Here is a 121,896-nt window from a genome sequence, read left to right on the forward strand (position 1 = left end):
TAATGTAAATACAGTTCAATAGAGAGGATGCTGGCAGGAGGCCACTGTTAGGATATAAATTCATGATGCTGGAAGATTAGCTTGGTTTGGCTTGAAGAAGTAAGTTTACAAAGAAATACAGATACAGCATCTCACATATATAAATATTTTACCCAGGTAGTAAACCAAGAGAAAGTCTGGATCTTTTTATCACATACCACAGTTAAACAGATGGTTCCACTTCCTCCACAACTTACCCTTATGCTGAAAAAGAGCAAGTAAAATGGAAGAGACTCCCAGGTATGCGTGATGTATTTCAGCTAGCCAGGTCAACAGAACAGCGTTCAAAGCAGATGAGAAGATACTCTCTTCATGCCCATTCTCACTTGTATCACTCAAAGTATTGATTAATACTGTCCCAAATTAGGAGATTTGGCTGTGAATATGTATATTAAAGGTTTCTCCAAAGAGAAGTAGCTTTCCAACTGTTCCTTCAAAGAGATGCTACTGAATCTTCTTAGATTATCATTTATTGGTTTTTTTCTAGCCTTCCTGTTTGTCTCATGCAAGCTCTTTATAAAGATTAAATCTGACAAATACTTGGGAATCCACCCAATGCCCAGTTCAATTGTCATAGGAAGATCATTGGTAGTGGCTGATGGCTGTAGGCATTTGCGCTTTCTGGCAACTGCAGATAGTCTGATGAGGGAAATTTGAACCCAGTGAAAGCAACACAAGGGGTTTCACTTTTTTGCTCCTGGCAAATCAAGTAGCTATATCTTCCAACATCAATAACGGATTGTGCCATTGATTCAGTGTTGACTTAGAGCAGGTCCTCAGTTTCCTTAACTACTTGTAGGCTGCTATTGAAACTTGCCAGTTTCAAGAGGTGTAGGGCTATGCCTTTAAAGCTTTCATTTCCTTCTTCAATTCTTTTATGAATCTGTAAGACTTCAGCTCAATTTTCCGTCATCTCTCTCACGTAACATGTCCTTATATTGTATTATATCACAGAATCACAGAATCACAGAATCACAGAATCACAGAATCACCCTGTGCTTCACAGGGCCCATGGCAATTGTCTTCTCTTCTGCATTCTACCATAAAGTTTTAGTCATCTCCACAGCACTGTCCTGCTTGTCAGTGGTGAGCAATACTCAAGCACATCATTTCTAAATAACATCTTGTCCTAGGAGTTTCTTATCTACAACAGTCTCTGTTCTTAACTACATCATTCAAAATGGAGTTGCTGTGGATCATCAATACCAGCAATACCAGGTTCCGTTTCTCTCTAATCTTAGTTTTATGAGAATGCTTGGGATCCCGCTGTTTGTGACTGGATGTGGAAAATGACTGGGATGCCAGTGGCAGTAAGTGTGACAAGTGTGTTGACCACAGTAAGATGGCTGGTAGCCATGCTCAGCAGAGTGCATATCTGGAAAGTCTCTATTGCTATCCACATCACCTCTCCCACATCAGCCACTAGCCAATGCTCCAGGCATGTGGTTTGACCTTTAGCCTACGTTCCTAAGCTTGTAAGGACCTCACAGTTTCTTCAGTTCCTAGCCTAGACCCCAGGCAATCAAGCTTCCCTGGTTTCAGTGCTAGACTGTTTTTCTTTCATCCTGTTGCACCTGTTCTATCAGAGATAAAAAAATGGCTGAATTTTGTCCACACAAGCCTATTATAATTTTCTAAGTGGTGGGTCTAACTCTCTCTACTTACACTGCTTTCAGCAGTACACCTATTAGTCCATACTCAGTCAATCTCTCTGTCCTGCCTCCTTCAGTTTGAATGTGTGCACAAACTGTACACAAAATAGCTGCTATGGTTTTATTCCCTCCCCTGAGCAATTCTGTTCATGTTGATATTTTATGCTGCTTTTATTAGGATTAGTTTTGGCCTCTCACAGTCTTCCAAATAAGCTGGAATCACATGTTCCTCAAACCTTTCTGCCTTTAATTAGAGCGTTTCTCTGAAGAGCTATCTGTGGCCACCAGAGCTGCATGTTCTAACACAATATAATTATGAATTCCTTCTTGCAGTTCTGCTTTTGGGGAAGAAAAAAAAATTCTCTCTCCTCTCAAATCATCCGATGCCACAAAGCCCTGTAAACCTTGTCAGCACCCATCCCAGTGTTTTACACATATCCTGACATCCCCTGAGGAAACGTTCAAAAACTAAGATATTACAAAGGAAAATGTAACAAGAAGCATGCCTTATTCTGTAGGATAACATCTGGGACATTTGAGCTCAAAGAGGAAGGTTGTGGGCACAGGGTCTCCACTTACATTTGGAGCTAACATAGCGCAGTTCACAGTCTTTGTCTTCACCTTCACCTTGGACTCTAATTGTACTCCTGACCTAAATAATAATCTCTGTCAGTATCTATGCAGACTCCCAAGTGTGACTAAATTTGGGCACTTTTACCGCTAATATAATTCTCAGTATTATTTTTGAGATCCTGACTTTGACTCAAGAAGCAAATTTTATGTTAGGAAGAATAGAATTAATAGCTAATACAATACAATGAGTGGGTGATCTGAGACAGTCAGCACAGCTTCATCAAGGGAAGGTTGTGCCTGTCCAATCTGGTGGCCTTCTATGATGAAGTGATAGCATAGGTGGGCAAAGGGAAGGCAAGTGATGTCATCTACCTGGATTTCTGCAAGACCTTTGACATGGTCTCCCACCACGTCTTTATCTCTAAATTGGAAAGAAAGGAATTTGAAGGATGGACTATTCAGAGGATAAGGAATTGGTTGAAAGGTCACAGCAATGAGGTTGTGGTCAATGGCTCTATCTCCAAGTAGAACTGGGTAACAAGCAGTGTTCCCCAGGGGTCTTGGGTCTGGTTTTCTTTAACATCTTTGTCAATGACATACATGATAGCACTGAGTGCATCCCCGGCAAGTTTGCTGATGACAGGACAAGGGGAAATGGTTTCAAATGAAAGGAAGGGAGATTTAGATTTGGTCAGTGGGAAGGAGAAAGGAAGGTTTAGTAGCAGATTGTAATTTGTATCCTCCATCCTGTCATAAATTGCTACTACATGGGCCAGTGTGTTCCTGCTTTGGTCAGCAAGGCAGCACTCCGTAAGCCCATATTGCCTAGAAGCTGCCAGCTATATCTGAAGCTTGCCCTGTGTTCTCCCCACTTCTTTCCTATCATGATCTTAGATTTTCAGTCTTTTTGGTTTGCCTGTTCCATGCACAGCTGCCTGCCCAGTTTGCTGAATTCAAATCCTTCCATGACACCAGTGCTGCAGTTATGGCTCTCCATGCAACATGCTTTTTCTCTGAAAAAGTGGTCAGGTGCTGGAATGGGCTGCGTAGAGTGGTGGTGATGTCACTGACTATGGAGATGTTGAAGAAACATTTAGGTTGTTGTACTGAGGGACATGGCTTAGTGGGAGATATTGGTGATAAGTGGATGGTTGAACTGGATGATCTTAAGAGGTCTTTTCCAACCTTGGTGATTCTATGACTCTGTGTTTCAGAAGAGGGAGCAGGACACTTCTGGATTGCTTTCTGTCATACATTCAACAGACAAATCCATAACCAAGGTTGAGCATTCCATGGGATGGAAAAAATGACACAAATGAAAATTCCAACTTTTGTGGCTAAGAACAGAAAAGGCAGAAATACACAGATGAGGTGATGAGAAGCCCACTAGTAGCAGCAACAGAAAAAAATACGTCTTTAAAGATGAATCATATATTCCAGGGTTCAAAATATACAGTGTCGTAAGACTGGCTGCTTTTCATGGGATATTATGGTTGTTTATAGGCTATGCATTTTACAATTAAAATGACAGTACTTGTGCCATGTGCTTAGGAACCTTCCCAAGGTAACACAAGAGATTTCAGTAACATCCAAATGCTCACTGATGTAGATCCTCCTGCCTCTGCACAGTCTGCTGCTTATTAATGAGAAGAGCTGAAAAAAGATACATCCATGTTCAAGAACAATAGCTCTGAGTTTGTGTCCTGTACAGACAGAAAGGGAAGGGGAGATGACAGTGCTGATGTCTGTTCCGAATAGCAAATGACGCATCAAACCACTGAAATTTCCTATGCTTTTGTTTCCATATTTGCAAACTGAGGCTACCACAAAGGCTGTCATGAGGCATGTAGTTCAAAAGTGCCTTGAAGCCACTGATAGTAGAGTCCTGGATATTGCTAAACATCAGCTTTCAGTTTAGGATCTCAAATAGGAAATAATAGAAATAGACAACATTATCCTGTAAGATAGGCCACAATGTGTGAAACAAAAAAACCAGCACTGCCACAACAGCCCCTTTGTGAATGGCGCGACAGGGGCTGAGGTTTGTATTTATACAAGTCTGCACAGATCCCCGTATAAACACTGGCCTGAGATGGGTCAGTGAATGCACTAAATGAAGGCACCATGACATTATTCTGCATTGTCCTACTGATTCCAATAAAAACACTTACCAATGCCTAGTCACATGTCTTTCTGACCTGCTAGATTGCATATTATTACACTTGCTTACTGGAATAACAGAAAGGGAACACTTTCTACAGAAGTGGGTTTTTGGTCAGAGAGTTTAGTACTGAAATGGGTTTCTCATACAAAGAGGCCTTCTTGTCCCTGTGTCACACCCTTACTACCTTAGTTCAAGGAGCACCCAGCACAAAGCACAGGTAAGAGTGAATTCTCTTTGTCTGAATGTGCTCATTTTCCTCCCACACACATACAGAGTGAGAAGTTTTTAAGCACTATTTTCCCCTGTATGAGTGAGATGGCCTCTGCCAGGTGCTCCTGAAAAAAGAGCATATCCCTTCATGGCTCCATCCTCTGGCTGCCGTCAGCTAGCAAGGAGTTGAGGGAAGAGACATCTGTTTCAGATTAAGGAATCTGTTCCAAAACTTTCTGTTCAATGCAAAAAACACAACAGCACCATGAAACAGTCAGATTCCTTCGAAAGGGAAAGGATGGAGAGAACACAGCAGATGCAAAGTAACTTCTTGCTATGACCTGTCCAAGGATGGCAAGGGGAGAGCTACAGTAAAAACAGTCATTAGGGTTGAAATTAAGTTACAAGCTTGCCACAGGATAATAAGAGCTTTACCATTCCTCAGAATTAGTACATTTTTCAAACATAAGGTTTTCATCAACTTTTTTTTTTTTTTAAGCAGAGAAAAAAGTATGAGTACCAAAGTAAGAAAAAGCAGCAATAATTCAACATTTTCCAAAATATTAAAGCTAAGAAGTATGAGGAAAAATTGATTTGTGCCTTTCTAGACAGCTAAGGATTATAGAAGGAGGTTATTGGCTTCTCTGGATTCCGAGCTCTTTTTCCCTCTAATTCCTCATAGATTTACAAAAGTTGGAAGCTTACTATGCAGCAGACTCATCAAATGGTGAACTTGTCAGTAACTTCTCTCGAAGACTTCCATTTTAATAACCATCTGATTAAAGGAGAGAGGTTTTAATTTTGCTTTAAAATAAGAACACAGATGTAATGTACGTATTATGTTAATTTGGGGGGTATTTTGCATGAAACATAAATTGAACTAGTTTGTTGTTGATGTTTTTAATTAATATTAAAAGCAGAGGAGCATTTGTGCATCACATGGACTCTCACTGAGACCTGAAGCTGAATTGAACACTGCTTGGAGACAGGTTATTGCTTCAGCAAACATTTTTATTTTTCATTTAGAATAAGATAACAGCTCACATCCTATGCATCAAATGCTCCTTCTGGTCTAATTGCCACTGCTGATAAGTGTAAACATCTATTTTTTTCTTGCAAAACTCACAGATGATCCATTCAGTACAATAAAGTAAGAGAAAAGCAAGTTTGAGGGATTTGAGGCATCTGTATATGTCACTAGATGGCGTTGCAAAACAGTTATGGTATAGCTTAATGGCAAATCACAAGGCTGTGAAAGTTGATTAATAAGCTGCTGTGCTCACATGTGATACTTTGGAGAACCTGCTCATGTACCACATTCACTGAACTAGGCTCAGGTACCAGTTCCCAGTCAGAGATGCTACAGTGACAGACCGTACAAATGACACACACAAATGACCAGTTTTCTTTCCCTACTGCTGCCCTGATGCAGCGATCTTGCAAGTGTAGTGAGATCCTCATTCAACGAGACTAACTCATTGAAACCAGGGAGAGAAGCAAAGTTAGGGCTATTTTCATAGTGAACATGGTCCTGTCTTAGGAAATCTGTTGGGCATGTTTCCAGCTTTATGCAGATGGCTGACTGACTGCCCTTCCTTAAAGCCTGTGTTGTAGTTGTGCTTAAGAGTGAGTTTCTAAAGTTGATATGAAGAGGTGCTGTATATATTAAAATGTATTTGAAATCAGCTCATCAAACTTTAACAGTTAAAAGGATAAATGCTCGGAGACAACCTGCCCTCCTCCTAGGAGCTCTGGGAATCAAGACAGTCATCTCATCCCCCACTTTACCCACCCGTCTCTCAGCTGAGGTTAGCTCCAAATTACAACTGCACTGCCACTTGCCTTCTGGCCTGCCTACAGTTACAGCCATGTAGCTGCACTGGCAGCATTAGGACTGGCAGAGATGAGGCTCTGCCTTTGCAGTTCAGTTAAGAAGTCTGTTGATGATGTATGAGCTGTAACAGAGACCAGCTCTCATCCCCAGAGCTGTGCCCGTTCTCCAAGGCTAGCAGGGACAGCATGAGACTCGTTCTTGCCACTAAAATCAGAAGGCATTTTTCTAACTCCCCAGGAAACCAGAACTAGAGGATCTGAAGGTCTCAGTATAGGGTTGGAGAAGCATGTGAAGCTGGAGCTTTCTATTCTACTTCTTTCTGCACAGGATGCATATGAGGATGGGTATGTATGCTCCAGGAATGGAATACTAGAACTGGATGGATGAGACACAAAATGCTGATGCAGTCCCCTAAGACTTATTTCCCTGCTCATAAGATGTTCCCTCATGCTCTGCCCAGCTCACATTTAGGAAATCCAGGTATAACAAGCACTTGCCACCTCCCTTGGGAAGTTACCTGCAAAGTTTTGATATGTCTACTTCCATGGACTCTTATCCCTCATGCTAGCCTTGTCTTTGTCCAGTGATTCTATTGCCCAACCTTCCCTGTAAAAAATCTCTTGTTCCCTGGTTCTTCATATCACAGCTCATTTTGGCTTATCATTTCCCCAAGCTTAATGTATATGCTTCTTTCTCATTCTTTCTTCATCAGTCAGTCTCTCAGTCTCTCTGTCACTTATGCTTTTCCTCTCAAAGAGAATTAAATCTCTCCCTCTATAAATAGTGCTGGTTGGTGTTCGAGTCTGCTGCTGATCTTTCCATTACCAAAGCTTCTTGTCATTTTATAGCTTACCATCTGCTATGTGTGATGGCATGCAGATGTTAGTCATACAGATGTTAGACATTTCTGGCTACCAGTACAGCAATAAAGAAATATTCCTCTAACACAAAAACTTGAGAACTTGCCTTAAATGAACTAAATAACAGAGGGTTAGTTCTGTCCCTTCACTTCATATTGTTGATGAGCAAAATCACATTTTTTCACTCACATTTGAGGAAAAATGCTCATTCTTATTCTTTATAATGTTCTTTAAGAGCTCCCTATAAACTTCCCTATGCTAAGATAGTCCTGCACCACTGATGTGTAGACCTATGTGTCTAACATGTATTTGGCCATTCATGTCTAACACAACAGCCTGGCACTCCTGCCTCTATTGCTTCATTGTTCCTTGAGGTCTTGTAATTGTCTGTCTATAACCACCTATTGCCTTCAGCAGAGACTGCAGTTTTCCTGAAGAACTTTTTTTGATGCTTCAGATCTTTGATTGCTGTCACAACAGCATCCTGGCACTAGCCAGGCTACTAATACTAATGACCATGAATGAAACCCATCTAGGACTAGATGATCTTTAAGGTCTCTCACAACCCAAGCCATTCTGTGAAATCATCAAACTCTCTCTACTCCTTTAATTCTCGGCTGTTAGCTAGAATAAATTCATATCAGATGTAATAGTATATTTCCAAGGGTGAGATTAAGGGCAAACACTATTAGCATATCAATCACAGTTTTAGCATCAGACAACAATTATGGATATTTGTAAATAGTTTTTGAGAAGGAAGACATTACTGGAAATATGAAACTAGCACATTTCATTCAGTAAATAATTTTTGATAAATTTTGATGTTGTTACTCCGTAACAGGATTTAGTTGCTTTCTGATTTCAGTGGTTTTTTTTTCCCTTCTGGTTGGGATGGCAACAATAATATAGTAATACAAACAAAAAAATGGAAAATAGAGCCTGTGAAAAAGGAACTTTAAATTAACTTTGGTCACCAGTTTTGTTTCCTGCAGAAATGTGACAGATTCCAAACAGTTTTGGAGAGCACAGACATTTGGCTTCAGGCTTTTAAGGATTATAAAATCATTCACTCTGAGAGCTGAGTTGAGTTGGCTACTTCATAAGCATCAATACCATGCAACCATTTAATATTAACTGTCTATGTAGAAACAACAATGAAGAAAACTGGAGGCTTAAATACAGTGGGACTTCCAACATCAGTTGCTGTGTTGTGTCAGATACTTTCATAGCTAAAGGCGGTGTAAGAGTAAATTGGGCTTCCTTACTCCAACAACATGACTCTCTAAAACACCTGCAGGAAATAAGACACCTAAATCATGTTTTAACCACACCTGCATCACCGTACACTTTTACATGACTTGACGCTTAAATCAATCTATTCTTGATAAACAGTGATTTTCTGTTCTTTGCTTTCTTTCCATTTTGAGTTCATGGGCACAAAATTTTGTAGTTGACTAAATGATGTCTGCTATATCTCGATTCTCCCAGTGCTGACACATGTATGTAAAGCAGCTTTAGCAGCCCTGGTCATTTGTGTGTTAAAATTTCTATTATTACTGGAACAAAACCAGGTCACCTCCCCTCAGTGAAAGCAGGAGCTTGCTGTAGTAATTATGGAAAAACTAACAACATCCAGACTTGAAAATTTGGACCAATTATTTCACCTGGGATCTCTTTCACAACATATTTACGTTCTCATTTCTTTCTCCCTCCTCTTTAATTGTTGGAAGGCTGTGATCTCCCTTAAGTTTTCAGTTTAATCATATCCTATAAATATGGGTAACATCCAAGAATGTTTGCTGATGACAGGAACTTTGCCATTGATTTCAAGGCAGCTGGTTCATATATCAGGAACACGTGTGGGCCTGTCTTTAACAAGAAAATGAGAATGCAAAACCAGAAATGGAAATATCGGATTTAGCTGTATATTTTCCAGAAAAAAAAATCAGCTGTACATGTTTCTCTCTTTCTTGTTTTGCTCCTTCTGGAGATAATTGTCAGGGAGCTTTTATCATTAATACAGCTCTCTGGGCTTAGGTGACAGGGAAGCAAAAGCATTTCTTCTGGTCCTCTAGGTCTGCTTCCTGCTGAGCAGCACAAGTGTGTTGCCACTGCTTCTCTGCTAACAGCACAGTCACTGCAATGACATGCAGTGTTGACAACATTGGACCTCTTTATTTGGAAAGAAGCTGTCTGGACTGGGATGTCACCCTCCACTCATACATTACACACAGAGGTACCAGATTCAGTGGCAACAACTTATTCCTTTATAATAATATTAGTGCCTTTAGAATATGGGCAAAAACAGCTTGCAATAATGATCTACAGAAGGGCAGAGACAGTATGTCTCTGAAAGCTTAAAAATAGAAATTTACATAGTATCTGTATATTGAAAGGGAACCAGATCCAAAAACGAACCTTGAAAAGCCATCTAGTATATAGCATATCAGATGCATCATTTCAGATGTGAGCCTCTACAGGAGTATAATCCAAGAACAGCAGCAATGTATTAATAAAACACGCTTCAACCATATTTATTTTTTTTTCTGGCAGATAGTGCTTTTGCACTCTAGCCCAAAATATATAACGAACTCCAGATCTCACTAGTTGCTGGAATGTCCTTCGTCAATAACTGTGAAAAAATGTCTCTCTCTCACTCTGCAGTACCAAACTGAGCTGTGGAATTTATATGCATAAGTTCTTCCACTCTTAAAATGCATTTTATATTCTGAATGAAAATACTGATGGTGATTGTGCACGGCAGAGACCATTCCCTGCCTCTGCTACGTATGCTAACCCCATCTGCAACTTTTTTGTTTATGTGAGTGTATTGCTTCTGAAGCAATCTCAGAAACCCAGCTTTTCCTTATTATCATTGGATTAAAAATTAATACCAGTATTATTGAATGGGAAAGAGAGAGGTGTGTACATGTCAGTGTACGATACCATATACAGGGATTAGGATGTTTTTTTAATTGTTTTCTTCTCTTGGTAAGAAAACCACTTTAGGATTCAACTGCATCGTTAGTCTTTGGCTTTGTGGAAACTTATCCACAAGACCTCAGTTTTGCTTTGATTCCAATCTGAGCTGAGTTTAAATCACTGGCCTAAAAAACTGCAAATTGTAGTTGCCAAACCCTCTGGACCATTGTCATGTCTCAAGACTCCTCACACCATTTTGCACCCTCTTCATATGTTTTCAGTTGAAAGGACCATAATAGCCAGCACTGTTGTATTGCCAGCTGCTGACCACTTGCCATTATCTCATGAATTATGGTTTAAGAACTCGCTGCCTACATCATTCTGCACATATTTCTGCTTCCAAAAGTAGTGCAGAAAGATGACTGATTTATGACCCTGTACACTGGTGGAATGATGAGATTAAGCAAATTAGCAATTCATCTCCTCTCCCAGGTGAGTACGTTTTGCTCCTCCACAGCCACAGAAGGAAAACAAAATTCTGCAAGAACTGTATTCACCAGCCAAAGCGCACACCCAGAAGGCTGGCATTGGTCTTCTCACCGAAAATAAAAGCTCTTAGAGGAGGCTATAGATCCTCATCCTGCTCTAAATGACTCCAGAACTTTTGACTTCATTTTCTAAATATTCAAGTTTAAGGTGATAGTTGCACATTTCTGCTCTATCTCCAAGAGCATTCCTCCAGAGTTTTCTCTTCCATCTTCAAAGGCCCATCTTCTCCTCCTTCATGACTGGACATAGCTGGGCAGTAGTAGACACTTGTGCTGGATTCAAGGAACGAAATTAAGAGCCTTGGGCTTCCAACTACTTGTATTTCTTATTCCACTTTGGTGCCTTGCCTTGTCTTCCTTGCCTTCCATGCCCTTCCCTCTATAGAGCCACAAGAGTTACCAAAACAAGATGAAATGTCAGTATATGCTTAAATGCTCATCTGACTTAGAATCATAGGAAAATCTGAATCTTTGCCACTGGCTAGTAAAATGTTAGAACAAAAATGTTTGCAACCATGTAACTAGTCATTTTTATATTCATCCATAAAGCTTTCTGACACGTAATCTCTGAGAGTAATCGCTGAGCACAGCCCTGTTTTGGAAGAGTCTTCTTTTGCTAAACTGTAGCCCAGCCTGTTTTTTAAACAGGATCCTCCTTGATTCCAACCCCTTCAATTTTATAATCAAAACAAGTCTTTAAAAAAAGAAGGAACCAAACAAATTTTTTACTTAAATTACAGGGTGAAAGAAAAAGGTTTACAAACCATAATATTTTAGGCTAGATAATAAGGCCCACAAATATCTAAGGATCAACCTCATCTGAATCAGTGGGCTGTTTTCTGGCAGAAATTCCTTCAAGTTCCTCTGTCAATGAAGAGGAGAACTGAGCCTTCCCTGGTAAGTGAATTAGCTGATTGTATTGCAGGTCACTTTCTACTTGATCTGCTTCCACATGTGCAAATCCAGAAGTGGTTGCACTTGGACAAAAACAGTAATCAGGGAAATCAGACCTGGGAGCTGAAGTCCCAGCATTTGTGCAAAGAAGTTGCATAAGCTCTAGCTTTCATCCTACTTTAATCTATTTCATACCACAAAGCAGAGCAGCAAGAGCCAGGAGAGAATTTCCCCTCTATCCAGACAGGATAGAAGAAAAAAGAAAGTCTGCTGGAGGGAGGAGGTGGCTAGGATCACTGCTCAGACCTGCACCAGTATAACTTTCTGTTGTGCAGAGGTACAAATGTGGGAAAAGAAACCAGGCCCTTGCAGCTGGTGAGTCCACTGCCAATGCTGAATTCATGACCTGGGAAACCATTGTGCTTCATGGGACAATTCTAAACCTCAGCATCATAAAATGCCCTCAGTACAGTTTCCCCATGGGTAATACTGCTCCAGGAGAGGGAAGTTGGCCTCACTTATTGATCAGAGCTCATGAAGTCTCCTTTTCCCAGTAACACCAAGAAAGGAGACAACTATTTCTGTGACTGAAATAATCCTGTACATCAGCAGCTATAACATCAAGAAACCAGCTACAGCAGGCTGCAATGGCTCTGAGACTCCCAGTGGCTTGTGACTAGCAACACAGTTTGAAAGGCCGGCAGATGGCAATCTTCGTACTCAGTTGCTCTCAATAAGCACTTTGGTCTCAGAGTACATAACATCAGTTGCATCAGTTTGGAATAGAATTTGTGTCTGTCCTGGCCAGAAAATGTTATGTTCTTCCTGGCTGACACTTCCATCCCAGATGTCAACCAGATGTAGAACAAGAAATGGGTCTATCTGAGAGCCTTTCTCTCACCAGGAGGCCCTGTAAACTTGACAGAGGTGCTAAACTCAAGGTCACCCTGCATGCAGGCCAGTACTAATATCCAGACATTAGAATTTCACTGCATCTCAAATAAAGCCCAAACCTATGCGGTTGCAGCCCTGTCAGTATCTTGAAGACTTAACCTCAGAATTAAAAGTTTGTAATATGTGTCATATTGCATCATTGGTTTCTAAGCAACACTGCTGGGGGACTCTACAGAAAAAATGTACATTTTAATAGTGAAGGCTCCGCTGGGGCCTCCCTATTTATCAAAAGCGCCTTTCTATTTTAGGAGCTTGATCTGACTAACCAGGCACCGCTCTTTTTATTATGGGTCATTGCTTTTGCAAGCCTCCCTGTATTGACTCCTTTTCCTGCTTACATATAGGGGGCTGCAGCACAGGTCCACTGTGTACACTCTTAGTTGTTATTTCCCCAGCTGCTGGATGGGCTATGACCCCAGGCACATCACTAATAATAGCTTCCTCCCTTCAGAGGAAAGCAAAGAGCCAGCAGAGTTCAAGAAACCTGCCCCTTTTCAGAGAAGCAACAATGTCTGCTTCCCAGGACTCAGACTCTGGTTCTCTGTTATCCAGTCACCCCCACTGGCATCCACAGGGGATCTCCACCTGCTCCTCTGGCTCCCAGCTTCCCAGCACAGAGCAGCTGATGCTGGCTTTCCCAAGCCCCTTCATCTCCTGTCACCTCCCATGTAAACTCCCTGAAGGCTTTTCTGTTAATTCCTTAGCAGCTAAAATAGTGCAGTTTTGTGCACAGCCCTTTACACACACTTTATCTATATATATATGTTTAATTCTGATACCTAAAGCAGAACATAGAAATACCCACAAAACAGTTATTCATAAGCACATATATATTTCCCTTTTGTGGACACAGCATTAACTATCACTTCCTCATTCAAACCACTCTGAAGACTACAAGATCTGCCTTGTAGCAACTCTACCTGTCTCAAATAGCAAGCCTGTGTTAGCAATAAAAACTGATTTCCATAAGTCTCCAAAGAGCCACGCTCTTCAAGAGTGGATGGCATTTTGCTCTCAAATTTCCCATATTGGTGAGTCCACGAGGATCTCTTTCCATCCTTTTGCCATGTCTTCTAATCCACAGATCTCCTACAGGCTTGATTTGAAGAAATGACAGCAGAAAACAACCATACTACTGGGGAAACAGTCTCAGGGATTAACAAAGATCACTAATAAAAAAAGTTGCAGTAATTGACAATTACTTCAAGTCTGCATTTGTCAAGATTTAATTCCTAATCCTTTTGCCACCCTTTGATGGATTACAAAGCCATTTTCTTTCAAAGGACTTTTTCCTTTGTACGCATGTGGACATCGTGCCCAAGGTGTGGCTGTGCCTTCTCTACAGTTAGCTTGACCTCTGTTTGCATAAGATCATATCCAGATGTCACATCACTTTTTGAATCCCATGCAACTCTTCAGAAAAGCTTGATGTGCATGGCAGGAACAGCCTTATTGGTACTACATATTAATTCCTAACTTCTCATTGTATGTGAGTAGATGTTTTCCTTGCTGCAGTATCAAAGCAGAAGCTTATTTTCAGTGGATTATCTACTTTGACCTTTAAGTTCTTTACAGAATAGCTGCATTCTAGGATATTTTTATTCATCTCATGCATATTTCACACATTTTTTTGTTTCTTGCAGTATGACCTTGCTTTGATCCTGTAAGACGTAAGTTTGCTTTACTAGGAGTCCCACTTTGGCCTGTAAAAATTATTTACCTCCTATGAAATTCCAATGCCAAATATTTTCAGCAGTCATTTCAGGTTTCATTCCTCACCTCCAATAAAAATTCCAAGAAGCATCAGCCTTGGAAACAATTCCTGCAGCTCCAGCTCTTGCTGTGTGATAGTCTGTCCCTGCAGCTCACTTACAATCTGTCACCTTTGGTGATCTGTCACCTTTTGATAAGCTTAAAGGAAATTCTGAAGCACTTTTCAATAAAGTCCTCACAGAGATTATTTTGTGTATCTATAATTTGAAAGGACAGACAGTAGAGAGAATCTCTGTTTCTTTCCTTCATTTTCATGTGCTAGATGTGTTTTTTGTGGCTTTGTTCAAGCTATGCAGACAAATGTTTGGCTTTTGCATGGATTCCTACAACAAGAAAATTGAAGTGATTTAGTGAGAAAAAAAAAAATCAATTGTTCCAAATTAAGCATTTGGCTTCAACTCTGTGATTTCTTTTTTAAATCTTTGTAGTAAAACTGAAGGAAACACTGAAATGAAAAGCACTTCTGAAGCTAGAGTTTATTTACTTTAAAAAGTCACAATGAACTGAAATTGTTTAAAGACTTATTTTTCCTTGTCAAGATTAATAATGCAGCAGGTCTGCCACTAGTGTAAGTTTAAATGGAAAATGTTACCCAATCCTTGCTTCACAGAACTCCACTTTTGTGGTCCTTCTGAGAGGTACAATCCTCCTGTTTTGTAGCTGATGTGGGATATGATATTCTGGGAGGGGCTGATTGCATTCACATTAATGTGAGCACAGGCATGCACCATCCTCCCATACCTCCACACATACCACAGGCCATAGAATGCAAACAGTGCACACAAATTAGTGTGGAGCAAAAACACCACCAACGTTTACCAGTGCGTTTGATAACATAAAGTTAAAATGAAGCAAATAAGGAAAGAGAGAGAAGAGGAAGTGTTTTGTCTTTGAAACGTTCATTTCAAGGGACGAAGAAGGTACACCTTTGCCACAATAATTCAGATCAAATGCAGTACTTTATCACGATCACAAGAATGCAGCAGCATCTCTGTAAATAAGTGAGGTTTTGGAAAACTATAAAAAGAATATTAAGATCCTGGTTGTTTTCAGTTGTTATCCATCAACCACAACTAAGTGGTGTTTTACACTAAAGGTTCATGACACACTGAAGCCAGTGTGAATCAGCTAAAGACCAGGTGCTGGCAGTGCAGCAGTGCCAGTTTACGTCAGCTCAATAGAATGGTGTCATTTACCCCATGAACAGAGCAAAGGACATGACCCTGTCCTTAACCATGTCGCTTTAGGTATTTTTGCACTTTTTTTTTTACTGCTAGCGTACATTCAAGGGAAATACATGTGACGCTGGTTTTAGTACCATAATGCAGTAAACATCTTGATCTATTTAAAACTACAAATGAACAAACAGCCATGTGCATATATGTTTACAGAGCAGACTATAGTGACACATCCAAGAGGATCTGAAAGTGAAATTGGCAGGAAAGTGAAGCAAAACAGGATTTTACTGGAGAACTCCCAGAAAACAAACGAACGGGGAAAAGGGGAGCAGAAGGCAGAAACAATAGGGTTACAAAGCAACTACTTTTAAAACAGCAGAGTGGTTTCTGACACAGATGGGGAAATACATTTCTCACGGGACTCTTTTTTATTCAGAGTGTGTCTTTGTAATGGGAAGAAAGAGAAAGATGAGATTGGGGAGCGCAAGGGAGCTCGGAAGCGCAAAGGAAAGAGTTAAGGCTGGAGTCACCCTCTCTGAAGTGCGCTGTGATGCTGTGCAGTGTTTCAGCCCCCAGAGCCTTCCTCCTCCCTCCCTCCCTGTGTCAGAGTGGGGAGGAGGCGGGTTCTGCTGAGCTGTTAAATCCTGAGTGAAGTTTCCCCCATTTCCAGTGGCCACTGTTGTCTGAAGCTGGTTCTGAGCAGCGCTGGGGTTACCCTGACATTTCTGGGACCGTAAAGAGCCAAGAAGGGAAGGAGAAGAAAAGATTAAACTTATACAATTTGCTTTTGTCTAAGTGTGGAGAAAGGGGAAAGGGAAGCATCTGCTTTTTTTTCAACATCACATTCCTGTGTTTTTCTTCAGCCTGGAAAATATATTAATGCTCGTGCTTTCCTTTCTGGAAACAAAGGAGCTAAGCTGGACTGAGGAAGCAAGGAGTGGGAAGGAGGCTTGAGGAAGTTTGAAAGAGAGAGACTCAGAGCAGCTGGGAGTTTCCTTTTCTTAAATGAAATCCCTGCCTGTGTGGGTAACCGGTACAGAAAGAAGACAGACCTGCAGGTAAATGGAGAAGCAGAGATCCCAAAGGAAATTTCCACTCACCTCATCCCGCTTGTCAAGAACGTGAAGAAAAAAGAAAAGGTAAAAGATACACAAGTAGACAGACGGGCTCTGGGACCTGCTAGGCTGTGTAAGGATAAATCACCGAGCAGCAGCAAAGCTGTATGGCATTTGTCTCCTTTTAAAGGAAAAAGACGTGAAACCTCGTCTCTGGAAGGGGAACTTCCGTGAGAGTGTAAGTCTCAAGTCTAATTCTTGGCTTTCTGCTCTATGTACCAGACCTATTCTCTGTGTGTTTGCATGTGTGCATGTGAAAGCGTGAGAGACTGAGAGAGTGAGAAGGATGTGGATCATGATGTCCTTTTGGATAGACAGAGTTGTGTTACAGATGGATGATGTCATTTTTTGATAAAATGATCCATTTTGTGCTTTTCCAAAAATAACTTTTAAACTCTACAAAACCACTGGGGTACTACTGAGGTGTAACCAGCACTCTTAAATTCCTAAAACTATCCAGTCTCTTTCTGTGGTTTTATTTAATCATTTGTGCAAATCATCATACTGTTAACACCTGACTTTTTCTCCTCCTTCCCACAAGCAGATTGCACAATGAACTGGAGGCCAGCTCTCAGCTTAGCCCTGCTGTGGACAGCATGGCTAGTTTGTGGCTCTGAGACGACAGGGAGGTTAGCAGAGAGAGGGAGCCATGGAGTTAGGAAAGTGCCTCAGTCTCACAGGGCTGCAAGCAGCCTCCTGAGAAGGTCTGGAGCATCCCTAAAGAATCTGAGCCCAAATCCCCAACACCCCGTCACCAAGAGAGATTCTTCAGTACCTCCAAAGGCACCTGCCAACCTCCTGAAAGAGGAATCACGTTCCCAGCCCAGGAGCATAGGCACCAGAACAAGGCGGGTACAGAGACTCACAGCTGCAGCCAAATATTCCAAGTCTGAGATGATCAAAGATGAAGGGATATCTACTGCCCCACAGTCACGAGCAGTACGCTTCCCTTCGGGATCAAGCTCCCCCAATGTCTTGGCCAGCTTTGCTGGGAAAAATCGGGTGTGGGTCATTTCTGCCCCCCATGCCTCGGAGGGCTACTACCGGCTCATGATGAGCCTGCTGAAAAATGACGTTTACTGTGAACTGGCTGAGAGACACATCCAGCAGATTGTGTTGTTCCATGAAGAAGGGGAAGAAGGAGGAAAAGTCAGAAGGATAACCAATGAAGGAAAAATCCTGGAACAGCCACTGGATCCTGCTCTCATCCCTAAACTCATGAGCTTTCTGAAACTAGAAAAGGGGAAATTTGGCATGGTGCTGCTGAAGAAAACTCTACAGGTGGAGGAAAGGTACCCTTACCCTGTAAGGCTAGAGGCCATGTATGAGGTCATTGATCAGAACCCCATCAGAAAAATTGAGAAGATGAGACAGAAGGGTTTCATACAGACTTGCAAAGCAGCTGGGGTGGAGGGACAGGTGGTTGAAGATGACAATAACGGGGGGAGCACCCAATCTACCCCTGGTGGTGGGCATGTCCAAGTATCAGCCGGAGGGAGGAAGGAGGAACCAAGGAGGAGCAACAACCAGCCAACAAGGACCAAAACAGTGAGAAAACCAATGACAACCACTGTGGCTACTCCTCTGCCTACAGTAAGGACCACTACCCTCCCTACCACCACCGCAGCCACCCGGCCCACCACCCGCACAGTGACAACAGCAAGCAGGCCTACAACAACAACTACACCCGTCCCCACCACACAGAGGACATGGACCACAAAGTCACATACCACCACAGAGTACCACAGGCTGCCAGCAGCTCCTGAGGCCACCACACCGCGCGTCATGGCCTCTGAGGATTTCTATTCTCCTGTGTGGAAGGCAAATCGCAGGGACCGGCAGCGAGGCCACCCAGAGAAACACCTGGCAGCCACACGGAAACCAAGCAAAGGTGGCCGCTATGAGAGCTTCACAGAAGTCCCAACCGCCCCCTCAGTGCATTACACGAAGGCAAGCGTGAGTAGGTTTAAAGATAATCGAACAGACAGGAAGGACTATAACCACAGGGACCTGAATGTCACGCCAGGGCAACACAAACCAACTAAGACTAAACCACCAAAAAAGAAGACGCAAGAGAAGATACTGAGTAATGAATACGAAGATAAATACGACCCAAGTAAGCCTGCTAGTCCCCATCTAGAGGAAGAGATTGCAGTAGGAAGTATTCCCCCAAAGAAAGGGAAAGAATCAAAGAAGCATGAGCGAATGGATAAACCTGAGAAGAAAAAGAAAAAGGACAGACCTGACAAGCTGCAGAAGAGTGAGAAACAGTCCAAGAAGGACAAAGCTGAGAAAAAGAGCAAGCAGGATAAAGACCGTAGCAAAAAAAACAAGAAGGGGAGCAGAACAGAAAATGAGGATTTCCCCAAGTCCAACAAGAAGCCTTTCTTACAGCCTCCCAGGAAATCGGTGGCCAACCTCCTAGACTATTTTGAAGGCAAAAGGCGGCTCATTGTAAGTAACTTGTTCATCTGAATTCTATTTCATAAATGAACCAGTATCTCCATCCTAGTAGGAACATGGGGAACAGAAAGTTTATGGTGCTTTTGTATTACTCTTATTTTGTTGATTTTGTTTAAGAGATCAGATCTCTAGATTTGGAGGATCATTGCCAACATGGAAGTTTTTGCAGCCTCATGTAGAAAATCTTACGTATGGTACAAAAATCCATCAGACAGGAATTAGGTTAAAACTTCTTCCCACTCACTTCCATGAGCCATCATACAGTCATCAGAATATTTTATTTTCAGTAGATATACAGGTATCAGGATCCCTACAACTATATTCAATAAAATGAAGTTCATGTGGATTTCAGTCATTGCTTTAGGGCACTTGCCAATGTCACTACATTTTGATGCTAAGCATGTCCTGCCAGCTGGCAAACCTGTTTTGTATTGGTGCTGGTGTCCTAAAACTGGAAGCAAGCCAAGTGTTTTTGGCAGTATTATGCATGTCTGACTAACGATATGCACAAAGGCATATGACAAGTTTGCCCTGAGGTAGGACTGTTATATGTGCCATTATTTCTCGTGGGAATTTGGCGTTCAGATCTCCTAGATATCTTCAGGGATCCCATACAAACTTTGTTCCCTTTTATTCTCCTGCTGTTTTTATTAAACAATAACTGTATGGTTAGTTTTCAAGTCTTAGAAACTCAGCACAATCTGGAGTTACTTCTCTCAGGGTTTAATAGTGTTGTATGTTTTTCCAACGACTTATCTAAAAAAACACTTCACCTGCAACAGGAAACAGTTTTAGCTGTAGTACAGATGTTTTTCCTGGCAGATGGCACATATCCTGAAACGGCACACTTTGAAAAATAGTTCTTTAAAAATATTATTATGGGAGCTGGTTTCTTGCAATTATTCCACTGCAAGCTGGCCTCTTTGACAGTTATTGTTCAACAGTCAGTGTCACAACACAGTTTTCACTTTGATGCCCCATATTTCAATCCAAATACCTAAGACGCCAAGCCAAGATTTCAACCACTGGAATGTAATTAATCATTCTGTTGATGATTCACAAACGTAAGTAGAATCCAACTTTCTTATTCCCCTCCCTATTCTTCCAGCTTTAGGGCCTGGGCAGAGCTAGAAGAACATTCCCTAGCATGTTGTGAGTGGAGAAGAACAATCATATAATCATAGAATGGTTTGGGTTGGAAGGGACCTTTAAGATCATCTAGTTCCAAGTCCTTGCTATAGGCAGGGACACATCTCTCTAGACCAAAGCCCCATCCAGCCTGGCCTTGAATGCTTCCAGGGAAAGGGGCATTCACAGCCTCACTGGGCAACCTGTTTTCCAGTATCTCACCACCCTCACAGTACAGAATTTCTTCCTAATATCTAGTCTAAACCTACCTATTTCCAGTTTAAAACCATTTCCCCTCATCCTGTTGCATAAATATCCTTATAAAAACTCCATCCCCAGCTTTCCTGTAGGCCCCCTTCAAGGAACTCGAAGACCACTATCCTCAGAGCCTTCTTTTCTCCAGGCTGAAGAGCCCCAGCTCTCTCAGCCTGTCCTCATAGGGGAGGCTCTCCAGCTCTCTAATCATCTTTGTGGCCCTCCTCTGAACCTGCTCCAACAGCTCCATGTCTTTCTTGTGCTGGGGGCTCCAGAACTGGACACAGTACTCCAGGTGGGGTCTCACGAGAACAGAGTAGAGAGGCAGAATCACCTCCCTACATCTGCTGGTCACACTTCTCTTAATGTAGCCCAGGATACAGTTGGACTTTGCAAGCACACATTGCCAGCTCATATTGAATCTCTCATCAGTTGACACTCCCAATTCTTTCTCCTCGGGGCTGCCCTTAAGCCATTCTCTGCCCAACCTGTATTTGTGCTTCAGATTGCCCCAACCCAGATGCAGGACCTTGCACTTGGCCTTATATTTGATCCATTTGCAATATATTTGAATAATATTCAAATATTATTCAATATTATTATTAATATTATTATTGAAAAATTTGAACTTAATTTTGCAAATAATGCTTGTCAGTTACATGTTAAATACCAGTTAAGCAAACCAAGGAAGTCTGAGATCTTTGAAATTTGGTCATATATGTCAATGTTGTGGCTTCCAACAACATGTCTAGCATCAAGACAAATAAAAACAAATATGTAAAATGTCAAAATCTGAGCTTATGGATGTCAAACTGTTATTTCATTACACCAGCACAGTCACAGCAACTTAAAGGCTGGTCTGAAATTTCAATCAGCTGATACCAGGCCACCTGTCAGCTGCATTTTCATTAAAAGAGCTGCACAATCTCAGGCTGTCAGGCTAGAACTCACTGAAGAGAAATGATTGTGCCATTTCCATTGTATTTCTTTAGTATCTAATACTACCTTCAGCCTGCTTGTCCTGAAGTTTCTTGAAGGACAAGTTTGAGGTAATCAACAGTAAAAGCAATGGCTGAAGCCTGTTCTCTCTTTTCCATCCCCAGCATGTGAATAACAAAAAACTTTCCATGCTTCATTTATCCATACACGTGCATTTTTGCACTCCTTCCTATCAAACTATTCAGTTCACTTAGGGTAAGTCCTTCTAGCTGGACAAACTCTACCATTCATGAGTCTTCAAACTCCTCTAAAGAATTAGCCCACACTGTTACAGAATTGGCCCTACCTGAGTAGAACACCACCACATTGCTATGATACTGTCTTTCAGTCACTTTAGTAGACTGTCTCCCAAAGATGTGTTTCAGTCCTCTCCCAGTACAAGAGAATTTTAAGAGAGTCACAGGCTTTTAAGACTTATGCATCATTAAGGATTTCAGTTTGCAGGTTTCAGCATGCTTTTCAAACATACAGATTTCTGAAGGCTAATCTGCGTTAAGTTCAATTAATGACAAACATAGGATCCACCTGTGAACGCTGAACAAGCACATGGGTATTGAGGTCTGCAGCCCCACCAGTCCATACTGAGGGTTTTGTTTCATTCTTACTAACGTTGAGAAGTCTTGGCTTACTGAGTTTGGGTTTTCTGTTTATTTCCTTATAGTGATGAAGTGCAAGCTGACAGTTTGTATAACAATTCATTTATACACACGTGCACATATATGAATACACACATGCACATACACACACATGCATGAAAATGCAGGTAGATGTGATGTATTTTCTGTTTGGCTTTAACAGTCCTAGAACAAAGCTTTGATGTGAAGATTGCTTTGCCTTTTAAATGCTCCCTGTTTCATTTTGCAAGATCCGAACAAGTACATCTAATTCAGACTTCAGTGTGTGCTCTTATTTACAGCCTCTAAAACTAAAAGTACAATGCAAACCAATGGTCTGGTTTTGGTTTCAGACGTCAAATCCCCTTGATGATCTTTTCTTAACTTGAAGTATTTCTGTGCAATTTAAAAACAATTCATTACATGTAAATCAAACACTTTTTGTGTTTAATTCTCATTCACCCAGGGCTATAGTCATGCCAGGGAGTCTTTCTATAAACTAGTCAGATTTTACAAGCTGATAAATGCCCCCTACTTTTCAGTACAGTGATTAAAATTAATAATGAGTATATCGTAAACATTAGCCTGCAGGCCCTATGAACATGAGATATATAGAAGATAATTTTACCTGCTACAGACTGAAGCATAAGCTTGCAATTGACGGATTCTGGTATTTTAATATATTAAATGATAAAATTCAGATCCCAACTCCCTTTGTGTTTGGAGGAGTGGTTGCAGGTACTTCAGTGTGTTGCACTGACAGCATTTATATGATTATGTTGCTAGACATTCCTCACCAAACTTCTTCTGGCATTCCAGAATTCCTCTCCAAACTTCTTCTGGAAACTGCTGCATAGAACTACTGCATGCTGACCAGACCATTGGTTTGCACTTTCCTCTTAGTTTCAGAAGCCATGAGTGAGAACATATATTGAAGTCTGAATTAGACCTGTCATCAAATCTTGCAGAACAAAGCAGGGAACATTTAAGAGACAAACACCCTTCCTGGGATGTCGGAATCCTAGTCACTGATGAAGGAGCCAAGTTATGTGCTTTAAACTTCTTTAATCTTTCAATTGTTAGGAGACTTTGAAATGAATGCAGTAACATAAACTGTGGATAATTTTATACTTTTGTTTTTATAACTGTTCTTCCTCCTGCTTTATTATTCAATGAGCTCTAGTTGTAATTGCACTGTCATAGTCGAAACAGCCACAGGAGCTCTGCTTGGAGCATAAGATGAGGATGGAGTAGCTGCCAGGCTGCCATGTTCCCAGTGCTCCTGCTGTGACTGGGTGGGAGGAATCCTAAATATGTTGCATCCCTGATGAGTGGGGGGAGATGTGGTAGGGCAAAGGATAATAAGAAGGTAGAGGGCTTCCTGTAAATTCCAGTGTCATTTCTCCTACCAGTACTGTGGAAAGGCATTGGAAGAGCTGGTGCTACCATGCTTCCTATGGCTTTCCTGGGACTGGTTGGAGAGGACTAGTCTTAAAGGTATGCTACAACCACAAGCAAAATAAAACTATAGAGGAGTCAATAGCTTCATGAGAAAGAAATCCAAGGTTGCAGACAGAGACTAGTTCTCCTTCAGTGAAATAGTAATCTGCTTCATTTCTTATATTAAACAAGCTCTTTTGTCTCTGCCACCAACCAGCTCATTACAACCCCCAAGGCGGACAACACCATGTATGTTCAGCAGCGAGACGAATATCTGGAGAGCTTCTGCAAGATGGCAACAAGGAAAATCTCAGTCATTACAATTTTTGGCACCATGAACAACAGCAGCATGAAAATTGACCACTTCCAGCTAGGTTCCTTTTTTTTATATAATTTCTTTCCATCTTGTGGGCACATAACGGACAGCAAAGGGAGAAATTTCCCCAGCTTGGGTCAAGACCTAAGCAAGACCATCTGCTGTGGGATAGTAGGACTTTCAAACCCATTCCTCCTCCCTCCATGCTGACTACTGTCATTCTGTATTTATGTAAAGGTCTCTAATATTTTCCATGCTTAGGCTTCCAGCGCTGTAACTTCAGCTTTGTTTGTGGGAATTCATAAAGACAGTAAAATAGTGTAACAGAGAAAAGGCCTGAAAATTTGATGAGGACATGGAAAATGGGGGAAATGAGGCTCAGTTCTACCAGTATCATGAATACTAACCTCACTATCAGGATGGTTGTCCTAATACAGCTCCACTATTGTTTCTTTTCTAAACCATGGGCGGCTAGATATTTGCTAGCATGTTTTAAACACGGTTTAAAGAAACTGTCTGATGTCATGAAGGAGAGGAGGTGGGATACAGAAAAAGCTGAAGAGAATGTTTGAGATGATAATTCAAAACTCGGTCTAAGCTTACTCTGTTTTGAAGTTCAACATCATTAGCTTTCTGCCCTGCCATATAACATCTACTTATGCCTTTTCACTCCTCATAAGGCCATGGAAAAGGCTTAATTTTGCACAGGGCCACACTCACTGAACCCAGGACTGTGAGAGAAGTGTGCCAGGTAGACTCCTTGAAGTGAGTTCTTTTCCTTCCAAGATCAGCTTTTCTAGGCTTAACAGATAATTTTGAGATGTTTAAAGTGAGTACTTTCTACCACAAGTGAGGTCCAAGAACGTTTTCCTCTCTCTGCTAGTAAAGAGATATTAATTTAGGAGATTTCATCCATACCTTCTAAGTATGGGCAACCCTATATATTTGTACTAGCATACCTGATATTAGAAGGTTTACCGTTTTAATTCTGATAGCCTCTCTTTGCCCAGAAAGCAAGATACTCATCAGCGTGTCTGTTTATTGCTGGCTGTTAAGAGGTTAATCTTTGGAGGCACTATAAATCAGACTGTGCAGGTCTTGTAAAGCACTTCTTTCAGCATTACCCAGTTCCACTTTCTTTAGAGTTCCCGTATCTGCAAGTGGCACTGGGCATCCAACTCTTGCGTAGTTTTTAAACAACAGGTGTCAGTGCTCAGGTCCTGGGGAAACCCACCAAAGCCAGCAAGAACCTTTCCTTCAATTATGGTAGAATTTGGACAGAGACATCAAGTCCAGGTCCAGCAAAGCACCTAAGCTTTAGTGTCTTTTAAAGAATGTAAGCAATCCTGTTGCTGTCTGCATCTACAGCTTCGCACCATCAATAGTATATAAACTACTAGTTTTGCTTATAAGTGACCACATTCAGAAATTCATATGGTTTGGTTTCCCAGACCTTAGAAGCAATGTATGATGGAATGGAAAGCTCAGGACTACATGATGCTCCCATCACCTGTCTCTTACAGAGTATTTCAGATCTGGCATAAAGCTGGCTGGAAAATGATGGAACTATGCCTGGCTTCCAGCCATGCCCCCGCTACTATCAGAGAGAGGGGAGCTAGCTGGGGGCCAGCAGACTTGTCTCTGAACAGCAGAGACTCACATATCCAGACTATCCATCCATGCACCTCTCTGGCAAATCTGGAGTGGTACAGAATTTTCCACATCAGACCAAGGTTACTCAAGGTCGCTTTTTCTGTACCTACACCATCTGTCTGTCAGTGGACTGTTTAGGAATATATTTAGCTCCAGTCTCTCTAATAAACAGACATTCACTCTGACATAGACCATACTCTTTCAGCCTCTTCCAAACTTAACTTACACCCAAACTTCTTCCAAACCACAAATGTGTATAACAGCTTAATTCTCATAGGAGGAATTAACTTGTTGAAAAAAAGCAAGAGACTCAGAAGGGTATGAGCTAACCTTACATGAGAAGCTCACCTTACATTTTTGCCCAGAACACCTAATCTCCTGAGCTTTTTCAAAATTTTAATAATACAAACACTTTTCTATTCTCCCTCCCCTTCTCCTCTACTCTTCTTGCTGGCATAGCCTCTTAATGGCACAGTCTCTGTCAGCATCAGAGGCAGCAAAAACTCCTAACAAATGTTTTGTTCACAGTATTTTGCCAAAGTGAGAAGTCTTAGCAGCCAGCACAAAGGGATCTACTTACATTGCTATATCCTTGGACTTGCTGTGCTAGTGAATTATAAGTGACAAAAACAGAAAGGCCCACAGAAAATACTTCATCTGAAATTTCAAACATATTTAGAAGTAGTTAATGAAAGAGCTCATTAACACTGTTTGGCCTAGACTGATTTATGATGAAACCAAAGACTGTTTCCCATTGGAATGACAGAAAATCAGAATCCTTTTCACCTCAAGTTAGCCATTTGGTCTCTTTCCCCCACATCCTGGGAACAGGGCTTCAGGGAACTAAACTGCAGTTCCAAGCTGTAACACAACCATCTTACAACCAAAGCCAGCACATAATCTACTAGGCTTCTATACTTTCACAGCTAAGTACTGACATTCTTTGTTCGACTGAATTATTTGTAAAGAGTAACTCATCTTTCCAGCCTATCTGGCTGCTAAAGATGTACTCAGAAAAGATTTTACACTTTTTCAGTGACCTATACAGAAACATCAAAGAGAATTTTGCTGGTGGTAGCAGACAGTCTCAACTGTGTTGTTCTTCAGGCTGACCCAATATGCTTTATGACAGTGAAGGCTGGGGACAAGTGGTGAACTGGAAAAAGGCTATCGGATTAACTTATATTTTCCTCTCCAAAAACCACTTCTAAGTTTGCTAAGTTTTCAAGGCAAGTCAGTCCTTCTGGCTTTTTTCCCCAGAAAGCATTTTTCTGTATCACTTTTGTCATTTGTTTTACTTTACATTGTAAGCTCTGAAAGAAAACATCCAAACAGTGAAACTCTAGAGTGCTATCTTCATGTTGCTATTTGCAACCTTTGAAGCAAAACAGTGCTATGAGTCAGTTAGTGTAAGGTAATGTACCATTGAAGCTGTTTTCCACTAACCTCTCTTGCATTATTTTACCTCTGTACAGACCAATGAGAAAGTGCTGATCTTGCTTTGGGATAAAATTGCAGTCATAAGTATGAATTTTGGTTAATGTTTTAAGAGTCACGCTTGACATTAGTAAGATGTAAGTCTTGTTTAAGAAGCATTAAAGCATAACTGAGCCATATAACAGAGAATTTATAACATTACCTACAGTCCTTCACAAAACTGTAAAGTGCATATAACCACGTACAACCATTAAAAATGTTGTCTGTAGAATGATTAGTATAGCCAAATTATAGCACTTGATGGTGTTTGGCTTTTTTTCCCCCCAAGGTATGAAGTTTAGGTCAGGTTCTGATCCAAACATCTTCCCAGAGATTTAATTTAGAAGTTTCATTGAGTCTATTGATTGGATCTATTGCAAAATTTGAATCAGATTAGCTTGCTCCCAGAGGCTATGGATGCTTAGAAAAATATATATATATGTATTGTTTAAATACTCAACTATTTTCAAAATATACATTTGTTCTTGAATAAGTATTTTCTGTTGCTTCATGTTGAAATCTGTTCATCTCATGTCTGTTTGCTGATGAATAACAATGAAGCAGGAGACAGTAAAGCTGAACCTCTGCACTGCAGCTCTTTACTGGCTGTGGCATCTCTGACTTCAGGCAGATCACTTAAGCCACGACTGAGATCGCTAAGTGATGATGAGAGTATTTATGACCTAGTGCTGTCTTAGGGCATAAACAAGTAGTATTTGAAGACAGCTCTTTGGCCCCCAGGTGCTTTATTTCACTGTGTGTGAGACTTCCCTGCTTTTTAATTCCCAGGCCCATAGCTGCATCTGGAGGCCTGCTTTAGCACTGTCATAGCTGTATAGTGCTGTTCTGGATGCTGGGGATGAACTGCTGATATGGAGGCTTTCAGGACTTGGCCCTAACGCACTCTGGCTTAAGGAAATTAGGGATTCTCAGTACCTCCATGGGCTTGTCCTGAACACATTTCAAATCTCTGTCACAAGTCACATGGATTTAACTTTGTAAATACATACCTAGACTATCTTTTGGTACTTGTCATCAAATGATGATAAATCATTTGAAAATGGTGAAAGAGGTGAAACTTTTAGATTGAAACTTGAAGCATCAGACTAATCATTTTTCATGTTAAATAAAAGAAAAGAGACATAAAGTTCTGAGGCAGGCATAAAGTTCTGAGTTAAAAATCTTTTTGGGTGCTTGGTTCTTTTCCATTTGAATAATTTGGACATCTAGTAATTCTGTAAGTTTCAAAATGAAATCACTGTCTGCTTTTTTCTTTTCTTCCTCTCTCTTTTCTGAAAGTTTTCTTAGGGTAGAACCAGTGAGTATGCATAAAATCATTCTCAGAACACCTTTTTTTCCCCATCAGTGTGCTAGAATAGGAAATTAACATCAGCAAGCACATAGAAGAGTGCCACAGCATGGTATTTGTGCAGATCCAAAGAGCTAAAACTGCAGTATCCAAGATATGTGTAATGGTTTCCAGTTTCTTGTAGTCACTAAACATCCCATGTAATTTTTTAAGACTGAAAGATACTGCAGAGTCCTGGACAGCCTCAAGTTGTTCTAACTACATTTTACTGGTTCAAATTCTCAACGCTTTCCAGCCTCTGCAGGAAACTGTCAGTTTCTATTTTCTATTCCAGGAGCAGCTGCATTTCAGGAGCTACTGAAATAATTAACACACACATGAATATATAAATATGTCTGAAAAAATCTCAAATCCCTCTCCAGAAAAGAGTAGGCAACCAAAATTTTTCAAAAGCAAGTAAAAATGCCTAATGTTGAAGTACATGAGACCTAGGGTAAACTCATTTTCCAAAAATACTGAGACAGAAAACTGGACAGTTAAAAGCCATAGCACTGTTTTTGAAGATCTTGCCATTGCAGTGGGAAGAGGGACTATGGAAGATGAACTTCCCCTTTTCTTGCAAGATGTAACTGAAGACAACTTGCTGTGCAATTCCATGACCGTTTTTATTTCTCCTCTGTTTTGTATTAAGATAACGAAAAGCCCATGAAAGTGATAGAGGATGAAGATCTTGTGGATCAGCAGCTCATCAGTGAGTTGAGGAAAGAGTATGGGATGACCTACAATGATTTCTTCATGGTGCTGACAGACACTGACATGAAGGTCAAGGTGAGAATTTTGACTCTTGGAAAGAAAAGTCACTGAAAAATATGAAAAAAATAAATAGATGAAATTATAATATAGGCTAGCATATCAGGCACATAAGAGATTGTCATTGCTAGATGACAAGAAAAAAGACAGTAAGAGAATATGTCAGGAATTAGATCTTCATAATCTGCAGATGGGAGGATCTCAGGGATTGTGGCTTTCTGTGGGGATGGTGAGCTGACACTGCTGGGACAGGACAGCCTCTGGAAGGGATGTTAATGCAGTACCTGGTATTTTAAACACAGTGTGACAACTCACCAAGATGTTAACTATTTTATATGACAACGCCCTACAAAAGCATATATTGACAATGTGTTGCCTGCAATGGCCTGGTCTTAACACATTGGACAAATAATCTGTCATTCCCAAGGAGCAGTCTGACTGCAAAAATAGGAATATTACCACAGTTCATCATCTGTTTTTGGCATTGCTACCTGCGTGCATAGGAGGATATTTGAATCTCTGTATACCCTACAGTGCTGCAATGCATGCAGAAAGAATGCTAATATGTGGACCATTTTTCAACTGTTCTTTTTGCTTGACAGCAATACTATGAAGTACCCATAGCAATGAAGTCCGTGTTTGATTTGATCGATACCTTCCAGTCACGAATTAAAGACATGGAAAGACAGAAAAAAGAGGGCATTGTCTGCAAAGAAGATAAAAAGCAATCCCTTGAAAGCTTCTTATCCAGGTATTACCTTCTGCTCTTAACTGCTGCTTGTCCTAGTAATTACTGTCTTACTAGAAAAATAACTATCCAACTACTTCTGCAATTTTTAATAGAGATTTCTCAGTGCTATCAGTGTTAAGCAAAACAGAGATGTAGCCACAGCTGCATGCAGTCTTGCACAGAGAAGTCAGTGTGCATGTTGTCGCACATTTTTTGGACACTAACTTTCTGTATATCAGCCTCCCCCAACTTCCCCCCCCAAGATATGGAGATAATAACACTGATTTGCATTAGAAGAGCAAATAAGGATTAATTCACAGATGTTAGCTCATTGTTTTGAATGTATAAAGTACAATGTTGATGTTTCAGCCACCATCACAGTCTCATTAATCCCCTTCTAATCCTTTTCATGTAGTTTGATTCACTAATTCATTTGCTGTAATTTCCTTCTTATACTGCTTAAGATAACAGTTGGCCTTTGCCAGTATTAGTCATATTAGTCATGCATTACAGATCTTGCAGATGTTTCTTGTAAAATGCCTGAGAGACCTTCTGTAGAAAGGCAGTTTTGTTTGTGCAGTCTCTATATTTCTCTACCTGCAAGACCTAAATACCTTGAAATAAACGTTTGGATTGTGGGAAAATTCAGACCCAAAGAACAGCAGTACAGAAAAATTTACACAAAATTAGGGCTATCTCATCACTCTGAGCTTTAAGTGGTACTACTGTGTTCTCCTCACCTACTATCAGAATCCATCCAGGTACACCTTTAATGCCAGATGCCTATGCAAATAACTGGGACAGAATAATGTGTTATGACACGAGGAGGAATGGAGCAACAGGCAAATTGGTAGGTTGTTTATTCATGAACATCTTAAAATTTTATGGCCACTTCTACAGAAAGAGAACCTTTAACAAGACATACCCCACCCTCCTCACCACCTCCTGTTTAGGTCTCAGTGATTCATCCTCAAGACCACCAAGAAGAACCACAGTTTGGAAGCAGCTGTCCAACACAAGAAAGAGCTTGTATGCTGAGAAGTGGCAGCTCCCAAATACTTCTTTGCTTATGAACAGCCTTAGTAGTAAATACACGTTAGAGAAACAGGCAGGAAAAATACAGAATGGTGCATCTATAAACAGAACTACTGCTGCACAAAATTTGTCTGTTGTCTGTGGAATAGACATCAGGTTTAAGTATTGGGTGGACTTCATTAGCCACGATAAGTGGTCAGATTCCCAGCAAGATTACTTCCAGCTTTGTCCAAGATTAACTTTCCAGCTGAACAAGAGTCCTAGCGTTGCAGATTTGGGAGGTCAGTTGTACTTAGGTCTCTCTGAATGTAATGCCTATTAATTTCCATGGAAACTATAACAGATACAAAGAGCACAACAGCACTATTTGATAGAGCAAGTAGCTGTTACTACAAAACACCATTTTTCAATATAGGCACCACCATCAGCATTGCAATTTCACCAGTGATGAAAAAGAGCATGCATGCAGTACTCATACAAATCTGCACAGGTAGAAGTGACCCACTGTTGCTGTTGTCACTGCTGAAAAGTCCCTTGTCCCCCTCATCCCCCCCCCACCTCACTGTGCACACATCCATACTCTGGTCTCCATATTCAGCAAGTATTGATGAATGACAGTGGGTGCCATTTTTTCTGCATGGAGGAATTCAGCAACACACCTTTTCTTCACCCACACTGCCACGTCAGATGCCAATTTGTCAGACTGCCCTTCTGCTGCCATCTGTCACACAGCAACAAAATTTAACAGAATATTGGTAGGAGGTTCAACCTCTATTTCCATACAACCAACATAATAAAACAGGAGACGTTACTTTTAGAACAGCCCTTGTAAAATTGCAAATGTTGTTCTTTACAACTCTGTCTAGTGTGAAAGAAGACCAAGAGCCAGGACTTCCTTAAGTAATTCTTAAAAACCACACATATTGGCAAGAGATCCTTGAATTTCCTTGGATCCCTGTAACAGTGAGACACTGGCTGTGCTACTTTCTGGGCTCACAAATCAGAATGAGAAATAAAACCAGTTAGATGAGGAAAACAGGGTGCACAAAGGGAAGGGTCTGGCAGATTATTTGGGACAGGAATACCAGTTTGTGTTTCCCACGTCAGGAAAATAGGCATAAATTTGTATATTAGTGTTTCTAAACCAACAGCTGTAAAAATCTAAATAAATTAATGTATTGGTTAGATGTGACTTCAAACAAGCACACAGGTATAGGCCTTGCCTGGGATAGAAGAATTCATAACTCAAGTGACTGTTAATATTCTTCATCTCTATGCATCCAAAGCAGATACTCAAAAATTAGTAAGTAATCATTAGAGTATCTTAAAGCAACTCAAAGGTAAGGTACTATGCTCATTTATGCCCCAGACAAAATATGATCCAATGTTTCCATTCTCTGTCCTTGTTTATAGGCAGCCAAGTGTTTTTGTTACACAAAGTATCACAAAAAAAAAAAGTCTACTATTTTCAGAAAAACAAGAAATTTATCCTCTTTTCTTTACATCATTATATGATTAATACATCTTCTTGTTCCCATTTGCATACCTGCATGCACATCTCACATCTCCTAGCTGTTCCTCCTGGGCAAGATTAAAACTGAGGAACTTATTTTACAAAACAAAACAAATAACTTATTTAAGAAAAAAAAAAAAAAAGCATCAGTCAGTCAACAAGATAAAGAATTAGGCAGGAGCATCCCCTGCATTCTCAGTAACTTCTGTGACTGAGCAAATCCCACAGTATTTTCTGCATTCTCAAGTGGAACAGTGTCGATCCACTGCATTAGCTTTTATTTTGAGATCTTCATGTGGTGCTGCAGAAAGGCAGACTATTATTGTAACAGAGTAACATCTGCATCCATTTAAAATATCATTTCCTGCTATAAAAATATCCCTGCAGCTCTGCAAATTCCTATAAATCTGACTTATTTAGGTTCAGTGTATAAGTACCTTTACTCAAAAAAGGGGTTGTTTGCAGAGTATTAAATAACTCTGTAGTTAGAATTCTTAAGGGTTTCAAGCGTCCCTATGGCATTCCCTTTCTCTGAGAGGACAATGAAAAGTGATCCTCAGTGCCTAAGTTTGGTTAGATGAGACACCCCTGTTAAAGAGAATTCCAAAATCTATTCTGCTGCCCAATGGATGGCTTATGTAGCCACAGTCTCATACAGACATCTATGTAAACAAGACTAGATTTAAGAGAATGTTAAAAGTATTTTGAGTGAGCGTGTGTGGTAAAGAAGAAAAAGAGATCAGTGATTATTTACATAGAAGCATGAGTTATGTCTGAAATGAAGATACACCCTAATTCTCAGACAGCCCTTGGACTGCAAAATAACAGAGCAGTTCCAGCAGCAGCAAATGACATAGAAGCTAAAATGTCTAATGAGAAATTCTACAGGAATCTCTCTTGCACTTGAATATGTAGGTCTCAGCATTGTAATATCCAGCAAAGGTGGCCTTCAGCAAAGATCTTAAGCTTTTCAGTGTTTATTTGGCTAAACTGCAGCAACACTGCAAGAGTCTTTTTTGTTTTGGAGCTGTACAATTCCAGATAGGCTTTATCCTCTTTCCGTGATGAATGGAACTGGGAAGAACTCCCAGCAGCCGTTTCTTAGAAGTTGTGAAAGTTATACGTATCTCAGCCTAAAGAACAAAAATCCTCAAAGTACTCCAGTCGTATGTCATGATGGTTCCCTGTTGCACTCCCTTTTGTTTTCAGGTTCCGATGGAGAAGGCGGCTAGTGGTGATCTCTGCTCCCAGTGATGAGGACTGGGCTTATTCCCAGCAGCTTGCTGCTCTCAGTGGACAAGCCTGTAATTTTGGTGAGTCAAAGGAAATTACATTCTTGCTCCCCAAAAACCACATCCTTCCTGGTGATGCGATGGATTCTTTTGCTCAAGTCTCAAACTAGACAATCTGAGGAGTCTCACAACTGAAGCTTGTAGCTACTCCAAATACAATTGGAAAATACCATGATAAGCAGGTAGTACAGCACCGTCAGCTAACAACTCTAAATCAAGCGTTCCCTAGAATCCTTTGCTTTAGGCAGGAAAAGGTTAGTGCTCTGAAGCTTCTCTTCCAGCTTATACTTCAGAAGATCTACCTTACTGCATGAATTATTGATGCAGCGCCTTGGAAAAGTCAGATTCTTATACCCAGCTTAGAGCTAGGGAGATGCATGGGTATCAGTTGCTTTTTTTTTTTTCTTTTATTTATTATTTTTTCCCCTTTTCCTTCCCCTGCTCCATTTCCTAAACCTGTAAATAAATGTTAATGGAAGCTACTTCAATCCAGCAACAACCTTCTAGCTCCTTAACTAGGCACTTAAGATATTCACTAGAGAGACGGACTGTTCCACAAGGCAGTTGAGAGCAAGACTGTTTACAAAAGCCTAGAGAGCCTTGCACCTTAACTTAGGTTCCTAGCAATAACAGCGTGATGCAAGGCCTAGACTTTATTACTCCTGTAACAGAATGAAATAGGTCCCATTCAAAAGCCATTATTTCAGTACATTTCAACACTGTTACTGCTACACTGCCTTGTTTACTCATAATCACCCGGCTTTCACTTAGAGCTTTAGCAACATCTTATTTGGTAACTCCCAAAGAAAACTGTGGTATAAACCATTGTAAACTCCTTTCAGAAGAACAGAACACGGCCATTCCTTCTGCCTCTTGCTAAGAATAGACTGAAGGACCTCCTAAAGGGTTTGTCTTCAATGGTTTTTCTTAACCAAGTGATGTTTCCAAGCATCTGATCTCCACATTGTAAGAAGTTACAACAGAGATTTTGTAGATCACATAGTCTCACATTTCACGAAGAAGTTCTGAGTCCCTTAAGACTTTCTTCAACGCTGAGGCAACAGTCCAAACTTCTGCTCAGAGCAAGTGAAAGAAGTGAATGTCTGTCCTAAGCCATACAGTACAGTGATCAGCAGTTTAACTGTTTCTTATATCACCCCTAATTATGTTTCTGCTATATGACAAGAACTTTACCCATGAACAAAACAGTACAGATATTGTTAATTTTGGAGGTGGCCTCTGTGAGTTACTGGTATGTCAGTATGCTAGCTTATCCCCATGTTTGGGACCAGGTGATGTGACTGGCAGAGACTCAAGGAAAACTGGCTGTTCAGCTTCACAGAGGGCTGCTAATTTCACAGAGACTGGCTGCTAATTTAGCCAGCATAGATCTGGCTGAATTTACTGAAATCTGTCCAAGAATGTGCACAAAGAACTGGTCTCACTCAAAATCTCCCTCATTTCTTCCACAGGTCTGCGCCATATAACTATCCTCAAGTTGTTAGGAGTTGGAGAAGATATTGGTGGTGTCTTAGAGTTGTATCCAATTAATGGTAAGTGACTGTTTCCAGTTTCTTCACTACTACTCATGAAGAGCATTATGCAGTACTGTGGGGTTTTTTTTGCTGTAATTTCTCTAGAGGGATGGATATGATTGAATTACATTTTTCTTTCCATTGCTTAAGAAAAAAGGTGGCAGAAAAGCAAACTTTCTTGATATACCTATGCTAAATACCATACAGCTTCTGTAGGACAGAAAGGCCCGAAGATGATCTGGAAGGCACCTCACATTTTCATCTTCCACCGATACACACAGTCCTAGGTACAGTCTACACACGTTGCTGTCATTGACTAAAGGATCTACATGCTTAAGAATTTGTAAGGCTAATATCTAGCAGATTCTCTTATATGGATCCATTATCCATCGTCTGTTCCACTTGCATCCCAGCAAGCTAACTCATTCTTAGGAGCACTAGCTGTCAAGGAACATTTCAAAGGCTAATTATTCTTCTATTACCTGATCCAAACAACTACATCTATCAGCGAAGAGATGGAAACAGGAAAGAGCTTATTTACTCCCTTGTCATTCTTACAGCACTGTACTAGAAAACATCCCTGCCCTTCTAGCTTCATAAAGACATAATTCCATGCCTAAGAAAGAATAACAGAGAAAGCAGATTTTGTGCTTCCTTTCTCAACACCTTCGCAGTCTCCAATTATTTTTCACTGAAGAACTTCATGACCTTGGTTTCAGAATCATAGAATCACTGAGGTTAGAAAAGACCTCTAAGATCATCCAGTCCAATCATCCACCACTATTTCCTACTAAACCATCTCCCATAGTACCTCATCTAAACGTTTCTTGATCACCTCCAGGGATGTGACTGCACCATGCCCATGGGCAGCCCATTCCAGCACCTGAACACTGTTTTGGAGAAGAACTTCATAACATCCAACCTAAATCTCCCCTGGTGCAACTTGAGGCCATTCCCTCCAGTCCTGTCACTAATTATTGCAGGAAAAGAGGCCAACCTCCACCTTGCCATAACCTCCTTTCAAAGTAATTATAGAGTGATAAGGTCAGCCCTGAGCCCCCTCTTCTACACACAAAACAATTCCAGTTCCCTCAGCCACTCCCCACAAGACCTGTGCTCCAGACTCCTCACCAGCTCCTCTGACCTTCTCTGGACACGCTCCAGGGCATCAACGTCTTTCCGGTAGTGAGAGGACCAAAACTGAACACAGTACTTGAGGTGCAGCCTCACCAGAGCTGAGTACAGGGGACAATAACCTCCCTGCTCCTGCTGGCTGCATTCTTTCTGATACAAGCCAGGATGCCATTGGCCTTTCTGGCCACCTGGGTACACTGTTGGTTCATGTTAACCAGCCTAGCATCAACCAACCTCCCCATGTCCATTTCTTGCACACAGTCTTCCAGCCTTTCTGCCCCAAGCCTGTAGCATTGCCTGGGTTGTTGTGGACAGCGTGCAGGATCTGGCACTTGTTGAACTTCATCCCATTGGCCTCAGCCCAGCTTTCCTGCATGTCCAGATCACTCTGTAGGGCTTTCCTACCCCCAGGCAGATCGACACTTCCTGCCAGCTTGGTGTTCCCTGCAAATTTACTCAGGGTGCACTTGTGCCCTCATTCACATCATCAATAAAGATATTAAACAACATAGATCCAATACTGACTGTGAGGGAACACCACTCATGACCAGTCACCAGCTAGATTTAACTCCATTCACCACCACTTTCTGGGCCCAGCTCTCCTGCCAGTTCTTTACCCAGTGAAGACTGTAACTGTACAAACAATGTGCTACCAGTTTCTCAGGAGAATAATGTGGGAGACAGCATCGAAGACTTTGCTGAAGTCCAGGTAGACAGCATCGAATTCATCGAAGACTTTGCTGAAGTCTAGCAGCAGGGCACCACCTCTGGTAGACTCTCTTACAAGCTGCATCAGGAAGTTATCTTCCATTCACTCTAGAAACTTCCCAGACTGCTTCTTCTGTGCTGTATTCTATTTCCAAGATACATCAGGAAAGTTGAAGTCCCCCATGAGAACAAGGGCTGATGATCATGCAATTTCTGCCTGCTGCTTGTAGAATGCCTCATCTGTCTCTTCATCCTGATTAGGTGGTTTATAAGAGTCCCAGCAGGATGCCTGCCTTGTTGGCCCTCTCTCTGATCCTTACCCCTAAAGATTCAATCTTATCATTCCCAGCCCCAAGCTCAATAACATCAAAACACTCTCTAACATAGAGAGCCATGCAACCACCTCTCTTTCTTCAACTGTCCCTTCCAAAGAGCTTACAGCCATCTACTGCAGCAGCACTCCCAGTCATGGAAGCAATCCCACCATGTTTCCATAATGGAAATTAAGTCATATTTGTCTGCCACACTATGCCTTCCAGCTCCTCCTGTTTGTTGCCCATGCTGCATGCATCGGTGTAGATGCACTTCAGCTGGGCCTGTTGCCTCATTCCCAATCCCATCATCATTCCCCTAGGCTCATCTCTAGCAAGCTTGGTTTTTAGCCCCCTCCTCCCCCTTCACATCTAGTTTAAAGCCCTCTCAACAGGCCCTACCAGCTCCTTGGCTAGAATCCATATCCTGCTTTAAGACAGATGAGACCCATCAGCAGACATCAGGCCAGGAACAGAGTAAACTGCCCCACGGTCAAAAAAACCCCAATTTCTTGTGATTGCACCAGCCTCAGCCATGTATTTATGAGATGGGTTTTCTCATTTCTCTCAGAATACATCCCTGCCACTGATAGAGGAACATACAACCTGTACACCTGCTCTGCCTATTAACTGCCTCAGTCCCCTGAAATTCTTTTTGATAATCCTCAGGCTTCTCTCAGCAACTTCATTGCTGCTGGCCTGAACTATCAATAAAGGATAACAATCAAAGGAGCAAATCAGATACTGTTATACATGCTATGTAGTTCTCAACAGATACCTTTAATGTGCTTGTCAAATCACCCTTTGATTTCATGTTAACTTTTAGCATCCATACTTCCCTCTGAGAAACTCCATAAATCTGCAAACCAACTCTTACTTGTCCTAAACATGATTCCTATAGGGCTATTAGATATCCCTTACCTTTTCTGTGGGTAAAAGTTAATTAATCCCTGCAGTAATATACACAATCCTGCTCCCCCAACCCACTGACAAACCTATGACCATTCTCATTGCCTTAGATTTTTTTCCAGTTTCAAGGTGAGAGAATCAGACACGTATGTGGTATTCAAGAGGGACACAAAAGGTTTACGTAGTGGCATAACAATATTGTTTTCTTCCTGTATCATTTTCTTCATAGCTTCTAACATCTGTTTTGGCTTTTTGACCACTAGCGAGCAGAGAACAAGCCTTTCAAATAACTCCCTTTCATAAACATAAGCTCTAACCTAGAATAGCACCAGTCCCACCATAGACAACTGTGAACTTTACTGGTTACAGAATCACAGAATTGCAGGGGTTGGAAAGGACTTCAGAATATCAGAGTCCAACCTCCCTGCGCCAAAGCAGGTACCCTACAATAGGTCACACAAGCTACCTTCCTGTACTCTAGGAACCGATGATATATTATTCCTACCCTGTTTCTGCCTTCCAATCATATTATCAAAGTTTATTTTGAAGCCTTCTAGTAATCTTCATCAACTGTATCAGCCTGACCACTCTCAGCTACCCGCTCACAAATCTCCTTTGGAGAATCTCACAAAGTGGGTAAGCAGGATGCCACTTCATGGTAGTCCTGTTACTACATCAGCTCTGCATATAGGTGTCCACTGACCCTAGTTGTCTTATACTTTCTGCCCACTTAGTACAGCCTTCATATTTATAAGCCAAATTCAGCAGATCAGCATGAGAGCCTATTTTTTAAAGTCATCATGACATCTGCCACTTCTCATATTTCACACAGCATTCCAGCTCAAAAGCGAGGCTCTACACTGCCATTAATGACCCAGCATATTCATCCTGCAATGCTTCACACTATCACATTTCTAGTGTAGTGATTTCCTTCGCTGTGACTATTTGTGTGTGCCTTCTGCAGACATTAACCATTACTCAAGCTGTAAAAGAAGCAAAAGACACACATGCATGCCAGGTGAGGAAAAGGTGTGCCAGACCACAGTAGCTTCAGCCTAGAGGATAAAGACAAATTTACTAACCCTAACAAAATGGTTAAAAATGCATCTTTGGTTCACAGTACAGCAGCCTTTCATTTCAGAACCAGGAAATACTACACTGCAAATGTCAAGAATATTACATTATCAAACACTAGGCTGTATCTCTTCTCACACTGCAAACTCACTGAGTTACTGACACTCATCACTGTTGCTTAAACAAAATGCCAATGCTGTTTTATGTGATCACTTTCTAGGAAGCGCTACTGTAGACCGAGAAGATATCCCAGCTAACTTGGTGAAAGACATTCGAAATTATTTCCAAATCAGCCCAGAGTATTTCTCCATGCTTCTAGTTGGGAAAGATGGAAACGTCAAATCCTGGTATCCTTCTCCAATGTGGTCTATGGCAATTGTGTATGATCTGATTGATTCCATGCAGCTTCGGCGACAGGAAATGACAATTCAGCAATCGCTCGGCATGCAGTGCCCCGAAGATGAGTATGGTGGGTATGGTTACCATAGCTATCACCAGGGATACCAGGAAGGTTACCAAGATGACTACCGTCACCATGGAAGTTACCACCATGGATACCCATACTGAAAAGAGCAAGTTAGTCTCTGACTGCCCTGTGCCTGTCTTCTAATAGCTATCCAAGCAATATGTGGCCTGTTGCAGAGTTTTTCCAGGCCATCTAGATATCCACGCCTCCTTCTTGCACTGTTCAATCAAGGGACTTTGGTTATTTGCCTTCTCAAAAATGCAGAAGCCTTTTTACGGTGAAACAATTCAAAACCATAGTATTGAAGCTTTAAACAATAAAGACTCCTTTATATTTTTAATCCTAAAAACAAAAGGCATCAGCAGTTGCTGTTTCTTTGTACTAAAACTAAACAGAAAGTCCCCACAGCCTCAGTCCATGGACGCTACTGTAGGGCAGGACATGAATGGTCTGACAAATATTGCAATGCTCTTTTTAGTATTTTTTCTAAGAAAAAAAACCCTGTATTTATTGGAAAGTGAGAATTTTGCATTGCGCTGATGAAGATAAGCAAAGAACTTCAAAACTTTCCCAAAAAAGGAAACATTATGAAAGACGCCTTTGACAAGATCTTCAATAATAATTAAAAAAAAATCCTTTTGAAGTAATTTGTCTAAAAAACACAGCATCCCTTCTACAGTGCATCAGCATTGTAATTTGCTGACTTTGCCAATGAAAGTAAGAATTTTTGGTTCCGGCAGTACTTGTTCCAACGCTGAACAGTGTAAAGTTCTCTTAACAGCAAAGCTGGCTGCACGCGGCCATCTAGTCTTTTAATTGGGTCCCTGTTCTTTTAGGTCTTACACACCTGGCAGTTAATTCTAAGTTAATGAGAGCTAAGTGAAAACACCAGCCATATAGTCTTGTCTGAAATAAACTAAAAGCATTATTTCTAATCAGAAAAAAAAAGGAAAACATTGTCAATTCACATATTTTAAATAAGTTGTACTAGCTCTCTATTGTAACGTTATGTAAACTATTGCTCTAAACTCCAGATTTCCTTCTACCTCTTCTCATATCCTACCCCCTGAAAAAAGAAAAAAAGGATGAAATGTTTATAGAATTGTTTGAGTATAATTTGATTTGCTACTAAACCAGCTGTATTTCTGCCACATTTTCTGAAATGGTTTTCTTCTCCCTTCTCACTGTTGTCTTCGCGCATTGGGTCCATTGCATAACCTTATTCTGTTGAAGTCAGTTGCAGAAACTCCTTGCAAAGCTGCGTTTTCAGTATCATTTGGGTTAGATTCCCAAACGCTAAAGACTCAGCAGCAAGATTCAGGAATATGTTGAAGTGAAGGCATCATGCAAATCTTCACATTGGCACAATAGTCTTGTCTACTGTTTCAGGCACACCTGATCAGTCACCTTTCCTTTTTATAATCTGTTACATGGAAGCATATTCCAGATACGCATTCATGCCTTTCATGCATACGTGTAACAGGGCACTCATTAGGTTTTGTCATCACAGCAGTAGCACTGGAGTAGGTAGAAAGTACAACTCAAAACTGGACAGAGCATGCTCTACCATGTGAGATTTTGTATTTTCCATTTTGTTTTTGCTTTCTTTTTCCCCCCAGATGTGGATTGTTTTGTTTAGTTTTTCTGATGGAGTGAGGGTTTTTGTTGTTTTTTGTTGTTGTTGGGTTGTTTTTTTTTGGGGGGGGGAGAGGGGAGGCAAGGTGGGGGGGAAGGTCATATCTTGCTTACCCTTCTGAAAGGCAGACAGATGTCAAGAGGTCACAGGGCTTGGCCAGTTGTTCCTCTGCATTAGACCTAGTCACCTTCCAGGGCTGGCTGCCCTCTGCCAAAAGGTCTAGCCAACACAGGATACTGCTTCTATCTTAAAACTCTCAGGCTTGTGTCTGGAGCTAAGTGGGCAAAGATAGACTTCAGACAGATCCAATCTGAGAGGACTGATGCCTGCACAGTACTTCTCTTTACCTACAGAACTTCTGCAGCTGAAAGCAGAGGATAGAGAAAACAAAACAAAAAGCCCAAAGAGGACAGATTAAAAAAAAAAAAATAAAAAAAAAATAAGTTATAGAACTGAAAGTTTTCTAAGAAAAAAGATTGAGTCCCACAGCTTAGTCTTAGAGAACAAGTACAAGTACTGAACCAATGCATTAAGGTCAGTTACCTAACCATCTTTGCCTAAAGCAAAAGCAGAGGAAAGTGTACCTAACAGCCACCACCTGTTGACAAAAGGAGAAGCACCTCTGGAGTGTCTTCTTTCAGTTTTTCATTTCAACTTTCCTATAACCTTATTTTTCATGCAAATGAAAAATAAAAGCTGTTTTAATTGACAGTACAAAACATGGAACCTAAACATCCTGTGCCAAGCAGTAGGAAGAGACAGTAAACTTACAAAAGACAGGGCTATGCCTAATCCAAGTTGTGCAAATATCAAACCCAGTCTTGGATGTGGAAGTTGCATTTAAAAAAAGCAACTCCAAACAAGTTATGTACTGATAAGGGAGGCTGGGATGTGCTCTTAACCAAAACTGCACATTTTAACATTATAAAATCTGAGACACTCAGTATGATTGTACCTTCTGGTGCCAATTCTGCCTTCGTTACAAAATGGCTTAAAATTGCTAACAACTTTTAGCAATGATTTAAAATCCTGATTTTGCAACCTACCTCTCCCTGTGGAAAACTAAAAGCAAAGCCTGGGAGGAACGCTAATCCTTTTAACAAAAATTACCTCAAAGACTCCAAAAGTATCAGAGAGACAGACAACTCCAGACCAACACTTTAACCGTGCCAAACACAGATCAAAAATACTGCATCTGTCCCTGCAGCACCACTGTGAGGACAGGTTTATTGAGATTAAAGCCCTGTTTTTACAGTTCTGAGGAGGAAGTTTTGACACAATGAAGGAAAATTTCAAAACGTTTTTCTCATCCATATTTCTGGGATTTGATTCAGCTTGAGCCGTCCTTTAAGCGCAATGGCTCAGCTTCTACTTTCACAAAGTAGCTGAAATTAACCAATAAAAACTACTTTAACAAACTTGTTATAAACAAGAGAAACATGAAGAGATCTCTCTTCCTTAGAGATTTTATGAACTAATTCCTCCCATCCAAGGGAGGAACATAACATTCTAAGCAGTGATAAAGTTCAAGCATTTGTGAATCTGGGCTCTGACTCACAACTTTGAAAGAGCTCTCAGTCCAACACCTTCATTAAAGACTACGTGTCAAACTGATGCTGATATCCAAAAAACTCCTAATAAAATTCCCTATTGCCTTTTGAGGAGTAAAATAGTAAGCTAGAGAAGAAAAAAAAAAGTAAGCTTTCTGACACAGAGTAGGTGAAGGACACCACAGTGGAAGTACTTAACCACTGTTACTGCTGTAGGGATCACATGATCTATTTGCAATGTATAGCTCCACAGAACAGCCTCACTTGCTAACCAGAGTTGTTTTTTTCAGCTAACATTTGCTTATAGTCACTTTCTCTAACAAATGTCATATACACACTACATTTGACTATCACCATGGGCAGTATGACTGCACAGAAATGCATGGTCATATTTCTGAATTACGTTTTATTGCTAAGTTTATATTAAGTCCTTACCCATTTTTAGACAGTTAATGTTCCTGTTACTGCTGAGAGGATTCAAAGTTCTCTTCCATTATTAAAAGAAACCTGCCTGGCCAATCCAACAGCCTCATTCCAACCTGTTCACCTGAAGACAACAGAAAGATTTCCACATGTTAGACAGCACCTAACTCTACGTGGAAAGTAAATCAGATAGATCAGTAAATCAGTATATCAGCATACATTCACAGTTATATATCTGGTATCTTTGTGCAATCAGAGTTCGGCAAAACAAGTCAAGCGTTACAACATCAGTGAAACTTAAAGAGGGAAGAAATGACTAAGGCTGACAAGAGCTGAATGCAATCCCAAATACACTTCATAAAATTTGCAAATCAGTCATTTCCAACTCTTATCTCTCTTAAGGCAGACAGTTCATGCAGGAAGGTCAAATAATGTTTTCAAGACATTCATTTAAGGTTTGACACTGTCACTAGAGGTATGAAGCAGAATTCTATGCTGTGACTTAATCTAAGGCAAAACTGTCTGCAAAAGTCAACATAAAAAGCTACCACTCTTAACAGCAATCTAAAGCCAACAGTACTTTCATTTTTTCATGAAAATATCTGCTAAAAGTGGGTAGCTATGACTGGAAAAAAACAAAAGCAAAAACAATGAGCTCAGGCAGTATATATTGCAAACCTGTATGCAATGGAAAACAAAATGAAGCTGTCATATTGCAAACTAAGTCTCAAAACAGTTTAAGGGTTTCTTTGTTTCTTTTTTAACACTGAACTTTCATTTCCCAAATCAGGATATCATACATCAATGAAACCCTGTGGAGTTTACATTCAAATATACTTTCTTATTCATTCTGTATAGATCCAAACAACAAGATTTTTGTTGTTGTTGAAAGCACAACAAGCACAACGACATCAGCTGTAAAATGTTTTTCATTTTTCAACACTACTTACAATGTTACCTCATATAAACAAACCACAACAGTAATTTCTCTTTGTATAATTAGTCTTAATACATACTAGAAAAAGCTTACACTTCTGGGGGGGGGGGAGAAAAAAAAACAACAGTAAGATTTCACATTCATCATCCAAAAAAACAAAAATCAGAGCAAGAATTTCACATACATAGTTTCTGACAGGCATTGGCCACAACTGGAAACAGGCTGCTCTTTTTGATGGATCAGTGACAGGAGGTATGCTAATAAATGCAGCAATGAGCCATCAATACAGTATGTGTAAGTAAGCTGTTAGCACACAGAGCCTGGAAACAGGATAGAAGAGGGGAACAAAGACAGAACTGTCCACAGAGAAATGCATTACTATATTCTGTGGAATGAGAGTTTGATGCTGAACTTATTGCATACCTCCTTAGGAATTCCTTTGACAGTATCTTTCCAAGAACACATTAATAACTCTTATCTGCATTCCTATTCACTTCATCCTTCAATTTTTAAGATTCACTGAATTACTTGGAATCTATTTTTCATCTCACTCAAAATACAAGCCAACAGTTATTCTGAAATCACCCTGCCTGGCACTCTGCAGAATAACTTTTCTCTCTATAAACCGAATGCAAACCTTCATCAATCTGAGTTGGTGGAGCAACACCAAATGATTCCAACACCTGTGCCCTCCTGCTTGGTGCTCCATGTACTTAGTACTACATGTTGTAGTGCCTCACTGTAGCTATGTAATATTCACTTTCAGATGGTGGCCCCAGTGTAAGTGTATCTCTACATACATGCTTTCCACATGCAGAAAAGATCCTATGATACATTCAAACTGAATAACATACTTTGTTTTATTCAGGCTCTTTCGGTGTTAGGCCACATAAGTTGCATGTAAAATACACTATTTTCTATAAAGGCTTTCCATATTTCATTTTCCCCAAACACTGGGAGACAGGCACAAAGCAATCTCATACTAGAAATATGAGAGAGCTAGTGGCTGAAGTCACTGAAATCTATTCTGCTTCAATCAAAGAATCAAGAAGGACTCCACAGGAGCCAGTACAGAGTTACACTGGTGTAGAACAGGAATGAAAATTAAATTAAAACCATTCATACTGAAAACACACTCTAGAGATTCCTCTGTCTGAAGAATCCTTAACCCAAATTGTCTGATTTATTATACATTCACAAGTCAAGGTTTGATAAGATTGTTTCAAGGGGACTCTTTCACTCAGCTAGGGATGTTTCAATCTGATTGACCAAAATACAATAAAACAGTCAATATGCTTCATTATTTATAAGGTTATTAGTGCCAGCTTAATTAGAAGATGCTCATCAGTCCTCCTACCACTTCTGCAACATGAACAACAGTTTTATCACCTCTGTTTTGCTAACAAAAGAATTCATACAGGAATTTGCACCGCTTCACAACCAACCAAAGTGACGAAAGACACACGCTGGCATATTTGCAGCAAGGACTGCCCTCCAATACAGCACATGTCACCCACACAACTGAGTCCAGCATCCAAGTCTCTTCTTGTTCACATCAATTATAAACTTGGTTTATTACAGCAGATTTTAACCTCTTCATTTGCAGAGACAGTAAGAGGGAAAACAGCTTTCAAGAATGTGTGGCTCAAATTAAGAGTTTGAATGTTTTCCTCATCTATCTCTGACATTTAGGCCCAAAGAAGTCTCAATCATTCTGCAAAAAGGGAAAAAGGAAACATGAACATTCCCTCACTATGAGTAATAGCATTCTTCTCAGTCTGCTCCATGCTAGAGTGAATCTTCATCTGTATCAATGTCACTGCTTGGTTTGTTCAATCTCTCAAATTCTTCTCCATCCTGCAAGAACCAGAAGCAGGAGAAAACAATGTGAACAAAAGTGAACTTGTTATCAATACATAAAAAAAGGAGAGAAGAAGAAAGTCTATTTTTAAGCAATCTCTGTGATGTCAACACCCAGTAATTTATCTTTTACAAGTGTGTTCAAGTCTTACTCTAGTACACACATGCTAATAAATGACAACCTCTTTATCTTCAATGCTTTTTTCTGTAGCATGATCCCTGAAAAATCTTGTAGCCCACCATCAGGAAATTTGCACACATAGTATTCTTTGTTTTTATCGCATACACTCACTTGTAAATGCTAAAATAAATAGTTTCAGGTACAAAAGAAAACCCCACATACTGTTTGTTAAACAAGCATCTAAAAAGGGCACCATTTGTAAGTTTCAGAAAACATCTGTTGGAAGCTTAATGTTTCCTCGAATTAAATGGAGACAGCACTCTCTGCTGGTTGCAACATGTATTACAGACATACAGCTGTCCACACAGAATGAAGCAATTCCTTCCCCCTCAGACTGACTTCTACAGCTCAGGTGAGTTAACTGGGATTCTTAAGGGCAAGCTCTCTGTGCCATATTAGAGTTATCTAGGTTACAGTCCAACTTAGGGAAGGGATAAAAAAAAAACAACACACAAAAGGCCCTGGAGAAAATGTTGTGTAAGAAACAATATTAAAATGTCTACTCCAATGTTACCATTGTGTCTGCGTGTATCTTTGACTGTTATGACAGAAATAATCTTAATAACAAATACTGATTTCTTCATGATGTGGGCTCAGCTACACAAAAATTTCAGTTCTACTTAAGTATTGTTAGTTTCTTGGCATCGATTCCAATTTCTGTATTCCCAGGGCCAGCAATATCCTCAACAGAGAATCTGTACAAAGCTGAAGTTGCTCACAGCACAGTCACTGCAGAAAAGCATTGTTTATCTGGGATTTATGAATTGAAAGAGTGTGACATGCAAAGCAATACTCAATCACTTTTGAAGGTTTTTGACAAAGAACATGGATTTTGGTGTTTCAGTTGATGAGTGATTTCGGTCCATATCCCATAGCGTAAATAGAGAGGAAATAAGAAAAAATAAATAATAATAATAAAAAAAAAAAATCAGAGAAGACAAGCACAGAAAAGCCTTACCCCACTTGACCTCTCCCATGTATCTCCTTTGAAGAGCTTGCCCCTTTCCCTCATAGCAGCATATTCCAGGCCTCTTGGTTTACTGGCATTATAGATGAATATTGAGAGAAGCACTACAGGAGCTTCCAAAAAGAACTCTAAAGAAGGCCTGAAGTCAAAGATGACAAAAGACACAGTAGTAATGATGACAGTGGTGATCTGAGCTGTCATAACATGGAACATATTGTCTCGGAACTTCAGGATAAAAGCTACAGACAAGCCCAGGAAAGCAGTGACAAATATGAGAGCCACCGAGAAGATGTTGTGCCCATAAAAGAAACCACAATTCCCTATCTGCCTCCGGTCCTTAGCCTGCAGGCCCAGCATCAGTCCATTGAACAACACTCCAAAGGCATACAGTTTGCTGTTCTGTGTGAAGATGCTTTCACCAAGCTGATCTCCATCTTTCAATATCTTTTCATTGTAGATGTTAGCCAGGGCAGAAATGAAACATTGCACTAGAATAAGCAGATGCCCCAGACTGAGTCGTAGAGGTTTCAATGCTCCTGCCATGGTACTTGTAACATTCCACCGGAAGGTGGGAAGGAATCTTGGTGCTCCACAGCTACCATTTTCCATGCACGTTTCCTCCGGTCCAGCAGAAAAAAGGCAGTGGTTAGATGGGCTGAAAAACATACTGTGATGGAATCCATGCACAGCCAAGCTTTGCTGATGGCCTCCAGTTCCTAGTGTAAGGGCGACGATGGATAAGAATAAGATAACCAGAGATGCCCACTGTACCCAAGAGAGTTTTCGCCTAGGAGCAGACAAAAAAAGCCACGAACTTTAGAAACATGGTCACACACATTCAATGAGAACAAGCCCTATAAAGCACACACAAAACATTGTGCTTGACTACGTTTCCTTATCTGTGGCATGATGAAAAAATCTTGATTTTTCAGAATCGACAGGAAAATGCCAAAACATAACATACTTTTTATGGCAAGGGGATCCCAACTTGGTGATCGCAGAAACACAGAATAGACAATAAACCAATGTAGAGACAACAAAAGGAAAATCTTTCAAGATTAAGTCAGTTGTAGATGCTGGCTACCTAACAACTAAAATCAACTGCTGTCCTTGTAATCACAGACTTGAAGGATTAAAAGGAAGTCAGACATTCCAATAATTCTCTCTCCAGTAAACCTTTACAGCATTTCATTTTTTCCCCATGATTTTGTACATTTTTTACATATTTTATGATGGTAGAAATGTAATATACAAGGCCTAATGTCTTATCTGTTGTAACTACTCTCTCACTCAAGCAAGCGAAACTACTTTGTTGTGGGGGAAAAAAAAAAAAAGAATCAAAATTTGGAAGATTAAACAAACTGTGACATCACAAGAGATATAAAACTAACGAACTGAGTAAAAACACTTCGGCCAAACTACCAGATGCTCTTTTGGAATATTAACACCTGTGGAAAATGCATCTTTGTTCAGACTGAACCACAAATAACTTTTCAGGTAGTGTATGAAAGCTAATATCCTTTTCCCTATCACATGAATAATAAAGAAGAGACTTACCCTATGCAAATAAGCAGAAACACATCAAGGCAGGAACAATATTACTGAAAACACCTATTTCACTCTCATATATCTCATCCTTTCTTGCTAGATTACCTTTATATTTCTTTAAGAGTTACATTGGTCTGAAAAGATGTACTGCTCATCATTAAGTATGAGATTTAATGCACAAATGAAGATACACAAACCCAAACCTTAAGTCTGATCATTCAACAGCTATCACTTGCAATCTGTGACAGGTGACCATACGTGGAGATACACAGGAGCCTCTGAAAACCTATTATTTCCAACACCTTCTTATGTAGAACACAAAGCCATTTCTCTAAGATGGCAGAGTTGCAAGAAAACAGTATTACTGTTGCCATCAGACAAAGAAAGACTGTAGTGTAACCACTGTATCTAGGCTAGAAAGACAAAATTTAAAGTTTTGTTTACCTTATTAAGTACTACTTACTTTAGCACTATCCTGAAGAGAAGAGCTGTTGTTATAATGACAAAATTTGAGAAGAGGACAGCCATTGCCTAGAAAAAGAAGAAGAACAAAGCTATAATTCAGACATGTTGATATCAGCCCAACAACTTTCAGTAATACCTTACAGAAGGAAGACTAGAGCGGAAAGCATCACTCTAGTACTGAACCTTCTTTCCTTAACAAAGTGGTAGGATAGCATAGCCCTAAAATAACATTGGAGCGTCATTTCAAAGTGTCAAAGCAGACAATGTCTTCCTTCATTCACTGTTGCTATATCTCCATTGTAGAAGTCCACCAGATTGGTCAAGAATGATCTGCCCATGGTGAAGCTGTGATGGCCCTCTCAGATCACTTCCTCATGAAACGACATGGGGTCTTAAGTAAGCTGACACATGACACATCTGCCTAAGAAATCACAGCTTCATTTTATGCTTCGTGAAATTACAACTCAGTTAAAAACTCATGTTAGGGGAAAATTATGGAAGGCAATAACAATGAATGAACAGATGGAACTGGAGCTGGTAGAAATCACTCTGGAAGAAAGAGACTTAAAATTGATGTACAAATGATGTGCAAAACAATGGTTGAGCTTTTGACTGAGACAAAAACACAGCATACATGGAACAACATCTCTGGTAACATTAATACAACCCAAATCGATGGAAGAATACTTAAAGTGAATTAATTTTGAGTTGCTCTATTCTGAGGCCACAGGGGACGTCGGTCTCACATAAGTACGAATTAGAAAACAATTTACAAAAGGCCACCACACTAATGGCCTACATGCTGCCAGCATTACAAGCAAAGCCTGTAAAAATAAGTCTTACCAGTAACATACATTAAATACTGAAGAATAACCGCAGTTACTGCTGAAGCTTCAAGAGAAAAGACCTCACCAAAGCAACTCTACAGTCAAGATGCCTGCTCACCTAAGTATAACATAGTCCAAAGCCTATTTAGTGTCAAAATTCACATGAAACAAAGTGTAGCCAGGCATGGCTGCCTTCTTTCGGGCATCTTGCATCTGCTTTTTCACTCTGAGGGTTTTGCAACACCATCAAGATATTCTACCTTATAGGTATTTGGTTACCTCATTTACTATTTCTGTCTGGTTAGCCATGATGGTGTCACAGTCTTATCTACCCATCAGGTAAAAACTAAAAGACACTAAGAATTCCAAAGAAAAGTAACTTTAGTGCACATGTTCTGAGGAGAGAGAAAAGTTTTACATGTGAATGCATGTGGGTGTGTGCATGCAACACAAAATCTGCAATGCACATTTAACAAGAGATTGCTCTAACTCAGCCAAATCAAACTGTTTAAGAAAGCAATAAGTATTGTGTAGCCTTTTAAATATCAGACTTTGCTATTATAAATGCTATAGCTGAATTTCCTTCCACCAACCCCCCCCCCCCTCCAAGAAAGCAAAGAACACAAATAAAATACCATCTACTAATGTTAAAATACCAAATTACAAAGAGTTACAGAATTAGGGGGATTATTCATTTTAATCTTTTTTTTTCAGCAAGGTCCTATTCTAGACTCTGTTCTGTCCCTACCAGAAATGCACATCTAAAAGGACATTAGTTTAGAGAAGAAATCCTGAAAGAGAATGAACAGAAACAGTTAAACAGATTTTTAATGGTAAAAAAAGAGTAGACAGTATCTTATAGCAAGCAGTAACCATTTGCTTCCATGAAATTTCAAACAGATTCTGAGCCAAAAGGTATTTTAGCATAAAGAGAGAGAGAGCACAATAAAACCATATTTCCCAAGTATACACAGATTCATTCAGAAGGCTGAATGCAGCTAGAAAAAAAAGTATAAATGAAACATGTTAAACATAACTAAGTCCCATATATTGTTATATAAAAATAAAAAGTAAAAAATTGAGAGCCAAACAGTTTTATTCCTTGCCTACTCACTTCCCATTACACTTTTTTCACTTAAGGGGATTACATTTATTTGATTTTCTTTGGAATTGTTGAGGAAAGAAAACAAGTCAACATGTGAAGTCATGTAAATAAAGTGGCAGAAGCCACACAGAAAAGGGCAACTCAAGCATCAGCAACACGTGCAAATGCATTGAGAGAGAAATACAGAATTGAAGAAGCCGAAGATTGGAAAGCACAAAAAACCTGCCCCTTACTTAAGGAATTCAGCCTGTTCCTCACTCACTTAGGATAGAGAAAACGCACAGAAACATTCCTCTACTGAGAGCTGTAGAACTGGATCACTGGCAGGAGAAAGGATGGTCTAGCTGTTCAGATGACTCATTTACCTGCCAATCTTGTACTGTCAATGTACCAATTGCTGCTAGCCTACAGTCAGTCTTGTCAATTATTAACACACTGAAAGATACTTTAGTCAGTACAGGCATACTTACTGGCTGGAGGTAGGACAGCACATAGAAGACAATCAAGTTGTCCAAAAAGTAAAGAAAGGCAGGAATTGACCATTTCATGGAATTACAAAAATTCTTCCAGGAAAGACAGCCAAATGGATGATCTAAGCAGCCCTCTGGAAGGAAAACAAATCAATAGGAGAAACAACTTTTTTATTATCAGAAGTCCATTTCGAAGCCCTCTGAATAGTCACCAGCGTTCTCTGGCAACACAGAGGACAGCCCCAAGGCAGAACACACAGCTAAAGCAGAAATCTAGTGTCTGTAAGCGTTCACATCCTTGCTTCACTAAGGAAACTATGAAGGAATCACAGAATTGTAGGGGTTGGAAGGGACTTCTAGAGATCATTGAGTCCAACCTGCCTGCTAAACCTGCTAAAGTAGGTTCCCTACAGCAAGTCACAAAGGCAGGCACCCAGACAAGTCTTGACTATCACCAAAGGAGATTCCACAACTTCTCTAAGCAGATTTTGCCAATCTGTCCACAAGACAGAAACCTGAATTAGGGTTTCTCACGTGAGAATTAAAACCAGGAGACAAAATTTGCCATCTCTAGCTCTGCTCTCCTCTTTTTTTTTTTTTCTTTTGCCATTTTGTCTTGTTCTGTTCTAGGGCTGAACAGAAACAGCAAAAAGATGCTTAGAGAATCCTTTAACCCTATCAGAGTATTTCTCCACTGGTGCAAAAATACATCATAATTGTTCTTTGAGGACCAAAAAGCACTCCAGAAAGCCCCCACACAATAGTCACATCAGTATCAGCTGATTATCAATCTCATTTAGATTAGAAATAATGACACGGATGGAGGATCTGTTCATTTAGCACCCAAAGGGTAGCCAGTAACAAGCTTCTTTTCAGTCATGTCTTCATAGTGAGGCAACTCCTATTACCCTAGCCCAATGCTGTACTAAAATTTCAAAAAGATTGGACTGTCTTCATTACACTTTCTAACTCAACTCATTATCCTCATTTCTGCTATCATACAAACAACTTGAGAACATCTGAATTTAATGGAAAAATTAGAGTTATAATAAGTATGGCTATAAGTGTGTATCAAAGACATAATTCCAGAGAACATTACTGTCAGGACTTCATGCCATTACATGTGAATCTATTAGTGGGAAGGTAAAAAAAAAAAAAAAAAAAAGATATGAAGTATAATAAATCTTAGCAAGTCAACACATCTTAGTTACTTGAAACATATGTACTCACCTTTTTTCTTAACCCATAGTGCCAATACCACGCACAGGAACAGTTTTACTACTTCAGAACATATGTTCACTGTTGTAGGAAGATAATCGTACTTGTTATCTGTGGGATTCAGCAAATTGTAAAGAGTACACCATCAGATTCCTTTTGCATTCACAATTGGAAAAGGAAATACTTTAACCCCTTCAGTCAGGATTAGACCCCCTGCTCATAAACACAGTGTTAGCACTCCTATTACAGATAGTCAGTTTTTGACAAGTCAGGTGCCCTTCTAGGCTGAAATCTTTCCTCATTTGCTCCCAGTTTACAGTACATTTTTTTTTGGAAGAACTAACTATCGTTTTTAAAACAATCAAACCAGGAAATATTTTCCCCCCCAGAGTGATAGAGTATGTTTTCCTAGTAGGAGAAAGCTTCCAGGATGACATGACCTACTTCGTGGATTTTATCTTTTCTTTGATAGCATATTTTGCTAACATTTGCTAAAAGGACAGCGTATTTTGCTAACATTTGCTGTAAGACAGCTTGCACACCACTATACCACCTTCTCCTGAAGGTGCTGTGAAACAAATAAATTGGTCATGCACCACCAACAGTGTTTGCACAGTTTAATATTTGGAAATCAGCTATAAAGTAATCTAATGTCTCATCTTTTGAGGCTAATCTTCAACTGGATCAGATATCTTGCAACCTCAAATTGCTATTCTACGTTAGACACAGGGAAATTTAAGCCTCAGTTTATGTAATGGAGAACTAGGTGGAAAAGTAGGTTTTGGGGTATCCGTTACACCTGAAATAACAAATCTCATTTGAAGTTCATTATGTTTATTGTCCAACAATACCTTCATTAGCAGAATATTTCATCAGAAGGATTCGACTCGAGCCCAGAGCAATGAAGACTCCTCCAAGTAGAAAGGTGTAGATGGTTGTCTTGGAGCAAACTGCAGAGCGACGACAGCACTTGCTCTCCATTCTGCTGCCTTGCTGTCAGTGCCCTTTGGATGACACAACACACATATGCTATAAACAGTACTTCCAGAAGCTGATATGGTGAGGTGAAACGTCTGCCTTTTATTGCTTTATTTTATCTCAAACAAAATGGTTTGTGTTGAGAACTATAATTGCATGCTAAAAGCAACATTTTATTTCAAATGAGGGCCAGCCAGGGGGAAATAAACACCCCGCATACACAGTGATATCTACGGAATACTCACCAGCTGAACAAGATAAATGAATTACATTGTTATTTCTCCACAAGATTTTTATGTTTGAATATATACATGTACGTATATCACAGAATGGCTGGGTTGAAAGGGCCCATCCAGTTCCAGCCCCCGCCGCGAGCAGGGTTGTCACCCACCAGACCAGGCTGCCAGGGTTCCATCCAACCCGGCCTCGATCTCTTTCACAAACAGCTTCTGTTCCCGATCGCAGCAGACAGAGTTGCACAGGGCCGCCCGCGGCTCGTCCGCTACCAGACGCGCTCCGGGCGGCTGTTTCCGCAGTTCAGCCACCCGCTAACGAAAGACGGAAGGGCGGCGGCCCCGGCACCGCCAGGCACCGGCTGTCAATGGTCTCTCGCCTCGCGCCGATCCACCTCAGCGGCTGCGCCTCAGCCGCGCGGCTGCGCTCGCCGCTCTCTGCCACGTCTCCGCCTCGCGGGCGCGGGGCGAGCCGGGCCGACAGAGGGCGGCTGCCGCCGAGACGGGGAACCGGGAAGGCGCATCCGACACTCGGCTCTCCCCGTTCTGTTCCCACCGGCCTCGGCCGTAGCCCGTTTCAGCTCGCCGCCCCGCCGCACGCAGCTGCCGGGCACCGGGCACGGCGACGCCGCTGTCAAACACACCCGTCGCTGGTGGGGAACGAAGACCGCGACCCTGTCCCTAATCCCGCTCGTTCTCTTCCTATCCCGGCACTCATCCCCGGCACCTTGCCCCTCTCCCGCTTCCCCGCCGGCCTCACCTGCCGGGGCGGAGCCGAACGGGGCGGAACCCTCCCCGAGGCGGACGGCAGCGCGCGCCCCCTGACCGCCCCTCCTCCGCCGCCTCATTCTCCATGACAACTACCCACGTGATCCAGACTTACTTCCGGATTTCTCTCCTCACCACGTGACTCATACATCTATTTTCGGGGACGCGTGCAAGAAAAGCAGCCGGCTTCCCGTCTTGGTCTGTGCCTGCGCGTGCGTACATGACGTACGTGTGCGCGACGGAGCGGGCGCTGGGTCACGTGGCTAGGACAGGGGGCGGGGCTGCCGGTGCAGCCGTGACCGTTGGCTGCGGCGATCGTTCCCGTGGCCCTGTGGCGGCATGCAGAACGTCATCAACACGGTGAAGGGGAAGGCCCTGGAGGTGGCCGAGTACCTCACTCCCGTCCTCAAGGTGCCGGCTCTGCGCGGAGATCCCAGCGCATTCCCTTGCTAGGCGTTCCGGGAGGGGGGAGGGGTGGGTGGCCGCCCTCTCTATGAAGGCCGCGCTGACGCCCCGAGGGTCGCGAGGGCGCCGCCCCGCCTCTGCGAATTGGCTCCAAAGGAGGGAGCGGGCAGCTGCCTGCTTCCGTGGGGTTGAGCTGCGCTTTGCGTTCCGTCAGGGCTGGAGCATCCCTTGGGGAGGTGGAGGAAGCTGATGGTGGCAGGCCTCGGGAGGCGGCGGGTTGCTGGGAGAACGGCTTGTTTGCTGTCATCGGTTTGTGCTGAAGTGGCTGAACGTTTGCCTGTGTGAGCAGGAATGGAAGCCAAGCGTGCTTGTGCAGTGGTAGGCTTGAGCGTGGTTTCAGGGGTGGGTTGCAGTGGGTCTTTTGGGTAAGAGTGCAGCTTTCTCAGCTGACAGAAAGAAACAAACTCGTCAAGTCTCCATTATGTGCACAAATATGAAGCTGTATAGCATGGCTGGCTGTATCAGCATTGCTAAATAAATGGAAGCATCTGCACAGCGTAACAGTAGAAATTCTTCATGGTCTCTTCTAATAATCTGCTTATAAAGGTGTACAGCAAATCTGTTCCTGCTTGCTTAGATAGGTAGGAAGTGTTGTTTTTTTTTCTCCATTTCTCAATTCCATAATATATTCTACCTTCAGTTTTCAACTGTTTTCCTATTCAAAAGTTGACTTTGTATGGAAATATTTAACTTCCCAGCAGTTATCTCACTACTGACTTTCAGACTTTTTCCATGTTTTTATTAAAATATGTAGACAGTCCAAAAGTAATGCCTCCTGCTTACTTCTGTGGAAACTATAACAAATGCACTGAATACAATAACACTATTTGGCAGAGAAAATACTCGGCTACAAATCCTGATTGCTCAACATAGGCACCAGCATTAGCTGTGCATTTTTGCTAGCAATGAACAAGAGCCTGCATGCCACTCATCAAAATCTGCATCATTGGAGATGACCAGCTGCTGCCACTGCTGAAACACACCACTCACCACTTCACCTTGTCCATGTCCGAGTCATAGGGACATCCAGAGATCATCAATTCCAACCCCCCTGCCAAAACAGGTTCCCTACACCAGATCGTACAACTAGGTGTCCAGGCAGGTCTTGAAAATCTCCAGAGAGGGAAACTCCACAACCTGCGTGCGCAGCCTGTTCCAGTGCTCTGTCACCGTAATGAAGGTCACCACATCCACTGTTTGGTCTCCAGAAATGCTCAGCAAGTGTCGATGAATGTCAGTAGCAGCCATTTTTTCTGCATGGAGGAATTCAGTGGCATATCTTTATTTCATCCACACTCCTAGGTCAGATACCATTTTATTGTACTTCCCCTTTGCTGCCATTTGTCACACGGCAACTAAATGTAATGGAATATTGGTGGGAGGGTTCAACCCTACCATATCACCTACATTTACCTCTGACACTGTAGACCAACTTAATAAAATAGGGGGCATTACTTCTGCAGCAACCCTTGTATGCCTGCTGTAATTGCCTACAACAACAAGCTCTCTGGCTATAGTTCTACTGCATGACCTTCTACATGACTTGTACTGTGCAACCTGGATCCTTGGACAGAAGTCGGTGATATGCAGTTATTAATTGAACTTGTCCCTTTAAAGCAAATAACATGCTCCTGCCTAGATAGTCTGTTTCTGTAGGTTTCACCACCAGTGCGAACCATCTGCTGCTGTGAAGTTGTGTGGAAATGTGGCTTGTTCACTGCAGTATGGCTGTTGCACAACTGGTATTTTATTATGTGAATAGCAGAGGAGTTTTTGTGCTCAGATGTGCTGGGGGGCTGTGGAACTTCTCATGAGTGGGAGCTGATGATAACATGTATGTATTCCCTTTACAAGGGGATTTAAGCAAGTACGCTGATTTCTTGACCTCAGAAATTCACTTTAGCTACTGTGTCTTGTGCTAGGCTTGCATACCACATGATGCACATAGATTAGAAAAAGTGAACTATTTACCCTCTGGGAACAGAGAGTGGTTATTTTACATTTTTCCTAATGTAATTCCAGAAGTACAAGCTTGTTCTTGTTGCATAAAGTGTATGGATAATTTTGAGGTTAAATAATAAGTAGACTGTAACGAGGTGTTGCATAATATGTTACTCTCAATTTTTATAGTAATCCGAATTGCTAAATTAGTTCTTTAGTTTTTTTATTTTTGTTAACTGTGTATAGCAGTGCATATAGTGACGTTTGCACGACAACCAGTTTGTTTATCATTAATCATTCACTTCAGTGTCTCTTCTTCAGGGACATAATGGGAGAGAAAGGAATCAGGTATTCATGAATACCTCCCCTGTCCTGGGATCTGGTGAAGTCACCGTCCCTGGCAGTGTTCAAGAGGCATCTGGATAAGGAGCTATGAGATATTGTTTAGTAGCTTGTGTTAGCAATCATAATGAGAGGATGGACTGGGTGATCTTGTGGGTCCTTTCCAACCTTGTGATTCTGTGAAATAGGTGAGCTTGTTTCCTTTTATATAGCGCAGGTGGTAGCGTGCACCAGGGTCAAGCACCAAGAAGAACTAAGTTAAGTAGCAGCTGGTTTTCTTTAATGCTTTCCCAGTGACTAAACCTGCTGAAGTTGTAGCCAAACATAAAATCCTTTGTGTTTGCTGCTTTTAGTCTTGATAGAAAGAATCATGAGTCCTTCAGGGCAAGAAGCTATGTAGTAATTGATGACTTGAAAAGTGAGCTATGCCATCCTTGAAATTTATATTCTTTCAAAAGTTCTTCTTAAATAGCTGAAAAACTGTAGGTTTCCTTGAGGCTTTTCTGAATGAAAAAGCAAATGAATCATAAACAGAATACTCTCTCCAAATTTGATTACGCTGAAAATGTAGCCTTAAACTTCATAGATGTTGTCTTTAATGCAAAAGTTGTTAGTTTTTCTATGCAAAACTAAATTACATGGCCATTTGCCATCTATTGTAATCATAACTGGTTCTATGGTGTGTATAATGAAGGCATCAAAACAAAATGGATACCAAAAAGATTTAGTAACAGTAATTGCAGCTTTTCTTATCACAGGTGAAAGCTGGTTCAGTCCTTCATTTCATGACCTAGAAACCCACATACTGATGCATTACGCTGTCATTCAGTATTTAAACAGTCTCAAAATTGTTATTCTAAAGATCATTATTTCCAGCTGCTTTTCTGTCTCTAACTGGTAAATGTAATACAGAGTGTAAGGTGTCCTTTTTCTCTCTTTTTTTTTTATTATTACTTTTATAATATATTTATTATTATTGACATAACTGACTCTATCAAAAGCAAAAAAGAATAAATTAAAAACCACTATGTAATCTTACCATGAACCTTGCTCCCCTCCCCCCCCCCCCCCCCAAGTCTGCTACAAAGTAATTTCATCAGGCCTTATGTTATAGGATATGGAGGTATCAGCATAAGCAGAGGCTGCCTCCAAGCTGCTTTGCAGATCTATGTGGACTGAGCAGATATTTTTGTCACCAGGAAAGTGAATATGTTGATTTGCCAGCCGAGCTCAAAAACTCTACCTTTTATTTATTGCAGGAATCCAAATTTAAAGAAACTGGAGTCATTACACCTGAAGAAGTAAGTATTTAGAACCTTTGAAATACGTTTGGAAACTGTGAAAGTACTGATAATTTTTACTCAAAGTGACTGTGCTCATCTCAAACAGTTTACTTCTTTGTTAGTTAAGTATTCCTTCTTGAAACAATTTCCACAATGTGAAAAAAAAAAGCCTTCTTAGCCTACAGGTGAAGTAGATCAGCATCAGAATTCTTCTTGAGATCTGAATGTGGGATGTCTTTTCCTGTGTTATGTAATAAAACACTAGTTAGAAAGTTTTTGCTGGGTCAGCAGCTCCGTTTGTCTTGGGCGGTTAACAGGAATATGTTTATTTCAAAGGCTTTTCCCATAAACCCATGAGGTAAATTTGTTACTGTATCTTGCTTACCTCACTTTTGGTTCCTTCCAAGACTATGGCTAAATCATTATATATGCTTGCCTACGGTAAGCATTCATTCAATGCTTTTATTTTTGTCTTTTTTTTTTCTCCCCCTCCAGAGGCTGTTTCATGCTGCCAAGCAATTGCAATTTTTAAAGAGGAAAAAAAGAATTTTTCTAGAATTGTAAATACACTGAATATGCAGTGCTGTTTGGGCTCCCTGGTTACGCTTCTTCTCCCATTAAAATGCTTCTGTTCTGAAAATACGTTGTCTTTACTGAACAGAGTTAGGTAGAATGAAAGAAAAATGTGATGATTTACAAATGTGAAGATGAAATTAAACCAACTGCAGCTAGTATGGGCAGGAGTGTTTTTCCTAATGTTGGTAGCTAGTATTGTTCTGCTGTGTTACGAGACATGCAAACATTTGTGCTCTCTGTCATCCAGAAGAGCAGTACTCTGAAGAACAGGCTTAGTAACAAAGTGTTCTGCTGTATTGATAACAACATATATGTGTAGATGGTTATATATTTTACATACTAATATATTTGTTTTCTCTATATAAAACAAGTATAACTTTACAGAGAAAGTGTAAATGAATGTACTAATGCCTAATCCCTTCTTGATCTGAAGGAGGGAACTCCATAGTAGAACTGAAAAGATAGTTTCTGTAGTGGCAAGAAACACTCTATGCTACATTAAGCTGTTTGCAGTATTTATGGGTCAGTAAAATAATGCAAATAATATGTATTATCTGTGTAAACACAGATACTGATAGGATGAATAAATTGAATCCTTCAAAGCTTTACTCAAGAGAAATGGTTATCTAGCAAGACAAATTGTTTTCTTAAACTTAGGTACGGCTGAAGCGTGGACCTGCTTATTGTCTCTTTGACAACCTTTTTACTCACTGATGGTTTTGTTTTTTATAGAATAGTGATTGCTAAAGAGTTGAAGTCACCTGTGATGATGGTAGGATGTTATCTTTGAATGAGTTTGGGTTTCCCGAGTAATGAATTTCAATTTAACTTGTTTTTCCTGCATCTTAGTCTGAGATACCACTGTGGTAAACTCTGTGAGGAGGGACATGACTTAGTGGACATGGTGGGGATGAGTTGGGGTTGGATTGGATGATCTTATAGGTCTTTTCCAATCTTAATGGTTCTATGATCTTGTGGCTTGTCTGTGAAGATGAATCTATTCAAGGCTAGGCTGGATGGGGCTCTGAGCAGCCTGGTCTGGTGGAGGTGTCCCTGTCTATAGCAGTGAGGTTGGAACTGGGTGGTCTTAGACATCCCTTCCAACCCAAACCATTCCATAATAACACTAATGATGACTAATTAAATTCAACATTAGTACTCTTTATTGGGATCTGCGTAACTGATATAATTTTAGCAAGTTCTTGCCTGCCAGGTGTTCTTGTTAATTAATAACTCATAAAGACAGCCCTTTAAATTTAATATGTGAGCATGGGCAAATCTTTAAAATAATTCTTTTCAAGAGTAGAAGGAAGATGTTGTCCTAAAATTGTTCTCTTGTCACTTTTGTGTTACTGGCTAAGGTACGATAGCAGTAGCACAGTAGAAAGTGAAACCACCTGATTTAATTATGCAGTCCAAGCTGAAGAAAAATGCAAGTGAAATTTAGAGATTGTTTTAGGTTTTTTGTATTACAAAACCTGCAAAGAATGCTTTGAATTTTTTCGTCTTAAATAATGTCTTTTAACAGTGGAGCTGCAAGCGCTGTTCCTGTTCCCTGGACAGAGAATTTTAGATGATTCTGGAGTTCCATGTGGTGTTTATTATCACATAAAGCCTAGTGCATGCTTTTGTTGTTGTTGTTTGTTTGTTTTTTTTAATTTCCCTGTGTGTTGGAAGGGATTACAGTTTTCCTTAAATTGAATTTCACTTCAGCTAGAGGCTTCTCTTGGAGAATGGTTGAAATGGTTCACTTTTGCAGTGATCAGGTCTGCTAACTCATATGCAGTACATGTTCTGGTATTTTCCACTGTGTGCTGAGCCTTTGCATTGGAAGGCACGATGAGAAAATGGCTGATGCTTATGCTACAAGCCTGCTGTATCACCCCATAACGCCTTGTGGGCAGCTTACAAATATGTTATTGTAAATTGGCATTCTAAGAGAAGAAAACAACTGTAGCATTAGGTGTGTACCTTCTTTTCAAAGTGAACTAGTGCATGGAACACAGAAATCATTATTCTTATATACGGATTTCTTTTTCAGTTTGTGCAGGAAAACTATGCTCAGTGAGTTAGAATATGCTGGGTAGATTCTGAGTTGGTACAGTTTTGCATGGTGAAATAGCTGTTATCTTTGATACTAAGAAAAAGTAGAGTGAAGATTTTTAAAAGTTCTTTGTTTGGAACAACATTCTACGTAATTTTTTTCAATTTACTAAGTGTGTGGTTATCCATATCTAGTAAATGCCAGTGGTGAAATATGGTGGTTGGTGCTCACTTCTTAAAGCATACTGTTTACTCCTCTGTTGCAGTTCTCTCACTAATTCAATGAAGTAGTGACAGTCCCGCTTCTGTTCTTGCTGCAAAATTGTTGTGAACGCTAGAAGAGAATTAAACTTTTGTGTTTTTTGTAGCTGAAACTCAAATAAATGTACATAAAGTTTTTACTGGGTTGATTTTGGATGGAAAGCTCAAGTTCAGTTATTCATCTCATATTAATCTCTTCAATGTCTTTGTAAAACATGAAGAGTAGCAAATAAAAATAATTTATCCTTCACAAAATCAATGATGTAACTTGGATGAAGAAACAGTGGTTAGTATGCGTTTCCTTCAGGTGAAGTTGATTTAGTTTTGTTAGTCATTTTATGATTAGCTGAAAAATAGTTTAAAGAAAGCATCAAACAAAGTGTAAACAGATTAACTATGTAATAAGTATCAGAGGAATATGCAACTGAAATATAAATAGTATTGCAGGAATTGCACATTGCTTTCTTATGCTATATTTAACAGTTCTTTAATTTTTTCTTGCCTTAACAGTTTGTCGCAGCTGGCGATCACTTAGTTCACCACTGTCCTACTTGGCAATGGTAAGTAAACACAAAAGAATTGCACAAAGTTGTAGCATCCCTATGTACCTATGCTTTGATGTGTTTCCACTGGATACAACCGTACAATTGTCTCATTTCAGAATAGTACTCTGACTCTTGCAGTGCAATCTGCTCTATCTCCATGATGAAGATATATGAACTTTAAGTCAAACAGGTCTTTTTTATTCTTTGTAGCAGTAGGGGAAATAAGGGTTTGTTTGTGGGTTTTTTTCGTTCTTATTGTTCTCCAAAGGCTCTGATGGAAATAAACTTGTACATACCATGCATGTTTTCAGTACTTAGCGGCAGTAGCAGTGTCTCTTCCCAGGTTTGTCTTTCATGTTTAAAAAAAAGCAAAGGCCATGTCCAAACAGAATTGCTAAGAACAAGTTGTAATTGGTATGTTTTAAGCAAGAGTTTGGTTCAATATTTTCAAGTAGACCCACGCCAGGTTGCTTTGTGCTGTGCTTGTTCTGGGAAATTCATTGTTATTCACACACAGTGGGGGGTGCAAACAAGGTACTTTCTTACATTTTATTAGTATCTTGCATTATAAAACAAACCATTCTGGACCGTGAACAGATAAAGAATTGTTATACTTGAATCAGTTTCTTGCGTTTTTTACTGTCTTCAGAAAAAATAAGATGTTGAATCATGTCTGTACATAAGCTTTATGCACATAGTTTGCAGCAGACTATTTAGTAGATTAGAAGACTTTTATTCCAAACCAAAAAGCAAGGAAGGTAAAAGAAAGTGCTCTGAATAATGTGAGCTTAGCAAAATTACTGGAGTCTGGTTACTATGGACAGGTTTTATAACTTCCGTTTCTTTTTCTGAAGTTGCTTTCTAGAGATGCTTGGTACTATGTTATTGCTGATTCTAGTATGTTTCTTACAGACTAGATTGTTTTGTCAACCCATCTTTGTTAGGCTATCTCAAAGTGAAGGTGGTTATTGAAGCAGAAAATATTTGTAATCCAAGACTTGATAGTTTAGGAATGGCCAACTTTTTTTGATCCCATACAGATATCGAAGTCTCTATGTAACCAAGGGCAAAGTTATAGCAAACAAATTCTGTTAAAAGTTCAAAAGGAGTACATAAAATACTCGTGATGTATATTGAAGATAGGGTTCTTTTGCTTGCACGTCATCAAATTCCCAACCTTTTTGTGATGCACTTTGTTTGCAGGGCTTCAGGAGAAGAGCTGAAAGTCAAGGCTTATCTGCCAACAGACAAACAATTTTTGGTAACTAAAAATGGTAAGGCTGAAGTTTAAATACATGTGTGTTTAGGACAGCATGGTTGATTGTGCTGTCAACTCTACTCATTGCCTGTATTGACAATTGAAACATATTTTGTTCTTGTGATACTAGAAGTTTTTCCTGCACATCTGAAATCTTTTCCTTTTATCTGTTATTACCAGGACTTTATACCAGCAGTGCAGTTTCTTTTGATGAAGTAAAAATGAAGCGTAAATGCCATAAACTTGTCTATTGTCCTTGTCTACCTTTTTTTTTCCTCCACCCTTCAGATCATAATTGGTTTATTATGTTTAAATAAATAAGATATGTTTATTTTACACCTCCTTTTGGAAATCGTGGGTTATTGAAGTTCCCAGAATTGTCATACCAGTGCTTCTGGAATGCATAACTGATGTCACTGTTCCTTTCAATAATTTATATTATACGATTATATAAAATGCAATTTTAAATCCAGTTTTCATCAGATTCACAATTGTGTGTATGTATAATACTTGTGATGACTACCTTTTTAAGAAAATGCAGGAGAGACCTGTACATTGATGTGCATTGGCACTACCATGGCAGAATTGTTTTCTTGAGAGATTTTGTATAAAAATGTGTCAAAGATAATGTAATTAGAGGTACCTGCAATACTGTGAAGATCCTCAAAAGTTTTTTTACCTGCTGGAAATTGTATTTCATGCTTTGATGTCCCTTGCAAGCTTTTGAAGTCTTGCAAGGAACTATAGGGAACTATCATATGAAGATGTTAGTGCTAGTGTTGGACAGACTTCAGTGAGATAGTCTTGATAGCTGAATGGCCAGGTGATCTACTTTGTTTATCTCTTCTACTCCTTCCAGGGTACCACATTGCTGTGAGCTTCCTAGGCCACGTTTTAAAGCAGTGTTTTTTGTGCTATTTCTACTGGTAGTGACACGTTGGCCAAGCACCTGAGTAGAAGCTGTGGGCTAAGGGTGAAGCCAAAAGCCACTCTACAGGCTTCATTTTGGAAGTCTTTGGAGAACGTTCTTTCACTGTGACTTTCAAACCTTCTCTCTTTCTGAAAATTAGCATTTTTGTTGTACTGCTCGTTTATGCAATTGGAAAGAGTCTGCTTTGTCTTAACTGGATCCGCATTTTCTGTGACTGTTTTCTGAAAATTATATTTGAATTGTACTTAAATGGCAATGTAATACGTATGACTGAAGTTACTTTAATTAACAAATTAATTTTAGCCTCTTCCAAACCTGTAGATGTTAATTAGCATGATAAATTAGGTACGTTTAACAGTAAATATCTGATACAAACTTTAAAAGAATTCTAGAGACAAATCAGCTCAGTAAACTGGTGGTAATATAGGCAACGTTGTACTTGGGCTAGATGTAATTTAGTGCTTAGCAGTAGTTTAGTTGTTAGCAAATGAATAGGTAGCATAAAGACACATGAGAAGTTAATTTGTTTCTGGTACTCGTGAGTTTGGGTGAAAGTTCTAATTGTTAGAAGAAGAATGAACTTGCAGCAACTCAAACAAGTGATGTGCTGTAGTGAGATAAAACACCGCTTACAGCTCATCAGCATAATTAATTTCATTTGAAATATATATATCCAGGGTTCCTTAAATAAAGATATGAGCTAACTATATTTCAGAAGACCTTGTAGAAAAGTTTCTTGCATCAGTCTGATTTTGTACAGGAATGGCTGCAGTCATCTTGTTTTGCAATTTTTTGCAGTACCGTGCTACAAAAGGTGCAAGCAGATGGAGTACTCAGATGAGCAGGAGGCAATTATAGAAGAAGATGATGGTGATGGGGGATGGGTAGACACCTTTCACAATGCAGGTATTCAGAGTCTTGCTTCAAACTTTGCATTTGGTAATCAATAAGATTATCAGTTTCCACTATTAGAAAGTAAAATCTTTCTCATGTGGTTGACTGTGTATCTAATCTGGAAGAAAGTATGTTACTGTGCCAGAAACCCACGTGCTTTGTGTATGACTGCTTGTATGACATATTTAACTGTATGCCTGTATGTGTCTGAAATAGGCTGCTTTTCAGAGATGTCAATGGTATTTTAGTTATTTTGGTATTCTCTTAGAAAAGTTCTAGGAAGTTATTGCCAGGGGGGAAGCTAGGGGCTGTGTACTGGCTCATTCTTTAGCAAAGAGATCTTCTCTTAAAGAGAACACTGGTTTAAAATATATGTCAAGAACGTACTAATTTCTGCTTTTTAGTGAAGGATTTTGATATTTAAATGATGATGCAAAGAGACTTAATGATTGTAGTATTTCCCATGTTGTTAATTTGTTGGGTTTGAGTTAAAAAGGGGAACAATTAGAAAACAGCTCTTAGTATTTGATGTCATTTGAAGGGCTAAAAATATTGTTAAATAAGGTGATGACTGTGAAAGATGATCCTTTTTTATTTTTAATGAGCTTGTGTCTAAAAATTATTGCTTACATGGATCTGTCTCATTATCAGGCTTGTTCAGCCTGGAGAAGAGAGGGCTGGAGAGTGACCTCATTGCAGCCTCCCAGTACCTAAAGGGAGCCTACAGACAGGAGGGTAGCCAACTCTTTACAAGGGTACATAACAGCAGGACAAGGGGAAATGGTTTTAAGTTGAGAGAAGGAAGATTTAGGTTGGATATCAGGGGGAAGTTCTTTACCAGCAGAGTGGTGAGGTGCTGGAACAGGCTGCCCAGAGAGGTTGTGGATGCCCCATCCCTGGAGGTGTTCAAGGCCAGGTTGGATGGGGCCCTGGGCAGCCTGGTCTAGTATTAAATGTGGAGGTTGGTGGCCCTGCATGTGGCAGGGATTTGGAGCTTGATGATCCTTGAGGTCCCTTCAAAACCAAGCCATTCTAGGATTCTGTGATTCTATGATCCTGTGTAGCAGAGCTTCTAGTAAACCATGTTGTTCTTTTCTGAGAAATGGCAGTTTTATTAGTTTTAATCAATTTCTTCATGATGTAATGAAGATGTATGCTGTAATGAGTTAGTTAAATTCAGTCTTTCAATTATGTTGTCTTCTACTGCCTCCAAAGCTGGAATATATTCCAGTCAGCTTTACTTTTTTCAGTGTAATTTCTTTTGCTATATCCTGGCAAATCTTCTCTCATAAATAATTTAGCCATACTGAGGAGAGCAGGGGTGCAAGAAGATGCTTTTGCTTTTGTAAATGTGTATTTTTGATCACTGGAAATTCTTCCCTGTATTGCTCTTCATAATTGAACACCTCTCTGCAAGGAAATCATGTGAGACATAGCTTTGTCATATTCCTTAATTAGGTATGCCTTCTCCTTCTCTGCTCTGTTAAGTTTTGGGTGTGGGTTTTTTTGTTTGTTTTATTGCGTGAGATTATTTGGGTTGATTGATTTGGTTCCTATGCTTTGCTAGTACAGCTGTAAGACTTCTAATTAGATCTAGCTGGGTGTCTGAATAATCTTAGGAGGTAAAAATTTATTTCCTTTCATCTGTATTGATAAGTTTTATAATAACACTTTTTGGTGTGTGGGGCAAAACTGCATGTAAACAATCACACTGCCACTAGAAATGCGTTGTTTCTGAGCAGCATTCACCTGACATCCCTTTCCCTAAGCAATTAAGGTCCATTTTTGCATTTCTGCAGGACAGTAACTTGATTTCAAGTTCATTCATTCATGATATAACTCCTCACCTGAGCAGTTAAGAAGATTCATTTACTGTTCCAAAGCAGAATGTTGTCGCGCATCCCAAAGAGCAGCAAATGAGTGCTACAATAAAACTGGGAATCAAATGCAGAGGCATTGAAATGTTGATACTGCTGTGATTTGGGGTGTTTTTTACTTCCACTTCTTCTCAGCTGAAAGCATTGTGTGCTACCATGTTTCTGCTTTGTTGTCAGCACTTTGCCTTCAGGATGCTTCGAAGCAACTAATGAAGCATACCTTGCTTGTGAAGCTGAGAGAATTCACATCGTGAATTCATTCTTTGCCAACGATCCTTAAAATAAAAAATCCAAATTACTTTGCTGTTATTCCATCAACAAAATTTGTTTGCAGCATAAGAGCTGTGCTACTGTGCTGTGCATTACCAGCATGGTTTGTTTATGGATGTTCAGCTCCAAGCATGCTGCCAACACCAAATAAATAGCTTTTCAAATATCTAGAATTGTGAGATGTAATAGGAATGATCATATGCTGCTTTCTGAGATGCATCATTCGTTGTAGTGTTCTGTAACAGAGAAGCAGGCTTCTTTAATGCAAACTTATTGTTCAATTAACAGGTATAGCGGGTGCAACAGAAGCAGTTAAGGAGATCACTCTAGACTGTAAGGTACTTGCTTTGGAATTATTTTTTTTGCTTTATTATTGGACATAAAGGTAATAGAAATCTTCCCTGCAGCCATCTAGTATTGCTTCTGAAAGTCTAGAATACTCTTTGTCACTAGATGTGTTGCAGATATTCATTGGCCTTCATAGCTTGTGATACTGATTTAAGCATGTGTATCTCTACATTACCATGTGTTTACCAGAGTGGTGTTCTTTTTAGGCTGTGTTTAACTAGTGTGCTCTTGTGCCAAACTTCTACAAACTGAAAATGCACCTGGATTTACAGTGATAACTCCCCTTGTTTCTCAGGAAGCTGATGTTTGGTGATCCATTGTAAATAATTCTTTTTTTTTTGTGGAAAAATAATGCAGGAGTAGGAAGTATTTATTCATAATCTTTAAACTTCATTTGCAGTAGTGTTTAAACTCTTTAAGTCCTGTTTGATGCCCTCACATTCACTGACATACTAGCACTGTTTAAATATCTTACAAAGTCATCAGTTTCTGTACGTTTCCAAAAAATCACTCGGTAGCAGGATCCAAATCTGAAACTTAAGGCCTCATGAAACTGAGAACAGAAATTGAAATGGATATGTGTAATAGCTAATGTGCTTAAGAGATGGGGAGAATGTCACAAAGGGCAAAATGATTTTAATGATGAACGCTCGAGTGGAGTTCTATTTGTGTCCTTTAAGAATGTGCGAAACCATCCAAGCATGAATCTTTTGATTCTGAAGATTAGATGGAAAGAGAACGGAAATTGTAAGCAACTCAAACTCTGTTGGTGTGGTTAACTGTGAAATTCATCCAAGTGAGACTGTACTGAACACTGTGAAAATACAACTTTTTGACAACTCAGTTACGTAAGGGTAGAAAAAACTCTCTTAAGAATCACCTGGAGGTGACTGTTGTTTCTACAAAATGTAATTCTAGAACCTTATTGGATGTGCAACTGCTGTTGTGTTAAGGATTTCACTTCTATTTTGTACACAGAAGAAAAATCTGCATGTAGGGTACTTCATTTCTTGGATCACAGGGCCAATCCAGAATGACAAATCTTTTTCTGCTTATATACCATTTGCTGAACTACTGAACGACATAGTTATGTACTAATTATGTTTTGTTTTGTTTTCCTTATAATTAGAGCAGCTCCTAATTCTAATCATTGTTTTGAGTATTCTCTTGAAGTCTTCATGACATTGGCATAAATTGAGGCCTCCCTCTCTGAATTTCTCTGGAATTGTCTGTTGGATTCGAACGTTATCCATAGGCACAAAAGTTGTTTGAGGGCTTGTTTGTGGCTTAGTTTATAGAAAGTCTTAATCTACATGTCTAGTTGTGGGCTTTCATTTGAGGCAAGTGGGTTATAATACTTCTTTCTTTATTTGTGATTATTCTTTACATATAAATAGAATCAGTCTGGACTACAAAGTCAAAGGAGAAATTTTTAGTGGATTTTTAAGGCAAATATTTGAGTTCAGTATAATCCTTGTTAGTATTGCAGATCATTTCATTTATTTATTTATTTTTTGCATGGCTGTTTTGATTGGACCTAAATACTTGAGATTTGCTGAGGCATCTTAAATGCAGCTGTCTTTAAAGTAGTGCTTTCAATTTTTACTTTTTATCTAAAGGATAATATAAAAATACCAGAGCGATCAGCATCCTGTGAAGATGATGACGAGGAAGATGAAGGAGAAGCTGCAGACATGGAAGGTATTTCCTTAATTGAATGGGATGCACTTTTTTTCAGGCCTTTAGCTATAGTGGTACACTTTAAGAGAATACTACTTTATTTTTACAGAATGCATGCTAACAAAAATCAGCAGGCAGATCTCTTTTATTATCTTTTATATGGTCTTATTGATGCATGTTTAATTTGTGTGGTGAAATCTCAATGACTACTGACAGGCGAATAGGTTTAAGTAGCAGCGTAGAAGCAAAGAAAAGTTAGGAATTTAGCATAGTTTCATTCCTGCTACATGGCTGTACCTAATCTGTCAACTAAAAATCACTTTTTTAAGGATTGTTTATCATGTACTTGTAGGCTTTGTCACATTTGTATTAAAAAGGCTTAGTCTGGCTTGGGGGTTGGGAAATCTATGTGAGTAAAACATGTTTATATACATGTGACAGTGGGAATGAGAAATATGACAACTAGCTGTGAACTGAACACAGAATTTTATGGATCTTCTTTTCAGAATATGAAGAAAGTGGGCTATTGGAGACAGATGATGTGAGTGAACTGTTCTGTCTTGTCTGTTAAAATACTTATCACCAGTATGAGCACAAGCAAAGTAAAAATAAAGGTGTTAAGTGGCTCACATAAGGTTATTAGGAGCAGTGGGATTCCTGAGCTTGGTTTCCTTTGGATTTGTCTCCTTCCTGACTACCTTAACTCTTAGGTCCTTAGAAATTTTGACCGCAGTAATTTTGCTTTCTTTGCTGTTCTGTTTTGCTCTGCTCACATACTGTGCTCAATTCACAAGTTATAAAGTGTGGTGGTTGTTCTAAAACCTGTATGTGGTGGACGGAGTGTCTTATAGGTTCAGTTAATTACGTGCACACTCCAGAATCTAATGAGGGAAGACAGGGCATCATTATTTGGAGGCACCTCTGAGGTTTTCATGAAACCTGCATAATCTGAGACCTGCCTTGTGAATTTCATTGGGATTGTCTTTTTTGTTTAAAAGTTTTTGGTGGAAGAAGGGAAGAGGGTAGGACAACGTAGTTGCACCTTTCCTTGAGAAATTGTGTCTTAAAAAACAAACAAAAAAAAAAGTGGGGAGAAATTTATATTACTTCTTTGAAGATTGAAAACAAAACCTAAAAGCCTGTATTTCTTAATGTACACTGGAGAACATTTATTTTGATCTTGCAGCCCTACCTAGCTGCATAGGATGGGACAAGAGGGAATACAAACAGGACTATACTAATGTCATTTTCACCTTGAAAACCAGGCAACACTTGACACAAGACAGATTGTAGAAGTTAACAAAGCCAAAGTTGATGTTGGAGGGGAAGATGCTATTCTACAGACTAGAACTTATGACCTCTACATCACTTACGACAAGTATTACCAAACTCCAAGGCTCTGGTTATTTGGATATGATGAGGTACAGCAATGTTTCTTTGTTTGTTTGTTTTCCCACTTCTGTGAAATGAGACCAAGTCAGATAACAAGGCTACTTTGTTATTACTTTCTAAATCACAGTGCAAATTGAAAGGAAGAAATGGTGAGGAAGCCATTCCGCAGTCAGGATTGCAGACGGCTTTTAGGGTTGCAGGACACAGAAATTATTTCACTGAAAAATTGTATTTGGTAACTAAGTATTTTTGGAAAAAAGGGGGATTGTGCACTGTTATTTTTTAAGCTATTGCTCTAAGAGAAGCTAAGAGAAATAACCCCTGTCAATTCAGACAACTAAACATGTGTTTTTGTGATAAAAAGATCAGATAAATCACTTCCCTTTTACTAGCTAAGTTTCTTGGATCAAAGTTGATGAGGGCTTATGACTCAGGTACCTAGATGGGAACCAGGGCCTTGGTTGTCATATATAAAATTGACCATTCACCTTATATACTAAAAGCAAGGTTTTATGTAGTACTATTTCAACACCGTATGAATTTTAACACAATCTGTATTTTCAGTGTACTTTCAGAACTGTTGTACTTGTGACTTATGGTACTACATGTGTTCGTGATGCTAGAATTACTAAGAAGCAGTAAAAAATTCTTTTTTAGTAATGCTTTTGATGGAGTGTTCCCTTTTGCTTTGTAGCAACGGCAGCCTTTAACAGTAGAGCATATGTATGAAGACATTAGTCAAGATCACGTCAAGAAGACTGTGACCATTGAAAACCATCCTCACCTTCCTCCACCTCCCATGTGCTCAGTTCATCCATGCAGGTAAGTGTTTCTAGTGTGATGTGGGATGTGGACATAAGGCACTTTGCTGTTCTTGTTAAAGTTTTGATTCAGGTTTTTTTGGACTTATTTCCATACTTGGCTGCCACAATGGTCTCTTAGCTTCTGAAGGAATATAAAATACAGATAATAGTTTTTCTCTGAGGTCATTCCACTGCTCACTGCTGCAAATGTACTATGCAGTTAGAGTTCTCTTTTCTGTGCTTAACTTGCTTTTCCTCCACTTTCCCAGAAATTCCAGAAGATGGCAGACTACTAGAACTCTATAAAGCAAGTTCTGTGCTTTCATTTGCTGTTTTTGGGGGAGTAGAATTATAATATATGCTTTGAGAGCAGGAAAATGTTATTTCAGTGTGAAAGAACTCTCTTTTATTACTACCTTCTCCCCAAAATGTCCATTAAACTGCTAAGTACAGGTCCTGTAATTGTCACACTGAAATATTATTTTGCACTTATGTTTAAAAAAAAAAAAAATTGTTTTCAGGATCTTTTCTGTTGCATTTCCACATTTCTTATCCAATATACAAGTAGTCTGTAGTTAGATTAGTTGCACAGATATTTTTTCTAACATGTTTTTGAAGATGGCTTTTATCTTAGATGTAGAGTGATTCTTCAGCTTCTTGTTATTATCAAGATCTTGGAGATGTGAGTTTGGGCTTTCTCTCTCTCTTTTTTTTTTTTTTTCCATTAAAAAATAAAAAGGAAAAACATCCCATATTGTGTACATGCTTACTATACAAATAAATAGAAATTCTGATTGTCCCTTTCACTCACAGAAGTTTCTTTGTGCTTGAAGAAACAATTCTGGATCTTGTGTCCCTAGTTGAGATGCCAAACAATTGGCATGTGACTGACAAGCTTGTGGTAACTTCTGCAGATTCAAAGCATTCTTACTTCTAGGTTAGGCATTCTTTGAACATACGATTAATTTTGGGAAGGCTGTACCATTCTTTATAAAGAATGGAAGCTTTGAACTGGTGGATGGCTGCTCTTGATCTTATGACGTTGTATATCCATGTGTTTTATAATCTGCATCTTGTCTTCCAGATTTTGGTTCATTAACCACCGCCTTGCAATAGTCTCTGCTTTTAACAAGCACTCAAGCTTATGCCTGCACAATATTAAGCAGGGAAAACATTTTACAAGTGGGAAATAGCTTTCTGCCCAGTTCAGCTGATGTAGAGAAATTTAAGTAATGGACTTCATTGTTGGTCTTTAAATGACCAGGTTTAAGTCTATAAAGACCCATCTAGACAAGCCTTGGTACTCGAGAGTAGTATAGGAAGCAGATACAACTTAGAGAACTATTAGAAAAGGAATAAAGACTAAAACAGAAAACATTAAGTTCCTTCTGTGAATCTGTGGGATGACCTATATGTTGAATACTGCAGTAAGTTGTTGTTATCCATTCTGTAGTCTTTGAGATAAAGGAAGAGGTACAGATAGGGTATCAGGAACAGCTGCAGTTATGAAGCTTCTTCCAAATAAGAAATGATTTGAATAATCTGGGACCCTTCAGCTAGCAAAAGACAGCTGAGGAATGAGTTCTGATTTCAGTGACTCTTATCATGAAAGCCACAGCGGGACAATAGCCAGTAGGTCTTTCTTGTTATTTTTTTCCTCAGTAGTAAAGTGCGTATTATTGAATTGAACTCACTACTGGCACGTTGAAAGCCAGAAAAAGGAGTAAACTCTGCATGTATCTAAGAAAACTAAATATTAAAGTTGTTTAGGAAGTTAATGGAAGAAAAGTTGTCAAGAGTTGTCAGGTGTGGTTACTGTTTCAGAATTAGGAAGCCTCTAGTCTGTGTACTGCTGGAGACTTGGAAAATTTGAGGGAAGCATTACTAAGTACGTGCTCAGGCCTCTTTTTTGAGCATGTACTATGAGTTTGTCAGATAATGAGGAGAATGAAAAAGATCTTTTGCTGTAAGAAGGATTTGGGAAGAAAATAGCATATGCTGTTCTTTACTTTTGATGGTTGATCAGGTGGGATGAATGTAGGATGGTTTAGCAGACTGAGTGGGAAGGCAATTAACCAAAGCAAAGAAGAAAACGTTCCTGATGTGGCTCAATTTAGTGGATGCTGAAAGACCTGCTAATAAAGGGATGTGAGGAAGCCTCTGATGGATGCATGTTGGAGGGCACTCACAAAAGAAATAATGACAAGATATTTGGGCATGACAACCCTTGCTGACTACTTAAAGCTGTGGAGTATATTCTGGTCTGTGACGACAATGTATCCTGTTTAATTTTGCAGACTTCTTTATAGAAGAAGAACCAATTTCCTATTAGCCTGTGAATTTGGATTGAAATTTTTTCACAGAGGAGAGCTGTGAGTGTATGTGTTCTTCCTCTGAAATGAGTAAAGTTTCAGTGACTTTGTTACATAATTCACATCTACCCTTGGAAAAACAGCTTGCATCGTGAGACTTATTGCAATTAGTCTTTTAAGAACAAAAAAGGAAGATTGATATTGCAGTGAGATCAGTTTGTCACTAGTCTTAAATGTAGAGGAAGCAATGTAGCCTTCTCCAAAACAAGACGAGGTGATCTAATTGACTGGCAACTGCTTGACATTGTGTAAGTTAGCAGATGTTGTCCTGAGAACTGAAGAAAGTGACTGATAGTGTATCTAAAATGGTGGTTTAAAATGGAATTCTATGTGACTGCTAGGTACTAATGTTACAAAGGCCGTGGTTAAATTAGGTTGCCTCATGCTGCTTAATTCTTAAAGCGTTAAATATGTTCTCTTGCTGTATGAGGCAAGCTATTCCATCTCCTTAATTTAATAAGGCTTATAGCTGAGAAGGTCTGGACTTCTGAGATTTTATTTATTAATTTATTTTAAAAGGTCAAAAATGTTTTGTTGTTAAGTTAGTGTTTTTCTAGCTCTGCAGCTGTTGCTTCCCTACACATTACATATATTGTGTAATGTAGGGTACTTGCGTGGTCCTAAACTCACTTGGCTGTTTCTTGCAATGCGTATGTCCTTCTGTCCTGCGTCAGAGAACAGGAGGAAATGGGATGTTGGCATGAGGGAGACTGCCACTTCTTAAGACTGCTTCTATTTTAAGTAGTTAGTTGAAAGTGTTAATCTTGCAGCTCTTCTGGAAGTTGTATTCCTTATCAGCATTTTTATGATACCAGCAGGAACACATTCAACTTCCTCATTAATTGCTGGAAACTGGTTTAACCACAGTTCTCGCTATTTATGTGGGTTTAATGATTGATAATTTGATAGCAAACTAGTTAACTACTAAACACATTTACAATTGGGTTTGAATTACATATACTAATTCCAAGATCATATTTTCCTCTCCTTCAGAATGTATAATAATAGGCTTTTGAAGTCTTTTAACCTTACATAGTGTAAGCTGTCAGCAGGGAAGTGATTGTAAGGCTCAGGATAAGTGAATTGTAGAGTTTATGGTCAACTGTCAAGATTATGCAGGTTTATACTGAAAATAGCACCTCTGTGCTTTTTTCGCACCAGTGTCTTTTTGTGTGAGCAGTTACAGACACTGAGTCACATTCATGGAAGGTTTTCTCTTGAAAATACACTGTCCTACAGAGTCTTAAATTCAGCTCTTTGTTCTAGAAGCTTATAGTTGTCCACTACACTGAAAGTCCTGAAGAAGGCTTTTTACTGTTTTGAACTGTGAATAATCGATCATTTCTGGTATTGCTGTTGTGTGGTTTGTGGGTTGTGTTTCCCCCCAATAGGTCAGGATGGTTTTTATTGTATACATTTACTTTTCAGTGTTGTAATTTTCCCTTTCAGCTGATACTGAGAAAATATCAGTATGTCAACTGTGCTGAATTCCACTGTTAGGTTGATTTTATTTATTCATTTACTTCTGAAAGATTTTAGTTACTTCCAAGGGGAATTGGGCATAAACTGGAGCACAAGAAGTTCCACACAGTAAGAGTGACAGTGCACTGGAATGGGCAGCCCAGGTTGTGCAGTCTTCTCTGGTAATATTCAAGACCTGTCTGGATGCCAGCCTGTGCAACCTGCGGTGGGGGGCCTGCTTTGGCAGGAGAATTGGACTTGGTGATCTCTGGAGGTCCCTTCCAACCCCTACAGTTCTGTGATTCTCTTCAAAAGCAAAAACTTTTAACAAAGTAAAAACTTATGAGAGTGTAATCAATCTAATAAACTGGATTCTCTCAATTTATTTATTTACGGACTTAACTCTATACGTATCTGTCTCAATTTCTTTTCAATATGAACAACAGTATTTTTCACTTAGAATATGAATGTTAACTCATATTACTTGAAGCACATCAAGAGTTGGTAATATACCAGTAAGTAAATTAGGAGATTTTAGTAGATGTTTCAAATGTTTGATCTACTGATCTACTTGTTAGCTCAAGTGGTATACAAACAGGCCTGAAACAAACATCAGTGAACACGTAGCATTTACAGTTACCTTGGGTTAAGGCAACCAGTTATTTTGGGGGAACTAATATTCAGAAGTAAGGTAATAATAATAATCTTTGAGATTTCTAGGTAGGGTTTTTCAAATTACACTTCTCCCGAAGTTAGCTTGCTTCTTTTATTTTTAGGATACATATTCTTCACGTTGTCTTCTCAAAATTTTCTTGTAGAAGGAAACCAACTTTTGAAAGCTTCTAAGTCACAAAGTTTCTCACAGGTAACTGTAAGACTGTAAGAATGACCATTATGTGGCTGTTAGAGAATTCCAGTTATCTTTTACTAGTTCTTAGAAAACTGGAAAGAGCAACTCTCATTAAGGTGTACGTGTGGGCTGAGGGAGCTGGGCTTGTTCAGCCTGGAGAAAAGAAGGCTGCGGGGTGACCTCGTTGCAGCATTTCAGTACCTAAGGGGAGGCTATAAACAGGAGGGGAATCAAGTCTTTGAAAGGGTAAATAACAGCAGGACAAAGGGAAATGGTTTTCAGTTGAGGGAGGGAAGATTTAGGTTGGATGTCAGGGGGAAGTTCTTTACAGAGAGAGTGGTGAGGTGCTGGAACAGGCTGCCCAGAGAGGTTGTGGATGCCCCATCCCTGGAGGTGTTCAAGGCCAGGTTGGATGGGGCCTGGGCAGCCTGGTTGCATTAAATGTGGAGGTTGGTGGCCCTGCCTGTGGCAGGGGGCTATTGGAGATTCATGATCCTTGAGGACCCTTCCAACCCTGTGATTCTGTGATTCTGTATGAGGTTGAGCCAGTATCCTGTAAAAGACTTAAAATAGCTGTGTGGTGACTTGTACTTGTGCCACTACAAAAAATAACTCACCATTAACAGATGAGAGGATGAAACTTAAGTTGTAACAGAGGCCACATGCCTGCAAAGAAGCATCTGGCTTAGGTACCTGTGTGAGCATAAGTTCTGCAGTGGCATCATGAGGATCCAGAATTGGAATCAACTCTGATGATAAGTTGGTTTCTAAGGACCAACAGCACAGTAAGTGACAAATGCTGACCTTTATCATTTCCCAGACTTACACGTTCCTGTTTACAAAGTGTCTTGGTAACTTTACAACAACTTCCTTCCTTGTGTTTGCAGTCACTGTCGGCATGAGTAACTTTAGAGATAATTACTAAATGCCACTATTAGTCAGTTATTTAGGCTGTTTTGATTTGTATAATTATGTCAAAGGATGTTCAGTAAGTTATTCAGACTGTGCTTACCACTCTTCCTGGTTCTTACAAATACAGTTTGTTTTTGGATGAGTACTTTAAACTGCTACTGTTGACTAACTTGCACTGTTAAATGGGTGGGCAAACACAACACCATGTGGCGTTTCTGGCCAGGACTGCCTACAGAATCATGAATTTAAAGCTGATGGATAGGTGAAAGTGACAACCTGTGAGTCTGAGTTAATAAGTTATAATTAAAACTTCAATTGACCGTACAGTATTTTCCTCCTCTGAGTTGGTATGTTCTTCATCCCTTAGTTTATGATATAGAATAGCTGTCTTGAACACAAGACTATTATTCCTGAATTGTAGCTGATCATTAAAAGATTTTTAGCTTTCCTTGTTGGAGGTGTGCAAAACGAGATCAGACAGGCTCCTGAGCAGTCGGTTCTAGCTTAACTGTTCTTCTTGCAGGAAAAGCTGGACTTGGCAGTACTAGGCAATGACCAGAAACTTTTCTAACCTCAGATAGTTTGTGATTCCATTTTATATTCTTATAAAAGGTGTTTTATGTAGGTTTGGCTTACCCTGCATTTCCAAGGAAACTATGAGTTATGTGTTTGATATTTCTTAAGCACACTGAAAATCACCCGAGGCAGATGAAAACGCTGCAGTGATTTCTAGGTCATCTTCAGAGATCATCTGGGGACTTCTTCTGGCTTGCTGCTTATAGTGAGAATTACCTTCTAGAGACTTTCCTGATGACTTTGTCATTTTACAATTAACAATTGTACAAGCAGCAAGGAAAATATACTGTCTTGCATTATGCTACTCAGTCTTCACTGTAGCATAGAATATTTTCTTTTTCTTTGTGAATGTAGGAGGCTGGCAATTGTTATATTCAGCACTTCAGTGTTAATATTTCAGTCGTTGTTGGGACTTCTCTGTTAATAAACTGCAAGTTTCATCTTGCTGCTGTTGGAACCAAACATCCGAAACTTTTTAATTTGCAGGTAATATGATTTTATTGAGATGAAGAAGTTATTTTTTCGTTATTTTTTCGTTCACTGTTTCTAATCTGTATTTCAGGCACGCAGAAGTGATGAAGAAAATAATAGAGACTGTTGCAGAAGGTGGAGGAGAACTTGGAGTTCACATGTATCCTTTTTCATTACTGCATGCTATTTGTAAGGATTTCTTTCAGTGTAGGGAGCTGTTACTTAAGGGTTCCTAAGCTAGAATTCAATAGTGTGTGAAAGCAATAAACCATGTTTGTGGTAGTACTTAATTAGTTTTCTGGGATGAGCTCCTTTTGTGTAAATGAACACTGCTACTCTGCTGGGGAGAGGGAAGGGCAGGTGAGGAACCAGAGTGGAAAACGAGTAGAAGGGACAAGATTGAAAGTTTGCATCTCAATTAAGGAGGTAGCTATGAATATGCAATTGAGATCCTGGTGAGGGAGGATGTATTAAGAAGATAAGGCTGGAGTTACATAGACGTTGGCCGGAGTTGGCATGTATTTAAGTGAAGTTTGAGAATCCATGCTTTGATATTACCACATAGTAGACTTGGAAATATCAGATGTACTACTTTGGTATTAGATTTGGCTCTGAGATCGATTTTAGTGATTTATTTTAGTTTTTGTTTCACTGTATGCCTCAGTCACAAGTGGACAGACACCTCAGTTTACAATTGTCCAGCATACTCAACATTACAAATTTGGGACCAACAATCGTTTGAAGGTGTATCATACAGGGAAGACTAAGAAAATCTGCTATTCAAAGGCAAGCTTTTGAGCTTAGCAAAGCTTATTTCTCCTTCCCTTCTCAAGAGCAAGGAGCACTTCCAAAGGGTGTTTCAGAACAGCAGCTTACTTTTTTTTCTGAGAGACTGAAACTGAGAAGTTTCAGTTTAAGTTCTTTACAGAGAGAGTGGTGAGGTGCTGGAACAGGCTGCCCAGAGAGGTTGCCCCATCCCTGGAGGTGTTCAAGGCCAGGTTGGATGGGGCCCTGGGCAGCCTGGTCTAGCTTTAAATGTGGAGGTTGGTGGCCCTGCATGTTGCAGGGGGGTTGGAGATTCATGATCCATGAGCCATTCTGTGAGAAGAAGCCTGTTTTCCCTGCAGCTGCAGGAAGGAATTAGCCTTGCTAGGTTCAGTTCAGCTTGGCATTTGTTAGTAACAAATGTTAAGTTTGTAAATGGCATTATATGTTCTTGTATGATATTTGTAAGAGTTATTGAAAGTAACTTCTGGTTCCTTGTTTGATCTTGAAAAAGTAAGACTTCTATGTTTGGGCAAGCACCAGATGTTATTACTAGAGATCTGTTGTATTAGTTTCCCAGTCTCTAACTGTATAATTTCTAAGTGCTATTTTCCTGCTAGCAAGAACAACAGTTGAACGAAATATTGTAAGTGACTTCTAGTTTGTTTTATGGGATTTCCAGTTTTTACAACTCTTCCTTAACAAGAAATTCAGGTACCTTCTTATTTTCTTGAAATTTGTACAGGCAGTCATTCCAACAATAGAATATGACTACACAAGGCACTTTACAATGTAACTAAGATAAAAGATCCTGTATCAAGTCTTTTTTTTAAATAACCCATCCATGTGACATACATTATACACAATTTCTGTAATTAACCTTTTATCAAGCTGATAGATGAAAATAAAATGTTCCATTACCAGCCTTTTTAATAAAAGTTTTTGTGTGTAATAAATAAATCACTTTCATTCCTGTATACATACTGCAATAAGAAGTGGATTTTTTTTGTTCATAATTCTTTCAAAATGATTTCAACAGAAAACTATTTTTCCTCCATACACGGAAGTCAGTCTCCTTTATTAGTAGAATCCTTATGCTTTTGGCTTTGTTGCTAAGATGATTCTCAAAAATGTGATTCATTTATTTTTGTCTGATTTAAATTCACCTGAAAGCGAAGGCATTTGGGGTTTGTTTTTTTTGCTGGTTTTTTGTTTGTTTGTTTATTTGTTTGTTTTCCCCTCGTTGTGAATGCTTATATTTGCTCTAACTGTAGGAAGATTTAAACCTGAAAGAAATTAAGTAGAATCTTGTTAGGAAAACTTAACTGCATCTTAAACTAAAGTAGCTCCAAATAAGCATGCTATGAAAACTAATTTATATTCACACTAGAACAAGGTTAGCATTTTGAGATGGAATTTTTAGGGAGAGAAATAGTATTAGTGTGTAGTCTGTTGATCTTGTAATAAAGGCAAGAACAGTCGTGTTGAAAAAATCCCAGATTGAAGGTAGAGGGTTAAAATCACTGTGTTAGACTAAAGTTTAGTCTTGTAACGTGTCTTGACCTATAGACTATGCTAACTGGTAGCTTAATAGCATGGTTTCCATTTTGAGGGTAACTGAACCTGTTATTGTTTGTGATGTTTGTGAAGTCAGGTATCACAGACACATCCAGGTTTTGGCAGCCACTTTTTTTCGCTGTACAACATTAGTTTTTCATTGATGGAGATGGGGAGAAAGGATTGGTAAGTGTATGTCATAGGTTCACTTAAATCTGTGTAGCTATCGCAACATCATTGTCTGCCAAACGTCACCCTGCCAGAGAATCCGAAGTTGGATACCTGTGGCTGTCTGAATTTACTGTTGGAGAAGAAGGCTGGCATAAGGGAACCCTTTCTTGGCTGTTCTCTGTACCATGCTCTTACCTGAGAGCCTGTAACCAATTCTTCTGTATTTAAATTAACTTTCCTCTTTTGATATCCATCTTCACTTCCTTCTTGGACAGAATTTAAGCAATGTCTGCGTAAGTGAACAGTAATGCTGGCTGAAACATGATAAAAACCACACCCACTGAGTCATGCAATAAGATTTCCTTATCAGATTCATTTCAAAGATGTTTTGGATTTTTTGGTAGCGGGTGAAATTGTTGTTCTTCACCTAGTGAATAGATTCTTTTTACTTTTTTAATGAGGAGGGGACCAAACAGATCTTATGATTTAAAATTAACCAGCATTAATACATTATGTTGGAGTTTCTGTTTCTTTGCTCTGCCAAAATGTTCTCGTTAGGAGGGTAAATTAGTTTTTCACTGGTTTCCAATATGTTAAGATAGTAATTATGACATTCTTCTTAGTCAGGCTGTTGGTGAAAGTAAGTTGGCATGATTTAAACTACTGAAGGCTTTTTTGTGTGACCATTTCAGATAAACAGGGCAACAGCACTGAAGCCAGCTAGCCAGTGGCTTCCATCAGCACCAGGATATTAAATATTGAATTTGTAGCACTAATATACTCTGAGTACCATAAAGCCCATCCCACACTTGAAAATAAGCAGATACTTGGTGACTAACATGTATGATGCTCTCTATTTGGCTGCATATCAGAGTGGCTGTACCTGACCTGAAAAGCTGATGTGTATGCTTCCAGCAGTTATACTGTACATTCATATTTTGTTCTGTTTGGCACTAGTATTAAAAATTCCTTTTAAAGTGAGGATTGCTGTTGTAGGATCTGCTATAAATTTAAGCAAATACAATAACTTCAGTTGTAGCTTTTAGCGAATTCTGCATGGTCTGAATTTTTCTTCTACGTTAAAAAAGTTCCTGAGAAGTTCTGCTCTCCTGGTGTGCTTCCTCTGCTGCACATTTTATAGTTTCTATGGCTTTACACTTGCCTTCTAGATCACTATTTATCAGTCTTAGACTTTTCTGAATACATCCTAGTTTACAGGTATTGCAGTGGAAACCTGGGTAAAATTCTGATTCCATTGAATCTGAACTGAAGTTGTGGTTTTATTTATTCATTTATTTATTGCTAGAGAAAATGGGTTTTGATGAAAAGGGACTAACCTCAGTGATACTAAATGAGACGTGAAAAAAAAACAAACCACATTTATTTATTTAGAATTTTGAAAGTTCAATTCATCTGTTCCTTGTAGGTGTGGGAAAGTGCAGCTGGTTTAACCAGCTTGGTAACAAACAGCCTAATCAGTTGCTAGAATACCAGAATGCCTGTGTTCTGACCGCTTTTATTCTAAGCAGAAAGAAAGCCAAGGTGGACATGCTGCTATGACTGACTTAGCATGAAGGCAGTTTGTCCTGTTTAGCAAATCAGTGGTAAGACTGCACAAATAAAGAAATCCTAGTATAGAAGTCAAACAGAAACACAGAATACAAGAAGGACTGAGAGTAGGAGCAAAATCCCTTGTGGAATAAGACTGAAAAGTTTGGGGCAAAAATAAGTAAAAATTTTTTGAGTCTGTTGTTACTAATGTTAATGGAAGGTAGTTTTTCTTTCTTAATAGGAACATTTTTCAGACCAAAAGGCAACAATGTCAGACAAATATGTTAAATATTTTTGTTCTGCATTTTTGCTGTCCTATAGTCTGTATGACCACAGATGTTATGTGGTCATAGAAGAGCCGCACGGAATGTGTTCTTATATGTGTGCTGCCACCAAATACAGCATGTGTAAGTTGTTCTCAGAAAGAAAGGTGAAGAGTTTCTAAATACTGTTCATTTTCACAGTATGCACTTGTGGCTTTCAACATAGTACATCTGCTTCAAATTTTCTAAAATTAGTCATTTTTTAACTTCTATTAGCTTTAGTGCATTCTTACAGATGTGAAGATATTTATTTGGTGGCTTCTCATATGAATTGTGCCTGGTAGATTTGGTAAGTGCCCTCTCCATCTTTTACCTGCATTCAAAACCATGTGTTTGCTGCTGATCAATAATTAACTCACTGTTTGCCCATAGAAGTCCTTTCACCCTTTGCTAAATGAAGTATTCTTACTGGGCACGTTGTGCTTTTTGTGTGCTTGAATGGGAGAGGGAGAAGTCTGTGTGAGGTTATTAATAGCAACCAATTCAATAATTGCTATATAACCTTTACTTTATGCTAGCTCCCTCTTTGTCACAATAATGCAACTGTTAAAACTGACAGCAGCTTTTGAGTTGTTGCTGCCTTGGAGCACTTAGGATAGTGTTTGTGATAAAGCAGAAAGAATTTTGTTATAGGTCCTAGTAATTTGTAGAAAGAGGAAAATAATTTCAGAGCTCTTTCTTGAAAAGTTATCTATTCTTGATTGCACAGACTCAGTCTAGGCTATTAGGCCTGAAAAACTTATGATTATAATTTGTTTTAAGGGTCAATCTACAGCGCCACCATTTCAGTATGTTTCTGTTCCAGGACCATAATTACTAGGTGTTGGAATAGACAATACATTTCCTCAGTAGGAAGTAGCTAGCTTTTATTATTAGAAAATACTACTTATGTTTCTCTTTCCATGCTTTATTTTTATGGAGCATGTGAATATCAATACATCCCAAATATCAATGTGAAAAAATCATGTGAATATCAATATATCCCAAAAGTACTACATGGTTTTTGGGAATAACACTGAATGTCTTTTGTCAGTGTGGACTGGATCCAAGCAACTCCATGCATGGCTTTTGCCCACAAAATCTTTTGGTGTTACTGCTGCTGTTTAAAAATAAGGGCAAGCAATGATGATAACAAAACTAGATACACATACAGTGTTGCCAAGGAGAAGTTGTTAATATTGTAGCTATGTTTATGTATAGACGATAAAATTGCATGGTTTTGAAAGAACTGAACCTGAAAATGTATTTCTGCATCACTTGTAACATTATTTATTTTAGTATTTTGCAGACAGCCAATGCTAACTGGAAAAAAAAACAACCACAACTGTAGGCAGTTAATAGAAAAAAAATAGAAAGAATCAGGGTCTTCAGGTTATTAATACTGATGTTCAAAACACTGAAACATCCCAAAGCCTGGAGGACACAGTGAGGTACAGTAAGTTTTTTTTAAATTACTACCAAAAAAGAAACAGGCTAACCCAGATGACTTCAGGCTACTCAACTTTATGTGGATCTTATGAGATGGGAAAAGTGAGGAGAAAATAGGTAAATAGCCAACATGGGACTTTGTTCTTAAAAGATTAAAGAAGGCTGATGCATGCTAATCATTGTAGCTTAATGGAAGATTGGTCTGGTCTATTTTGATCGCTCTTCTTTTAAAACTATTGATTTTATCAGCCAGGTTTGTGAAAAGCGATTTCACTGATACAATGCATTTTTGATTCCTAATGTATTTGATCCCTTTTACTTTTTGATTACTTCTTCATGAGTCGGTGTCTGAGAAATGTGCTTCTGGAGATGAGACAACTGATTTAAAAGTGAGGATGGTTAAGTTTTAACTGAATGTACTTCAGAAACAGCTGTTCTTCATCAGTTTTGTACAAATTGTTCATTTGCCCAGAAATTATTTTTTCATAAAATCCAAATTACAGGCATTTTTACACTGTCAAACTTTTAAACACTGGCACTGAAATAAATCCTTCGCCAGAGATAAGATTAGGACCAAAGCAGAAGTGAGACAAATATTGTAACTAATTACTTTAAAATCGTTGAAGCAGTTTGTTAAGGATTGTGGTGGATTCTTTAATCAAAACAATAATTATTTAATAATGAGATACTATTGAACTGTGTACCTAAGATTTTCTCTTCAATAGTATTGCACACACTGTAGTCCTATTTGGTTGTTGCTGGATTCTGGATTTTGAATCAAGTTCATGTATGAGTCAAAGCAGCTCTTGGCTACAACTAATGAGCTCCATGCAGGTGGAATAGGAGCTAACCTATTTTTCCATGCCTGTGGTTTTTTGCTCTACAAGTTGATTGTGATTTCTTTTTTTTTCAGGTTTAGGCACTGAACTATCCAGAACTTTGTAAGTGAACATTTAGCAATTAGTCATGTCTCATTTGTTTATTTTATAACTGTCTCCCTATCTCTTCTAAGGCTATGTCATACTCGTTTGGATAGAGTTACCATAGAAGCTGCCAGTTAGGCATTCTGCTGTTGAGCAAGGAATTGTTGAACCTGGAACTTAGCAGCTTTTGTTTTGAAGTAGTATAAAGTAATTTCATCCTTATTTTTGTCTGAGTCTGGAATGAAATTATTTTGACTTCTTTTTTTAAGTAAGTTAGGTTCTTTTTTTTCTTGGAAACATCAGCAAGACATTCTTGAAGAAAAAAAAAACAACATTGTAAATATGTATTCATGGGAAAAAAAAAATAGTGTTTTTTCTTTTTCTCCAATAATCCCAGTGTACAGGGATCAAATTTAACAATTTTCTTGTTGTTTTGACATGTTTTTAAACACTAGCAAAAACAGGGAGACGCCTTTGTTGATATAGTTGACATTTATACTGAGCTTATCAAAAGGTACTTTCCTCATAATTTTTCCTCAGATAAATTACAATAAATCCTAATGAAGACTTGATTAGAAGGATTCTGATTGCAGACAAATCTTCAGGCTGGCCTGTGAGCTGCCAATGGGAAGCCATTTCATTATCCATTATCTGAGTTTCTTGAGAATGTTGTGAGAACCAAACTGAAGTTAACAACGTGTTTGGAAATTATGAATATTCAGTATGAGGTAACCTGAAGTAAACTTGAAATATATTTAGCTCTGCATCCACTTCTAGTCCCTGTATCTAATCCTTCAGCATTTTGTCTCTCAAAAGGAATGATTCCTTAGGCTCTAAGAGATGCAAAATCCAACTGGGAAATTTCCACTATATTGACTATCTGCTGAGTTTTGTGTTTTTTTAAATCTTCTTGGAAGATGGAATACGTGCCCCCTTCTTCCTAACCAAGTCAAACATCTTGTAATTGTAAGTAATCTAAGTAATTGTTTCCTGCTTCTGATATCCTGCTGCTTCAGTAGACAATGACCCACCCACAGTCTGTAGGGGGGCTGAAGCAGCTTCCCCTTGGTGCCTGTCTCTTCCTGAAAATGATGTGGAGGAGGGGAGTGAAGGTAGTTTAAACAGGTTGTTTTTTTTTTTTTTTATCTCTACTGGATGCCTGTCAGCAAGGGGAGGAGGAGGTGAAGAGCAGTGACCTGAGTGTAGCGAACAGTGTTACCCTCTTGCGTCAGGATTATTTCATTTCTGAGGGGAAGTTAGAAGCTGAAACAGCAATAAAAGTAGCAGTTTCTGCTTCATCTTCCAGAGCAGCATAAGCAGGCATTCGTACCATGACACTCCACTGCATGCATCTTTTTCTCTTGCTTCTGCTCAGTTCATGGTGGCCGGACTCAGAGAAGCACGTGGTGGGAGCTGTGAAGGTCAGGGAGCATTATATAGCTGCTCAGTTCACTGTTTGGACCTACAAACCGGAGTCTGAGGAAAAGTCCAGGTAACAAAGTACAAGATGGGAAGGGTGAAACTAGTCCTGTCTTGTGACTGAAAGTTTTTTAGTCTCATAGAATTTCAGAGACCAGGAATACTTCAGTTGGTTTTGGAGGACCTGTGTGATCTCATCTAGAACCAATGAAGTATCAGAAGCTTTAATAAAATCATTTTTTTAGATTTTCAGAGCACTTTTGTTGCATATATTCAGAACTTGCTTTTATCATCTTTTGTATCTGTACGGTGGTTTTTGTTTGTTTGTTTTGTTGTCTGGGGTTGTTTTGTCTTGTTTTGTTTTAGTGTCATTATTTTTAAAAGTATGGATTTTGTGGATTGCTAGAATTAGCAGTAGATTGGTCATTCTGCAAAAGCTTTCAGACTTTAGGGAATAAGTAGTTTCTAATTTGGGTACTCTTACTTTCACTTAAATCAGAGCCTGATGAACTTTGGAACTAGCTGATGTTGTTTCTGAGTTATTCAGTAGTTTCTGTGAAATGTTCATCCTGGGTTCTGCTGAGCAAAGGTTGTAGAATCAAATATTGCTATTTAAGTGAAAATACTATTTTCAAAATTCTTTTTTCTTATTGCATTGCAAGCTGATAATGCTACATGCACATGCAGATCGAGCATATAAATTAGCTTCTTTGTTTTGACAAGATATGCTTGTGATAATAAACACCGCAAGTGCAATGCTGCAAATGACTTGCACCTTCTTTGGAATTGTCTTAATTATACTTCGTTCTTATACTATGCTCACTATATGGACACAATTCACAGCTTTTATTTGTTCATGAATTGGGGTTAAATAATACAAATTATGTGTTTTCTCTGATACTGAAGGATGTATTTTGATACTACTGCATTTTTTTTGTATCAGCGCATGACTGGTTTTCTTAGTCTGGTTTTGTGTGTGTGTAAAGCCGAGCTTCCAGGTCAGATTTCAGTTTTTCTAAATGTTTTTCAAGATTAATTCAAACAAAGTTTCTATGGTTTCTAAAACTCCCCTTGGAAGTGTAAGAAAACTGCTATCACCTTAATACCAAACGGCCAAGATAGAAGAAAATGGAATTTAAGTATGGGTAAACTAAGCCAAATGTCAACTATTGGCCTGGACGCGTGGATTTAGTGTTTAGAACTTAATTCTTGTCTGCACTAAATGCATCAATATGCAGATTACCTACCATTTTATTAAACATCACATTTTGCATAAATTGTTTTCATGCAGTGGATAGGGTATGCCTCAAACCTCAGTTTGAAGTTTTCAGTCTATAGTTTTGTAAGACTTTTTCCATATACAATGCCTATTGAAGTAATATCACATAAGTACATAGAGCAACACAATATTGAATGGATCTAATGAACTCTGTAGAACATCAGCTCAAAAAAAAAAACAACCCTCTGGAAAAATATTTATTGCAGAAAGGCTAATGACTTGAATCCCAAAGGCATTTAAGTATGTAACATTCTCTTTCAGCAGAAACTCGGTGCTTAAATGTAGAGTAAGAATGTGATTGTTTGCTTCTTAGAGTTCCAGGTAAATGATGATGCTGAAAATAAAGTGGATTCTGCTGATTTTTTATTTTTTATTTTTTTTTAATTGAGCTTCAAGATGTTTAGACTAAGGATACTTAGCTTCTCTTCAGCACAGAGTCATAGAATGGCTTGGTTTGGAAGGGACTGTAAAGATCTCATAGTTCCAGGCCACCCTCTGCCAGCAGGGTTGTCACTCAGCAGCTCTGGTTGCCTGGGGCCTCATCCAGTCTGGCCTTGAACACCTCCAGAAGTGGGGCATCAACAGCTTATCTGGGCAAACCTGTTCCAGCACCTCACTATCTTCTCAATGAAAAACTTCCCCTGGACATCTAATCTAAATCTTCTCTCTTTAGTTTAAAATCATTACCCCTTGTCCTATCATTATCTACCCATGTAAAAAGTTGATTTCTCTCCTGTTTAAAATCTCCCTAATGACTAGTATATAAATATTAGAAAGCCATAATGGTGTCTACCTGGAGCCTTCCCTTCTCTACAAGCCCTGCTCCTTCAGCCTGTCTTCATAGGAGGGGTGCTCTATCCCTCTGATCATCTTTGTGGCCTTCCTCTAAGCCTTTCCTAGTAGCTCTGCATCTTTCCTGTGTTTGGGGCCCCAGACCTGGACATAACACTCTAGCTGGGGCCTCACAAGGGCAGAGTAGAGAGAGACAATCACCTTCCTCACCCTGCTGGCCACCCCTCTTCTGATGCAGCCCAGGGTACCGTTGGCCTTCCAGGCTATGAGGGCTCACTGTTGGTTCATGGTAAGTTTTTCATCAACCAGGACCCGTAAGTCCTTCTCAGCATGGCTGCTCTCAAAAAGTTCTTCTCCCAGTCTGTATAAACATCTGGGATCACCCCAAACTAGGTGCAAAACCTTGCACTTTGCTTTATTGAATTTCAATAATTTCACATGGGCCCACCTTTTGAGTTTATCAAGGTCCCTCTATCTTTATAGAGGTTTATAGATTACCATGTATAAGTAACATACATAAAATACTTAGAGTGAAAATGTGTTTTTTGTGAGTGAAGCATTGCAGGTGCAGCTACTGAAAGTTTTGTAACTGGACCAAATTGCATGTTCTGAGACTTGTGAAGTGTTGGTAACCCAATTACTTGGTTTCTTTTAGCTGTACAGTTGGCATTGGTAAGTTTCTTTCTCTACCCCTGTAGTCTTATGTACGTGTTCTATTGCACATTGCCACATTAGGGCAGCACATCAGTGAAGATCATGGATCATGCCCTTCTCCTTCAGAGTGAAATTAAATTTTATCAGTGACTTCCAAGATTTGAAGCATGAACTGCTTCTGCCTGACTGTTGTTGCAAAAGTGCAAGAGAAGGATTTACAAAAATCCCTTCAAGAATAGATCTCCCCCATCTGGACCCTGAATGTCATTGAAGCCAGCTCATTTGATCTCTGCTCAGCCTGTGTGTGTGAGCAGCCCATAAACTTCCTGCTATCAAAAGTGCCTTGCTTAACTGAGAGGGCATTACAAAAATAGCAAGTAGAAGTACTGTTGGATTCAGTCATTGTACGTACTAGGAAATCAACCATAAATGTTAAACTAAGCACAAAGTATTTTCCCTTTAACATTTGTTTCACCATTATTTTAATTCCAGAAGGCTTCTGTGCTGGTTTCCTCCTGCTTGCCTGTGCATTTGCTGAGAAAACAGTTTGTGGTCTACTTGGTGTGCATGTCATCTATGTAACAAGACTAAGAACTGCCAGGTTTCCCTGAGCAGTAGTTGTGTTAGTTATTTATTTTTGTCATAGCTGCTACTGGTGTTTGTTATTTATGCTATTATAGAATCATTGTGATGAGCCTTAAAGAGAAATACAGGTTTCTCATAGTGTTGTGTCAGATGCTTTCCAGATAAAGATGGTCAGAACATCTTCCACTGTGTCTTAAATAGTGAAGAAAATAAAGACATCTTCATCACAAAATCAGGACTATAGAAACTCGAAGCAAAATAAGGGGTAAACTGTGCTAGGTATTGTAATTGTATGTCTAATATATATGAAAAAGTTTAGCTCAAGAATATCATAGGTACAGTGAAGTAACAGGGAAAGAAAGACTGTACAAAGAGTTGGAATATGGTGGCCAGCCTTCAGCGAAATGTGGAAGTGATGAAATGTAATTCCAGAATTCATTTTCCAAGGTATCTGTTAATCTGTAATGACATTTTTTTGAATCTTCATTCTTTTAATTTTTTTGTAACTCTTGTGGTTTCAGATTGATACATTTGGATCCTGTGTTTAAGAAAATTTCTTACAGAGAATATGAAGTGGATTTTAAAAAAGAAAAGCCAGCAGATAAGTCCACAGGTAAATAGAAAAGAAGATGCTTGTTTGCTGCTTGTCTTAAAGCCAGTAACACAGTATCTGTATCACAGTATCACAGTAATGTGACACTATATGACACTATATATGACACTATAAATTCATGTGCAATTTGCTCAAGTTCTGAGACTAAATGTGTTTCTGATAGATCACCGGAAAGGAAGGAATGGAAAGAAAGAAATGAATTATGAGGTCAAGTGTGAAAAAATAACTCCTTGCCTTTGATGTCCTTTACTATTTCAAGGTGCTTTAGATAGATGGAGGCAAAGTCTTGTATTGATGCTATACATAAGTGTTATACTTGTATTTTGATACTTATGCAGAGTAATTACATAGTCTGTTCTTCATATTAATGGAAAAAATAACTTCAGATGTTAAATCTAATTTCAAAGCAAACTTATGTCGTTTTGGTGATACCAAGTTGTTCCAAGTGAGCCTGAAAAATCTGATTTTTTTCCAAATGTGTTTTCCTCTTTTTTCTGAAAATTCTTATTTAACAGAGGAAGAAATTCACAAAGTGGCTTACAATAAAGGAGACAAACAGGTGAAAGATTACTTTAGCAGGCTTTTTCTAATGAGGTTTTTTTTTTTTGGTTGGTTCTGCAATATGAGAAAAGGTTTAAGGCCCTCCTAGAACCATTTGCAGGCTTTGTGTAAAAAAAATTTCAACATGTGATTTTGAACTTTAGAATACATTCTAGGTACTTTTTGTTCTTTGACAGATGCATTGAGAGCGCTACTTAAAGAAATATTTTAATGCCCTTGAAATCTCTTTTTCTGCCTCCCTAAAAATATCTGCTTAAATTGCATGTGAAGGAATGAATCCTAGAAATTCCCAATGAACGTCCAACAGAAACCGTTTGATAAATATGCAATATCTGGAAAATAGCCAGAGTGCTACTCACTCAGTTTTATAACATAACTGTCGGTAAACTGCAGGTTTTTCTGCCTGATGAGCCTTTTTACAGGTAAATCTTTGCAGTGGTATTATGTTCCTGTTTATAGTTTGTGCAACTTGTACTTTGAGCAAGCTCTTATTCTCTGCTGGAAAAAGAATTCTTCCTTTCATTAAGCAAACTGTTTTGTTCACAGTTTTTCTCTCCTTATCTTGACAGGATTGCTTGGGCCAACCCTGCGTGCCGAAGTGGGAGATACTTTAATAGTTCACTTTAAGAATATGGCTGACAAGCCCATAAGTATTCATCCCCAAGGCTTAGTTTACAACAAAAAGGCGGAAGGTAAATGCTGTAAAATCCCCATGTTTACTTCTTGTAGACTAGAGAGAGAACCGACCAATGCTGACATCCTGGTGGGGGTCTTCATCTTCCAGGATGAAGAGACAGACAAGGTGTTCTATGAGCAGCTGGCAGAAGTTGCATGATTACCAGCTCTTGTTCTCACGGGGGATTTCAACTTCCCTGATATATGCTGTAAATACAGTGCAAATGAAGCAGTTTCTAGAGTGGTTTCTAGAGTGTGTGGAAGATAACTTCCTGATGCAGCTTGTAAGAGAGCCTTCCAGAGGAGGTGCCCCACCAGATCTGTTGTTCACAAACAGAGGACTGGTGGGAGATATGGAGAACAGGAGCTGTCTTGAGCAGAGTGACCATGAAATGGCAGTTCTCTGTTCTTGGTGATGTCAAGAAAGTAGGGGGGCAAAACTGCTACCTTGGACTTCCAGAGGGCAGATTTTAAACTATTCAGGATGCTGATAGGGAGGGTATCTGGAGATTCAGTTCTGAAGGGTAAAGGTAGGAGCAAGCTGTCTCCCTGTGCTGTAAGATGAGCCAGGAGAAGAAGACGACTTTTGTGGATGAACAGGAGACTTTTTCTCCGAGAGAAAAAGAATGTACCTCCAGTGGAAGAAGGGATGGGCAGCTTTGTGAGAGTACAAAGAAGTTGTTAGGATACGAAGGGAGAAAATTAGAAAGGCAGAAGCCCAGCTTGAAATCACTCTGTAGTGAAAGAGAACAAAATTTTTTTTTACAAATATATTAATAGTAAAAGAAGAGCTAAGGAGAATCTCTGTCCTTTACTGTATGTGGTGGTGAATGTGACCACTGAGGATAAGGAAAAGGCTGAGGGGTTCTCAATGCCTTCTTTACATCTGTCTTTAATAGTCAGACCACTTATCCTCAGGAACTCTACCCCCTGACCTGGAAGTCTCAGATGGGGAGCAGAATTCAAGTGCAAACAGTTAGAGACCTGCTACTCCACCTAGACTGTGCATAGGGCCAGATGGCATCCATCCAACGTTGCTGAGAGAGCAGGCAGAGGCAGTGTTCCCGGTCATCCAGTGAGGTCCCAGAGGACTGGAGGCTTGCCAATGTGACTCTCATCTACAAGAAGCATTGCAAAGAGGATCTGGGGAGCTACAAGCCTGTCAGCCTGACCTGGGTGCCACGGAAGATTATGGAGCAGATCAGCATGTGCAGGACAGCCGGGGGATCAGGCCCAGCCAGAATGGGTTCGTGAAAGGCAGGTCCTACTTAACTAACCTGATCTCATTCTGTGATTGAGTGACCTGCCTGGTAAACGAGGGAAAGGCTGTTGATGACCTAGACTTCAGCAAAGTCTTCAATGCTGTCTCCCACATTATTCTCCTGAGAAACTGGCAGCCCGTGGCTTGGACAGGTACACTCTGCTGGGTAAAGAACTGGCTGGAGGGCTGGGCCAAGAAAGTGGTGGTGAATGGAATTAAATCCAGCTGGTGACTGGTCACGAGTTGTGCTCCCCAAGGAAATGTGCTGGGCCTGTCCTGTTTAAGATCTTAACCAAGAACATTGAGTACACCCTCAGTAAACTTGCAGGGAACACCAAGCTGGCAGGAAGTGTCAATCTGCCTGGGGGTAGGAAAGTCCTACAGAGCAATCTGGACATGCAGGAAAGCTGGGCTGAGGCCAATGGGATGAAGTTCAACAAGTGCCAGGTCCTGCATGCTGTCCACAACAGCCCCAGGCAATGCTACAGGCTTGGGGCAGAAAGGCTGGAAGATTGTGTGCAAGAAATGGACATGGGGAGGTTGGTTGATGGTAGGCTGATTAACATGAACCAACAGTGTACCCAGGTGGCCAGAAAGGCCAATGGCATCCTGGCTTGTATCAGAAAGAATGCAGCCAACAGGAGCAGGGAGGTTATTGTCCCCTGTACTCAGCTCTGGTGAGGCTGCACCTCAAGTACTGTGTTCAGTTTTGGTCCTCTCACTACCGGAAAGATGTTGATGCCCTGGAGCGTGTCCAGAGAAGGTCAGCGGAGCTGGTGAGGAGTCTGGAGCACAGGTCTTATGGGGAGTGGCTGAGGGAACTGGAATTGTTTTGTGTGTAGAAGAGGGGGCTCAGGGCTGAGCTTATCACTCTCTACAATTACTTTGAAAGGAGGTTATGGCAAGGTGGAGGTTGGCCTCTTTTCCTGCAATAATTAGTGACAGGACTGGAGGGAATGGCCTCAAGTTGCGCCAGGGGAGATTTAGGTTGGATGTTACGAAGAAGTTCTTCTCCAAAACAGTGTTCAGGTGCTGGAATGGGCTGCCCATGGGCATGGTGCGGTCACATCCCTGGAGGTGATCAAGAAACGTTTAGATGAGGTACTATGGGAGATGGCTTAGTGGGGAAGTATTGGTAATAAGTGGACAGTTAGACTAGATGATCGTGGAAATCTTTTCCAACCTTGGTGATTCTTTGAACGTTTGGGTTTATGTGTAGCACAGGTATCTGTTGATAGTGGATTAAAACTTCACACCTATTTTCAGCTTCTTTCTTGTCTGTGACTGTAATACTAGGAACATGAGTGTCTTCTGAAACATACATTCTCCTGACCAGCTCCACTGTGCTAGTTCAGTTTGCACCTCAGGAACCTGAGGAAGTGAAGGGAGTTAAGGGGTGAGAAGCTGTATTTCCTAGCAGAACCTGAATATATGCATTTGGATAACACAAATACAGTCTAATGCTTTTCCAGGGTACAACAATGATTGGGCAGAACTAGCATTTTTCTTTTTTTTTTTTATCACTCAACGTAATGCTGTCTGGCCATTTAAAACTATCTAGCGATCAAAAATAAAACACAATTTGATGTTAAGACAATTTAAAGGATAGTCAAGTAGGCTGCAGAAAGCTGGAATTCACATGGAAGTATAAAAAAGGTGCAGTAGTGGACTGGCCTTATAAAATTCATTAAGGTTGTGAAGACAGCCTGAAGCAGGTAGAAAGACAAAGTTGCTAATTAATAATCTAGCTCTTTCAGAATGAAGGAAAATTAGACTCAAGACTGTGCTACAGAATGTTTATTCATAAAAAGAGAAGCATCTTCAACAGTGGGGACTTATGCAGGTTTTGTCCCCAGAAACCTGAAAATGACTGTAAATTTGAACTGGACAGAGCAAAGGCATGAATGAAGCGCCCCTTCTTCTCAAAGAGCTGTAGCTGTTGATATTTGAACATGGAAGAGAGTGGCCCAGGAAAGTGTTGGGGCAAGGGCGTCTTGAGGGTTTTTGGCCTTTTCTTTTTGGAGCAGATTTTGGTGAAAGAAGTGTAAGAGAGAAGGATTCTAAACTGTAAGCTTTTCAGAACAACACTGATCTTAGAATCGCAGAAACAAACATTGAGAAAGTTCTCCATGAATGGTTTTGTAGACTAAGTGGAGGGTCTGACAATTTTGTGACCTTTGAATTGAGTAGGTGGGTAACTGTTCATGAAATAAATGAAACTTGGGCCATTTTCTTGTTCCCTCACATAACTGCTAGGATGAACACACAGTTTTCGGAGAATATTATCCTGCAAGTGCAAAATAATCTTCTTCAGGAACTGTAAACTCATTTATACAGTTTATGATCTCTTGTTGATAGTGTCCAAACTGACACATCAATTCCTGCTGTATCATGGGGTGAATCTCTACGATTGCCTGTGCTCCTTGGATTACCTTGCCCTAGGTGCTGAACCAAAGTTTTTACTGGCTGTTTCCAAATTTATTCAAGGCTTTATTTGCTGTGTGGGTACAAAATTTTTACCTTCATCTCCTGGGATATCACATAGGTGTGATAAGTAATTCAGTTTCACTGTTCTATTAATGTGTCTTTGGCACCTAGAATTTTCATTTTCTGTCTCCCCTTTTTCATATTGCATTTCTTTGGTTATTGTAGGCTTAGATATGAGACATTATGCATTTCTTTGGTTATTGTAGGCTTAGATATGAGACATTACTGTTATTTAGATATGCAGTGCACAAAAGCTCTAAGGCAGCAAGCCAATGCTAGCCTGCATAGTGGCTTTATGAGAAGTGATTAGAAAGCTGGCAAAGAGAGCAGTATTTCAACTTCTACTGAATATCAGTGAGCAGAGGCTGAAGGTTCATGCCATCTTAACTCTGTTAATTTGAAGGCAGACACCTTTTGACAGAGGTGACAGTCTTAGAAAATCTTGAATCTGTAAGAAACGGGATAGTGAAATAGATACTTTCCTACATGCTACTCCCCACAATGTAAGTGGAGCCATCAGTCATCCCTATGAAATATCAAATACGTAAGAAAGATATCAAGCTTTTGGAATCGTTGTAGGAACTTCAATTAGCTCATACTTTCATTACTCAGTTTTCATGTCACCCTGCTTTCTTTTCTTGGAAGGTTCTCTGTATGATGACAGAACATCATCTGCAGAAAAACAAGATGATGCTGTGCTTCCAGGCCAGGTCTACACATATGTGTGGGATATAACAGAAGAAGTTGGTCCAGGAGAAGCTGACCTTCCTTGTCTTACTTATGCGTATTATTCTCATGAGAACATGGTAACAGATTTTAACTCTGGATTGATTGGAGCACTGCTTATCTGCAAGAAAGGTAATGAATATGGGAATGTTATAAAAAGGGACTTTTCAGTTAAAGTGCTGACTGATTAAGTTTTGTATGAGAAACAGATAAATTCTGCTGTTAAGCTAAGACTCCTTTCTGCAAGAAAACAGGATTTTGTAGTCTCTCATAAATATAAAAGAGTAGTCTCTCATTAAAGAAAGACATTTAAGGCAGGTGCCTCATTCTAAGTAGAAAAATCTGCATGCTCCCAAAGTTTTTAGTTTCTGCAGTCCAAATGACATCTATTTTAGTCTTAAATGATGTACATCTATTGAAAGCAGCAAATGGATTTTTTTTTTTTTTTTTTTTTGTATGTGAACAATCTGTAGAAAGAACCATAATTCAGTGTGGTAGGTACTTATGCCCAAAATGAATTCTACTTTTTGATAGAAATCTCACCTGTATGACAAACTCAACTCGATACTTTCTTATAACTGATCCAGTTCTGAAGTATTTGTGAGTCTTTCGTATGCAGAAGTTTTATGCTTTTTAAAGGAGCTGATGACCTCATAGGGTATTTGAAAAGGCAGTGTTCACACTGCAGATTGCTCAGCCATCCTTCTCCTTGCCTTGTAGTCTCAGAAGAGAGAAGTCAGTCTAGTTGTGTCGAGAAGGCTGCTGGATATTCTTTTCTTGGATATTAGACTTTTTGATTCCATGGTTACCTAAAACAAAAAGCATTTTCAGAAATAAAATCACTTTATGATCATTGTTAAGATCTTCGTTTTTGGAAGCAGATTCAGGCAGCACATGATAACAGAAGCAAGTTAGTTAAATACATATACATGCCATTACATTGGTATGGAAACTGCTTCACTTCTGCTTGAAATTAACACCTTTTATTTATTTATTTTTCATAGGAAGCCTAAATGAGGATGGGTCACAGAAACTTTTTGACAAGGAATATATACTAATGTTTGGTGTGTTCGATGAAAACAAGAGTTGGCAAAGATCAGCATCACTTAAATACACAATTAATGGGTACGCTGATGGAACGTTACCAGGTACTGTACAAGCTGATGTGACATGACGTACACATGAATGAAGATTGAACGTTGCCTCTCTTTGTTGTTTGTTTTCTTTGTTTGTTTGTTTGTTTTTGTGCAAGAGGACAGGACTAGATGAGCGGGGTACAGCCTTTTTTAGAACATGTTTTTAATCACCTAAATTCTGGACGAGTGCTATGCCATACTGCTATTAAGGAAAACAAGATTATTCACTTTAAAAACAAACAAAACCCTTTTTTTTTTTAACTTGGGTAATGGGGGAAGTAGTGATGTAACTAGGTGAACTTCTGATTTTTCAGCACATGGAATATCCCAGATGAAAAACTTCCTGGAAGTGGAAAATCAGTTACCATTAAATCAGACAATTAAGTGAGAAGATCAAGATGGTGATAATAGGACTATTCTGTTAGCGTTCTCCCTTTTCTCCTTTCTTCTTATCTCTGTCCAGTCCATTGAGGAAATACAGAAGGCTGTTTAGGGTATTGAGCTTTTATTAAGCAAATACTAGACAGGGTACTTAATTTCACTACCCGTAGCCTTCATTCTTCAACTTCAGTCCTTTTCATTTCTTTCAAGTGAGGAGAAATTGGCTCTCAGAAAGAGGCTGCTGATTTTTTTCTTTCTTCCCCAGTTTGCTGTAAGTCAGATTGTCATTTGCATGCAAGATTTAACACCTTTCTCACTTCTCTTTCAGATTTAGAGGCTTGTATGTATGACAACATTAGCTGGCATTTGATAGGAATGAGTTCTAAGCCAGAAATTTTCTCCGTTCATATAAATGGCCAGGTCATGGAGCAAAGACATCACCGCATTTCTACTGTAAACCTAGTGGGAGGAGCATCAACCACAGTGAACATGACAGTGAGTGAGGAAGGAAGGTGGCTGATATCTTCTCTTGTCCAAAAGCACTTGAAAGGCAAGGAAACGTCTATTTATTAAGCAACTTTAGAGTTTTCCTTTTCTTCTTTAAGCCCCCAAAAGCTTCTGTCCTGCAGTGAATAACCATACTTCAGATAGTTTTCATTTAATTAAGAAAACACTGGAAAATAGGATGTTCTGTTGAAACTAGAACTGCAAGATGAATTACAAATCATTCTTATCTGCAGCTGTACATCTGCATGCAGATCAGAGTAGCAGTAAGTCAGAATTCAAACTTCTAAGTCTCTGCAAGCTGTTCAGTTGATCACCATTTTAAAATGAGTGAGGAATCACCTATTTTCAGAGAAATGGAGCTCTTTCAGATATGGAGCACTAAATCTAGTAAGTCTAGTGAAAATATTTGCTGTTCATTGTTCGAAAGTAGTGATCAAAGTTCTGTTTGAAAGATTGAGAAAAATCTCTCATAAGAGCAGAAAGATGTGTTTTGGGGAAAAATATAGAAAAAGAAAAAAAAAAAGCAGGCAAAAACAAAGCTTTTTATCAATTCAGCTGATATTTCCAAGGACAAGTAGGTGAGAGAGCTGTTGTATTCCATTCGATTAATACAGGCTCCTTGAAGGCTTCCCAAGCCACATCGATGCAACCTTTTTAAGCCTGAGAAAATAACAGTAATAAACAAACCTTGCAGGCTGAGGTAAAGAGAAACAAGAAATGTGATTCAGGTGGTCAGAGCTCAAAGTGGAAAATCACTGTGGTACTCTGTTTCTTTTCAATTAGCTGGAATGCATGGCTACCTTACTGTAAGAGACTGTGGAGACAGACAGGTGAAGAAGAGTCGTCTGTCCCTTAAGGAACGTCGCATGATCAAGAACTGGGAATATTTCATTGCTGCAGAAGAAGTTGTTTGGGATTATGCCCCAACCATTCCAGACAGCCTTGATAAGTAAAATAATACTTTGTCAACATAATATGGAATGTTAATGTGAGATCACAGAGTAATTCAGGTTGGAGAGGACCTCTGAGGGTTGTCTCACCTGAATTTCTACACAAAGCAGCGTAAACTTAAAAATTCTATCCATCTGCAAAATTACACCAGGTTGGGCAGCCCCTATCTGATTGAATTTTCGTTGTTTGCACAGCTGGGGACCCCTTAGCCTCTCCTCGGTGCCTTTTCAACCTCACATGTAATCAGATGTTCTAATATTGAGACCTTTAGCTATTGCCACTCATGCCATCATTATGCAACTCTGAAGAAGTGTATGGTATCTCTCATTTCATAGCTAAAGATAAAAACAAGATTCCTTCCTTAACCCTTTCTTCTTACAACTGAGTAAGCCCATCCTTTCCTTGTATGACATGTATTTTGTCCCCCTAATCACCTTGGTGACCCTCCTCTGCACTCTCTTCAGTGTGTCAGTGCCTTTCTTTTGCTGCAGTGCTTTTAAGAAAACACTTTCTTTCACCTCTAAAGGGGAGCTTAAAACATGCAGATGACAGGAAATGCAGAAGGTAGCATGCAAGCCTGCCTTCTAAATCACTTTTCAACACGAATTCTGCTGAAATAAACAATCCTTCGAGGAGAAAGGCAGTATTTCTAGAGAATCAAGGTTTTAGAAATGTTAGCATGGTAAAAAATATGGGACAGGGCAAAAGAGAGATTGCTCTATACATGACCTTTGCATGGCACCAAATAGATGACATAAAAGTCATATTACATTGGCATATTTGGCATACTTGTGTCCTTTTTGTCTCTTTCTCGGCTAGTTACATGGCATCCCTCAACTGCTACAGTACTCTGCCTTCTTTTGTTTGGAATTTCAGCATTTGGCCTTGTTCAGTAGCCTTTTTTGAAGGGCTAGTGACCAGGATGAACACGTTATTCTTTGTTGCTTAGAAATATTTATCTTAGTTCTGCTCAGCATTATAATTCTCAATGTTTTTAAACATGGGAATTTCACAACTTGTTATACAATATTTGATTGGGATTGAGGTTATCTGAGCACTGTTCCTGGCTTCCCTGAAGTGTTTGCTATTGTAAGCAGTGTTTTTCCTAAATTTGTCTATGCCCTTTTTAAAGAACATTATTTTCTGTTAATTTATCTTGAAAATGTGGGTGCTACTTCAATTTATCTCTTTCTTGCATGTATTTTCTATTAAACTCCATGAAAGCACTGATATTAATTGGTTGTACGTGACCCTAAAACACAAATAGCATTGCAAGCTTTTTCTTATTTGATATAGGTTAAAATTTGAGGTGAGGACTGTTAGATTAACTCTGGAGTTGAATTTTATTTCAAATAGTGAGATTTCTACTAGTTTCTTCAGTGCTAGATCAGTAATTGGTGTCACTCTTCAAGTTTTGTTGATCCGTTTGTCTTTTCTTTTCCTTTTAAGACACTATAAAGCTCAACATTTGGACAACTACTCAAATCTAATAGGTAAAAAATATAAAAAGGCTATTTTTAGACAATATACTGATGGCAGCTTCACCAAACGTCTGGAAAATCCTCGTCCCAAGGAAACTGGGATTCTGGGTCCAGTTATAAGAGCTCAAATCAATGATAAAGTTAAAGTAAGTACTGTAAGCTCAGAGTTTAGTACTGTAGAATAATTTTCTATTGGGTAGAGATATGTAAGAACTAGTTTGATTTGTTCATAGTTTTTTTGGTTGGCTGGTTTTATTGCTTTTTGGTTTGTTGGTTTTGTGGTTTGTTGGTTGTTTTTTGTTTTTTCCAAATCCTCTAGCTAATTTAATAAATAGTGGCCTTATTAAAAAGTATAATCATAGGTGATAGTCTTTAGGTTAAATTTTTCAATGTTCTATCTATAATTTCACGATTGTTCTTTATTTTAATAACTTAATTCGTTTACACTTTCTTTTGTAAAGTATGTTGTCACTGGTACACAATGAAAAACCCAGATCAGGTTGGACTTCTAGGGAAATTTAGGTCAGAGGCTAAGCCTCATGAGCCACCCATCTGATGTTATTTTTTTGGGCTGTTTTCGTCAGCGTTGCTCAGTTTTCAGTAGTTAAATGTTCTTTCATGGAGTTATTAAGTGAAACAACAAAACATTACAAGTTTGTGCTGCTGTTTTGTAGTGTCGCATCCTCTTGCCTTTCTGTTGTCACTTAATGATGCATGAATTTATCAAAACATTCCTTTTTTTTCCTGGTTTTATCATGAGTAGACAGGATGTCGTCTTTTCTAATCTCTTTCCCCTTTCAGTCTTGGAATTAGGGAAAATATTTTCTTTTAAGTTGGTTTTCTCTAGTGCTGAAGGCTGTTAGGCATTTCAGTCAATAACTTCGTATTTCCTGAGGCAGTATGTGCTTAGAAGCTGGAAGAACAAATGTTTTCTAGGCAGCAAGTGTGAGAAGCTGAAGTTCACAGTGTGGGTTCCACAAGCCCTGCAGAAGCAGGATCCCACCAGGTACCAGCAGCATTTAGACAATGAATTCATATTGCGAAACCATATGTGAAGCATCCTTTTGCCTTTTCAGCTCTTTCAGGGCTGAAACTAGGCAAATTCTACTACAGTTGAAACTTGGTTATGTGTTCAGACACAGATTTTTGGAATACTAAATTTTCCTTTTTATTTCATCTATCAATACAGATTGTATTCAAAAATAAGGCCAGCAGACCCTACAGTATGTACTTCCATGGAGTGACGCTTTCAAAGAATGCAGAAGGAGCTAATTATCCACAGGATCCCACAGGTAAGAAATTTGTGGATCATGTTTTGAGTATCATTGTGGAGAGTTCTGCTGCTTTCAAAGAGACACTGTCAGTCAGAATTCGTTACCTGGATTCTGTGCTCTGCCTCTGCTGACCTTTTGTGCTGCCTTATGGAGAAACCAAGGTACTATTTGCAAAGCATTAACAAATAACCTTTCTTCAGTGTCTTGCTGGTGATTTTAGAACCAAAAGCTCTTGCTGAACTTCATTTATCTCAGAGGTAGCTTGAAATGACATAAGTGCACCAATTTCATTAAAAGGTGCAGTCTGGCACTAAATAAAGATCTGGCTCTAAGTTTGTACTATCTGTTTATTTTTCCTTAGGCAATGCCACCCAGAGTAAAGGAATTCAACCAGGGAAGACCTACACGTATGAATGGCAAATTGCTAAAACAGATCAACCCACTGCAGAGGATGCACAGTGCATTACCCGGCTGTATCATAGTGCTGTAGATATTGAGAGAGATATAGCCTCTGGACTGATTGGCCCACTTCTGATCTGTAAAAGTGAAGCACTTTCTCAGAAGGGTGTGCAGGTAACGTCTCAGAGGGATTTTGCTCATTAATATTATTTGATCTATAGTGAAATTTGTTTTTATTTTAATTTAGAGAAATGTCTTAGAGAGAGCAATCAAACTAATAGGTTCCTGAAGAAATTATTTGAAGATACAGTCTAACTGTCTGCAGTGGTAGAGGAATTTTATTCTGATTTTCTTAGCAAGAGCAGCATTTCAACAAGAAGTCAGCCTTATTTGTATGTCTGTTTCTAGACTTGGAAATGAACTTTCCTGCTGCTATTACACCTTCACACTTCTTCATTCAGATCTGAGCTGGTCTTTCTTTGTAACACATCTAACTCAACATGATCTGCCAGTCTCTAGCATCACTGATTCTAGAGCAACCCAGTGATATGGAAGAGTTCTGGGAGAGTTTATTTGCCATCGACTGAAATCTTGCTTGGAAAAGATTAGAGCATCACTTCAGAGAAAAAACATCAAAAACTTTGTGCTTGGATCAAACTAGAAGGCCGGTCCATTTACTAAGAACCCATCTGCATGTCAGTAGTGTTAGTATCTTGCTCAGGGTTGCATCACACACAGCTGTGCTGGAGTAGAGTGTCACGCTGAAGTCCTGACCCCCAATTGCCTTTCAATTATTCACTTTGAATCGCACCATAACTGTGTTGAAGCTTATGTCACTTACCTTGTAGGTAAGTAAAATAGATCTGAGTCGTTAGTGTCTCTGCTCATAGAATGTAATTGTGCTTATGCTGATTGTCTTTCAGAAAAAGGCAGATGGGGAGCAGCATGCGATGTTTGCTGTGTTTGATGAAAATAAGAGCTGGTACATAGAAGACAATATCAAGGACTACTGCAGTAACCCTGCCTCTGTTAGAAGGGATGACCTCAAGTTCTATAACTCAAACATAATGCACAGTGAGTGGGATAACAAACTGAAGATTATGGAAGTCATGTGAGACCGAGCGTTCAGTGGTTGCAGTTCTCAGATGTAATGCAATTGGGTTTTTCTCTAGTGGGGACTGGGCTGACTACAGGCCCTGAAGCAAAAGCAAGAGTTTAAGTTGATTTTAATACAGCATTCTGCTGATTTGGAGATACTGTTTCCAGAGCTGGAATTCCCATCCTAGTTTGTATTGTGTTTTCAGCCCTGTGTGAGTCTCTCTCTGCCAAGTGTAGGCCTAATAAACTGGACTGACATCAACGAACAAGAGGCTTTAAAAGTCTTTCACTTTAGTTTTTATATTGGTGAGGCATGAAAATATTAAGACCGTCTATATTTTGCTTTCTTTTTAGCAATAAATGGCTACGTGACTGACAGAAATGAAATCCTTGGATTTTGCCAAGATAATGTTGTTCAGTGGCACTTCTCCAGTGTTGGCACTCAGGACGAGATTGTCTCTATTCGCCTTTCTGGGCATGCTTTCCTGTATAGAGGAAAATACCAAGATGTGTTGAACCTCTTCCCAATGAGTGGAGAATCAGTCACAGTGGAAATGGACAATATTGGTAAGAGGCAGGACTGCAGTGCTTATTTGACAGCTCCTCTAACTGCCTTTTAAGCTCCGGTCCATAAGAATTTACCAAAATAGAAAACCTTTTCAGATACACACAGTGCCAGGAAAATCTTGAATCGATGTCTGTTGCAGCTGATGTGTACGAAGTTTCATTAGCTGCACAGGTGCTTAGCACATACGTAATTATATGCGCTGATAATGAGGTTCTTTTAGTGGTTCTTTGTGTATTTGGGTTTTTTTCCAATTCACAATTAGAATTGGGGTTAGCAACAGTCATTTTAAGGTATTAAAATTAATGTTCATGGTAACAACCTGGTATCGCCTCCGACGTTTTGATTCCCGACTCTGATTCCCAGCTTCTCCATCTTAAGTAACTTAAAAAAGCCAAGACTCAAATTACTCTTGTTACTGTTGAACAAAGTGGCTACACATTACCTCAGGTTATTGGTCATTTAGCAGCAGTAAAGTCTGCCACGCTGAATCAGGTCACTAGTCCACCAGTATCTATCTCAATATCTAACAGTGTTTAATACTAGACCTTGAAAAAATAATAATACAGTTCATGTAGTCTGCACTTGAGAAATTACCTTGTGAAAGGACAGAAATTTATTCCTCATTGAAGACTCTGAGTGTCCAATGATTATCTTAAAATCCCATAGGATTTAGGTATCCTTATTCTGTTTAAAATATCAGTGAGCTTTCTGGTTGTGGGTTTTTTTTTTTAGATTTTTTTCATAAAGATTTTTTGTCCTCCCAGCTTGCTTTTTGATGATCTCATAGCCTCAAGAGTTTATCAGTTAAAAATATACATTGTAGGGATTTTCATTGTTGTTCAGGACTAGGGAATCGTTAAAAACCCATCAGATTTAATGACAACTTCCCCAGAAATAAATTGTATTTCTGTTTGGTTGTGGTATGCAATTTGTTTTTACCATCTAGGTCCTGTAAATTTATTGCTGTTAGAAATAGGGAAAGCAATGCAGGTTGCAGTTTGTCTTTTTTCAGACTCTATCTTTCTGTATTCTGTCACTTTTGCTAGTTCCAAAAGCAAATATACAACAAGCAAAGAACTTGATGCCATTTAAGGAATGGGATTGTACTTTTATTCTCTACAGATCCTAGTTTCAAATGGAAAACATCATCTTCTAATTTGAAAGTTCTGGTAACTCCTCCAAAACCTAGTCATTTAGATGCTGAGGCTGACAGTTTGATATTTGTGTACAGATTAGAAACTCAAAATACTTTATTATTCTTCTAAAGATCATCTGGTATGCATTCAAAAGCTTTTGAAATACCATGTTTGTCAAAGATTTGTCTACATTGTATCACAAAGTGCTTTGTTTAGAATCTTTATGTGCGTGGCAATAGATAAAATAGCAAAGGCTGATCAAAAATTAATACTTAATCTCAAAAGACAGAATCTTAGATCCAACTCTAAATATAGGATCTTTCATATCATTTTTTCTTTCTTCTTCACATTGATCTTTTTCATGGGATATGTTTTCACTCATGTCCAAGGTATGCCTCAATCTTTGGGAAAGATCTCCAGTTCTTATTTATTTATTTATCTGTTTGTTTATATGGGCTCCTATTTATTTACAAGTATTATTTTTTATTGCAGTGTAGCTCTTAGGAAACTCAGCTGAGGATTAACACTCTTCTATAGCAGGTGCTGTAGAAAAAAAAACAGCAATTTTCCCTCACTGTTTACATGGTAGGTAGCATTCACTCCCATAAATACTGCATATTGGAAAAACATTTTTGTTTTGCTTGCAGGCACTTGGCTTTTGGCATCCTGGGGTTCCACAGAGATGAGTTATGGCATGAGACTGAGATTCAGAGATGTCAGATGTGACTATGAGGATGATGGCTTGTTTGATGTTGTGGATTTCACAAACACCAAGACTGATAAAAAGGCTCTTTCCACCTCAGTTGAAGAAGATCTGGGAGAAGAGGTAGATGAAGATGATTCAGAATATCAGGATCTGCTGGCTTCTGTTTATTCCATCCGAAGCTTAAGAAATACAGGAGAAACTGAAGAAACTCAAAACCTGACAGCATTGGCCTGGGGACAATCTGAAGACATTGATACTGCAAGTTCTAAGGTGGCTGTTGACTCAAATCTGACAGTTACCAATGGTAGTCAATTGACAGAGTTCTTAGAAACTCGTACTGCTCCTCCTCTCCAAATTGAGACTGAAACATTCCAATCAAATTATACATCAGTCACAGCAGAAGAGTACTTACCTTTAACTAATGCAAGTGATGGAAAGCTGAACTTGATTTTTGAGAATAGAAGCAGAAGCGATTATGCAGTAAATCACAGTAATATGTCTGGAGGTGAGCACTTGCTGAGCAATGGAGAGGCCCAGGTGAAAAATGCAGAAGAGCCTCTGACTGATAGAAAGGACAGTAATTTTTTTACTGATGAACATCAAGAAGAAAGCACAGGGAAAAGAAATAACAGCATTAATAGCAAAAGAAAAAAGCGAAGCTCGGTGGCCATTAAATTTTACTCTGTCCAAAAGATGAAAGCTCTTCTAAATCATGTAAGAAATAAAAATGTCTCATTTTCTGATAAGACAAATGCACCTAATTCTATGCAGCATACAGAGAACACATCCAGCACAGCCACAGTGGGAGATGATCAGCATCCAAGTGATTATGATGGTGATCTGGAAGAGGAAGAAACCAAGGGGGGCAATGCCATGCATGCAGGTAATTTGACGCTTGAGTTGCAAGCCACTGTAGAAGAAAATGAGTCTAATGCATCCAGCCTCTCTCAACTTGAGCTATCCAAAGATAAACAAACAGATTCATTTTCTTTAGATCATACATTGGGCAATATAAGACCTCACTCAAGCCCTGCATTAGTGAAGAACTTTCTGGAAGCATCGTTGCCCAGGGCTGTGAAGTACTCATCTAAAATGACAGATGAGGAATGGAATTTGGTGTCTGCAAAGGGGATTCAGAGACTGGAAGCAAACTTAGACAAATCTATTAGTGGTAAGTTGAATTATGGAGGCAGAAATGGTACAATATTCCTAAATAAGAAGCATATGAAGAAGGATGGAGGATTCTCACATCTAATTGGAGAAAAACATAAAGGCAACTACAAGCACCCACCTCTGAAAAGAAAGGAAGGGAATAAGAATAATACTTTGAGTACATCTGGAACCTTTGTCAAGATCCGAAGGAAAAAAAAAGAATACCCAAAAACTACTCAATTTTTGAACCCAAGGAGTAAAAAGCCCCAGAAATTCACCAAACCTACTGAAGAGCTTGGCCGCACATTGTTTCCAGGTGGGGCCAACCACGTAACACTGCCGTGTTGCACTAACACCACAGAGTCACCCAGTAAGTCCAGCCACAGGGAATTGCCAGGTGATACACAGCAGCTTAAGCCATCCATCGTCATTGGGCTTCCGCACGAAAATGGGAACTATGAATACACTTCAGGAGAATATTACAGCGAGGATACATCAGGTGATGAATATGAATACTATTATGTGAGCTTTGATGATCCATACATGACAGACCCAAAACTGAACGTCAATGAACAGCGTAACCCAGAAAACATTGCTGAACATTACCTGCGTAGCAGAGGGAATGAGAGGAGATACTACATTGCAGCTAAGGAAGTCTGCTGGAACTATGCAGGACTTAAAAAAAGGTTTGGCTAAATCCTTTACTTTCATTTTGGTCGTATTGACACTAACAAAGTGTTGATTTGCATGCTGATGAATTGAAGAGCATCTGTAACCTGCGGTGTGATTTTGACATTACAGTTACACAACTCTAAGGATTTTTCATGGAGGCTGGTAATCCTTTGCAGTCTCACTCAAAACACTCTTTAATACAAAAGTGGAAAAAAACCTCTGTCATTAACTTTCATTTAGCTTTATTGTGCTTGAATGACCTGTTTTACATCCTCCTTCAGTTCTTAGATTCTGTAGTAGAGACTGGACAAAGAAACCTCTCTGTATAAAGACTTTTCAGGTATTAAATGATGTGACTGATCTAATACAGAAAGATTGTGCTTATAGGTAGTATGAAATTGCACCATTTCTAGCACTGGAAAGAAATGGTTCTGGTGTTTCAATTCTCTATTATAAAATTAAAACACTTATGAGACCTAGCAATGAAACATAAATGCAAAGTGCTTAATCATGCAGGAGATAGAGAATTCCTTACACTTAAAGTAAAAATACAGCTGGATGAATTATTGCAGTGTTGTTCATAGTGCGTAGAGAAATCACAAAATGACAGGATCACAAACCCTAACATTGATTTTTGTTGAGTTTTTTTTGACAGCGTCTCAATGCTACAACAAAAAAAAAAAGTATGTATGACTCGTGAGAGACTCCATACTAAAAATTTATTATCTTGATTTAACCAAATTAAGGTCACTACTTACGTTACAGTGTGTAGAATTCCTAGTCATCTTTCATCCAAGGGCTGAACTTTGTGATTTTTGAAATCAGAAGAACAACAACATGAAGACAACAACCATAAATTCAGTTTTCATCTGTCATTACGGAAAACTCAGCTCTGAAATATCTAAGTTTTCAGGCTGAATTTCCTGGATTTATTTGAATGAATCCCTAGTGCTTCTATTTAAAATCTAAATAATGCTTCAAGTGCTGAAGAGCTGATTTGTTCTTACCATCTCTGTTTCCAGAGACTAGTTGTAGTTTTTGTCAGTGACAAATGGCCAAGTATTTGAAGAGTCTCCCAAACTGTAGAACTAGAAGTTTTTAACCAATGTAAGTTATGATTTTCAAAATCATCTGACACATCTGTGTTTATTCTTTACATTCTGAAATGTTTCTGTTGCATAAGTACCAGACTACATCAAAACTGTGTCCAATTCACTGTGTGTTTTCTTTTGGGGGCTTGCTTTCAGTACGATGATGTATGACAAAATCTGTAAAGATGGCAGCACAAAGAAGGTGATTTTTCAAAGGTACACAGACAGTACCTTTACGGTTCTTCAGGATGAAGGCGAGTATGAAGAACATCTTGGCATCCTTGGACCGGTTATCCGGGCTGAAGTGAATGATGTAATCCTGGTAAGTCGCTGTTCTTTCAATATGTGCACAAGATAGGATTTTTATGGTGATCTACAGTGTGACATGGAATGGATCTAAAAATGCCACAGATTTTAAAAGATGATAGAGGAGAGACATTTTTCAGAGCCAGAAATTGCACAGAGGACAAAAGAACACAGAGATGTGTTATTTCATTGAAGGAGTAAGATTTTTGCTGTCTTATTCACTGTGAATTCACTCCTGTTTTTCTTTCTCGTGTTTCCCACCAGATTTATGTTTAGCATTAAAAAGTTTTCTTGGACCCAAACTGCACTAGAAGTATTACTTTTTATGTGAAAGTGGATCATTTTCTGACTTGTAAGAAGAATTGGTAGTATACTGGTAGTATACTTGCACTAGGAAGCATGATGATGTAGTGCTTTCCTGCTTTCCTCACCCTTCTCCATCTATCTTCCAACACACAAGCATGGACTGCATAAAGTAGATCTCACACCTTTCTGCTTATTTCTGTGAGTGATGTACAGTAGGAACACACTAAGCTATGTTAAAAAGACAAGTAAGAAAGAATCTATTTTAGCTTGCAAACGTTATATTTTAAAGGAGGTAAATATGGAATCTCCCTGTGCTTATCTGGGACAAGTGTGACTGACACATGCAGAGATCTAATGTTACTATTTGGTTGTCGTATGCCCTTTATTGTGACCCTGCAGCTGAACATAAGTAGAAGCTCTGTATCTTACTGCTTGCTGTAAATAAGCATTCCCAGGATTGAAGAGGAGCAGCAGGAACCTGGACCCAGTAGAAGGCAGGGAGATTGTCTCATGCTTCCTAATATTTAGTTATCATATTTAGATATCAACCAGCACTGGAGAGCATGACACTGCGTGGAGCTCTGAAAAGTTATTCTTACCAGCTTTGCTGTTGACAGTGTGGCCTGTGGTCATTATACAAATGTTGACCCTGGTTTGAGGTTATTAGAAGGCATTACACAGGACCTTTACTTTAGGCCCAAAATTGCTCAACGGATTTTTCTTCTTCTTTTTCTAGGTTCATTTTAAGAATCTGGCATCCAGACCATATTCCCTCCATGCCCATGGACTTTTTTATGAAAAGTCCTCTGAGGGAAGCATTTATGATGATGAGTCTAGTGATTGGTTTAAAGAAGATGATAAAGTTCAGCCAAATAGCAGCTACATATATGTATGGTATGCAAACAAACGATCAGGACCACTGCAGCCAGGAGCAGCTTGTCGTTCCTGGGTCTACTACTCTGATGTAAATCTGGTAAGGAAATCCAACTAGAAATGATAGTATTGCTGCAATTTATGATTTATATATAATCATAGAGTGTGGAGGGATCTCTTGATATTATTTAGTCCAATCTCCCCGTGCCTGCTCTAAGCAACTAAAGCAGGTTGCCTGGACTACACATCCAGTCAGATTTTTGGTATCTCCAAATGATGTTATTGTACAGATGTGGAAATGTAAGGTGCTGAACACTTTTTAGATAGCTGTCCTGACTTTTGGGTGTGATGTTCCGACGCGAAATTTAATCTCTTATATTCAGTTAAAAGAGGGAATAAACTGTTGATTAATTTAGAATAGGAAACACTAGTAGATTGAGGCAACTAAAGAGATAGAGCGCTGGAAATTTCAGGACCCTTCTGCTACATTTTTAGAGCTTTATGCATTTCCATAGAATGTTTTTGACATCTTTTAGGAAATCTATTCTTACGTTTATTAAGGGTTTGCTACCTTGTAGGAGAAAGATACGCACTCGGGTTTGATTGGGCCGATACTGATCTGTGAAAAAGGAACCTTCAGTGCATCAGACAACAACAGAACAAACACTCGAGACTTTTTCTTGCTTTTTATGGTCTTTGATGAAGAAAAAAGCTGGTACTTTGACAAACGCTCTAGAAAGCCTTGTACTGAGAAGACCCAAGAAATGAAACAGTGCCACAAATTCTATGGTACTTATTTCCTTTTCTCAAGTATTTACCGGGGTAAAGGGAAAAGTGTTGAGGGAATTATGTCAGTTCACTTTGCTTGTGAACAAACGTAAATCCTGCACATAAGTTATCTGAATATTTTTTTTGCAGTTGCTGTTCTCCATTGTCCCCATAACAGTCATAGTTTTATCATAGAATATTAGCATTGACTGGAAAATTGGTATTAAAATGTAGAAAGGATATTGACCTGAAACTTTAAAAAGGCTTTTCAATTTAAACAAACAAACAGAAAAAAACCATACCAATAAAACCCCCCGAACCACTCTTTTCATTAAGAGGCTAACACTCTGGGAAAGTGAATCCTTTTGCAAGAAATATAAAAGCAGAATAATAATTTGGCAAATCAACTAGTTCTACTGAAAGAATTTTAAGCAGATCTAGGACTTCGTGTGCTTCTGTGTGGACACAGAGATTTTATTTACGTAGAGTGGAGTAAGCGGATAAGTGCTGAGAGGTAATCTTTTGTTCTCTTTGAAATAATTGATGGTACGTAGACTGTACTGTACAGCACTTGGATTGGAAAAAGTGATGTTTTTCCTGAATATACCAAATATTTCAATAAATATTTCATTAAATATTTGACTTATTTTAATAACTACTTTCTCACATTTTTGAAGATCTGTTTAGTGAAGTGTTAACCATTCCAGCAATGGTTTATTTTTTTCAGCCATTAATGGGATTACCTACAGTTTGCAAGGCCTGAGGATGTATGAAGGTGAACTCGTCCGATGGCATTTGCTTAATATGGGTGTGCCAAAAGACATTCATGTTGTTCATTTTCATGGACAGACGTTCACAGAACAACTAGAGCTCATGAAGTACCAGCTTGGTACATACACACTCCTTCCAGGTAAGTATCAGAATAAATTCTAAGGGTCAGTTAGTGCAGTCATACCAATGTAAATGTGAACAGAAGTTGGCTTTGGGCACAGGAAAAAAGAACTTGAGGGCGCTAACAGTCCAGGTGCCAACAGTGGTCAGAAATTCATTATTTGCACCTCACTTAATATTTTGGGAGGTGAGAAATCAAGACGTGAGAGATAAGCATAAAGTTATGGTCAAAACATTTGTGTTTGGGCAAATGTTTTCCTCTCAGATGAGTAGAAATGTATGTGGAAAATGAATATTAGTATGGTCCGTAGTACTACCTTCTGTTTGTATTTTCTTGCTGCTCACTAGGCATGTGACTATTGGTTTAAGGTTTCTGTCCTTTGTGTCTTTCTTTCCCTTTCTACAAAGTAGGTCATAGATTGGATTTGGCTTTGGCTTTGACTTTGGCTTTGTAAAGTGCTCAACAGTAAAGAAAGTAAAGGAATTCCATAGGATAGTGTCTGCCACAAATTCCTCATGAAATTAAGAATATACAATAACACAGCTGTCCTGTTCATACATTCCCAGACGTCAGCACCTCTGGAAGTCCCATCAGTGTTTGCTGGGAATTACTATTGGTATCTGGCTTGTGAGCATTTATTTTTACAATGTGAAGTGAGTATGATGCAGAAAAAAACAGAACAAATGTCAGCCCTAGGAGAATACTTACATACAGAAAGTAATTAAATAAGCTAAAAACACTCTTTAGGCCACAACTTACTCCTTTACCCATCACTGTCAACACTGTGACGTGCATAACAGCACTTAGAAAGGCTGCACTGACAGCTGTGCATGTTTTAAAAAAATAATAATATAGGAAACAATCAAAATAATGGGATTGGCTTGGAATGATATGATGTTATTTCAGTGAACATTAGATGATTTGTTCACGGTTTAAACCTTTTATTGTAATATTTTTCACCATGACATCTCTGTATGTTTTTCACAGAATCACAGAATGGCCAGGGTTGGAAGGGACCTCAAGGATCCTGAATCTCCAACCCCCCTGCCACATGCAGGGCCATTTTTGTTTAAATGAGAACCAGAATTGTCATGTCTGCACTAACTAGAAACATAAGAAAAGCAATGAAGCATGTATTGTGTTTTCTTAAAATAATTTAAAAAAAGATCACACAAATATCCTTAAAGGTCTGATTCCTACTCAATGCTTGGCTTTCTTGAGGTATGCAAAAAGTGAAGAAAGGGCTCATACATGTCAGTGTCCTTCATCTAGTTTTCTTTACATCCATCCAGTACATTACTTGAACAAATTGGGGAGCACAAGTAAGGACTGCAATCAACACCACAGAATCAACACCCCTACATTACGTAATAAACTTAGTATTGTTCATTACATGGATCAGTCTGCCATGTGCAGATCTGCCATGTGCAGGTGTCTGTTGTTGCATACCATCACCTACGCTTCTGTAACTTATAGTAGCAGGAAAGACTAGGTTTTGATGTGCTCTCTTAATTCTCTGTCTCCAGATTGAACTTGCTTGTTAAGAAGAAAAAAGGATTGGCATCAGTGGTGTTAGTTCTGCTTTCTCTGCCACGATTAGCATGGAGAAATTTTTCTGAATCAAGCCATAGTATAATCTCTAATTTAACATACAGCCTCACTAACATCAACCTTATAATGCTAACACTTCTGATATGTTTTTTTTTCTTCCATCTTTTCAAGGCTCATTTCAGACAGTTGAAATGAAACCACAGAGACCTGGCTGGTGGCTTTTAGACACTGAAGTGGGGGAATATCAGCAAGCAGGAATGCAAGCATCCTATTTGGTTCTCGAGAAAGGTACTGAATTAAGGTATTTTTTTGGCTAGGGGAATCAAACTATAAAGTCATCTCTGTCCTTTCAGGGTCACTGAAAATAAGTTCGGGAGTGCTCTGCAAAAGATCAAAATGTGCTTTCAAGGGTGTGGAGTGATTACTGTAAATTTATTCTAAAAGAAAAAATGTTCAGCCTTTAGCATACTAGCTTTGAATTCATTGGTTTTCTCACAGTGACCATTAGATTAATCGATTGAAAGAAACTGCAGAGATTTATTTGTCCTCTGGGAAAAGAATGGTAAAGTTACATTATTATTCAGAATTGCTCTGAGCAATGCTGCCTTAGAACATTCCATCTGGATATATATTGAAGTTAAATCTTCCTTTTAACAACAAACTTACTGTGCTCTCCCCAGAGTGCAAGATTCCAATGGGTATGGCAAGTGGAGTTATACTTGATTCGCAAATCAACGCTTCGCATCATATAGGTGAGTTAATAGTTGAAAAGATCTGAGCATGATACTGAATATCACCACCAAAGTGCTGCAGTTCCATTTATTTTATTTTATTTTTACATCTTACATCAGTAATGAATCATTTGACAGGTTAAAAAGCTCTCCAGTTCTTCAGAGACTGATGTGAACTAGATAGCCCTCACCACTGAATTCACACACTGTCATGGATCTTCTGCCAGCACCATAAGCCCAAGAGTCAAGCAGACCTCTGTCAATGGCCTGCTGCATGACCTGGAACAAATACAACTTCATCTTTTTATCCTCTGGGTTCCTCATTTGAAAATCAACATGAAGTGCTCAAAAAATTTTTGGAATTTGCATGTGATATGAGCTGTCAAAGTGCAAAGTGCATTTGTATTGAAAGATTTGGGAAACTGGCATCCAGAATGATGACAGTTTTTGCTTTACCAGGTTAACTTTTTACATGAAAACGATATCATTTTCTAGAGAAATTGTTAGGATTCTACATAGACAGTAGCAAGTGAAGGTGTACACAGGTTGCACAAGCAACCATGTTTTAAGCATATCTCTTTAAATTCTTCATTCCTATTTTTTTTCTGTAGACTACTGGGAACCTAAGTTAGCCCGGATAAACAATTCTGGAACATATAATGCTTGGAGTACAACAATGACAAATGATCTTCCTTGGATTCAGGTATATATTACAACATATGCTTGGCCATCATTAAGCCTGGACATGTCCATACAATCCTGTGTTGTTATTTTCTTGCAACTTGTGTTAGAAAATTAAGCTGCTTTTGTTGTTATAGAGCAAACTGCTGTTGAAAACAGAAGATGAATCAACTTTGTTTAGAGACGCCATAAACTGCCTACCTCTCTTGGAGTTAACCCAATCTGTGGTGCCCTTGAAGCTCAACGGCTCAACGGTCACCCTTACAATTTAGACTGAAACCATTTGTTAGGCAATTAAAGTCATTCTCTCCTCTACCTTTTTTTATGTTTACTTAACAGTATATATTTATTTTTATGTACATTTGTTGGGTGATGATTTAAAGTGTAATACTCTCAAGTAGTACTTAAGATAGTTTTGGAGAATATTTATTTTTATTGGATGCTTCTGTGTTCAGCTTGATGTATCGCATGCAAATGAAGCTGATAAAATTATGGCTTCAAGCACTGTACTTTTCAGGTGCCTCACTTCCATGTTTTTCTTCTATTTAATCACTTTTGCTCCAGATGGCTAAGGTAAACCCATACCTATGATTTCCTTAAACTGTTGTGAAAATGACCAGTTGAAAGAAGGGAGAGACTCAAACTAGTGTTGCAGCAACTGCTTGTATTCCTCCTGGGGGTGTTATATTGTGGGTGCCAAAATGCAGGGCTCAAAGCTACTGTGTAGATGCCAATGAATACAACTTATATCATTGTGCAGTTCTGACTTTATAAACATCTTTCTGTTCCCAGGTGGACTTTCAAAGACAAGTTCTGTTAACTGGAATACAGACACAGGGTGCCAAGCATTTTTTAAAGTCCTTCTACGTCCAGAAGTTCTTTATTGTTTACAGCAGAGACAAACGAAAGTGGAACACTTTCAGAGGAGACAGCTCTCCAGCAAAAAAGGTTTGTACATACAATAGGGATTGTAACAACCTAGGTAACCTCATTGGATGATACAGTGAGTTGGTAACTTTATTTTATGTTAGAGACAATGGAAGAATCGGTGGTCTTTAGAGACCTTGAGCTTGAAACCTCAAACAGCATTTACCAATCAAAATTCAGACCAGAAGACAAATTGTAAGATAAACCTGTTAGACTGGGATTTAGATTGTCCCTGTGACCTTTTCTGTAGAGTCTGGCTTACTCACAAGCATCTCTTCCTACTTTTATTTTCTAAGCCCACATTAACTTTTTGAAACAAGCAAGAAGATGAACTAAAAATTAGACCCTATTTCATTAGGAACCAAATGCTTCTTCCTTTTTTGTTCTTCCTCTTATCACAACAACTGAATTGTAAACTATCTGAATTGCCTGCAGTAGGCATGTGTGACAAGTTTGGCCTTACCCCATAAGAGGCTCCTTTTATACCCAAACACTCCAGCCCTGCCAAATACAGCTTTCTGTGGTAGGACTCCCAAATCAAAGCACTTTCTCTTACCTCTCCTTTTGCCTCTTTTCCAACAGTTTTATGTAGTGCATAGCAATGGGTTGCTTATTTGAACTGAAGGTTTTAGATGCTTCCAAACGTGCTAAGATGGGACCATGAAATAATACATGTTCCCTGCAACATAAGATGCTCCATCATGGTGGATAGGGCTAGTGGCAAAAAAGACTTCCATTACAGAGCAGACTTTCAGCATCCAAGCTTGTGTTTGCATTAAATTAACTGTATGTGAGTATTTTATTTTATTTTTTTAAGATTTTTGAAGGAAATTCTGATGCCTATGGTATAAAAGAGAACATCATTGATCCTCCTATTATCGCGAGGTATATCAGAGTCTACCCAACACAGGCCTACAATGAACCTACTCTTCGCATGGAGCTCCTTGGCTGTGAAGTAGATGGTAAGAATGATTTGTGTGCTTGTGCTTGACAATTTTTCTGGCAATTTTTGAACTTTTATGTTAAATGAAGCTAAAATTGTGAGTGTTCTCCAATTCCAGCTTTGTCACTTAGACTATGGCTACTTGGTTGAACACGGCACTTCTCTTAACAGGTTGCTCTTTGCCACTTGGAATGGAAAATGGAGAGATCAAGAATGCTCAGATAACAGCCTCATCTGTTAAGACATCCTGGTTTAGTACCTGGGAGCCTTCCCTCGCCCGTCTTAACCAGAAAGGAAAGATAAATGCCTGGCGAGCCAAGGTAACAAGTGAAAAAAGGGACAAGTGCAGGAAAGTTACTGCTAATAAATTTGTACTCTGTGCACTTGTGCCTTCTGTAGGCTGTGCCCAGTGCCAAACATGATAGGTTACTTCACAACTCTTTAACAATCTTGTGTGAAGAAGCCCATTCCACTCTCACTAGAAAACTTATTAAACTTTTGGCAACAGTGTTGAAATCATATTTTGGAGAGATGGATGGTGCCCTCAGATCCACAGCCTGCAGCACTTCCCTGCGGAAATCTCTCTCTTAATTTCTAAATGAACACAAGTTTGAATATTTGGCTTCATGGAGCTAAAGAAACCCTGGATTGGCATATAGTCAGTACAGCATAATGGATCTGAGGCTGCAGATTTTGTGGTTCATTCTGCCCCTGTTCTACTGAAAACCTTCAAGAGGGCGGGTGAATTGCATCTGCAAAATACAGCTGCATTTATTTATGAAGCACCTTCAGAGTTGCTGGAAGCAAGCATTTGCTAGAAGTGTTTGGTAACAGTATTATGTACAAAGTACTTTGAAATTTGCTGGAAGCTTCTGCTTTATATAAGCATTTGATATTAACATTATATATTTTAACATTGGAGATAAATCTATTATTGTGGTGGGTTGACTTTGGCTTTTTGCCTGGTTTCCACCACATCACTCTCTCACTCCCCCTCCTCAGCAGAATGGGGAGAAAAAAGCTATGCAAAAACTCATGGATTGTGATAAGGGCGGGGAGATTGTTCACCACTTACTGTCACAACGCAAAAACGCTTGACTTTGGCAAGCTTAATTTAATTTATTGCTAACTCATTACAGAGCAGGACAGTAAGAACAACAAGAAGCTAAAAACACCTTTTCCCCTACTTCTTCCCAGGCTCAGCTTCACTTCTGACTCTCCTGCCTCCTCCTTGCCCAGTGGCACTTGGTGACTGGGAGCTGTGCTCAGTGCACAGGCTTTCTCTTTGCTGCTTCTTCCTCTACTCCAGCATGTGTACTTTACACAAGGTGCGGTTCTTTGGGAGTAAACTGCTCTAATGTAGGTTTGCCACAGGCTTTAGTTCCTGTCAGGCAACCTGCTCCAATGTGGGCACCTCTTCATGGGCTGCAGTTCCTGCCAGAAGCTTGCTCATGAGTAGGCTGTCCTTGGGCTACATTTCCTCTGGGAGGATGTCTACCTGTTGCAGTGTCATTATCTGCTCTGACATGGCCCATGATGGACTGCAGGGGACAGGCTGCTTCACCATGGTCTTCTCTATGGGTTGCAGTGGAATTTCCTCCTCTCCCCTCCCCTCCCCTGAGTATTTGCAGAGTTGTTTCTCACATTTTTCTTATCCTCCTCTTTCATAGCTGCTCATGTTTTTTATCCATTCCTAAATGTGGTATCAAAGAAACAATGTGCATTGCTCATTGGCTTAGCTTTTGCCAGCAGTGGATCCACCTGGAATCGGTTCTATCCAATATGAAACAGGCAGTTCCTGGTCTTATCTCACGGAAACCACCCCCATTACCAAAACCTTGCCATATAAACATAATAGTTATTTTTCTATATGTATTGAAAATAATGCAAAAATCTTAAGATACACCACCTGCAATGAAGAAGTTAATTGCAATGGCCACAAAGTGTGCTTATGACTTCTGTTTTTGCTTTACTATTCTTTTCCTCTTTGCAGTTTTAACACGCTCTTAACTACAGTGGTTGCTCTGAAAGTAATATGTCCTATTTAGATACAAAGAGCACAACAAAACTATTTGAAAGAGAAAATCCTCAGCTACAAAACAATATTTATCAGTGTAGTCACTACCATTAGCTGTGTATTTTCACCAGCAATGAACTGCTTGCCACACTGGTAAAAATCTGCACCAGCAGAGGTGATCCAATGTCACTTTGCAAATGGTTGAGTTCAGTTACACGCCTTTGCTTCATCTTCACTTCCACATCAGACACCACTCTGTCAGACTGCCCCTCTGCTGCTATCTGTCACACAGCAACAACATGTAATGGAATACTGATGGGAAGGTTCTGCCTCTACTGCCATACCACCAACATCTGCCTCTGACGTCCTGGGCCAACATAATAACATAGGTGGCATTATCTTCAGAGCAGGCTTTGTATCCTTCAACAAGTATTTTCACTTAAGCAAATAAAAAGATATACATGTTTTCTAACGGGTCACCTTGCTTATCAATTACAGTCAAACAACAACCAACAGTGGCTGCAAATTGATCTCCTCACGATAAAGAAGATAACTGCTATTGCTACCCAGGGGGTCAAGTCTGTATCAACCGAAAACTTTGTGAAAACCTATGTTATTCTCTACAGCAACCAAGGCTCGGAGTGGAAATCCTATACAGAGGGCTCAAGCTCAGTGGAAAAGGTATCATCTTCAGCTCAGACAACTCTGCCATTGTTTTGTTTCAGATTCTGAGCACAGTAAGGGCAGAGCACTCAGCCAAAAAGATACTCTCTCAGGACTTTAAAATGTTAGGGAGCTGGAGTTACTAAGATAATGTCGTAATATCAGTCTGATTTTTCACAGTACTTTACAGTAATAGAAGGAAAGAACACCAAATCTGTAGAGAATGCAGTCAACTTTGTGATAAAAGGAACTGATACTATTTGTAAAGGACATTTCATTTGAATGCACAAGGCCATTTAATCTTGATGAACAAAAGATTTTCAAGGGCCTCTTTCCAGCTTTTTTTTATTTTTGCCTTTAGCATATGATTTAAATCAATGAGCATTTATGTGTAACGCAGCTGGAGAGCTCTGGATGCCCAAGAGCTGGTGACATACTTTATATTATAACCCATATCACTTTACATCAACCTGGCCCACGGGGCAAGATAGAGGTAAAATAGGGGAAGTTTGGTTTTGTAATCCGTTCAAATTAGAAAGGAACCTTTTGTGATGTGAATGGACATCACAACAGAGGTGGCTGAGATGCTGATGGCCTGAAATAGTGTCAACCCAGCATTTCAAGAGGAAACTGCATTTTGCATAACATCAGCATCCAGCTGGTCCATCTGCTCTGGGCAGCTAATGCAGTGGCTTAGAAGCATTTTAAAAAGAAAAGAGAAAAAAAAAAAACAGCTTATTTTAAAGTGCTGCCTTTTACCTAAGGGTGTATTCTGTATTTGCAGGTTTTCTCTGGCAATGAAAACAACAATGGGCACGTCAAGCACTTCTTCAACCCACCTATCCTGTCCAGGTTTATCCGCATTGTTCCAAAAACATGGTACAATGGTATTGCCCTTCGGGTGGAACTTTTTGGCTGTGATTTTGGTGGGGATCTGACTGCAAAAAGAACTGAGAAGTCTGGGAGCTCTTAACCTTTCTGCAATCATCACACAGAGAAACTTCTTAAAAAAAAACAACAGAAAAACCCACAAACTCTTAAAGTGATCGTACTTAATAGTTTAGATGTGTGCCTCATCAAAGGACATAATGTGTTGCTAACAAGAATTGAGAGAGGGTTCTTTGGCAGGCATCCCATTCCTATAAATACACACTTCAGAAAGAAGCTTCTTTTCTGTGGAAATAAATAGCGGTCCCTTCTATTTTATATATTGCTTCTTCATCTTTACGAGTAGACTGTCTTGCTTTGTACTTAATTTTATATCTTTAAATATCAGCCATACTTCTGCAGCAGAGGGGAATAATAGAAAGCTACTGGTGGACATTCTCCATGCGTAGGGCTGAGAGGGAAAACCAGTGCAGACATGGAGCTGCCATTCTGCATTCCAGCAATGCCTTGGTAAGAAATTATTGTAGAGATGAGCTCACCTCCAGACGCCTTTCAGCTACACTCTGACAAAGGTAGAAAGCATCCCAGCATCAAGGTATATGTATCCTCTCTTCTTTGAGAATGTGGTACACATCATTGATTTGGTTCTTACATAGCAAGCATACTGGAAATGCTATGGATTTTGGATAACATTTTATCTTCAGTGCCCAGGAATGGGGAGGGATAGCCAGCAATATCTATTGCCCAAAAATGAGAAGGAAAGCGTATGTGCATTTCTCACAGGATGGCTACATTTAGTGACAACACCTATGCAGACTGTGAACTCATCGTTCCAGCAGAGGGTTAGCTAAGCTTTCAGAAGTGTCATTGGATTCCATCCTGCAAATTATTTGCAGAACTTGCATTTATCATTGCAGAACTTGCATTATTACGGTTTCCTTGAGAATGTGGAATTTTTGAAGTTGTTTTTGAGCCTCATGGCGTTATCCGGCTTACTTCAGCAGCTTTTCAGTCCTTGTATCTTAATGCACATTTCAAAATAAGGATGTAAAGCAGGAGTGTAAAGTAATTCTTTTTTCTTTTCAACTGTCAAAAGCTGTTGTCATTTTTCACTAAAAATAAAGATAACACTGTAGCATGAAAAGCATCAACATTTTAATTTGTATATCTGCCTCTGCAGTACTACATCTTCGCCGATAATTAGTGAAATTTCCATCGCAGAAGTAAAATTTTCTGCTGAATAGGAAATTTCAGTGCTAATTAGAATTAACTTCAAACTGTGAAATAGTATGAATTCAGTTTATATTATATTAATTCAGTATAATTCTTGAAAGACTGGTTACTTAATATTTTATGACGGTGCTTAAATTATTTTTATTTGATACATCTACTAAGTTGCATCACAAGCTGTATTCACTTAGATGA

The 121,896-nt window shown here is 39.3% G+C and overlaps 4 protein-coding genes across 7 annotated transcripts; 3 read left to right on the forward strand and 1 right to left on the reverse strand.

Annotated features, from left to right (window-relative positions):
* Positions 1-16,205: 16,205 nt before the first annotated feature.
* CCDC80 (coiled-coil domain containing 80) lies at positions 16,206-41,037 on the forward strand. Its single transcript, XM_048926714.1, has 8 exons — positions 16,206-16,894; positions 17,261-19,170; positions 23,833-23,989; positions 29,061-29,197; positions 29,782-29,930; positions 33,667-33,770; positions 35,222-35,302; positions 39,641-41,037. Exons 2-8 carry the CDS (start codon positions 17,269-17,271, stop codon positions 39,985-39,987), a joined length of 2,877 nt encoding a protein of 958 aa, XP_048782671.1. The 5' UTR covers positions 16,206-16,894; positions 17,261-17,268; the 3' UTR covers positions 39,988-41,037.
* A 3,513-nt stretch (positions 41,038-44,550) lies between these two features.
* Positions 44,551-55,275, reverse strand: SLC35A5 (solute carrier family 35 member A5). Of its 4 annotated transcripts, none has more exons than XM_048926795.1 (7): positions 55,168-55,275; positions 53,925-54,077; positions 53,086-53,184; positions 51,856-51,989; positions 49,452-49,519; positions 47,432-48,227; positions 44,551-46,289 (listed from the first exon to the last, which is right to left on the reverse strand). In XM_048926795.1, exons 2-7 carry the CDS (start codon positions 54,052-54,054, stop codon positions 46,221-46,223), a joined length of 1,296 nt encoding a protein of 431 aa, XP_048782752.1. In that variant the 5' UTR covers positions 54,055-54,077; positions 55,168-55,275; the 3' UTR covers positions 44,551-46,220. The 4 variants fall into 4 exon arrangements, with proteins under 4 accessions (XP_048782752.1, XP_048782725.1, XP_048782742.1 ...); XM_048926768.1 differs by lacking the exon at positions 55,168-55,275 and adding an exon at positions 55,045-55,160; XM_048926785.1 differs by lacking the exon at positions 55,168-55,275 and adding an exon at positions 54,929-55,038.
* An 80-nt stretch (positions 55,276-55,355) lies between these two features.
* Positions 55,356-84,291, forward strand: ATG3 (autophagy related 3). The gene is made up of 12 exons (XM_048926902.1): positions 55,356-55,463; positions 59,060-59,101; positions 62,474-62,523; positions 63,712-63,782; positions 65,496-65,603; positions 68,027-68,076; positions 69,706-69,787; positions 70,273-70,307; positions 71,032-71,187; positions 71,853-71,980; positions 78,695-78,763; positions 80,083-84,291. The coding sequence occupies exons 1-12, from the start codon at positions 55,392-55,394 to the stop codon at positions 80,162-80,164; spliced, it is 945 nt and encodes a 314-aa protein (XP_048782859.1). The 5' UTR covers positions 55,356-55,391; the 3' UTR covers positions 80,165-84,291.
* A 2,189-nt stretch (positions 84,292-86,480) lies between these two features.
* F5 (coagulation factor V) lies at positions 86,481-121,596 on the forward strand. The gene is made up of 25 exons (XM_048926703.1): positions 86,481-86,813; positions 90,572-90,663; positions 91,794-91,916; positions 96,293-96,505; positions 97,378-97,521; positions 98,219-98,440; positions 99,181-99,346; positions 100,798-100,975; positions 102,019-102,121; positions 102,465-102,676; positions 103,426-103,576; positions 103,955-104,167; positions 105,952-107,848; positions 109,082-109,247; positions 110,274-110,510; positions 110,989-111,199; positions 111,906-112,088; positions 113,793-113,909; positions 114,302-114,373; positions 114,964-115,055; positions 115,826-115,981; positions 116,778-116,922; positions 117,075-117,223; positions 119,419-119,601; positions 120,368-121,596. The coding sequence occupies exons 1-25, from the start codon at positions 86,653-86,655 to the stop codon at positions 120,554-120,556; spliced, it is 5,775 nt and encodes a 1,924-aa protein (XP_048782660.1). The 5' UTR covers positions 86,481-86,652; the 3' UTR covers positions 120,557-121,596.
* Positions 121,597-121,896: the final 300 nt, after the last annotated feature.

This window comes from Lagopus muta, chromosome 1, assembly GCF_023343835.1.
Source record: "Lagopus muta isolate bLagMut1 chromosome 1, bLagMut1 primary, whole genome shotgun sequence".
Lineage (NCBI taxonomy): Eukaryota > Metazoa > Chordata > Aves > Galliformes > Phasianidae > Lagopus > Lagopus muta.

Coding starts and splice junctions, on each gene's coding strand:
- F5 (XM_048926703.1), top strand. CDS start 86,653: ATGACACTCCACTGCATGCATCTTTTTCTCTTGCTTCTGCTCAGTTCA. Junction 103,577..103,954: donor TAACTCAAACATAATGCACA/GTGAGTGGGATA, acceptor CTTTCTTTTTAG/CAATAAATGGCTACGTGACT. Junction 104,168..105,951: donor AGTGGAAATGGACAATATTG/GTAAGAGGCAGG, acceptor TTTTGCTTGCAG/GCACTTGGCTTTTGGCATCC.
- ATG3 (XM_048926902.1), top strand. CDS start 55,392: ATGCAGAACGTCATCAACACGGTGAAGGGGAAGGCCCTGGAGGTGGCC. Junction 71,188..71,852: donor GGTTATTTGGATATGATGAG/GTACAGCAATGT, acceptor TTTGCTTTGTAG/CAACGGCAGCCTTTAACAGT. Junction 78,764..80,082: donor GGAGAACTTGGAGTTCACAT/GTATCCTTTTTC, acceptor CAAGAAATTCAG/GTACCTTCTTATTTTCTTGA.
- CCDC80 (XM_048926714.1), top strand. CDS start 17,269: ATGAACTGGAGGCCAGCTCTCAGCTTAGCCCTGCTGTGGACAGCATGG. Junction 29,198..29,781: donor ACACTGACATGAAGGTCAAG/GTGAGAATTTTG, acceptor TTTGCTTGACAG/CAATACTATGAAGTACCCAT. Junction 29,931..33,666: donor CTTGAAAGCTTCTTATCCAG/GTATTACCTTCT, acceptor TTTTGTTTTCAG/GTTCCGATGGAGAAGGCGGC.
- SLC35A5 (XM_048926795.1), bottom strand. CDS start 54,054: ATGGAGAGCAAGTGCTGTCGTCGCTCTGCAGTTTGCTCCAAGACAACC. Junction 51,990..53,085: donor ACTATGGGTTAAGAAAAAAG/GTGAGTACATAT, acceptor TTTTCCTTCCAG/AGGGCTGCTTAGATCATCCA. Junction 49,520..51,855: donor TGCTGTCCTACCTCCAGCCA/GTAAGTATGCCT, acceptor TTCTTTTTCTAG/GCAATGGCTGTCCTCTTCTC.